This window comes from Haliotis rubra, unplaced genomic scaffold (assembly GCF_003918875.1).
Source record: "Haliotis rubra isolate DU_JTF1 unplaced genomic scaffold, ASM391887v1 Scf79, whole genome shotgun sequence".
Lineage (NCBI taxonomy): Eukaryota > Metazoa > Mollusca > Gastropoda > Lepetellida > Haliotidae > Haliotis > Haliotis rubra.
This window is the reverse complement of record NW_025767512.1, coordinates 1,137,822-1,272,448: the sequence shown is the minus strand read 5'-3', so window position 1 is coordinate 1,272,448 and position 134,627 is coordinate 1,137,822. Positions and strand designations below refer to the sequence as shown.

The 134,627-nt window shown below is 41.0% G+C and overlaps 2 protein-coding genes across 7 annotated transcripts; both read right to left on the bottom strand.

Moving 5' to 3' along the window:
• Positions 1 to 7,074: 7,074 nt before the first annotated feature.
• LOC124261123 (protein fem-1 homolog C-like) lies at positions 7,075 to 21,738 on the bottom strand. The gene is given in 5 exon segments (XM_046695449.1): positions 7,075 to 7,919; positions 7,922 to 8,259; positions 8,262 to 9,387; positions 10,405 to 10,704; positions 21,645 to 21,738. Coding segments are annotated over 4 exon segments (1,908 nt in total). The 5' UTR covers positions 10,693 to 10,704; positions 21,645 to 21,738; the 3' UTR covers positions 7,075 to 7,763.
• A 16,811-nt stretch (positions 21,739 to 38,549) lies between these two features.
• On the bottom strand, positions 38,550 to 122,240 carry LOC124261114 (5-hydroxytryptamine receptor 4-like). Of its 6 annotated transcripts, none has more exons than XM_046695431.1 (2): positions 121,865 to 122,240; positions 38,550 to 39,694 (listed from the first exon to the last, which is right to left on the bottom strand). In XM_046695431.1, the coding sequence occupies exon 2, from the start codon at positions 39,663 to 39,665 to the stop codon at positions 38,637 to 38,639; it is 1,029 nt and encodes a 342-aa protein (XP_046551387.1). In that variant the 5' UTR covers positions 39,666 to 39,694; positions 121,865 to 122,240; the 3' UTR covers positions 38,550 to 38,636. The 6 variants fall into 6 exon arrangements, with proteins under 6 accessions (XP_046551387.1, XP_046551388.1, XP_046551391.1 ...); XM_046695432.1 differs by lacking the exon at positions 121,865 to 122,240 and adding an exon at positions 103,172 to 103,337; XM_046695435.1 differs by lacking the exon at positions 121,865 to 122,240 and adding an exon at positions 44,692 to 44,712 and having other exon boundaries at positions 38,550 to 39,695.
• Positions 122,241 to 134,627: the final 12,387 nt, after the last annotated feature.

Sequence of the window (134,627 nt, the reverse complement as noted above, 5' to 3'; positions counted from 1 at the left end):
CACCATGAGTTATGTCCCTCTGGTTTTGGCGGGAAAACAGCGCCACCTGTCTTCCCTCGCTTCACTCTCTCCGAATAGCTAGCCCGACACTTTAATTTACAGGGAAATCCAAAGTGCCTAGCGGGAAGGTTGGGAGGGCTTACCTCATGAGTCAGGATAAGTATAAAATATCAATTTTACTCAGAAAATTACATATTTTTCCTTATCCTGACTCATGTATTATTGCTTGTAGAATCCGTCGGATCTGGTGGTGGGACAAGCCACTTCTGGATTCCAATTTAGTGATTTACGTCCTGCATACCCCCCTATGGGAACTTCCTGGTAGCACTTCTATTTACTGCTAGGCTCTGCTGCTGCTGTAACCCTTTACTTCCAGCTTTCTCTGATGGGGGGACCACAATTGTTAACTTTTGGTCCTTGCTTCTGTTAACATTATTATGTGGATTTTGCAACTCCATCTCTTGATGCAAGCATCAGTGGAGAAGCGACCCTATATATGTACGAGTATGTCCTTACAAGTACTGGGTCTTATCACTTATGCTTAGTCTGTCTTAGACCTGCATATGGACTCTAAAGCTGTAACTCTCCTGAGTGTAGCCTTTTGCAAGTCATGTGATAAAAGCGCCTTTGTGGAACTGTCAATTGTTGTGCTACAACAAGTCAGCCGAAATGGTGAATGCCAGAGACGTCCTCGGTGGCGATGTCTCTCAGGTAGTGGTTGGCAAACACCATGTCAGATTTCCAGAAGCAGCCCTCCATTATCGTCATGATAGAGCAATTCCCATGTAGAGCGAGTGTTGACGCCAGAGCTCTAATTTCATGTGGATTGGAGGCTCTTGGAGGATCAAGTCCTGCTGCTTTGTAGGCCTGTAGTATGACAGTTCTCATCCATATTGATATCGTAGTGCGAGAGATCTCAGTCTCTGTCGCTGTCGATATAGGGATGAAAAGACGCTTGAATTTTCGTCTCCTGGTTCTAGACCTTTGTAGGTAGACTTTCAATGCTCTTACTGGGCATAAGGATAGGTCCTGTGTATCCTGTGGCCCAAGGACTGATGATAGTGCTGGGATGTGGAATTGTCTGTCCGGTTGACCTGGCAGTTGATTCTTTGCTATAAAGTCCCATCTCAGACCCATATGCACGATGTTTCGATTTTAGATCAAATCGTGTCCTCTCAAAGTCTAGAGCATGTATTTCCGACATCCTTGCTGCTGTTGCTAAAGGCGATCAGGAATAGAGTTTTCAAGCGCCAAGAACTCAAAAGATGTCCTATCTAATGGTTCGTAAGCGTCACTGGTGAGATGTCAGAGAACTATGTTGAGGTCCCACCGGAGCTTTAAATCTCTGTTGTTGGTCCTCCAGTTTAAAAGAGCGTAGTAAGGCCAGTAACTCTGGTACCTTAGTCAGTTTTACACTCGTCCTCATAGTGATAACTGAGCTCAATGCCGCTAGGTATGTTGAGAGTGTTGACCCTTTCAACCGCTTCGTTTGTCTTAGGTGACAAAGATAGTCCACCACTTGAGGGTGTGTCGCTTTTATGGCTGTGAAGCCTGTTTTCAAGGCGTGGGTCTCGAAGCTTTGCATCTTGTCGTCGTACAAGTTGTGTGTTTACTTGCGTAAGGCTAGCGTGACTGCTTTCGCTGCTCTGGCAGAATATCCCCTCTTATTCAAGCACGCCTTGATACGCTCCATGCGTGTAGCCGGAACACCTGTGGGTTGCCGTGTGCTTGCTTTGTGTGTGGATGTACTAGCAAGTTCGTCCACTCTGGTAGTTGCAGTTGAGGCGGTCCTAGTTCTTGTATGAGAATGGAGAACCATATTCTCGCTGGCCAGTAAGGCGTGACCAAAATCAGTTGCAGGTTCTTCGTCTGTATGATTTTCTGCAACACTTTCGGTATTAGAGCTGGTGGTGGGAACGCGTAAGCGTTTAGTCCTTCCCAGGAGATGCTTAGAGCATCTGTTGCCAATGCTCCTGGATCTGGTATTGGAGAGACGAATGTTACCAGTTGATTGTTGAATCTTGTGGCAAATAGGTCTATTAGTGGCGTTCCTATCTCTTGTATGATCTGTTTGAAGATCTCTGGATGTAGCATCCATTCTGTTGGGGATGGCTGAGTTGGACGAGATAGTGCGTCTGCTATCACATTCTTGGCTCCTGGGATGTGGCATGCTTTTATGTGGATGTTCAGATTGTTTATTATGCTGAACAGTTGAAAGCAGAGGTTCAGAAGGTTCGCTGACCTTGTTGATCCTTGTCTGTTTATGTAGAAAGCCACTTTGGAGTTGTCCGTGTGTACTGTTAGATGAGCATTCTTTAAAATGCTGGTCCAGTGGAGTATGGCGTTTATCACTGCTTTCATTTCCAGCATGTTGATGTACAGATCTTTCTCGTCTATTGTCCATTTCCCAGCTGACACTTCGTTGTCGAGGTGTGCTCCCCAGCCTTGGAGCGATGCGTCCACATAGAGATGCGTCTTGCACTCCGGTTCTGCTAAGTAGGTGCCTCCGCAAACATTCGATCTCTGAGTCCACCATAGTAGATATGGTTTTAGTCTGTCCGGGAGTCCGAAGGGGTCCTGATCGTCCAGATGTACATTCACGAAGACCTGTAGTGGGCGTAGTTGTAATCTCCCTCTGCGCGTCATATCCTGTGCTGATGTGAGGAGACCCAACAGGCTCTGCCACTGTCGTAATGGCCACGGAGAGAGTAGAGCTTGCGATACCATCTGTTGTATCTTTAGCCAACGGTCCTCTGGTACTGCTATGCGGTTTTCGGTTGTGATGAGCCGAATTCCTAGGAACTGCAGGTCCTGTGTAGGCTCTAGTTCCGACTTGAGGAGATTCACTAGCCACCCTAGTTGTGTGAGAAGCCTGATGGTAAAGTCCAGCTGTAGTCTGAGATGATTGGGATCTTGATGGGCTTGAATCCCGTCGTCTAGGTAGAACGCACTGCGTAGACCTCGATGATGTAGGTATGTGACTATGGGCTTCGTCACTCTTGTAAACAACCAGGGGGCCGATGATATTCCAAATGACAGGACCTTCCATTGGTAGTGTCGTCCGTCTGGTACGAATCTCAGGTACTTCCTTAATTCTGGATGTATAGGAATATGCAGGTATGCGTCCTGTAGATCTATGCTGGCCATGTGGTCCAACAGACGGACGAGATGTAGTAGTTGTGGTAGATGAATCATGCTGAACTTTGCTGGTTCACGTAGATAATCTCTGTTGAATGTCCTCATGTTGTAGATGAGTCGGAACTTTTCTTTGGAGTTTTTCTTTGGTACGAGGAAAACTGGGGAGTAGAATCCTGGTTAGATCTGGTCCTGGTTTATCACTTCTATGGCGTCCTTCTCTAGTAGAGATGTGACCGCTTCTTGTAGCCTCTCGGTCCGATGGGTTGCAAAGTTGAACCTCTGTGGTGCGTTTGTTAGTGGAGGGGCTGCTTGTAGTTGTATGTGATATCCGTCTCTTAGGATGTTGGATACAAAAGGATCTTGAAGAATTCCCCAGTTCTCCCAGTAGTGTTGTAGACGTCCACCCACTCGGGAAGGTTGAACAGGAACGGCTGGGGATGGAAGACTCCAGTCGTTCCGATCCCATCTTTCATCGTCTATAGCCTCTGGGTGCCCTGCCTCATCCGGGTCGTCCTCTATAGTTGCCGGATGGGCGATGAAAAGAATCCTTTCCTCCTTTGGAGGTCCCCATTTTCTTTTCTCTTGCTTTCTGGATGCCTGCAAATTTGGATTTGCCGAGTAGCTGTTAGGACATCTGCCTGATGACACTGGCTAGTGTATCAATGGACTTGATCATCAAGACCTCCCTAGATTCCTTCGTGACTTCCTTGGCGACCTCGTCAATCTCCCCTGCGAAGATGGATGTAGTAGACCATGGAGCTCTGTACAGCATCTTAGTGAAGCGTTCGCTCCAGTTGCATGACGTCAATAGTCCTCGTCTTCTAGCTAGCGTCAGCGCTGCTGATATGGATGATAGATGCTCCGACATAAATTGGTGGTCCTTTTTCTGCGTTAGTAGGGCAGAATAAATCATCCGGTCTTCCTCTGCAGTAGAGTTCTTAAACTTGGTGATGAGCGTCTCATTCACTGCCCTGGATCTGTTAAGTCCGAAGAACATCCTTCTGGTCATAGTGTCTATCTGTGCCAGCTTTTTGTCCTCAATCTTATAAGATTTGGTCCGGGAGTCGTTGATGATTTTATAGTTCTCATCTATTTCTTGCGCCTTCATGAAGGGGTCCATGTTGTGTAGTGAGAACTTCTTTGCGTTGAACTGTGGGATATTAGGAGCCTGGAACTTTGTTGCCTTCCTGAAGGCTGCGTCTAAATTCTCTGGTACTTCGAGATGGGATCAATTGGTGGTAGAGTGATCGTGTCGGCATCATCGTCCTTCATTAGGTACGTGAGTGCTTCATTCTCTTCCTTAGAGGGTGACGCTAAGTCCAGTCCATTAGCCATCCAATATTTTATCTCTGAGTCCGAAAATATGATACCGCCATCGTCCTCTGTATCATGTTCACTGGTATAAGATCGTTGACCATCCTTTGTTGGGGATCTGCGTGGAGATCATGCGCGCATGCATCTCGCTGGCGTGGGATGAGCATGTTGAACTATGTGTAGTTCTAGGAGGTGATTTGTAAGGCGACCTGCATGTAGGTGAGCCGCCTTCTAGTCCTGGATTGCCTTCCTGACGATCTTGTTGACGCTGTTGATGATCTTACAGATGACCTTGGCAAGGTGAGAGATTCTGTTGAGGGTCTGAGTCCGAAGACGTCTCTCTCGACCTTCTAGGTGGTGTAGGTTCCTTCTCTGTGAAGTGGGTAGCCCTGCGGAAGGTTCTTTATTAGCCTCATCATCTGATGACGATCTCATTGGTTCTGAAGAGTGTGCCGTCCTGCGCGCAGGTTTGCTGACGTCATGTAGCGTAGATCTGCTCTTAGTCCTAGAGCTAGATTCACTGGTGGGCCTCTCAGATGTATCATCAGTGTAGGGTCGTTTGTGCAGGTCTGGATCCTCTCTCAGGTTTATTTCTTGAGCATGAGAGCCGCCTGGCTGTCCATCATGCGAGGCTCTTTCCTGCGCGAAGCGCTTCTCCATCATCTCCATCATCTGTTGAGAGAATTGCTGCATGAAGGCCCCAGGGTTGAATGTCTGCGACGATTGTAGAGATGTCGTCTCTGAGATGGTAGCAATATGGTCCAGGGATCACTGTGCCTCATGGATGTCTGCTGTCAGTGTAGACTCGGTCTGCGTAGATAGGGCTGCTGACGTTACCGTTGCCGTTGCGGAGGCCTCTCTCTTCCATCGGGACGATTTCGGCCGCAAAGGTCCTCGTCATCTGCGAAGAAGTCCCCGTAGAGCTGGTTGAAGTCTTAGGGGTGTGAGGCTTTTTCTGCGCTGAAGATGGCCTCTTCTTCTTCGTCTGGGTTGAGGAGTTTTCCGAAGTAGAAGACCTTTTCTTCGTTGTAATGGCGGACAACATCCCACGCCCATCTTCAGAGGACGCCTCCGGCAGGTCACTGGATGGTAGAATGTCGTCGGACAACGATGGACAGCTCTTGAGGGACTCAGCCGGTTTATCCATGACTTGTAAAAGTCGACGGGATTTATCCTTAGCACACCTAAGTACAGAGAAATAATAATTATTAAATTGAATTTGTGTTAATTGCTGACATAAGTTACAGCGAGAGCTGGAAGTGCATATTGTTGTGCAGCTGGGGCACTGTAAATGCGGGTCTGCAGCAGATAACCTAAACCTACAACGAAAACAGGTTTTCATGAAATGTAAACAACTGAACAATCACGTAAAAAACGTGAATAAACAGTCAAATTACGAATAAATTTCAAACCATATTGTAGAAGGATACTCCCTAAAGCCTTATAAAGGTAGCTTATAGGAAAATAACTAATTAATCAAAGGATATAGTGCCGTATTGGAGACACAGGTGCTCTCCCAACCGTCCACTAGGGCGAAGAAGGAGAGAGTGAAGCGAGGGAAGACAGGTGGCGCTGTTTTCCCGCCAAAACCAGAGGGACATAACTCATGGTGAGTAGTGATTTTACGTCTGCTCTTTTGAAAGGGAGCTTCAAAAAGGAGATACAAGTGTTCCACTAACGTTCGGGAAGGGAAGGAGACAAGCAATAATACATGAGTCAGGATAAGGAAAAATAATTCATTTTGGAAAAAGGAAATTTTACATCCAAGCCTTATTCCAGAAACGTTGGATTCCAAAGCCACTCAGCAGTACTACAGGCATGTCGCGACATGATAACAATGGACTCCAGGCCAACAGGACCAGCCACAACACATGCCCACAGAGAACAATGACATGCAATCAGCTGGTGGAGCACTATCACAGATAATCAGACAAGTTGCACATGAATACAATCAGTATTTTATGTAGTTTTATCAAAACCATCTGTTTGTCTCAGTATGAAGATCAATCTCATCCATCAAGCATGGATCTATTCCTCCCCAGAATCAATTCTATCACCATAGCAACCTGCATTACAAATGTATTATTATGTGGATTTTTCCATTGCGATAAAAATACAAAAAAGTCATCATCCATTGTTACATTATCCAATGGAAAGGTGGAAATGTTTTTCATCCAATACTCAGTTAAAACATAATTATTTGGTCAGTTGTTGTCAATGAATCATCATCTAATATGGGTCATTTGGGCTCAAGTGGTTCCTGATGTTTGCTGAATCAATGACAGAAACTACCCAGCTGACCAGAGCATGAGGCCACTTGACCACTCCATGAAATGGTGTGTGAACACAGGTTTCTCTTCCTGTATACCAAACCAATCCAAAAAATGTCTCAGACATTGGAGCATCACAACGGGGGACACCTGAAATGGGCTTCACACATTGAACCCATGGGGAATTGAACCCGGTCCAACACAGTAGTCATGAGCGAACGCTTAAACCACTAGGCTACCCTACTGCCCCGTGACATTGGAGAATCTTGTTCCAATAAAGGTCATCTTACATCAACTCCATAATAACTGTTTTCTAAGTTTTCACTCAACATAATATAGATGATACCAAAAGTGTTTGTTGTGGCCTGCATAGGAGACCCACACAGTCCTTTTATTCAATGCCAAGCAATGGTCAGCTTGGTGCAATTCTGTATCGCATTGAGACATTTATGTAGAGGTAGCTTCCTGGGATACATTTCTGCTATGAGTCTGTGAACGAGTTGAATGTTGCTTGGAACAGTATACCATTTACATGAAGGAATGTCAGCTTGTGAGAAGAAAGATGTTCCACTTTGGTGAAACCAACAATTATTGAATAGAGCTGAGACTCCTGATCAGTAAATTGAGCCCACGGGCATAGAATCCTACAACATGTAAGGGAAGCAACTCCGCTTTTCAGAACTAGGTCCCAGTTTAGAATCTTTAATAATCAAAATACTGGTGAAGTAAGAGAGGCAGCATGTCTGACGCCCATAGTCTTTCATGGTGTAAGAGCATCAAACACTTCGATTCAAGAGCCCTGCCTCAGTTGCTATGTAACAGTCTTTAAAATTCTTCGTAAGCACAAGTCTAGAGGGTCTTGATGACATTCTTAGTTTGGATAGCTACCCGGAATGATGGAGAGAACAGCAGTTCAAAAGACACCAGAACAAGACACGACTTCATTCACAATAATAAATAATGAATACTGATTGAAGACGTCAAAATATCACAATGCACACAAAACAAAACGTACGTAACAACTGTCTAAACATGCAGCAACTATCCGTGTATAGCAATAAATGGCAACAAGGTAACTGGCACTTCTTCTTCATAAGGAATCCGGTGTTTCTTGATGACTCGTGCTGCAAAACATTTCAGTGATAAATATTCCATTGGGCAAATCGGATAACCATGAGATTTCAGAAGGTCTAGGGCGCGCTGTGACCCTCGTTATTGCACATATCGGCATGCGCTCCGTGGTTCAGCAAACAATACAGAATGCCTTCGTCATGGAGCTCAGTGTAGGTGAGAAACTTCACACTGTTGTATAATGCAGTGTTTCTTCTTTGATCAACAGCGTTCACATTGGCTCCACATTCAATCAGCACCTGCACAACACTCAAGGCTGGAAATGCTGAGTAGAACTCTTCACTAGTAAGACTGATTTTGGGATCAACGGCAAGATGAAGCAAACTTTCTTGTTCAGTTCCCCTTGGATCCTGAAGTACCAGCTCGTGGACAAGACGTTTGAATGGCAGCTTTTCTTCAGGGGAACTTCAAGTCTGGCTAAGAGATGGATCAGATGAAGGGACAGCTGCATGAGGAGCTGGAAATCATCGGCAGTCTGATGAGGAACTGGTTCGTCTGACATTTTGGGCACTCCGCTCCGGATGTGTTGAATGAGCAGGTCAAACACCTCCAGGGCATCCCCAAACCGGACTCTTTCATCTGTCGCCCCTGATTCCAACTCCAGTTGCATCTCCCAGAACAGCTTGACGAGGGCCTGGACCGTGAACAGACACTCGTGGTTGAGAGCCTCAACCTTCTTATGCCTCAGCTGGAATGCATACTTCCATAAATCCACACACCGTTGGTATCTGTGGGTGTCTGCGTAAACCGCACCTCGGTACATCAACCCAAACGTTGTGTCTTTGTGATTTGGTCCAAGAATTCGTTCTCGGATCAACAACGCTTGCATGTACACAGAATCTGGGTCTATCACTTTCTCTTCAAGTTCCTCAAATGACTGTGGTTCCCTGGCATTATCATATGCAATCTGGCTAGTGGTGGGCAAGTCCTTGAGAACAATGTTCTGAGGATCACCGATACGTAACGCCATGGCTTTCTTCCACATTGCCAGCCCACCTGCAATATCATGCTTCTCATCAACATAGTTGGCACCTAGAAGTTCATAAGCATGAATCATACTGACCAAGTCCTGTACAGTGTGTTCTATGATAAAATCAACAATATTTCCAAAACCTCTCAATGCAGCAGTCTGCAAAGAATCATCACAGAAGTCGTTCCTGGCACGGTAGTCAGAACCATGTTTCAGTAAAAGTTCTACCGTCTCTAATCTTCCTTCTCGTATGGCATAATGCAAAGCCAGATTTCCAGAGTTATCCCTTGCATTAACGTCAGCTCCTTTCTTAATGAGGAACAAGCACAATTCAGAGCTCTGGACCGAGTTGATGAGGCAGGTGCCCCCGTTGATGTTGGGTTTGTGGATGTCGGCGCCATGGTCAACGAGGTACTTGACCACGGAGATGTTTGTCATGTAGCATGCGGAACGCACTGGGGTTGAGTCTGTATCGGATGTGCTGTTGATGTGAGCTCCGTGTTGGACCAGCGATTTTACGACTTCAAGGCGATTGGCTACAGCTGCACACCATAGAGGAGTTACCTGGAGACAGAAAAAGAAAGTTGGTTGGTTGGTTGGTTGGTTGGTTAACGCTGCACTCAGCAATATTCCAGCTATATGGCAGCAGTCTGTAAATAATCGAGTCTGGATCAAACAATCCAGAGATCAACAGCATGATCATCAATCTACACTACTGGGATACAATTAAGTGTCAGTGACAAGTGCTGATGAAAAGATGAGTTGTTAAGTGAGATTTGGAAGTTGTTAGAGAATCAGAACAATTGTAACCCGGAATTGTAGTGAATTACAATATGTGCCGATTCACGTACGGGAAAAGATATACATATTTATATCCATAAGCTGTATTAGAAATTTAATTTTGTCCTTAAAATCCTCCATCGCTTCTTTGAAAGATATGTTGCCAGAATGAAAAACCAGCCAGACGAATGTGGAGTAAACGGGCACCCATTACACAACATGGTCTGATGTGTTATGACTCTTCAATGTATACAATCTATGATCTTTGTGCAGTAATACTTGAATGTATCTACTCATGTTTGAAGACTGATGTGTTGTGAACTGTCAACATGTACAAGCTTGTATTAGACATGACATCTGTATAATAATGTATGAATGTTTCTACTGCTTGGTTACCCAGAATGATATGGTGCTATTATGAAAACAAACCATTATACAACCGCAATTATACAACCAAGATTGTATGATTTTTGTATAAAATGATTGTAACTAGAACTGTCACCTGTCACAGTGTACGATTTTTGTATAAAATGACTGTACCTACTGATGTGAATAAAAAATGTGGAAAAAATAAATAAATTAATAAAAATAAAAAAAAAAAAATAAATTGTAACCTGGATCTTCACGGGTACTTGTGAACAAAGATCTATGCTTTGTGGTATGATGACACACCGGCAGCCAAGTCACAAATTTTGACAACCTGATCCTTTAATTCGCCTCTTACAACCAACACAAGTTGAAGAACATATTCTGAACTGGAATCCCAAAGGGGTCAAATCCCCATAGAGTGTTTGGGCTCACCTGGTGCCTGGATCTGTCTTCCTCCACTTCATAAATGCCCTTCTGTTCCACATCGGCCATACACTCATCAAGGAGGTAGTTCCCAATGTGGACCTTTCCTTGCAGGCAGGCCATGAACAGAGGTGCATTGCCGTTGATCTTGTAGGTGACGACCCGCTTGCGCTGCTCCTTGGAGAACTTCTTGAGGGTGCCTCGGAGCTTACTGAGTTTGTCCTCCTGGATGCAGTTGTGGACGATGGAGGCATACCACGACACATCAACATCCTCCAGGTGTGTCTTGGATGCCATTACTGCTGGCACCTGAAGGTAGACAAACAGGTGTGACTCAGGGCAGGTAAACAAGAATCATTCTAGGCAAACAAACAAGAATCACTCGGGGCAGACAAACAGAAGTCACTCTGGGCAGGCAAACAGGAGTCCCCGTAAACAGGAGTCATTCTGGGAAAGCAAACAGAAGTGACTCAGGGCAGGTAAAGAGGAGTGACTCAGGGTAGGTAAAGAGCACATAAACATGAAAACAAATCTATCCAGGGGAATATTTCCATTTTCTGAAGCCTGATTACAGAAACATTTCATTCTGTCTTCAAAATTCTGTTAAGTTAATGGTCCCAAACATAAGCATCTAATAAACATTATGCCAGTAGAGTAGCATATGTTTTAGCAAGTATCCCTGGCTAAAGCTGAGTAGTATATGCTGGAGCAAGTATCACTCCCTAAAGTTGAGTAGTATATGCTTGAGCAAGTACCCCTGCCTAAAGTTGAGTAGTACTAGTGGGAGCAAATGTATCACTATTTGTCACTTGTCAGAGATATTTCAAACAGGTAAAAATATGATGAGCTACGCAGATTGTCCATGAGAATTGCTCACCTAAACAGATTGTTAGGCCTAAAAAAATGTTGTGGTTTCGATTACCCACCGACCCATGAATTCTGGTGCTGACTCTATGTTTTAAGCAGTATGAATAAAATAAGCTTTCTGATACCATTGCTTTTTCCGTGGCACGGAAGGACATCGGTCATTCTGATAAAGTCAACATGAGGGCTGCAAGCTTGTTTAAATAAACAATTACACATTGATAAACATGTTATTAGTTAGTACTTTACTTCTAAAATAAATGTAAAAACAAAATCCTCCCTACCTACCCTAAATTTTTAAACAGGTGTAATCGGAACCACTACATTTTTTTATTCAGCCTTAGTCATTCATCTGCCTGTACTGACTGACTGAGTTTGGTTTTACGCCGCTTTTAGCAATATTCCAGCAACATCACGGCGGGGGACACCAGAAATGGGCTTCACACATTGTACCCATGTGGGGATTCGAACCCGGGTCTTCGGCGTGACGAGACAACGCTTTAACCATTAGGCTACCCCACCGGCCCCTCATCTGCCTGTAAAAGCAGGCAAGATAGGGGAAGCCCAGAGACAACGAGTATAAAAGCAGAAAGACAGGGGAAGAACGCAGACGGACCAGCGCAAAGGCAAGATAGGGGAAGCCCAAAGACAGCGAGTATAAAAGCAGGAAGACATGGGAAGAATGCAGACGGACCAGCGGAAAGGCAAGATAGGGGAAGCCCAGAGACAGTGAGTGTACAAGCAGGAAGGCCAGGGAAGAATGCAGACGGACCAGCGGAAAGGCAAGATAGGGGAAGCCCAGAGACAGCGAGTATAAAAGCAGGAAGACATGGGAAGAATGCAGACGGACCAGCGGAAAGGCAAGATAGGGGAAGCCCAGAGACAGTGAGTGTACAAGCAGGAAGGCAAGGGAAGAATGCAGGCAGACAGCGAAAGGCAAGATAGGGGAAGCCCAGAGACAGCGGAAGTATAAAAGCAGGGAAGACATAGGAAGAACATGAGCGGACCAGCGGAAAGGCAAGATAGGGGAAGCCCAGAGACAGCGAAAGTATAAAAGCAGGAAGACATAGGAAGAGCGCGAGACGGACCAAGCGCAAAAGGCAAGATAGGGGAAGCCCAGAGACAGTGTGAATATAAAAGCAGGAAGACATAGGAAGAGCATGAGCGGACCAGCGGAAAGGCAAGATAGGGGAAGCCCAGAGACAGCGGTATAAAAGCAGGAAGACATAGGAAGAACGCCAGGCGGACCAGCAAAAGGCAAGATAGGGGAAGCCCAGAGACAGCGAATATAAAAGCAGGAAGACATAGGAAGAACGCAGACGGACCAGCGGAAAGGCAAGATAGGGGAAGCCCAGAGACAGTGAGTATAAAAGCAGGAAGACATAGGAAGAACGCAGACGGACCAGCGGAAAGGCAAGATAGGGGAAGCCCAGAGACAGCGAGTATAAAAGCAGGAAGACATAGGAAGAACGCAGACGGACCAGCGGAAAGGCAAGATAGGGGAAGCCCAGAGACAGCGAAAGTATAAAAAGCAGGAAGACATAGGAAGAAACGGAGACGGACCAGCGGAAAGGCAAGATAGGGGAAGCCCAGAGACAGCAGTATAAAAAGCAGGAAGACATAGGAAGAAGCGCATAGGCGGACCAGCGCAAAAGGCAAGATAGGGGAAGCCCAGAGACAGCGAAGTATAAAAGCAGGAAGACATAGGAAGAGCATGAGCGGACCAGCGCAAAAGGCAAGATAGGGGAAGCCCAGAGACAGACGAGTATAAAAGCAGGAAGACATAGGAAAAAGCAGAGCGGACCAGCGGAAAGGCAAGATAGGGGAAGCCCAGAGACAGCGAAAGTATAAAAGCAGGAAGACATAGGAAAAGCGCCAGAAGCGGACCAGCGCAAAGGCAAGATAGGGGAAGCCCAGAGACAGCGGAAGTATAAAAGCAGGAAGACATAGGAAGAGCACGAGGCGGACCAGCGAGAAAGGCAAGATAGGGGAAGCCCAGAGACAGCCAGTATAAAAGCAGGAAGACATAGGAAGAACGCAGAGCTGACGGACCAGCGGAAAGGCAAGATAGGGGAAGCAGAGACAGCGAAAGTATAAAAGCAGGAAGACATAGGGAAGAACGAGACGGACCAGCGGAAAGGCAAGATAGGGGAAGCCCAGAGACAGCGAGAAGTATAAAAGCAGGAAGACATAGGAAGAACGAGACGGACCAGCGGAAAGGCAAGATAGGGGAAGCCCAGAGACAGCGAAAGTATAAAAGCAGGAAGACATAGGAAGAACGCAGACGGACCAGCGGAAAGGCAAGATAGGGGAAGCCCAGAGACAGCGAGTATAAAAGCAGGAAGACATAGGAAGAACGCAGACGGACCAGCGGAAAGGCAAGATAGGGGAAGCCCAGAGACAGCGAGTATAAAAGCAGGAAGACATAGGAAAGAACGACCGGAATGAAGGCAAGATAGGGGAACGGACCAGCGGTATAAAAGGCAAGATAGCGGACCAGGGAAAAGGCAAGAGGGACAGACAGCGAGAGTATAAAAGCAGGAAGACATAGGAAGAACGCAGAGCGGACCAGCCGCAAAAGGCAAGATAGGGGAAGCCCAGAGACAGAGTAGTATAAAAGCAGGAAGACATAGGAAGAACGAGACGGACCAGCGGAAAGGCAAGATAGGGGAAGCCCAGAGACACAGTATAAAAGCAGGAAGACATAGGGAAGAACATGAGACGGACCAGCGGAAAAGGCAAGATAGGGAAGCCCAGAGACAGCGAGTATAAAAGCAGGAAGACATAGGAAGAACGCAGACGGACCAGCGGAAAGGCAAGATAGGGGAAGCCCAGAGACAGCGAGTATAAAAGCAGGAAGACATAGGAAGAACGCAGACGGACCAGCGGAAAGGCAAGATAGGGGAAGCCCAGAGACAGCGAGTATAAAAGCAGGAAGACATAGGAAGAACGCAGACGGACCAGCGGAAAGGCAAGATAGGGGAAGCCCAGAGACAGCGAGTATAAAAGCAGGAAGACATAGGAAGAACGCAGACGGACCAGCGGAAAGGCAAGATAGGGGAAGCCCAGAGACAGCGAGTATAAAAGCAGGAAGACATAGGAAGAACGCAGACGGACCAGCGGAAAGGCAAGATAGGGGAAACCCAGAGACAGCGAGTATAAAAGCAGGAAGACATAGGAAGAACGCAGACGGACCAGCGGAAAGGCAAGATAGGGGAAGCCCAGAGACAAGAAGGGACAAACAATGAACCAGCCAATCCAGCCCATCTGATGCCCTAGTGTCAATCTGACTTCGCTGGCCTTCCCGTGTTCGCCCTAACTCATAAAACTGTACTGCAAGAAAACCTCCATCATTGTATTATTCATGTATATGATATCAATGTATGTACTTAATCAAGTATACACCCGTATACAATTATTATACATCTCTTGTACTACATTGTACTTTTTTGTAGCCTTGAGTGAATATATAAAGTTATCTAAAACAATTATTCTTTGTACCCAACAATGCCTCATGTTGTTTGAACAGCACCAGAGGTGATACACAAGTATCCCTGTCTAAAGTCAAGTAGTATAGGATGGAGAAAGTATCCCTGTCTACAGTCAAGTAGTATAGGATGGAGAAAGTATCCCTGTCTAAAGTCAAGTAGTATAGGATGGAGAAAGTATCCCTGTCTAAAGTCAAGAAGTATAGGATGGAGAAAGTATCCCTGTCTAAAAGTCAAGAAGTATGGGATGGAGAAAGTATCCCTGTCTAAAGTCAAGTAGTATAGGATGGAGAAAGTATCCCTGTCTAAAGTCAAGAAGTATAGGATGGAGAAAGTATCCCTGTCTAAAGTCAAGTAGTATAGGATGGAGAAAGTATCCCTGTCTAAAGTCAAGTAGTATAGGATTGAGAAAGTATCCCTGTCTAAAGTCAAGTGGTATAGGATGGAGAAAGTATCCCTGTCTAAAGTCAAGAAGTATAGGATGGAGAAAGTATCCCTGTCTGAAGTCAAGTAGTATAGGATGGAGAAAGTATCCCTGTCTAAAGTCAAGTAGTATAGGATGGAGAAAGTATCCCTGTCTAAGTCAAGTAGTATAGGATGGAGAAAGTATCCCTGTCTAAGTCAAGTAGTATAGGATGGAGAAAGTATCCCTGTCTAAGTCAAGTAGTATAGGATGGAGAAAGTATCCCTGTCTAAGTCAAGTAGTATAGGATGGAGAAAGTATCCCTGTCTAAGTCAAGTAGTATAGGATGGAGAAAGTATCCCTGTCTAAAGTCAAGTAGTATAGGATGGAGAAAGTATCCCTGTCTAAAGTCAAGTAGTATAGGATGGAGAAAGTATCCCTGTCTAAAGTCAAATAGTATAGGATGGAGAAAGTATCCCTGTCTGAAATTTAGTAGACTATACTAAATGATGATATACTTCATGATGCTTTGGATACCAAGATATCGGCCCTCAGAGAAGAGTTCAGTCAAACCACAACTGATGTTAAGAAGCTTAAGGCGGACAAGGACTATATTTGGTCGAAGGAGGGTAACAAGATTCAGTACAATTGTAATGAAGAGACTATTCAGTGCTTAAAACAAGTAATCTCATCTATTCACAACAAGATGCTGGAAGATGCAGAATCCATGATCAGATCAGAATGTGAACGACTGAAACTGAGGAACAAACACATCAGGATCGCGGACTCCTCTGGCGGTTGGGAGACGGTGATGCAATATGTTTCTAATGAACTCGCTGACAATTCTGACGATGATCGGGCTATTTTCCTTGCTAACAGCAGAGCTGTCAGGAAATTGCGTCAGAAGCGGGGAAGATACATGCCGTATGCAAGTAGAGCTGCTCGTAGGAGTTCTACAGTTAGTCGTCCCGTGCAGCAGGTGGCTAGCGTTTCTAACAGTCCTCAGCATATCCAGTCTGTCAACCAGCCCTTTCGTACCAGAGGTCAGCATTCAGGAGCATGTTTCGCCTGTGGCGAGCTTACCCACTTCCGGAGAGACTGCCCCTATACCAGTGGCGGAAGTCAGGGAACGTCAGTCGGAGGTAGTGTAGGCCAGTCGGGCCAGTGGGCAGAGGCAGGATTTGTCAGTTAAATATACTTTTCACGAATGTTTAAATTCATTTCAACTTGAACACCTGTCAATGACTGTAGCAAATTTTGTTTCATTATTTTCATAAATAACACTTTTAGACACATTTTTGTGTGACATGCAGAATTTCCCTGTCTGAGATCAGGCAGTCACGCGAATGTGTGACCCCCTCTCAAGTAGTCACTTGTACGCGTAACAGGGGACTGTCTTGCATTCGCATTACGTCCTCTACTGCTGACCTACCATCCTCAAGAAATCACCTAAGTATCAATAACCAAGCGCAATGTCAATATCGAGTGTGGCCTCCACCAACTGCAGTAACATCCCTAACCTCCTCTTCATTGACTTTATCATGAATTATACACAGTGAGTTAAGGAAGCCCCACATTTGCCAATCAACAACAAAATCAATTGATTTTCAAAGTTATAAATAATAAGCTGTAAGAGTAGTTTATTGACACTCAATATTTGCTTAATGACAGTTACACATATTGCATATAGTCACATTGTGGTGCTTGGCTTTGATTGTAGCATGTTCATGTCTAATATCAATATGGTACGCCCCGAGATATGAAAATAATCATAGAAAGAAATATAATTATGACAGGAATATAAATGGCTATATGGGGATTAAAAATCATGGGTGTTGCAATACTTTTTGCTATGGATATCCTTCAATCTGTTCACAACTTTATCGTCAAAAGCAAAAAGATATGAACAATTTTAAATTCATGTAGAAACGATAACTGCATAATTATATTTTTCCACAGACACCACTGACTTCAAAATACTGACTTAATATATTCTATTCGTGCAACTATACATTATGTTCAGCACTGTCTGGTACAACGTATACTAACCAGCAGTGTCAACTCATTACCTGGATAGGTATTTACATAAGCTTTGCTTTTTTACCAATCCTAATTTCTGTGGAAATGAAACCAGGAAAACAATCCAATTCCATGATGATATTGAGTTAAAGTCACTGTACAAAAGCAAGCAATGACAACTGATAGAATCTTCTTTACTTTGTTCATTAAAACATTCAAGCAATACCTTGTGATGAAAGCTTGGTTAGTTTAGCTGCATGATAACAATACAATCATTACTGACAAGTACTCATCTAGTGATTTGTGTTCTTGCTGCACATGGCTACACAGGGTACACACTGTCTTCAATATATCATATCTGAATTGATTAATGAGAGTTGTTGTGAGTGCATATTGAGCACATCCACAACGGCACTTTATACACACACTGCAAACCAGTACTCACATTCACAAAAATATATTCACGACACTGTGAAACAGGGTTTAAACATATTTACGATGTGAACAAACCTCCTCTCAAATTCTATTTTATTCCTGAAGAAAAACAAAAATGTAAAACTATACACATGAAAAATAAGTGAATATTTAATGTTTCTTATCACTAATCTTTATCAACATGTTTAGCTTGGATAATGCTTACATATTGTTAGGCAGTCCTTCTTGTAGTTATAATGTAATATTTTAATTTGCCCTTATTTTTATTAATTTTAATGTAAATATGAATAGATTCGCTTATCGTGAAGATACACAACACTACTTGCCTGTCCAACCTACGCTGTGTTAAGAACTGATGGGTATATTACAATAATGGGTACAGCTTAAAGACAATTCTATATGGAAATAGTGAAATATCTGATCTTGATAACCTAGCTATCTTAAAATCTGTTTACCACTTCATCACTGCTTCTTGTAGATTTGGGAGCAAATATGGTTGAAGAATTATTAGCTTTAAGAAATATATCGGTTGTTATAATGAAATTGCTATTGAAATATTAATTATCATCTGACTGTACATTAACCTTGTGGTTTGTCATGTAATCGTTATCGTTGAATGATAATTTTGGTTTACTTAACTTTGTAAATTGTATTTGAGCAGCATTAATATAAGCTTGTATGCTAATCCATTTGTTTTACGAATAAATATGTTTAAACCATATGAATAGATTTCAATATATTTGGTGAACTATGACCGGAAAATAATATGATATCAATTACATGTCTACTGTCTAGGAATTATCATGCTCCACTATTTTTGTACGTTATTGTTCAGGTAAACCCTTGACCCAGTTTATACTTTTAGTTAATGTTCAAACAATTTACAGTCGTTACCTCTAAACCTCCTGGGCTGAGGGAAATAATATATTTCTTGATGTAAGCCAATGCATGATGGCGCTATCATAATTGTATTATGCAAAATGCAATTTGCCTTCAGCCCAAGGTTTTTAAATAAACTTCCAGTTATTTTATGCATATAGATCTGTACCTATTCACGCTAGTAATTACCCACTAACAGGGTTGTGTTGGCGCTTTAAAGGGGAAAGCAACCCTACGTACATGTTTGATTCAAAACTTCCATTTGGTGCTTCTAAGTCCCAAATTTTTTTCCAGTGTTTAAGTGCTGCAATATGCAGAATAATGAAAGTGAGATATGGGTACAGAGTTATAGCATATTTGGATGATTTTCTGATTATTTCAGATACTGCTAGTGAATGTGGCCAAGCCTTGGCAAAACTTATTGAAGTATTGAGATGGTTAGGTTTTCGCATAAACTGGAACAAGGTTGAAGGGCCAAAACAGAAGCTTGTTTTTCTTGGTGTTTTGATAAATACCACTGAATGTACTTTAGAGTTGCCAATGGACAAAGTTCACACCCTTGAACAGGAAACAGCTGCCTTTGCGGCAAAGAAGACAGCAAGTAAAAGGCAGATAGAGAGTCTGATAGGAAAATTGAACTGGTCATCCTCTGTGATACAGGGAGGTAGAACTTTTCTTAGGAGAAAACCTTAAGAACACTTTAAAATCAGGAAGTGAAAAGGTGTTAATTAGTGACTCCTTCAGATTGGATTTAGAATGGTGGAATTCCTGTTTGAAAACCTTTAACGGATCAAAGAAATTTTTGGACAGCAAGCCAGTTCGGACTGTGCAAAATGCATCATAATGATTATGATATCAATTACATGTCTACTGTCTAGGAATTATCATGCTCCCATATTTTTTGTATGATATTGTTCAGGTAAACCTTTGACCCAGTTTTTACTTTTAGTTAATGTTCAAACAATTTACAGTCGTTACCTCTAAACCTCTTGGGCTGGGGGAACTAATATATTTCTGATGTAAGCCAATGCATGATGGCATTATCATAATTGTGTTATGCAAAATGCAATTTGCCTTCAGCCCAAGTTTTTTAAATAAACTTCCAGTTATTTTATTTTTGCTGTTTTCTTGAATAAGGTAGTCTAAATATGATGTTTTACCATGTTTACAGCTGTTATGTGATTTGCGAGAAAACAATGCTTCCTTTAAGCGCTAAAAAACCCATAACCTAGGATATACGTTAGATTTTTAAATCTAAGCAATCGTAACTGATCCCACCCGGAAAAGGTATACCACTGTTGGAAGACATGATTCGATCAGTAAATTTGTCTGGACAATCGCCTAATTCTGCTTTTGCCCCAAAACTAAACATGCTTCACATGTGAAAAATTGATTTAAACATATTTTTATTCATGAAGATGAATTGGGATTGGTGAACAAGCATTACTGCTTATGTTAACACCGCTCCCATGCAACATAAAATACAACATGAAATGGAGGATTTGATGTCATTGATACTGACCATTGCATAAATATAACATTTATAAATATATATATAAATATATACAGATAACATGAAATACAACTATTCTCTAAGTAGTCATAAGTTAGAGAGTTACAGTTGTGTGTGTCTAACAAGCCATTGTAGAAATATAAATCAATCATGAGAAGGTTGTTGAGTAAATTTAATTATTTTCCTGACAAAATTTGAAGCGTTGTGTCTTGGTTATATAATCGTGGACGGATTCAACTATTTTCTGGTTTACACAGGAAGTAAGTTCTTTGTTTCCCTTAAGAACAGTATCCAGGTTATAACCGGTAGTGTAAAAATACATATTAAGTCTTATCATAGTATAGTTACGGCAAGTGAGGAAATAGTGTAGGGCGTTTTCACTCTGATGTCCACAAGAACAACATGGGCTGTCTATTAAATGTCTGTTATACTTATCGGCGTTTAGGTCGCTACATCCGAGCCTGAGGCGGCAGTGAACGATTTGGCAAAAACGAGTGCCATAATTAAGGTCAAAGTAATCTTATTTTCAGTTTTTGTAATTAGGTTTTTAAATTCTGTGAGATTACATGATGCTTTGGAATTTGGTAGGGCATTCCATAAATTTATTGTGACAGGTAAAAAGGATTTAGCATAAGAGGCAGTGTGACTGTAAATTCCTTGTATTTCAGAGTTATTCCTCAAGCTGTAGTTTGTAGTTCCGGGAGTTTGGGATCAGGTCACAAAGATATTTTGGCAATTGGTTGTTGTACATCTTATAGAAAAAAGTTAACTTCTGACAATACCTTCTATATTGCAAGGACTGAGATTTGGTTTCATTATAAAGTTTGTTATGACTTGTGCCACGAACGGCATCAAATATAATTCTCAGAGCATCAAGATGTAAATTTTCTAATGTACGTGATTGCTCAGACGTACAGTTATCCCAAATATGCGAACAAATGTCCAATATTGGCAAGATATAGGACTTATACATAATATCCAACGTTTTACGTGATAATCGGTATTCAAAATTCCTCAGGCAACTGATCATAGGCAAACTTTACATACAATATCATTAGTGTGATTATGATTGTTCCGTCCATGAACAGGTTCGGTTTTAGAGACGGTTTCGTTTTACATGAGAACTGAGTAGCGTTTTAAAACAAGTAGTTTCAGTTATATTTGGATGAAATGTAACCTGCCACTTACGGGCCCATTGTGAAATTCTATCTAGATCATTGTTAAGACAGGTAGCAGCAACTGATGGATCGTCTATGATAACATATAATGAGGTGTCATCCGGAAGAGACGAATGTTACTGTCAACATCACATACAATATCATTGATGTATATCAGAAAAAGAAGTGGTCCAAGGACAGATGTGAAAAAATGCTGAAGTATATCGGATTGATAGACTAACTGAAATAGAAAGAAGAAACGAAAGATGACAGAATGTTCGTTTAACGTAAGATGGTGGAATTGATGTTAGCAGCAGCTTAGACAGATTCTGTAATGGAAAGTTAGTGTGGGCAGATTGATCACCGCCCGTGCGTCCAGACGAAATGTCTCAGAAATAATGGCAAATATTTGAAACTATAATAACATCCTTATCATCTCTAATTTTACCCGGAAATATGAATTGATGCTTCACATGCACGTGGCACGATACCTTTCAACGAAACTTTGACTGGCAGACATCTGATCGCACTACTACTGTTCAACACCTATATTTCACCATTTTGACATGCAGGTGGCGTAAATAAGGAGCAGATAACTGCTACGAATCAAAGGGACAGTACTCAGCTTAAATGTTGTGAGTGACGTACCACGAAACAAAGCGAATACATAATTATTGATCGTCATTCTAGAAATTGGTTAGTAAACAACGAAGCATACGATTTTATTTGACAATAACTTCTTGTTTATTGTAAATAAACATCTTGTTGACTGTGTCAGGCGCTACTGCAGTACATCGAAACGTCGCTACATGCAATAAACAAGAAGTTGTTATCCACAAATTAGTATACATGTGCTTCGGTATAAAGCGAATACATATTGATCAGAAGATAAAACAATAAATGCATATATCCAAGAAGTTGAGACAGGCAAGTGTCAGAATGTGAAGGGTTGTTGTGGAACATCAGTTACTGAGTATTTTGTTCAACAAAAATCGGCGTTTGGCAATCATAACTAAACAACACTGCCCAAAGTGATTTGGCAATGTCTTCTTGGTTTTATCATATTTGATTCAGTTCAAGCCATTTAGGCTTGTTTATCTCTTGTACATTACAGTTATTACAAGCTGTGAAAATAAGAACAAGTTATCTGTGCATGATAACAATCTTGGCTATTAACAAATTACACCCGTGAAGATCCGGGTTAGAATATTGGCCTTCAGTAACCCATGCTTGTCGTAAGAGGCCACTAACGGGAACGGGAGGTCACGCTCGCTGACTTTGTTGAGACATGTCATTGGTTCCCAACTGCGCAGATCGATGCTCATGCTGTTGATCACTGGATCGACTGGTCCAGACTCGATTATTTACAGACCGCCGTCATATAGCTGGAATATTGCTGGGTGCGGCGTAAAACTAAACTCACACACTCATTAACAAATTACCATAGTTTTGTTTCGTGGTCAGTTGATACAAATACAAAAAATATAAACTCAAAAACTTTTATTAATCAAATCGTTTTGAATTTCTGTCGATGGACTGACTGTAGAATATCCATATTCGCCTGATATGATACGGGCCTATTACAAAATTTAGCGCATCCCGCAGGAGAAGATTTTCACACAGAATTATGATTCATATCGTCTTCTTCAGGAGTATGCAGTACACACGCATTTCTCTTTGTGTGTTGCTTTTAGGAAGAAAGGCTACTGAAAATGCACCAACACCCAAAATCAGTGCTGATTAATGGTATCCGAATTTCGTATACTGAACATTTTAACAAAAATACTTTCAAATCTTTGAAGGGCATAAGAAAGGCAAGATTTAAGGATGTCAACTTGTTTATTGTGAATAACACGACGTTTCGGAGTGTATTCTTGCTCCTTAATCTGTCCGTAGTTTATTTTAGTCGGGTCTGCCATAATATATCGGAATAGATTAAGCAATGAAATTCTTTTTTCCTTCTTAGAATAAAAGGATATTGTGTGAGGGATATTATTATTTAAACAATAAGGACAATATGTATATTTAAGAAAGGCAAGATTTATGGATGTCAACTTCTTTATTGTGAGTAATGATGACCTAATGAAGGAGCAAGCATACACTCCGAAACATCGTGTTATAACAAATTTGAATATGCAAATGGCAAATGTGAAAATACTTGAACATAGGCCCAATTTGATCAACTGCCTTACATTGGGCAAAATTATATTGTCTGGATATTAAACAAACATTCACTTTGTACAAACAAGAAATTGATCCGTCCTTCATGTTTGTACAGCACGTGATGTTTGTAGAGCATATGATGGGCTTCGCTCAAACATGGCAATCACATCTTTAAGAAGATTAACTGGACTCTCAAAACACGTGTTGAATGCGCTCAGAGATGAAACGAGTTCATCAATCAAGAGGCCTCAGTTGTGACACTGAGTGACGTCACCGGCATATATACCCGGCACACGATGACAGAACTGTATTCACACTCTGACGTCTTCCACAGTTGCCAAGTCAGCCTCAGTGACATATTTGTTCTCAATTCAATTTTCAAGAAAAAAACCGACAATGGAGTACATGTTCACACCAGTTCGTGCCAAGATTCAAGCGTTCAATTCCTATTCAACAGCAGCCCCTACCAAGAACGCCAAGACCATCAGATCTACTCCTGTCAGACGACCAAACAGCAAGTGCCGATGTGATATGCTGCGGAGGCTGGAACAAGAACTCTACGTCGACATCCCCGTTTATTCCAGCCCCAGACTGGAGATCGTCCGGAAGAGGGTGATATCCAACCACTGCAAGGCCGCCAAGAGGAAAGCCAAGATGACCAGTGCCCAGAAGACAAGCGCCATCTTGAAACGAAAGACTGTCACACTCAGAGAAAAGGATCGTTTGTTTGTGCAAAGGTATGCCGAACTGAGAGAGAAGATGGCCGCCATATTGGATTCATCCTTTGACGCTTCCTCCCCCGTCCATGTTCCCAGGAAGAAGTCTGTGATTGTCACTGCCGTGTAGACGACTTTCATTATGGACACTTATGATATTGAAGCCTTATGTCAAGGCACGTGCTATTTGTTAACATTGTTGATGGTTATCGTTGATGTGTGAATAAAAGAATTCAAAGGAAATTATTTCGTTGCTGTTGTTCTAGCTGGAAAGATACCATAGAGTCTGTCGATGTGTTGGAATCCGGTAGCCTAGAGTGTGAGTGTTTTAACACATGTGGAAAGATACCATAGAGTCTGTCGATGTGTTGGAATCCGGTAGCCTAGAGTGTGAGTGTTTTAACACATGTGGAAAGATACCATAGCGTCTGTCGATGTGTTGGAATCCGGTAGCCTAGAGTGTGAGTGTTTTAACACATATGAAATGTCTGAGAGGATATGGTTTAAACATATTTTATTCTATTCAAGAAGAAAGAAAAGGATTGGCAGACACGCCTAAATGGCTTATATTAATGCCGCTCCAAATCCAACAGAAACTGACAACTACTTTGATTTAAATTTTGGGACTAGATTTTGTCAAATCATCCATTGTCGCCTCAAGCTCGGCTGTAGTGATCTGAACGCAGACAGATATTATCGACATATATCAGAAACAGCTAAGTGTTCATGTGGTCATTATAACGAAGACGTCATTCACTACCTTTTTACATGTCGGAACTATCAAAATTTAAGAACAACGGTGTATTTTTATATTCAAGGATACGATGTGAAAACTACCTTATACGGTAACGGCGCATTGGATAACTCAACAAATTGTGACATTCTCAACTCATTACACCAGTTCATTTCTAAAAGTAAGCGCTTCCAGTGATTATCATCTCTACATATACATCTATATTCAATGCAAGACAAGATTTATATAACTTGATTTTCTGCGGCAGCTCTTTCGTTACTAGGCACAACCAACACCATAACCAAATATTTATTATTCAATCATTTTTCTGAGTGTACTTTTGTCTCGATATTATTCTTTTCTTGTCCGTGTATTTCAAATATGTATCCAGCTATATTGGAACCGTGTACTGGAGCGGCGTTTATATAAGCCACTAGGCTTGTTCGTCTATCCATGTTTCTGCATTGACGGAATAAAAATATGTTTAAACCATACATGTGAAGGTTCACATTTGTGCATAATACATATTTATAGTGGTTATAACAAGTTATCTCTGAATAATAACAATCATGGATATCAACAATTTATCTTGGTTTTGTTTCGTGGCCAGTTGATACAAATAAAAAAATAAGAGAAGCTACAAAACTTTATGAATCAAAAGGTTTTGATGTAATAATGAATTGATGGACTGACCGTAGAATATCCATATTCGTCTGATGAGATACTGAGTTATTGCCATTTAGCACATCCCGCAGGGAGAAACCTTTCACATAGAAATACGATTCGTATCGAATGGTATTATATTTAGGACACATGAAAAAAATAGTGGAATACATCCTCATAATCTTGTGAGCAGGAACAAGAAGCATTATCAGGAATGAAACGATTATACTTATCACTGTTTAAGTCACTGCATCCCAATCTAAGGCGACAGTGTATTATTTGACAAAATCGACTACCAAAATTTAGATCGAACATTGTGTTGGTATTAACTTGTGGTGTGATTGAATTCTTAAACTGTCCAACAGAGGAAGCGTTTGTAGCATTTGTAGGTAGGTCATTCCACAGTTTAATTGTATCGGGCAAAAACGATTTGGCATAATTAGTAGATTTGCATCTTATAGTCTGATAATTTTCATTATTCCTAAGATTGTAGTTACTGTTATCAGAAACATTCCCTGGAGCAAAATCACAAAGATAGTCAGGAACCATATGGTTTACCATTTTGTAAAATAATGTTAATTTAGAAGTTTATCTCCGTTTCGATAAGGAAGTCAGGTTTGTCTCATGATATAGTTTCGCATGGCTTGTACCTCTAACTGCACCGCATATTGTGAGTAAGGCATCTAAGTGAAGGTTTTCTAGTGACAAGGACTGTTCGTTTGTACAATTGTCCCAGAGATGACAGCAATAGTCAAATAGAGGTAAGATAAAGGATTTATACATTGTTTCGAGAGTTTTGCGTGATAGTCTACATTTAAAACTACGAAGGCAATTAATCATAGGGCTAATTTTCCTTATCATTTCATTAATGTGGGAATGCCAGAGGAGGTTTTCCTGAAAAATAATGCCTAGGTGTTTATGAATCTGCACTTCATTTATAGGTGTACCAGTCATCGAGAGGGGAGGTTTCGTAGAAGGTTTCGTTTTGTGTGAAAACTTGATAGTTTCAGTTTTGTTTGGATTAAATTTTACTTGCCAGGTTTCCGCCCATTTAGATATTCTGTCTAAATCTGAGTTAAGAATAAATGCACTCGTATGGGGATCGTCAATTATTACATAGAGTGATGTGTCGTCTGCGAATAGGCTTATATTACTTTCGATTCCATCAACTATGTCGTTTATGTATATTAAGAATAAAAGAGGTCCAAGGACTGATCCTTGGGGCACTCCGGCTATTATCGGTTTTAATTCTGATTTGTAACCTTGGATAACTACTCTTTGCACTCTATTTTGCAAATAACTTCCAAACCATTTCAGTAACTTCCCATCTATCCCACATGATTTTAGTTTATGGATAATGATAATATCTGAGTGGATATGGTTTTATGTTGCCTTTGGCAGTATCACGAAGAGGGACAATTTTGTGATTCATACATTTTACCCGCGTGGGAATCGAACCCGGTCGGGTCTTCGGGGCAAATGCTGAAACCACTAGGCCTCGCCACCGCTTCGTCAGATGCGTTAGGAAACACCGAAGTGATACTGTAGCATGTTTCAGAAATTCGCCACTCAACTGTTATATTTTCCGTATCCGAAGCACAAACTCAAAGTATTTGTATTTCATATTGCGGTTGGATAGCCTCGTCACGTCGGAGACCTGTGTTGGTTTCCCCACATCGGTACAACGAGTGAAGCCCATGTCTGGTATCCCCCCGCCGTGATATTGCTCAATTATCAATTCTTCTGTAAGTAAGCACTCACTCAATTATGAATGTGTCCAGTCAGGGTCAGCAATCACTAAACTCTCATAATTTTAGAGTCTTCTAAAAAAAGAACGATGTAAATATGATATCTCTACTGCAGACATGTGGTGTGACCTAATGAATATGTAAAATTAATACTTTTTTGCACACAAAAAGATAAAAGACCTTTGCACTTAAAAGACCATAGGATTGGTACACACATGTATTTCTAAAATTCCGTTCCCAATTAATGTCTGTCCTGAGACCCGAAGCCGACTGAAACCACTCGGACCCACAGCTTTTGTTTTCTGCAGGTCCATAAGACCGACAGTCCTTTCAACCCCAACAACTAAGAGTATTATTTCTATGTTAAAATATAGGGCCTACACATTCTGATCAAGACCCACAACTTTTTATGGTTCTGGGTCCTTTGGGCCTGCAGCTGTTCAGGGTTAAGGACAACCACAACCACAGTTATCAAACAAGGTTTTTGTCATGTATTGGCTTAAAACGGATTGGCAAGTGCATGGACCGTTAACATATAAAATTGTTCAAAGCGAATTATTTATGCCCCGTAAAACTTTTTTAACTGTTACTCAGGTCAAAGGATCGAAATCCAGACTCTTCTTGACAGGATCGAGATGCCAACTTGGAACCAGTGCACTCATTCCAGTAACGCAAATCTCACAGGGGCGTGGCCAAATGAATCGATGCGTTTTCCTGTCTCAATTTTATATATTGACTCTCCCAACTCCCCAGAGTCATAGCACTTTATCACATCGCCAGAACAAAGTCACATGGCATCTCAAAAGTCAGCCATCTTGACTCTCTCACTTTGGTGGTGATGTTGGAAGGATCTACGTCTCTGGGCGATGGTGCTACTCTAAAATAGATGTATTGCAAAGTTTCCGATTTTCGGATTCTCCTAATGTCAAATTGTTTCTGGGACTGTTGGACATGTTCCTCCAAAATATTCCAGTGTTGGCACCTTGCGTCCTTTGTGCTGTAGTGAGTCGGGTTTTACGCCGCTTATAACATCATAACGGATTAGTTTGCCTGGCTGGGTGCTGATCTTGTTGCAGAATTCCGTGGAGTCAGAAATAAAGGATTTAGCAGATTTACCTAGTGGGGCGAGAAGGCGGGCGAGATGCTTGGCGGTATTGTAGTTGACCGTGTTTCTGGAACAGACTAGGGGACTGGTTTTGATAGGATCTTTGTGGACCTTGATGGTGGCTCGTGCTCCCTGACAGACACCGACAGACAGAATGTTTAAGTATCACACTGTTGCAATAGACATTAAAATTCTAGAAGCAAGCCATCATAGATGTTATGTTCCAGAGAGGCAATTCAAATTAGCATATTCTACAAGCGAACTGTAAACCAGCTACAAGCAGCAAAGAAGACCCTTCAGGCGATGTCTACGCGACGTGACGACGCCATTAGCCACGGACTACACCATACCCTCCTACATAGGGGAAACGTCCCGCCCCCTAAACCTGAGAATCAAGGAATTTCAGACATCTGGAAGGAAAAAAGACTCCAAATCACCCATTTCCGACCACACCCAAGCCCACCCGAACCATACCATCCTTTGGAACAACAGCAGCTAACGGTTAGATTACAAGATACGAAATCTCTTAGAGGCAATCAACATCAAACGACTCAACCCGACAATTAACAGAGCTCAAGGTTATTCATCCCTTCAGCTCACGATCAACCAATCAAGGCTTACCAAGAATAACCCTCCTTCCCCATCCTTTGTCCAGCTGGCTTCAATCATATCTGTAATCACAACAAGCCTCCTTATGTCAACATACTGTACATCAACCTCTTCAATTGTATAAACTCTAATACCCTCATGTATATATTTCTCCTTGTGCATAATGTTGTGTATCATTGCTTGATAACGTTGTTACACCGAAATGTCGCATCTATTGCTAGAAAGAAGCTGTGTTCCTCTTCAGTCTAAAAATGGTCTGAAGAAACGCTTGCCCAAGATTCTCCCAACAGTGCGTTTGTTAATTTACGAATATATTTATCAAAGAAACATTTCATTTATATTTTTGACTGACTGACTGACTGTGTTTAGTTTTACGCCGAATTTAGCAATATTCCAGCAATATCACGGCGGGGGGACACCAGAAATGGGCTTAACACATTGTGCCCATGTGGGGAATCGAACCCGGGTCTTCGGCGTGACGAGCCAACGCTTTAACCACTAGGCTACCCCACCGCCCTTATATTTTTGAAGGTAGGTTATATACATCTGTTACAGTTTAAACATATTTTAGTCTATTCGAGAAAAAAGAAAAGGATTGGCAAACAAGCCTAAATGGGCTTATATTAATGCCGCTACATAATACATGTGAAGGTTCACATTTGTGCATAATGTTGTACATATTTATAGTGGTTATATCAAGTTATCTCTGAATACTAACAATCATGGATATCAACAGTTTATCTTGGTTTTGTTTGGTACATCTGTTGTATATGTGCTTTGGGAAATATAGTGTTTACGTCTGGTTTGAGCGTTATTTGTTTAAGGATATCACACACCAAGACCTTCCGGTTAACGAGCAAGCAATAGATGTACATACATGCGACTCATTCAGTTAAATATTGAACATACTCGAATTAGATGGTTCTGTTTTGTTATTTAGACGTTGTTGGACGGGACAAAATCTGACGATTGTTAACAAACACATGTGGGAAACGTTCACAGGGGCTTGAAATTCCCCAAACAGGCATGTGCTAAGACCCCGTCAGTGACAGTATATCTATCTACCTTGCTGCAAGTGTTTTGCGTTACAAATCCCTGTGAAAACCTTGACGTGTGACGTAGAAGTGGGGTGACTCAAGCCAAGCAGTTTCTGGAATGGGGTGAAATAAACGAAGAATGCATGATTTTGGCAATCATTTGTAATCGTGTTTTGCGGAATGTTGCGATGGTAAGATTCAAAGGAAGTAACTCTTACAACCTTCGGATTTGTGTAACCTAAAGCTGCGGTTCACATCTGTGCGGCTCTCAACAATCGAGAGTGATATTGACTACACTGTTTCTGTGCCGCTCACGTTGAACACATACGCAGGCACACTTTGAATTCCGAAGCAGAATCAGTCACACCAACCTCGCGCTTGTCACAAGCACCTTGAAGATCCGGGTTAGAATTTGTCTTCAGCAAACCACGCTTGCCCTAAGAGGCGAAATACCGGGATCGGGTGGTCAGGCCCGCTGACTTGGTTGACACATGTCATCGGTTCCCAATTGCGTACATCGATGCTCATGATGTCAGTCACTGGATTGTCTGGTCCAGACTCGATCATTTACAGGTGACCGTCATGTAAATGTGATCTTGCTAAGTGCGGCGTTAAGCAACAAACCAATCAAGCACCGTTCAGAAGACAGCAAACATAGCAAGAAACAAAGGCTTGTCACAAAAGTCGACTGAAGGCGTGGATCCATGGGTTGGGAAGCAAGGTGACGTATGATCGTGTGCCATCGTATCCATCGTATCGTGGGCTGTTGGTCATGTTATCAACCACGGGTTTGTCTGGTCCAGATCCGAACATGTTGAGGCCACCGTGTTGTAGCTGGACAATGTGGCACAACCAACCGACACATTGAAGTATGGACAGCAACACCATCTGTATCGGTAACCTCCTAAAAACGCTACAGCTTATAACAACAGAGTTCAAGGACCAGTGCACTGCTAATCTCCTGCCTGCTACCTATTTCATACAATGGACCTGTCCAAACATTTAGAAGTTAAGAGAATGATATTAATGAGCAATAACCAAGCTAGGAGTTTGAGATAATGGTTTTAATGGAGGATAACAAAAATATTTTAACAAAAAATTAAATAACATTAAACTTGAGGTTTAATAAACTTAATCAAATATCATAATGTCATAACATATTAAATGTTTTTATGTTATATTTTTCTACATATTATCTGGGCTGTAGGGGTTTTGAGAGACAACCCCTGTATCTGCTTCTACGGTATCCACCCTATTGACATTCCGGGTAGCTATAATTGACTTGGCTGATTGCTGTCATAGCCCCATACGACAGTCCTCATACCATCAACCACGCATTTTTCATTCATTGTTTGTCTTGTAAAAACAACAACAGACAAACACGCATTATTCGGTTTGTTGTTGTGAAGTTGTTATATTTCAGTTAGGGATGTTTTGTTTTATGAAAGGACAAGGAAGTGTAAGGATCTTGCCATTCCAAAGGACTGCATAATTTGGAAAGATAGAAGTCGTCAGATAACCCACCCGGTGAATATCCGGATTTGAATGGGTCCCCATGAACCAATTGTCTTCAGAAACTGATCGGGTGGTCAGACTCGATGGTTTTGTTGATGCATGCCATCGTATCCCAATTGCGAAAATCGACGCTCATTGTTTCAATCACTGGATTGTCTGATCCAGACCACTTTCATAAAGCTATAATATTGCTGAGTGCGCCGTCCAAGAACAATTACCAAAGATGTATGTGCCGATGAACAGGGGTTTGTACTTTTGTAGGCGACTCAGGATAGTGTAAATCCGCCTTTAAAAATTACTGAGGTTGCTTTTTTTAAACCTTCTTCTTCGGAACACGTTTTGTGTCTAATCTTTTTTATGGCTTTGCTCAGAGACGTTTGATAGATTTTTTGTCGGCATCAATGAAACAGGAAATAATTTCAAACGTCTCATAGCTGCTTTTTTTCGTCTCGTTATTGAATGATTTTTCATTTTCCAGAACTGAGATAGTTTTTACATGAGTTTTATTTCATATCATGCAAAACAGTTTCACTGAAAATTCGAAAGAATTATTTATAACTGTTGAAAAATTTATGTGTTTGCAACAGATAGACCTTTTTTATGTCGAGATCTCTATTCACCTTCACCATTGCCATCATCACGAAGGAGAATATGTCTAGGGACTGTGCTGTCTTGAGCTAGAAATGTGCTGTAATGTGAAGTTCGAATTGTTTAAAACATAAATATAAAGGAAGAGAAAAATAAAAATCGATGATGAAAGTGGTCGTTATTTTCGTTACAAGAAAAACAATTTTGAAAATACAGTTTGTTAGGGCTTTTAAACTATAAGGAGTAAATGTAACATTTTATGTCTTAGCTAGAGATGCCATAATGTCTTAAGTTCGAGTAATCTGGGTTTATCGCCACTTTGAACATTATTTACACGGAGTAAGTGCTAAATGTGGGAGAAATGCCTGCGTGATAAAGGTTTTAGTATTTTGCTTCTTCAGTGAAACGAATGAACACCGACCAAGAATAATTACTGGGAAGGATTCGAACCCGCGACAAGTAGAGTGAGTGAGTTTAGTTTTACGCCGCACTCAGCAATATTTCAGCTTTATTTCGGCGGCCTGTGAATAATCGAGTATGAACCAGACAATCCAGTGATCAACAGCAGGAGCATCGGTCTACGCAATTGGGGATACGATGACGTGTCAACTAAGTCAGCGAGACTGACTACCCGATCCCGTTAGTCGCCTCTTACGACAAGCATGGGTTGCTGAAGGTCAATTCTATCCCGGATCTTCGCGGGTCCCCAACAAGTAGATATGTGACCGCACGTGGACACAGCTCTTCCCAAAGCGGATTAGTAGTAGATTTAAACTTCCCAGATCCAAAAGGAATGACGTCACATTCTCTCAACATCAATGATTTTGTTTGTTGGTTGGTTAACGCCGCACTCAGCAATATTCCAGCTATTGCAGCGGCCTGTAAATAATCGAGTCTGAACCAGACAATCCGGTGACAAACAACATGGGCATCTATGTACGCAACTGACATACGATGATATGTGATAACCAAATCAGTGAGCCTGACCACCCAATCCTGTTAGTCGACTCTTCCGGAGAGTCCGTGTAGGAGAGTCCTTTTAACACACAGTAGACAATATGAATGTATAGGCGATCTGCCTGAATCAAAAATTAAAACGCGCAGTGATTGTCGCGATATCCCCAGACGAAGACAAAGAAACCACACCCTTGATGGAATGGGTAATATGTGATGATCACCCCAGGTCTTTATCAATGGAAGTATCAGTGATATTACAGTTGTCCTTTAATATATTATCTAATGTTGTATGTTTCGTACAATTGTACAAACATAGTCACCAAAACGTCATCAAAACCTTATTAAATGTTATTGGGTTGAAAACAGTTGCTGAAATACTGCAAGCCCCAAACCCAGCTATCATCACAGGCCCTCGTGTCTCTGCGAGGATTAAAGATTAACATGTTTTTAGGTGACCCCCGAATCGAAATGTTTCACAGTACAATATTTATCATAACAAGGTCATGATAGTACATGTATTATATTGTACTGTGAAGCATTTCGAGTCGTGGGTGATATCAATGTTTTTATATATTTTTAAATCTTTAATCCTCACAAAGACACGAGGGCCTGTGGCTATCATGCATGTATCGAAAACATCGTCATCAAATAGCTATTGCTTGCTTTCTTCATTTCACCATCTCCGAATATATGTGTCGAAGTTGATATGACCTACTTAAATGCCTCGAGTTATCCGAAGTTCGACACAGCCACAATGTGATTGATAAATAATACACACGGACCATGTTTTCACTTCGAGACAACCGTGCGTTTGATACAACAGCGTTAGACTGTGAATATACTTCATGAGGTATATTCTGAGTTATGATATTGTCATTCGTTTTACAATGACACTTTGTGCTGTAAACTGATTTAAAAAAAATATTAAATGCCAATCGATCCTGGAAACTTTGGATTTATATATTTATTTAGTATTCTTTTTAAGATCTCACTCCCATCTGAAAAAATCCCAGTACCATTAGACTTGAAATGGTTACACCTAAAATAAATATTTATTGTGTTCAATAAATTGCGTTTTACAGCCAACTGAGATACTAGCTTAAATATGAGTTGGAGAGTATTTCAGTCGTTAATAGATTACGGAGTATAGCATTCGCAGTGGGTATCAGAGAGTATTTCATTGTTGATATGTTTCAATCGTTAGAGTGAGTGAGTGAGTGAGTTGGGTTTGAAAAATGGAGTACCATTAGGAGGAAATGGTACGCCGCTAAATTGCGACAGCCAAGTGAGATAGTAGCTTAAGTATGGGTTTTATTTCCGCGTTTATAGCAATATCACGGCGGGGGACACCAGAAATGGGCTTCACACACTGCACCCATGTGGGGAATCGAGAAATTTTAAGTTTCTTACCATTGGTTGAATTTCAAACCCGTAGCCCCGAAATTGAAGAAACGATCTGACGCTACACGCACAGTCACAAAACATACACGTGGGCTGCTCACAAAACACACACATACACACTCACAACACACGCGTGTACATAAATAACAATGCAGGTTGTGTTGAATTGAGCCACATGGTGTCACAGCGGTTCAGTGTAGCGATATTACCGTGTGACGTCATCCATTTATGACGTCACTGTTGATTATATTACGTCGGGTGTGGAGGATTGTCACGTTATAGGCATTGCTACCCGTAAACATCTAGGTTATACAAACTTGTCGTAATAGATGGCTAACGGGATCGGGTGGCCAGGCTCCCCGACTTGGTTGTTGAATATGCCGTATCCCAATTGCGCAGATCGATGCTCATTATGTCAATCACTGGATTGTCTGGTCTGAACTCGATTATTTATGGCCCGCCACCATACAGCTTGAACAATGCTAAGTGTGGCTTAAACAACAAAGAAATATAGTCATTGTCAGTAAAGGTAAGTAACTATCACAATTTATAAGTGTACTCTGCTGTTAATTTACTTCAGTTGCGTGCAATATTATAAATAAATATGCATATAAATCTAAGTATATAACGGTTGCGTTTGTGCACTTCACGATCGTGCAACTAACATCGTTCAATCAAAACAATTTGTATTGAATGTTTCATGGATTAGAAAAATCAGCATTGTTATTATCTCCTGTGCGTTTCTTTATTTGAAGAGTATATAAGGGAAGAATATTGCGTGTAATAACCTTCCGGTATTTGCAATAGGTGTGTATTTTAGCAGTTCACCACGTGGTGCAAGTCATCAATCGTTGTGAGTTAGCAAATTAATCGCTTGTCCAGGACTTGCAACAGCTCGAAGCGCTTGAACGCTCATCCAAAATGGCGGCGAAGTCACCCTTTGCTTGCCTTGCCTTAATGAAGAACGTAACAGAAGAATCTCTATGACGTGCTGATGAATTGATGACTATTGATGACTGTAATGAAGATGCTGAGATGTAAGCTGCCTTTGTCCAGTTCCAGTGAAACATTCTTGACAAACTCAAATTTCCATCAACCGCCATTTTGGTTTGAGAACGACGCAACCTTGGCCAGCGATTGGTGCGATTCTGTTCGCGGTGAAATCACTGTAAATCACTTGATTGGCTATCTACAACGCACCCAAGTTGTCTTCACTGAATGCCTTTTCCAGTAGTGTTGTCATTTTCATTTTCTCTCCAATTAAAGTTATTTTAATAAGTAATACTTAGAAAAAATAAGATCTCTTTCCCCGTGAATGAACATTAAAAGTCCTTGTGGTTGTTCCAGAAAAATATGGGAAATAAACTACGTCCTCATGTTTTACGAAAGAACATATTTGTCCACTGAGCATGATGGTGTCCTGAACAAATGTAATGCCAATTTTTAATAACATCTTTCAAAGTTTACAAAAACAGAAATCACAGGAACGAAGTGTATTTTCCCTTGAAGTGATAACTACTGGAAGAAGATATGACATCGTATGTCCAGGGCGAATTGTTTCACTGAATTAATAACACGTAAAACTGCATAAACCAATTGCAGATCATGAAATCTTCTGCTAAAAACATACTCCAGGACGATTGAGACTGTGCCACAAGCACTTGTTAATCAATCACCTGCAACTAGTATTGAAACCACTAGGTTAGAAGAACGTGTCCTGTCCCATCATCACAAATACTTGCAAAGGCAAATCAAATGGTCGCCAGAACAAACAGGACGTACTGTACCAGTCAAAATAGGGAAAAGAGAAATAATTCTCGTCACTTCTCCGACAAGTTGAAAATGTTCACCATGTCCACGTTTGAGATTTTACTAAGACGTTACATATTGTAACCAAGCTCAAACAACTTTTGAACATGGGCTGTTTGGTGTTCTTTGAAATCGTCGAAGAAAATGCATGCACAATAGTACTTAAAAGGTTTTAAATTTAAGTCAAAGTGTGTCATTGACGAATGTTACACAGGATTGTTTACGCTTAAATCCTTATACCCTATAACCATCCATAACACTGAAGAAACAAATACTCGGATATAATCTATCGTTCACTTCGATGGTCACATTTCACCTGTAGTTTCACTCCGATCTGACGGTCACATTGCAGCTGTAGTTTCTGATCTGGTCACATGGCAGCAGCTGTGACGGTCACATTCTGATCTGATCTGACGGTCACATGGCAGCTGTGCAGTTCACTCCGATCTGACGGTCACATTAGTTTCACATTCCGATCTGACGGTCATGGCATTGCAGCTGTAGTAGTTCACTCCGATCTGACAATTCGATCTGACGGTCACATGGCAGCTGTAGTTTAGATTCACATGGCCGATCTGACGGTCACATGACAGCTGTAGTTTCACTCCGATCTGACGGTCACATGGCAGCTGTAGTTTCACTCTGTTCTGACGGTCACATGGCAGCTGTAGTTTCACTCCGATCTGATGGTCACATGGCAGCTGTAGCTTCTGATCTGATGGTCACATGGCAGCAGACAGTAGTTCACGGTCACATTGCAGCTGTAGTTTCACTCCGATCTGACGGTCACATTGCAGCTGTAGTTTTTCACTCTGATCTGATGGTCACATGGCAGCTGTAGTTTCACTCCGATCTGACGGTCACATTGCAGCTGTAGTTTCACTCCGATCTGACGGTCACATTGCAGCTGTAGTTTCACTCCGATCTGACGGTCACATTGCAGCTGTAGTTTCACTCCGATCTGATGGTCACATTGCAGCTGTAGTGATATTACGATGTGATGGTTTCGCTGCAGCTGTTCTTTCACTGCGATTTGTTTTCACGTCTGTAGTTTCACTTCTACCTTGTTCTTACTAATAAAAGGAAAACAAATATTTTCAATAATTATCAAATTTATATGAACATATATGTCACGTTGGAATACGCTTTCACATCCATACATTGTTACAACATGCATCACAATGTCATGACGTCACATATATTGTATCAAATATATACTTCATAGTTGTCTTAGTATACAACTATGTACACTCTGTAATTCTTTACAGGGTAACCATGGTTACAATGCTATAACAGCCATAGCAGTCACAAATGTTCAAGGAATTCTTTACCTCATTGTAAATCCACAGTCACGTAAACAATTACTTTTATAAGGCGTTTTGTCAGGCCATATATAAAAATATTCTTGTTTCTCATTACCGACCGACCCTAATTTTTAAAATATATTTTTTACATAAGATAAAATGCAACTTTGACGCTCGAAATGTGACTGAATTCTCACACTTTTAAGTTTTAAATTTCTATCAGAGAAAAGGTGTAAATGTCCACAGAAATCAAGGGGTTTGGGACAAAAAATTAAATAAAATAAATTGTAAAACTAAAATCCGCACGCCCATATTTTTTTAAAAGGTTATGAGAAACAATAATATTTTTGTATCTGGCCATAATTAGTTGGTTTCCAGATTTTTACATGCGTGCAATATAGGCCTGGAGTGAGTGAGTGAGTGAGTGAGTGAGTTCGGTTTAATACCGCTTCCAACAGTATTTCAGTTAATGCGGAACAGTATTTCAGTTGATGTGTGTAAGATTAATGTGTTAGGAAAGCCTGAAGCAGGTGTCAGACGTTTACGAGAAACGTACACAGTGTCTCTGAATTTCGTGCGTGCGTGCGTGCGTGCGTGTGTGTGGTTAAAGGGGTTCTCTCGTCACGTCAAAGACCCGGGTTCGATTCCCCACATTGGTACATTGTGTGCAGCCCATTTCTGGTGTCTCCCACCGTGAGTTTGCTGAAATATTGCTAAAACCAGCGAAAAACCATACTCACTCACTCTGTGATTGAGTGAATGATTTCGGTTCCAGACCGCTTTGAACATTATTTCCAGTTATATCACGGCATGTCCGCTTGGTGTGAGAAGAAATCCCTAAATGGACTATATTTTTGGGAAAAGCCCACAAACGAAATCAAGAATCCTTTGTGAGTGAGTGAGTGAGTGAGTGAGTGAGTGAGTGAGTGAGTAGAGTTTTACGCCGGTTTGTTGGCCTGTTCGTTGTTTAACGTCGCACTGAGCAATATTCCAGCTATATGGCGGCGGTCTGTGACTAATCGAGTCTGGACCAGACAGTGATCAACAGCATCAGCATCGATCTACGCAATTGGGATATGATGTCATTTGTCAACCAAGTCAGCGAGCCTAACCACCCGATCCCGTTGGTAGAATCTCAAATGACAGTCTGCTGACTGCTCCGGGCCAAACCTGTAAACATATCCCTCCGGATTTTACAACACATAAACAATTGTTTATACGCCATCTTGAACTGGCGACTGAATACATAAAACAATATAGGATTCATCGTGCTGTTCAAATATCCCAGCCACATGGCAATAAGTTTCGCCAAATTTGGCAGCGTGAAATCCAGGAATGGATCCGCCGTGTTGATGAGGATGAAAGGGAACCAGCAGACACAGAAGCATCCCATGACGATGCCAAGAGTCTTTGCAGCTTTGGTTTCCTGCTGCAGGCGACCTTCGTCCTTGAACTCTGCGTCTCGGTGGGCGAGAGTTTGTAAGTTTCTCGCGTGACGTCTCGCCGCGGCGAAAATCCTAGAATAACACACAGCCATGAAGATAGTAGGTACGTAGAACGACACTAGGGTTGAGAATACCGAGTAGGGTTTGTTCATGAGAAGAGGGCATCCTTTCTCCACCTTGGTGAAGCAGTAACTGAGATGTTCCACTCCACTCAGGTTCCAATGCCACATTATTGGCACCACAAACGCCAAGATGGGGATGATCCAACAGGAAAGAATCATCACAACGGTCGTCTTATGTCGAATTTTAACATGCAGGAAAGGGCGACTGATTGCTAGATATCTATCGCAGGCTAGACAGGACAGGTTTAGGATCGATGCAGTGGAGAAAACGCAGTCGAAGACGTTGACGATGTCACAGAAGGTCTCGCCCAGCGGCCATATATGGTCGTTACCAAGCTCCACAGCACGAAAGGGCACGATTAGCAAAGCTACACATATATCCGCTACAGCGAGAGACACGACAAAGGCGTTGGCTTTGGTTCTGAGGTATCGGAACCTAGCAACGGAAAGAATCACAACTCCGTTCCCGATTAAAGTCAAGAGTGGCAGAAGCGCCAGTAAAATCCAAACAAACTGCTTCAGGCCATCTTGTAGTGGAGGCAATGCACCTGGATGCTTGGCAAGAACTTCATCACAGTCGAATGTAAGGTTCGCCATCTCGGTCCGTCATATCATAGGAAACAAATCTGAAAATAAAACAGAATGTTTGTTATTATAATGCTGGAGATTCTTGCATGAAATGAACGGGGTTGAACATTAAAAACACAATTCTAAAGAAATTCACTATTCTCACATATCTAGTGAAATGCATCTCCCTTCGTTTATGATTAATACAGTTAACTCAGCCACAGCCATAACTTCATTATGGTTAAAAATAGAATTAAACGTCACTAACAATAACCGTCCAATCACAGCGCACTCCTGACGGACGGTAGGCTTTATCAGTCATTGGTGAGATCGTGGCACTGACGTCAATTCTGAAATACACTGGTTAATCGAGTGGGTGGATATTGATTCACGCCGCAACAGCAATTTTGCATCTATTCGCAGCAATGGATAATCGAGGGACGTTAAATGTCGTGTTATCTGTAGTTCGAGAAATGCAGATGGCGGGTTTATTATCACCATAACGCACCTTAAGGTGTTCAGTAACGTTTTGTCTAGTCTACCGTCTTCAGCAACCCATGCTTGTTAGAGGCGACTAACGGGATCAGGTGGTCAGACTCGCTGGCTTGATTGACACATGTCATCGTGTTCCAATAGCGTCGAACCCGTGTATTCGGCGTGATGAGGGAACGCTTTAACCACTAGGCTACCCATCAGCCCCACTAAGAACATGACCATAAAATAACAACACCATACTAGCGCGGTTTTATTATTTTCTATACAGAATTCTCCTATTTTATTCGTTTCCGAAATACAGAAAGCGCTCGTGTGTGAGTGAGTGAGTGAATGTTTTTGCAATATTCCAGCAATATCACGGAAACGTTCTTAACACATTGTACTCATGTAGGGAATCGATAGGTGACGAGCGAACGCTTTAACCACTATGCTACCCCTCCGGCTCTCGTCCCCACGCCAGTCTAAGTAAACTTAGCCTCAGTATTATTCGTTACCCTACTATACTGAGTAGAGGAGTGTAACGAATAGTACTGAGACTAAGTTTACTTAGACTGGTCCTCACGCGTGGAAGAATCGTATCGGAGAGAATAGATCTTAATGAGATTGCGGGTGGTCACGAATGGGATCCTTTAGTAATCACGAATGCGTTTCCGTCTTTGCGTTCGGTCATTTTTCGAACTGAAATACCCGACGAAGGACGAGCATGTCTAATCAGTTTAATCACACATGCTAACATCCAATTTCAAAACGTTCGTAGCGCTACAACATTCGTAAGCTTATGATAACCTACGATAGGTCGTAACGTTACGAACGCTTTGTGGGTCGGGACCCTGAACGATCCCGTGATACAACGCTTATGTTTACGTCGTTAGATCACCCAAAACCACCAGAAACAAGAATAAATATTAGTTCCAGCCAACATGCGTATTATTATTGATCCAAGAAAACTTGAATCTGTTACTTCATCACAACAATCAATACTTCATTAAAATTTCATGATGATCATCTGTCAATCAGATCAAACAGGATAAAGGTCGAACGTATAAATACGGATTTTGACCCTTGATCAATTGGAAAAAATCGTGTTTACAAATCACTGTCTACAGTATCTCGCTGGCGATTCAATCAATCATATTTTACAAACTGTAATGATCCAATCACATTAAGATATTCCAGTTGTCTTGAAGTGATTTCCGCTTTCTTTAGAAACGATTAAGGCCATTTCCGTATTGATCTGCTAATATCTCCAGACGGATATTCACCGTTAGGTCAATAGTTTCATATCACTACAAGCGTCACACACTAAGACCTGCGGTCCGTTCCTTCACGTACGTCGAAAAACTATGGGCGTTAGGAAATCAAAAGCTGTATGGTTAAGCCCCTAGGAGCGGACAGACTGTTCCAAATTGAATTACAAGGATTTCTTAGCACTTTCAAGGAGCCTTCTCTAGCGTTAACCATAAACCTGGCTATGTCAGTCGATTTTCACGCCCGATCACTTAACACGGTGTTAATAGGACGTCGCTTTATTGATGGAGAAGCCTCATGTTTGGAAGTTTTCAGATTTTGTACGAAAATATTTCCATACATTAAGATCTGTCTAATATTTGTGTACATGTCTGACTATTAAATGTATGAGCTAAATTCCACCCTAGGTCGTATTTTTAATATTTGTGAATATGTCTGTGCTCAAGGACGAGTGATACTGTGCATGTTGAACTATTTTAGAAAATTCTTTTCCATTTTATTACTGATTTACGAGGCTGTCTCACCCTTGTGAAAAGTATTTTGTAAAATGACAGAAATAAATGTATGATCAGTTTTACATAGGGATCAGCGGTGTTGAAAATTCTGCCTTAATCAACGCCGTTGCCTAGCAACATATCATAATGAGATGTGCCCATGACAAAACGTAAACATGAATTCGGCGGGATATTAGACTTAAAGATTTTTAATAAAACATGATAAATTACCAATAAGCATTTGAATCATAATGTGTTTGGTTTGACGTTTTCGTCCATGCAATGCTTGAATATTCCAAACATGATATAGCATATTTTTCGTCATCTAAGAATATTTCATCGAACGTACCAATATATGTGATGCGTCATATTCAAAGTTTCTTCCAAAACTTACGGGGCGATGGGGTACCCTAGTGGTTAAAGCGTTCGCTCGTCACGCCGCTTTTAGCAATATTCCAGCAATATCACGGCAGGGGACACCAGAAATTGGCTTCACACACTGTACCCATGTGGGGAATCGAACCCGGATCTTCGGCGTGACGAGCCAACGCTTTAACCACTAGGCTACCCCAGCGCCCCCACCTGGATATGCTTCCTCGGTGTATTAAGGCAGAGAAAAACCCTTTTATAGCACATTGGTTAAAGGATAAAGGATTATGCATGTTTTAATATCACGTGATGCACGTTACATATTTTTTTTTATTTCGAATACTGAAAAAATCCAAGTGTACCATATTTCTTCACGTTTAAACAAGATGGCGGAGCAATGGACATGGGAACTCAAAATTTCAATTTGGCTGCCAAAATGAAATCGGACTAAAACCAAAAACTATCATATTTGAGTGTTCTCATTACTTCTAACAAGCATATAACGTTTCCGATTACATTGGTACGTGTGCAACAATTTACGAAGAGAAGACCCTTTAAAGAGGCACCACACCACGGCTTACGGACCCTTACGCCACGACATATGCTCACGAAACTTTCAATAAGGTGAGCTGAAAAATGGTCGGTTGACAAAATGGATTTTTTGAGATTCATCTGGGTTGGTACGTGGATCATAAAAATGCGTTCTACATGTATTACCTTTTATTCTCCTGGGTCCCGTTTCACAAAGCGATCGTAGCGCTAAGGTGATCGTAACTCCCATACTTTAACATAGACGTACGACAGGCGTAGCACTACGATCGCTTAGTGAAGTTGGCCCCTGCACAGCGAATTGCGATTCCTGAAACCATCAGGATCATGTTTCACGTCTATGTTACAGGGCCTAGGTTTTCGAAGCTCTCTTTGCGCTACGATAGCCGTAAGTGCCATACATTAACATTAACTTACGACTATCTTAGTGGTAAGAGAGCTTCGAAAATATCGGCCCAGTATAGGAGGTACGACAGTCGGCGCTACGATAGCTTTGTGAAACGGGGCCCTGCTCTTCCGCCAGTCTGAACGCGAAGACTGCGACTGGCCGATGTATCATAGAATACGATTGGTCGACAGTAAGCATGTCATTCATTGGTTCTCCATTGAGAAAGTGGTCTAATATAACATATGTCAGATTTGAGATTACAATTTCTCTTGTGTGCTGGCGAATGGGTGTCTGACTCTAAGAGTATGGGTTCGAATCCCGGATGGGACACAACCCAACAGAAGTTGTAGAATCTGTACTTTACTGAGAAAGTGTAATCCCAGATATAACATCGCGACACAATTAAGATCACCAACCAGTTTATTATATTGGTTCACCAAAACACACGTCTGAGGTATTAATTAAGGACGAAAGGCATTTGCATCTTTAACAGATAGGGTAGATCAGTGTCACTATTTTCCCCAACCGTCTTTGGATAAAAGCGGCACGAGAAAAACAACATTGAGCCAGTTTGTTGAGGTCACTGACCGCGCGTGTTGCTAATCTACAAAAATACCGAGTGAATGGATTTCATTATTTGCCAAAACAATACTTTCCGAACGAAACGAAACCCAGTAATTGATAGACCCCACCTTGTCAGATCACGTGGTACCGTGATTGGTAGTGTCAAGTCTCACCAACACAATGGTTGCTAAGGGCTGTTGTTAGATTGGAGATGTTAAAGTAGGAAGCAGAAATTAAAGCGGAAAGTGATCTGGTATCAGTTCATTTGTGACGAGATGACTACAGATTGTGTCGGTTCAATACGATACGCTGTTTCTGTGGGATAATTGGTTCCGTTCCATGCTATCAGGTGCACTTCATGAGGCTATCCATATTATAGAGTTTGATCATCTCCCTCTTGTCCAGCTTTACAGGAGAGGTCGCTCGAAAACCACAGACTACAACATTTGGTTGAGTGAGTTCGGTTTTACGTCACATTTAGCAATATTCTAGTAGACGGCGGGGGACGCCAGAACGTTGCACCCATGTGGGCAATCGAACGTGCTCTTCGGCGTGACCAGCTCAGGTTGTCTGTCATACACTGAGATATTTAAAAAGACGACTCACAAACTGGCGATTAAGTCAATACAGCGTTGTTTATACCGTTTCGTTTTGTTTTTTGGTGTATTTAATTTTTAGGGTGTGAGGTGGGGGTGGTTTGGGGGTTTCTGTGTTTCTAAACACCAAAAGCGTTGCTGAGAACTAAAACACCAAAAAGTTAAATTATAAGAAGAGCTGTTTTGAATTCTGCAGGGCAAAATGAGGAATAGACCCGTGAAGATCCGGGTAAGAATGTGCTCTTCAGAAATCCATGCTTGTCGTAAGAGGTGACAAACGGAATCGGATGGTCAGACTCGATGACTTGCTGACACATGTCATCGTATCCCAGTTGCGTAGATTGATGCTCATGCTGTTAATCACTGGATTGACTCGATTATTTACAGACCGCCACCATATAGCTGGAATGTTGCTGAATTGCTGAGTACGGCGCAAGACAACAAACCAAACCAAAACCAAAATACAGAATACAAAACTGGATTTGACCTAAACATTACAAAAGTTGTCGAAACGTTACTTGACTGAAAACAGAAATTCGGGAAGGTCCAAAACAGAAGCATGATACTCACATTAAAATATATCACCATTTCTCGTAAATTCAGTTTTGAACATTGAACATAGGTGAATGTTTTTTCCCTTATCGGCATTTTATTTCTTATTAATCAGAGCGATGATTCGGATTATATTTTTTTCTTTTCTTTCCCAGAGCACGATGCTGTTTTAAAATTCTTTTATGTTTTGTGCGACTCGAGAACCACGGACATACACCCGGATATATTTGTCTATTTACTGTATCATAATTAGGTTGATTGTAGATAATTAATTTGTCTCAGACACCACAATTTGTGGGCCAGAGTTGCTTATTTACTACGGGGCAGCGGGGTAGCCTAGTGGTTAAAGCGTTCGCTCGTCGCGCCAAAGATCCGGGTTCCATTTCTGTTGTCCCCGCGTGATATCGCTGGAATATTTCTAAAAACTGAACTCACTTACTTAACAGACGTGCCAGAATCCTTTTGTCAACACCACGCACACTCAACGTCGATATTTCCCAAATTCAAAGTAGTTCTGTTACATTTTTATACGTGCTAATGTACATTCAATAATTTAAAATGATTGAAAATGTGAATTGTCAAGTTGAACAACTTTCACCTCGAACACTTAGAAACATTTAAACAAATCGTATTAAAGAAAAAATATGCAATATTGACGCGAACAAATAAACACAAACAGCCGTTGATAACAAGCGTCGACAAAGTTTCTACAATTAATCTAATTCTCATGTTTTCGTTAAAAAAGCTTCCCTCCTCAAATGTTCATTTTAACAACTGAAAACCACAGAAATTCAATGTCAAAGTCAGCCTCTTGCTGAAATAAATGTTCTTTTAACCCTCGCGCTCCTCAACAACTTCTTCCCCTCCACAATAACCTTTCAGCAGTTTCAATTTGACCTTGGCATCTTAAGTACTTACAACTCATAGATTACAAGCCCCTATTTTTACCGGTGGGACCGAGAACATAGGTCGCTGGTCGCACGGGATCAATTCTCTAACAGGGAAATGAATAATTGGAAAATAAGCTTATTCAGCCACAAGGGAGATACGTGTTCTTGGGCCAGCGCAAATTTTGGTAGGCAACAATATGGCCTATTGTCACCATGATCGACCGAGCTAGTGCCCCCGTGCTATTGTACCCCGTGTCAATCTTATAAAATCCGTCCAATCCAAACCGGGAGTAATATAACTGCCATTAATTGCACGGATGGGATTGAGGAACCAGCTGATTGTATGGCGAACGTCGATACGCCTGGATCTCCCACTATCGGAGAGCCACTAGGCTACTGTTTATTCATAGTGAGATACTTAGAGCTTTGCGGCCCACAGTTGTCATTAAAGGTGTTGGGGCAATGCTGAAACTGATGTCTCTCATAGGAAATGACAAAATGATAGTTATGTATGGTAGATCGCTAAGAAATGTGGATATAATCGGTGTAGATATCCTGCAGCGTCAACGCTGGTATCTGGATGATTGATTTTGTGTCATTTCTTGTTCGGTGGGAACATATTTATGACGGGTACTGTGATAATGAAACGCGACTGTTTTCTATGTCGTGTTTCGTCATATTGTCCTATTTCAAATATGTAAATTTTATCGTCTTAATCGTTTAACTGAATTAATTTTTTGACGAAAATGAAAACGAACGTATGGATATAAAATACAACATCTATTATATCTAGGAGTACTTTTTCTCAGTACAGTCTCATACCCGTGAAGGTCCTGGTTAGAATATTGATCTTCAGTAACCCATGCTTATCGTAAGAGGCGACTAACACGGGATCGGGTGGTCAGACTCGCTGACTTGGTTGACACATGTCATTGGTTCCCAATTGCACAGATCGATGCTCATGCTGTTGATCACCGGATTGTTTGGTCTAGACTCGATTATATACAGACCGCCGCCATACAGCTGGAATATTGCTGAGTGCGGCGTAAAACTAAACTCACTCACTCAATCAGTAAAGTCCAGCTTCTTATACTATTTGTCCAGTCCAAATCGGGATTTTATATTCGAATCAACACTCTCAGAGTGGGGCAACTAATCCCAGCACACGAAGTAAGCGATCTAACCCACTTACCCAACGCGGCTTCCACATAAAGTAAAATACCATTTTTATAAAAAAATAAATAAAAAAATAAATAAAAAATTAGTGCGTTGTTCGAACGTTCAATAAATGTTCCTTATACAGGGAATTTCTAATTTCCCACACATGTTTACAAAATGGACCATAAGTCGTGTTGACAAACCAAGAAACAAAATTAAGAGTAGAACGGGAGTCGAACACGGAATAACCAGCTTCTGGCCTGCTAACGGACACTACACGTCGAATTCCGACACTTCAGAGGGACGGAGGGATAGCCGAGTGGTTAAGCGTTCGCACGACACGCCGAAGATCTGGGATATATTCTCTACATGGTCTTTGGGTTCCTTTTTATTCGATTTTATGATTATATTTTAGGAACCGTTACTTTCTGTAAACTATTTTTATTTCAGAGACTAGATGTTAGTCTAAAGTAGCCTAAACTTGGTGGGATCTGAACTTCTGAATGGGCGAAAGGACCAACTAGTGAAAAATTAGTACGTATTTAGGACCAAAACATTAATTTGCATATTTGTCGAATTTTGGTCAAAGAGAGAGAGCAACGCGTCCCTTTTACATGACAAAAAACTCCTACTAATAATTTTTTTACTTGTGTCACCAGTAAGATTTATTGTAGCCGGGACGGTGGGGTAGCCTAGTGGTTAAAGCGTTCGCTCGTCACACCGAAAACCCGGGTTCGATTCCCCACATGGGCACAATGTGTGAAGCCCATTTCTGGTGTCCCCCGCCATGATATTGCTGGAATATTGCTAAAAGCGGCGTAAAACTAAACTCACTCATTCGGACACCTCAGAGAACTGCGCCACCCCCACTCCCCACCCCCACCCCACGGGCACAACAAAAGTCGTAGCCATGGAAGGCTGCTTTGTACTTGTAGAGTATCCATGCCCGTTCATTGAAACATCTAAAATGAGGAATGTCAATGACCCTACAACAGACTTAAAACTGTCTCATTGCTATGCTAGCATTGTGGAGAGGCCACGACCACCAAAGCCCAAATTTCTAGGTCCGCGTGATGAAATTACATGTATTTTATCCAGAAGCTTTTACTTAGCTTCCAATAAACAGAAACAATCAGCCATTGCTTTGAAACATCAAACGCGTCATTGACCGCACTATAGACCGAGTCTTGTACTTCAAAACATAAAACTTTCGATCTAACTAAGACACTTACTGGAGACAGAATACCTCGCACGTGGCACTGCAACATCCCACCCTCTTTAATTGGAAATAGAAGCCTCCTCTTTAAACATGCAAAATTGTACAACAACGGACGCTTCGCTGGCACCAGGGGTCTTAAATTGTCCAGGAGAGTTATATATGGGAGCTGGCTGACATTTCAGTCAGCGAGGTTATAATTGTGCTCCATGACTCCACGGTGGAGCGTAAAGATGTCAAGTTAATAGTGTTTAAGTCCTTTCTTCAAAAGAAACTGGGTCTGACCTCGTAATCTTCAAGTCAAACGCCATCTATACTCGGAGTGTTTGGTATTTAGAGTCGATGTTTAAATCTGATGTACGGCTGGATTCCAAAGTTGTCTGAAAGATGGATAGTGTAGGTCTGTGTTGGTCTGCGTAGGTCTCTGTTGATTTTTTGAAGGTTCATAATGATCTGAGCAGAGGTGTGTTGGCCTGTCTAACTGTGGGTCTGTGTTCTCAAGCATTGGTCAATGTTGGTTTGTATAAAACTGTGTTGGTCTGCATAGGTCTCTGTTCATTTGTGAAGGTCTGTGTTGGTCTGTGCAGAGCTGTATTGGACTGTCTGACAGAGTCAGTGTTGTCCAGTTTTGATCTGTGTTGGTCTGCATAGGTCTGTTTTGATTTGAGAAGGTACAGAGCCGTGGTGGACTAAGTGTGGGTCAGTGTTGCATTGGTCTGTATTGGTCTGTGTAGATCTGTGTTGGTCTGCATAGGTCTATGTTGATTTGTGAGGTTTGTGTTGGTATGTGCAGAGCTGTGTTGGGCTGTCTGACGGTGGGTCTGTGCTCTCAAGCACTGGTCAATGCTGGTCTGTGTTGGTCTATATAGGAATGTGTTCATCTGCGTAGGTCTCTGTTGGTTTTTGAAGGTCTGTGTTTGTCTCAGCAGAGCTGTGTTGGCCAGGATTGGTCTGTGTGGGTCTGTGTAGGACTGTGTAGGTAATTTGATCTTTCAGGTATTTGTGGGCCTGTATAGGTCTGTGTAGGTCTGTTTGGTCTTTGTGGGTCTGTCTTGGTGGATGAAGGTAGTGGTAATTCTGAGTAGATCTGTCAAAGACAAAGCCTTCGTAAATGGCATAAGTGGAGAACTGTATTTGTTTATTTCAGGAAATACATGTTGAAAGAGACCACACAGAGATGCAGAGAGGGAATTCGCCCTTGACGTATTCATGTGACTTGCCATTGTAAGTCATTCAGCATTTTGCATGCAAACATTTATAGTCTGTTTGCAGTGAAAACATACCGATGAATTTCACTTTAAACTAAAAAAGTAAATCAAATAAAATGAAATGGAGATTGCGAATCCTCATAATTTCACCTTGCCAATTGAACTTTTAAATTTCAGAATTTTATTCAGCTTAGGATAAAAGTTGTTTAACAAACGATCATAGTTTCAAATCGCTATTATTGGTTTGTATTACAAGGGGGTACGCGCAGTAGTTGGAACAGTGAAACAAATGCACGTGCGGTACGTGATGAGCGTTAACTTAGACTACCGTAGAAACCAACCATTCTTGTTCTCAAGGTTTCATTTAATGTGCATACCTCCTTGTAATACAAACCAATAATAGCGATTTGAAACTTTGATCGTTTGTTAAACAACTTTTATCCTTAGCTGAATAAAATTCTGAGATTTTAATGTTAAATTGGCAAGGTAAAGTTATGAGGATTCGCAATCAAATTTCACTTTATTTGATTTGCTGTTTTGTTTAAAGTGAAATTCATCGGTACTTTTTCACTGCGAACGGATTATAGATCGACTCGATGACGTCTTGTGAGGACTCTTGTAACATTAGATCTCCAGCGCTCTGTTGCGTGTCTTAAAGAGGACTGTGCTGAAATACATGCATATGTATGTGCGCGCGTGCCTATGTATGTGCGTGTGCGTGCCTATGTGTGTCCGTGTGCATGCTTGCGTGCCAACTTGTACTACTCAGGTCTAATGCAGGTAATAGCGAACCAACAAGAGTGAGTGAGAGAGTTTAGTTTTACGCCACACTCAGCAATATTCCAGATATATGGCGGCGGTCTGTAAATAGTCGAGTCTGGACCAGACAATCCGGTGAGCAACAGCATGAGCATCGATCAGCGCAATCGATCTGCGCACATTCTTTTGGGGGTAATTTCAAATTTGAAAAGAAAAGATATAATGAAGTAATAATTAAAAAAATAAAAGACGCTTGATAGTGTCATGAAAATAGACAATGAACACCGATCATAGATCATTACATGAAATATTTAATACATTAATTTGACGCTTAACCTTTCCCATAGGCTAATGCATTAAGAACTGATGGTTAGAGACTAAATCGATAAGGGTTTAATATCTTCAAGCACTTCAGCAAGGTATAACGGCATTATTCTCTCTTGATCTTCATCCTCATCAACCGGATGGAAGATTCGAAATTAAAAATCGGTAGCAGTGTTACACGTTATAAAGCCTCATTACCCGGTATTAACAGCAGAATAAAATGACTAGGTTTCATTTAGGACAATTGTGTTTAATCCGCGACGCGCGATGATAAGAAACACGCCAAACCTGTCGTAGAGGAGAGTATCTGATTATGGTATAAATTAATCGCTTGTCTAGACTTCTGTGTCATTATATTTGATGAGTATTACTATTGTAATACTATCAGAACACCCAGAAATATCAAAATGTCGCTAAACATGTTGACATTTCGCCGGAGGTGTCTAAGACGGGATCTGTAGAAGCTCAATGCTCTCCGAGAACAAGTGTTTTCATGGCAGCGATTGTCGGGCCCATCAATCAGATTTAGCCTGTGTGCTGTGTTACGTAATGCCAGGGTATCGATGTTGCCCAACTATCATAAACAATCGGTTCAACACTTGATTTCAAAACTTAAATGTACCGACATGAACATGTACCAAAACATTTCATTTGGTTGCGGAATTAACCCTAATGTTATTGGACCGGATGTTGGAGCGATGTTATACCTAATGGTTCGGCCAAGCCAAGCGTAAAGGCGTCATGGTAAACAAGCGTATTATACCTGATGATAAAGTCAAGCCAGTAACATGGCGTCATGGTATACAGGCATATTATACCTGATGATAAAGTCAAGCCAGTAACATGGCGTCATGGTATACAGGCATATCATACCTGATGATAAAGTCAAGCCAGTAACATGGCGTCATGGTATACAAGCATATTATACCTGATGATAAAGTCAAGCCAGTAACATGGCGACATGGTATACAAGCATATTATACCTGATGATAAAGTCAAGCCAGTAACATGGCGACATGGTATACAAGCATATTATACCTGATGATAAAGCCAAGCCAGTAGCATGCCGACATGGCATACAAGCATATTATACTTGATGATAAAGTCAAGCCAGTAACATGGCGACATGGTATACAAGCGTATTATACCTGATGATAAAGTCAAGCCAGTAACATGGCGTCATGGTATACAAGCATATTATACCTGATGATAAAGTCAAGCCAGTAACATGGCGACATGGTATACAAGCGTATTATACCTGATGATAAAGTCAAGCCAGTAACATGGCGACATGGTATACAAGCATATTATACCTGATGATAAAGTCAAGCCAGTAACATGGCGACATGGTATACAAGCATATTATACCTGATGATAAAGTCAAGCCAGTAACATGGCGACATGGTATACGAGCATATTATACCTGATGATAAAGTCAAGCCAGTAACATGGCGTCATGGTATACGAGCATATTATACCTGATGATAAAGTCAAGCCAATAACAGTGATTGAGTGAATTTAGTTTCACGCCGCACTCGGCAATATTCCAGCTATTTGGCGGTGGTCTGTAAATAATCGAGTCTGGACGAGACATTCCAATGATCAACAGCATGAGCATCGATCTACGTGATATGATATATTCAAGCCGAATGAAATGGCGTCCAGATATTGGAGCGATGTTCTAGCTGATGCTAAAGTCAAGACAAGCCAAAAGTAATGACATCATGATATACACACGTGTTGTATGGCGTCAGGATATATAATCGACATAATCGGGTGGAGCGTAATAGTACAGTGGTAAGGCGTCTGCCTATCACGCTGAATGCCCGAGTTCGATCCCCTGTGGAGGCACCTAGGATCGGGTCCAACGGTGGGCACATTTGCGTAGTATCCTTGGACAAGATACTTAGATTCACATTGTCTCAATTCACCCAGCTGTAAAATGGGTACCCGTGAGGATGTGCTGGCAATGTGAGTGTTAAGTTCATTGCGCCTAACACGCAGCACGGCTGTATGTTCCCCAGGAGTTGAAAAAGTATCGGAAAGTACAATAGTGTCCTATGACCGAGGGTAGTAATGTTCTTAGCGCCGTGAGCAGGCTATTTGCCTGGATATGAGCGCCATATAAGCGGACTATTACTGTTACTATTATTTTACCCCCTTCCCAAGAAACACACACACATACATACCGTCCCCTTCTCCTCAATCAATTCCTCAATTCAAGACCTCAATTACTGCGTCAATAAACAATATTTAGTTATTTGTCACGTAGTTCGTTTTTTATACGTTGCAATCAACAATACCTCAGTACTCGAACCTAAACCAGGCAAACCAGTGGTTGATATAACCCTGGCTATACGCAATCAGAGACTGCACGTGCGATATTGAAATTTTCACACAGCCCAATGAAATTGGACGTTACCAGATAATACGATCATCCCGACATAGACACAGAGGGAGTTACACAGAAATATGCAGAGATATAGAGGCCCACAATAACCTGACAGATCAAACGACCTACACAGGCCAACACAGACTTACACAGACTTACACAGTCCTACACCAGACCAACATTGACCAATTCTGGACAACATTGACACACAGTCAGACAGTCCAACACAGCTCTGCTCAGACCAACATGAACCTTCACAAATCAACAGAGACCTATGCAGACCAACATTGACCAATTCTGGACAACATTGACACACAGTCAGACAGTCCAACACAGCTCTGCTCAGACCAACATGAACCTTCACAAATCAACAGAGACCTATGCAGACCAACATTGACCAATTCTGGACAACATTGACACACAGTCAGACAGTCCAACACAGCTCTGCTGAGACCAACATGAACCTTCACAAATCAACAGAGACCTATGCAGACCAACATTGACCAATTCTGGACAACATTGACACACAGTCAGACAGTCCAACACAGCTCTGCTGAGACCAACATGAACCTTCACAAATCAACAGAGACCTATGCAGACCAACATTGACCAATTCTGGACAACATTGACACACAGTCAGACAGTCCAACACAGCTCTGCTGAGACCAACATGAACCTTCACAAATCAACAGAGACCTATGCAGACCAACATTGACCAATTCTGGACAACATTGACACACAGTCAGACAGTCCAACACAGCTCTGCTCAGACCAACATGAACCTTCACAAATCAACAGATACCTATGCAGACCAACACTGACCAATTCTGGACAACATTGACACACAGTCAGACAGTCCAACACAGCTCTACTCAGACCATCATGAACCTTCACAAATCAACAGATACCTATGCAGACCAACACAGCCTTATACAGACCAACATTGACAAATGCTTGAGAACAGAGACCCACAGCAAAAGATTCGACCAACACAGGTATACACGGACCTACCAAGACTGTCAAAGACCCTCAATTGATGATCGCTGTAGGACAAAAGCAATCGGTTCAGTTTTACATCCAGAAGTGAGGACAGGGACACTGAAATTATCTCACTTAACCCAAAGGGGGCCTTTACAAGGAGTAAACTCTTTCCGATAACTCGACAATGCAAGGTATGTGTTTTTCTCACTGAAACCCAATTGAAATGCTACAGAGTTATATTCCCGAGTTTTTGCACGTCTCAACGATCGACTGATTGAACTTTCCATCTCTCCAATGTGTCCTCTCTTTTCATTCTTACTTCATTAAATCAGCTTTATCGACTTTAATCCGCGACAGCTAGTAAATCTAATTGGTTCCATCTGATAGCCAATCAAAATTCGTTTTACAAACGAGCGTCGTCATCACGGGATTAACATACAGGGCGGCAAGAGAGAACGCCTTGAGAATAATGCTGATGGTTGGGGCTCGGATAGCAAGGCATTTGCAGATCACGTTAAGCCAATACGATATATGGTTCAGCAAGGAGGTATTTCTTCCCCGTCTTATTCCTGTTGTTAATCTCAGAGAATGATACACATTAACTCTGCCAGATTTAAAAAAAATGCCTTATAAACCCACTTGCATCCTTATTTGATTAGCATGTGTGTCATTTCGCCTTAAGTCAATTGTACGTTACAGTGACACCTCGGTTTACTCGAACTTTGTGACGATATTGCACCATTGTTAGTACGATATGCCCTGTGGTGATAGTAATATGGTCTGATCTCGGGACTATGGCCTAACATGGGGACTATGGTCTAACATCGGGACTAGGGTCTGACCTCGGGACAGTGGTCTAACATGGACTACTGTGGTCTAACATCGGTATGGTATAACATCGGGACTAACCTCGGGACTATGGCCTAACATGGGGACTATGGTCTAACATCGGGACTAGGGTCTGACCTCGGGACAGTGGTCTAACATCGGGACTATGGTCTAACAACGGGACTATGGTATAACATCGGGACTATGGTCTGATATCGGCGATATGGTCTGACCTCGGGAATATGATCTGACGTCGGGAATATTGTCTGACATCGGGACTATGGTCTGACATTGACACAATGGTCTGACATCGGGATTATGTTCATCCCTCGAGATATAGTCTCACAACGGATCTATGGTCTAACATCGCGACCATGATCTGACATAATATGTACTATGCTCATACATCGGTTCTATGGCCAAACATTGGGACTATGGTCTGACCTCGGGGCTGCGGTCTAACATAGGTTCTATGGTCTCAGAATGGCGGTATGATTTGACATCGTGACTCCGCCTGTCTCGAATAAATCGGTGTCCGTTTGCATCGAAGGCTCAAGTCCCAAATGTTTAGCTCTACATCCTGACTATATCCTCATGTATACATATCCTCGAAACAGTTGTGGTCACCTCAGCTGTGCCGGGGTCCTAGAAAGCTCTAGCCTTAGGCTTAAATCTTATTTTCGTCGTACCTATGTTTCTTGATTTACCGCGCATGCGGTTTATATTTCACAAGATGTCATCATTAGTGTTCAGTGATCTCCTCACAAAATGTTCGATGTTCTGATCCAGGCTGCTGGAATAGCTGGAATATTATTTGGCCTCAACAAACAGCAGCAGCAGCAGCAGCAGCAACAACAATAACAACAACAACAACAACAACAACGCCAACAACAACAAAATGTATTATTTCCACCGACATTTTCGCCTTTTACGCCCAATACAATCTCTCTCGTTAGATACTCGAGACTGGTTATTTTCTGGCATTGACGTTTTAGGTTGAAACACGTGTGCGACCTTTAACGTACCATTTAATGTAATCTTTTATCTCTTACTTTTGCACAGAATGAACTAACATGGTGGATAGAGTAATGACCATGTATACCTTTGTCTAATCATTCGGGGGCGGTGGGGTAGTCTAGTGGTTACATCGTTCGCTCCTCACGCCGAACACCCAGGTTCGATTCCTCACATCGGTACAATGTGTGAAGCCAATTTCTGGTGTCCCCCGCCGTGATTTTGCTGGAATGTTGCTAAAAGCGGCGTAAAACTAAACTCAATCGCTATGTAAACATACCCACAGTTGGTAATGCATATTTGTCTTGCAACACCAAACGTTTCACTGTAATATGTTAACGATAATTTATGAGTCCAGAACTAAATGTGATTACATCACGGCTATTTAACATTTGCCAACCAGCCACGACCTGACGATCATTAAAAGCTTATCAGGACGCCCAGGCTTAAATGACATAGTTGAGTTACTCAAAGTTGAAGTTAAGATAAACAAATGGAAACAAGGTGTTTCGAGGTCTATGAGCCAGAGACTTGACGAAACACAAGGTATGGGATATGAACGCAACCTCAGTGTGACATTTCCAGAACATGCTCACAGTTCAAGAAATACCAGACATTTCCCAATTTAAAAATGTCTAAGAATCTGAGTTCAAACGAAATTACGTTGTATTAAATTCATGAAATGTAGTTTTGGAATTTAAAATATTTTAAAGTATATTTTAAGTTAAATTCTAAATGTTTAATGGAAACGTGCTTATAGAATCTGTTCGTTTATACAAATTGAAGAAATTAATAGTAGCTTTTTTAATATAAGTTAAATACTAAATACCTGAGTGAGTTTAATTTTACGTCGGATTGAACAGTATGTCGGTTTGCGTGTGGCGTGTGGCGTGTGGCGTGTGACGTGTGGCGTGTGGCGTGTGGCGTGTGGCGTGTGGATGAAAACCCGAAGTGATCTCGACATTTACAGCTTAGCTAAAATGCGGCATGGGACTGACAAACCAAGAACAGCACTCAGATATAAGTGAGCGTAGTTGCACGCCGCCTTTAGCAATATTCCAGCAACATCACGGCGGGGGACACCAGAAATGGGCTTTACACATTGTACCCATGTGGGGAATCGAACCCGGGTCTTCGGCACGACGAGCGGACGTTTTAATCACTAGGCTACCCCACCGCCCCTTCAAATATAAGATTCAAAAGGATTATTAATATGCATACATTTAAGATACTGGTATTGTATAAGGTGGTTCCTTTAGGTACTCAGAAGTTTGTTTACTGCCCTTTATGAGGGTTTCTTTGGGCCTGTTTGTTGTTTAACACGGTACTCAGCAATATTTCAGATATATGGCGGCGGTCTGTAAATAATCGAGTCTGGACCAGACAATCCAGTGATCAACTACATGAACATCGAACTACGCAATTTGGATACGATGACATGTGTCAACCCAGTCAGCGAGCCTGACCACCCGATCCCGTTAGTCGCCTCTTACTAGTCTGTCTCATTGTCCCTGAACCACATTATTTTCCCTACTGTCAAGCCCTCTCTGCGGTGCTAAATCCCTACATAAAGCAAGTCTAGATTTCCTCAGGTTCAGGTACCGTAATCTGATTCAGGTACCGTAATCTGATTCAGGTACCGTAATCTGACTTCTAATTGGTAATGACCCCAGCACGTGTAGTAGCCCCAATGCAGATGTTCTTAGTCTCTGAATCTCTGGTCTCCCTAGGGCTCCTTTTCATTTTAAACTGGGCTTGTTTGTTACTATCAAAATTCAGAGACTAAGCATTAGTCTAGCCTCTTACGACAAGCATGGGTTGCTGAAGACCAATTCTAACCAAGATATTCCCGGCTCCCTTAATGAGAGACGGTGCTGGAGAGATCATATACAGTCTAGATCTAGACGGTGCTGGAGAGATCATATACAGTCTACATCTAGACGTTGTAGCTTCTTGTCATTGTGAAACTGAGACAGAATATCAGTGTAATTTAGTAAGTCGAGACTAGTTCAGTAGACAGTGTACTAGCCCACGGACCGAAAGGTCATGGGTTCCAGGACCGAAAGGTCATGGGTTCCCCAGGCCTAGACATATCATTATACTAACAGATGTATTGTTTTTCTGACTGACACGTCTTTAAGGGAATATCCCAAATAGTCATATAATTTTAAAGTTGAATGCTATTCTTAATATCTCAAATTGTGATACCCATGAAGGCCCGGGCTATACTTGGTCTTCAGTAGCCCATGCTTGTCGTAAGAGGCGACTAACGGGATCGGGTGGTCAGGCTCGCTGACTGGGTTGACACATGTCATCGTATTATTATTTACAGACCGCCGCCATATAGCTGGAATATTGCTGGGTGCGGCGTAAAACACAACTCACTCAAATTGTGATATTCTAGTTGTTTTTCTGTCCTTTGTTGACAGATTGTGTGCTCTAATAATATCTATTGTTAATGTATTACCTGTTTTAATCGCGATATGGCTGAAATTTTTCCGATGTGACTATAAACTTTAACTCACTCACATTAAGGGAATAAAAGAAGGTCTGGTTTATACAGAGTACGTTCCTTACTGGGTTGACACATGTCATCGTATTATTATTTACAGACCGCCGCCATATAGCTGGAATATTGCTGGGTGCGGCGTAAAACACAACTCACTCACTCACTCAAATTGTGATATTCTAGTTGTTTTGCTGTCCTTTGTTGACAGATTGTGTGCTCTAATAATATCTATTGTTAATGTATTACCTGTTTTAATCGCGATATGGCTGAAATTTTTCCGATGTGACTATAAACTTTAACTCACTCACATTAAGGGAATAAAAGAAGGTCTGGTTTATACAGAGTACGTTCCTTACCCGACGTAGCGTTGATTCAATCCCTTGCGAACGTCATACCACAAGATATACGGTACTTGTTGTTCACCTGTCTAGCGTGCGTCATAAGGCGATGCAACAATAACGCAGATAGCATTCAGACGTTGGCCCACCGTTGGCAATGGTTTTGCCAACATTGCCAACGTTAGGCCAACGTCTGAATGCTATCTGGGAACTGGTCGGGTTCAGTTGAGTTGAGTTGGGCTTTGCGTCACATCGGCATTATTCCAGCCATATAGTGACGAGAACAAGTTTGCATTAATAAACATTGTAAGTACATACTCGGAATGAGTTTTATTTCGAAAACATATATTCATTACATTGTCATTTAAAAGCAGAAAAAGTCATAGCACCAAATTTAAAGGCAGGCAATTTGTTAGTCACATTTCACAGTTACAATTTATGATACAGATCAACTTCCCTCAGGTAGTTCACTATCAGATGAGCGCTCACGCGGGAGAACAGATCTTTCAGGTTTGTTGCATCATAATGTGAGTCCCTTGCAGACGATAAGTCCACGCATTCAAGCAGAATATGCTTGATGGTGAAAACCTCATCGCAAGAGACACACATCCCCATCCGTTTCAGAGTCAGTAAACCATATCTGTGTGGAGCATCCAAGAGTAACGTTTAGTCACTATGTATATAATTTTGAAAGTAACAAAAAAATCAAATTTAAATTGAAAAGGAGCCCCAGTGAGGAGGGACCTGAACCTGAGGAAATCTAGACTTGCTTCAGTTAGAGATTTAGCATTGCAAGGAGGGTTAGGCAGTAGGGAAAATAATGTGGTTCAGGGACTGGGAGACAGACTAGGAGTATCCTTGTTTAATTGGGGGATGGTACCTATTAGCACAATAAAACCGACGATAGTTCGGACAAGTAGAAGTACGAGCGCACGCACACGCATGCACGCACGTCGTTGTACATCGCTGTAACACTGAACATGAAATTAAACCCCAGTTAACTTCACCGCCTAAATATGCTGGAGCCGAGTGCCCTTTAAACCTCATTTATCGTCAAGTTTGGAGTAACGGCCTCTCAGACTTGTTTATATCACACCAATATGGATAAATTCCATGCAAACTGAAAGTGGCATCATATAAATAAAGCATTTGACCGAACTCGAATCAAATTAGCTAGGACTGCCAAATATCCCGCGTCGAACCCCCTTTAAGACTGTTAATCCTGGAATTGCGTGTTTTTAAGTTTGTGCTTCATTATAAAGAGTATGCAATTTGATCAAACTGAAAGTTGCAGCAGATGAAAAAACCCGAGTGAACGAATCAAATTTGCACATGGCTCAAGTCCTGTCCCTTTTTAAATCTTTAACTTAATCCTCACGTTTCGAGTAACGGGTTGTCAGATTTGTGCGTAATAATGAAGTGAATATAATTTGATGAAACTGAAAGTTGCATCAGATAAATGACGCGTGTGAACGAACGAGTCTCACGTTAAACCTCTTTAATCCCAAGGTTTCGGGTAACGGGTTATCAGACTTACTGCTAAAGTGTATATAATTTGATCTAAACTGAAACTGACGGGAGGGGGTAGTTTCTGTAATGACCCTGGTAACGACGCTGCAACGTGAACGACCATCCTGACCTCCTGGGACGGTCAATTCCGACGCAGAGCTGCGACGACGATGCACGTCAGCACCTATGCGATGTTTATCGGCTATTTAAGTCAAACCAGAGCTTGTGGCTCTCCGTCGGTCGTAGGACGATATGGTATCTGCCAGGAAGGAAGATTGTCCAAGTTAATTGTGTTGACCAGTGTGGGACTCCGTGTTTATCTGAGAATCTCTGGCCGTGGAGGAATGGCTTGTTCCCCTGACACTAAATAAGACAAATGGCTTGATCTGAATAAGGTTGACTTACAGGACAGAGCTGCTGCTTTAGACGTGGGCGTCACACATGCAACGTAAACAAAGTCTGTTTGTATCGAAGTCAAAGGGGTCGTTGTCGGCACAGGTACTACAGATATGTACCCCAGGTAAGTTTCTGTATACAGATATGTACCCTTAACAAAGTCAAACTACAGAAACGTACCCGGTACCCTAAACGACGGACGAGTCCATATTCCGCAACCCAACCCGAAACCGTATGTAGTTGTTCCCGTTAGGCTGATTGCGAGTGGTGTACGTTGTGCACCGTGAAATATTTGTTACTGTGTATGCTCTTATATAACGATATCAAATGCATCTAATACAACAGTATGACAGTTTCGATCAAGAAAATGGCACAATGCAGAATGGAATCGTTCTAGGGTACGTTTCTGTATTCTGATTTTGTTTAGGGTACATGTCTGTATACAGAAACGTACCTGGGGTACATATCTGCAGTACCCGTGCCGACAACGACCCATTCAGTATAAGTACAGTTAAACACCGTTGTGTCGAAGGTGATGGGGCCCCATTCAAATGCTAAGAGTTATCCGGTGGTTCGACACAACCGCAATATGATAACTACATAAGGGAATACACGGGAAATGTTTTTACTTCGAGACATCGGTACATTCGACATATCAAAGTTCGACACAACCGATTTTGAATGTATCACATAAACAGCCAAGCAAAAATGTATACAAGTTTGAAGAGGGTTGATGAAACAAACAAAAATAGTGATTCGATGATGATGATGATGATGATGATGATGATGATGATGATGATGTATTTGTGTAGATTCATAGTTGTGTTTCTGCAGCGTTTCAGTGATAAGTTTGATAACTTTCGTACTTGTTCCGTCAAATTCAGTTTTCATGTCTATATGGTTTAGTTGTCAGAGATTGAGATGTCTAAATAATTTAGGGAGAATTTGTTAAAAAAATATAATTATTTGCTGGACATGATGGCTATATACAAAATGTTCGGCTACTCTTTATTGGAAACATAAAGCAGTTAAATAAGAATAAGCTTTGTACGTTCTAGCTCTCTGGATGGGATTCAGAGAAGAGTTCTCCTTGATGAATTATCTTGGGTATCGTTCGGGTACGTAGGACATGCTATACAACGTATTCACTGTAAACCGTTCCTTAGTTTTGTCCGTTAATATATATGGCGTCAATTAGGCTGCCCAGCCAGTTATAGAGACACTTATTTCCTCTTTAATTCTGTCACCATAAGATGTTTGACATTTACAGAGTCTTTTTCTGTACTGCTGGAAATAGGCTGAGGTACCACAGAAGGATGCTCGACCCGGTGTCATGGTTACTGACAAACGCGTTTCCAGGGTAACCGCTTTCCATGGCGATTCGGCCTCAGGCCGCTATAGAAATTAAAGCATAGGTAATAGCCAAACAAGCTTTGTGGTCCTAAAAGAACACTTTTTGAGTTTTTAAAAACTGAAAATACAACATTCTCCTCGGAGCCATTTGCCGCTAATCATCAATAAGTTGAGATTTTCAGCGCATGCTTCCGGTGGTATTCTAAAAAACATCTATAGACTAAAACAGGATGTTTACATCTTACACGAATTAGTATTAAGATATAAAAGATAAAACGTTTATACTCAGATTGTTATATGATCATATAAAAGGTCTCTACGGAGTAAAAACAGAGACATCTCGTATCACATTGATCATATTGGGAAAATGATAAGTAAGGGATTTGAAATGGATGTGGAGAATACAACTGATATAACATATATACATGAGTAATAAAACAAAAAAATGTGATGAATAATAAAATTATAGACTTGATATAAATACTAAAACTAATATATTGATATATATAATAAAACTAATAGATTGATAATAAGAATAATCCTAATATATTGATATTAGAATACATTCTCTTCCCATAGAGGTTACTCAAGTCATACCTTCCAACGTTACGTGGGAAGAGATGACTTGGGTAACCTCTGTGGGAAGAGAATGATAAGAATAATCCTAATAAATTGATATAAATAATAAACAAATAAATTGATATAAGCTAATATGTTGATATAAAGAATAAGCTAATATATTGATATAAAGAATAAACTAATATGTTGATATAAAGAATAAGCTAATATATTGATATAAAGAATAAGCTAATATATTGATATAAAGAATAAACTAATATGTTGATATAAAGAATAAGCTAATATATTGATATAAAGATTAAGCTAATATATTGATATAAAGCATAAACTAATATGTTGATATATATAATAAAGACAGTAAATTCACATAAATAATAAACCAATAAAATAATATAAAGAACAAAACCAATAAATTGATATAACGAATACAATAGTTTCACGGATTTATGGAGTAAAGCATAAATAAGAAGCGTGATATATAATTAAGCTGTTATTTTGGGGAAACAATATGAAAAAACGGAGGGTAAAACGGCACTGATGTGAACGATATACTGAGTAAATTATTATAGGATTATTATTATAGGATATTTATATAGCGCACATATCCAGGCAACTAGTCCATGCTCAAGGCGCTGGTATGTTTTCCTCGATCATTGGATGTCAATCTCAACGGCACATCGTATTATCAATCTCAACTCCCTGGGGAGTATACAAATCTTGCAGCCACAAGGCGCACCGAGTTATTGTGGCTTTCTCGTCCTAAAGAGGTACCCATTCACAGCTGGGTGGACTGGGGCACGTAGTCACAGTACTTTGTCCAAGTTTACTGCACGTTGCTGTACCCGCAACTATTTTTTTGTTGTAGGTGTTTGCACGTATTCATGTGGCCGCCATCTGGTCATATGCCAACGGATTCGTGGGTTCTTTTAAGTGCACAGGGTTGTGTACTGTACACTAGGGGTTGTGACAACACTGAAAGAGTCTGCACACAACGTTGACTCCAAGGTTTTTACACCCGGTCACAGGTGGACTCGATCCCAACACTCACTCGCTCGCTGTATCAATAGCCTGACGCCTTAGCCAGCTCGCCCAACGCCCAACAGACATACTAAAACACGATCATATAGGTGGAGCAAAATGACTGTATGAAGCAAATCAGGCACCTCAAAGTACGAAGAAAGGTTGACTAGTTTTGGCCTAAATGAGAAAGGATGGTGATTTCATGATGTACGATTTTTCGCTTCATCTATTGATTCCTCCGATACAATTCAGCGGAGATCTTGAAGTTCAATGGTGGAGTTATTCCAGGAGTGAGTGAGCGGGTGAGTTGGTGAGGTGAGCGAGCGTGGGTGTGTGGGTGAGTGGTGAGTGGGTGAGTGAGTGAGTGAGTGGGTCTTGGGTGAGTGAGTGAGTGGGTGGGTGGGTGAGTGAGTAAGTGAGTGAGTGAGTGTTTGATCGGGTGAGTGAGGTAACTGAGTTAGTGAGGGCGTGAGCTGAATTTTACGCATATATTATTTTACCCCCATAACTCCTATGATTGTCTAACCAGGATTTCCCCTGTATGAGCTACCGCTTTCACAACTCGGCCACCCACCGCCCTACGTGAAAATTCGTTTGCATTTCAGAACCAGCCTATAAACTTGAAGGAGAACATACATTTCAATTACAGACACTCTGCAAATACAGACATCAAAAATAAAAAGCAGTAAAAATACATTATCTGTGGAACCTTCATACATCACATTGACCCGTCTCTGATTATAAAACAAAGACGTGGTCGAAAAAACCCTGTGAGGTGTGCTGTCTGAAATGCATTTTTTCATCTCCTGTCGTCCTTGAAGTGTTTGAAGCTATCCCGCGTTATTGAAGCCAACCGAGATTGCGGTGCCACTGGCAGAACATTCCGCCATTGATCTCTTGTTTCTTCCAAATAACATTAGTTGACCGAAACACATTCTCCAACCTGATTGTATACTGGAATAATACTCTGGCGGACTATGGAACGTTTGAGATCGTACAAATGTCACTGGCTACGTGTTTAGCAATGGAAACTGTATTTAGTTAAACCCCGTTAATCCGGACGGTCTTTTCAGTCCAGATAAGCAAGTGTCCGCATTATGTTGGTGGTCACGGTTTTCATTAGTATTTCTTGGTAATTATCATCTATTATACAGAGTCGACTTATATATACCCGCGGGAGCCTGGAATCGAACCCGGACCTTCGGCGTGATGAGCGAACGCTTTAACCACTTGGCTACCCCACCTTCCCCTGTTGTACAGTGACACAATATCATGACAAAATTGTGACTTTGTGAGTGAGTTTGGTTTGAACAGCTTTTTGTTATCGGTTGGATGTGGGAGGTCAAAATAAAGTGATGCAGTGTTGTTTCAACTTCAACGTTTACCGTTTGACTGGCATTTAGAAGTTGGTGAGTAGTTAAGAAAAACGAAAGCCTAACAACTTAATGCATCTTTCGGTGAGATTCTTACACCATTATCAGTTCGACGGAATAAGAAAAATAGTTGTTATCGTTGCATCTCAAGAAACACGTGTATGGTGCTGTCAAAACCGGAAACCTAAGCAGGGAATCTAGACTAATGCTTAGTCTCTGAATATAAAAGTTTGATAGCAACAAACAAGCCCATTTAAATTGAAAAGGAGCCCCAGGGAGACCAGAGATTCAGAACCTGAGGAAATTTAGACTTGCTTTATTTAGGGCTTTAGCACTGCAGAGAGGGCTTGGCAGTAGGGAAAATATTGTGGTTCAGGGACTGTGAGACAGACTACAGGGGAATCGATCTAATAGGCTTTTGGCATTTAAACAGTGCAGGTGGAATATTATTGATTGGGGGCTGGACAACATTTAGCATAACACGAAGAACGTACACCCCCTCCCCATGAATCCAATAAATAGAATTCACTGTTACAATCCTACCCTAAACGACAGCCCCATTCCTGAAGACAACAAAGGTGATTGCTACCGTCATTTTACGTAAGTCAGCTAAAGTTAAAAACCTAAAAACAAAATTAAATGGACACGAACATAAGAACATCTTACCCTGAAACTGATAGGATCTTTCTTGCTACGTTACAAAGACACCGACCGTGAACACAGTGCAGATCAAACGCAAGTCCTGTCATTTCACCTGTACTGGAACAACCTCCACGTCAAACCCAAGAGGCACACACCAATGTTTTGTCAACGCGACGACGCTGGGGAAATAAAGCGTTTTAAGATATCAAACAACTGATTATTACCGACAGAAGAGCTTCCCACGACAGTGCGTTTGTGTTGAGGATCAAACCAAAAAACCTTTATTCCGACACATCGAATTTGAAATTCTTCCAGTGTATGAACAATCCATTAAAGTCGCCAGTCAGAAATAGGAGTAAAAGCACTTCAAAGGTTGTTTCTTTTGTGCTGGCGTCTTTGTATAGGGTTATATTATATGATGATTTCTATTCCGAACTGGGTCTTGCTGGTTAAAATGTAGATTTTCTTATGGCTCAAAAAGACAGCCTTGGGAAGTTTCTGTAATGGAGTTCAGCCATCCGTTAGTTCCGTGTGACAAAGTTTCATCGTTGACCTGGACTGGAGTGTGGTTATATTGTAACAACCTGTAAAACGTGACGTGGATGGTATCTAGGTTTTATCTCTTAAGTTCGCGGTAAGAGCTGCACATGATTACATTTTGAATTCTTTTTTTAGAAGTAGCATGATTTTGTTGAAGCCTCATAGTTGTATAATGGAGAGAGAGAGAAGGGGTGGGTTGGTGCGAAGCAGAGGCAAAAGAGAGAAGGGGACCTAATATTTTTCTAGTCTTCATCAAAGTTTCTTTCTCTCCAACTCTCTCTCCGTCACTCTCCCCCCTCCTCCTCTCTCTCTGCCTCTTCTCCCTCTCTCACTCAAAGCGGCATAACATCTCTATTCATCATAGCCTGTCTCCCCTGTTCTCTCTCTCTCTTCATGCTGCTGATTACTGGATTGCCTGGTCCAGACACGCGGCGTAAAAACTAAACTCACTCACACTCACTCACTCTCACTCTCTCTCTCTCTCTCCCACCTCTCTCACGCTCTTTTTCTCCTCTCTCCCTCTTACAGCGGCAGCAAAAGAGGGATAATGCAGAGAGAAAGGGGAACTTTACGTCTCTAGTCATCATAATCATAGTATGTCTCTCACTCCCCATCTGTCTCCCTCTCTCCCCCCTTCCCTCCCCCACCCTCTCCCCGTCTCGTATTGTCCGCTGACCACCGTTCACCGTTTCCTACCTACAACCCTGTTTCCTAACTACAGTTATATCACATCACGTAACCACGGTAACTACCGACCGCGCCACAGGATGCGGTTCCCCAGCGGCTTCCGCACGGATGCTATATCAGGCTCCGTCTCATATCCAGGTGTCACAACAACGTGTCACAGTTGGGGGCTGTCATTGTCTGGCCAGACAGTTCGATCGTTCACATCAAATAACAAAGTCGCGAAAACTTATTAGCTTTTGAACTGCCCTTGAACTGTTACTTAATAATGAAGTGTTTTAATTATTTCCTGATTGCTGAAAGGCATCCTGACTTGAATAAGGAACAGATCTGCAACCGTTTGATTCCTGTACTTAAATCGAGAGCATTGTTACTTGTCATCGAACCTTGCTCGATGAGCCTTGTAAGAACGTAATGAGCTTATTGATTTTTATTAAACATGTTTGTGAACTGAACAAAGCAATGTCTTATATTATGCACTCTGATAGTCCTCAACTTGTGAAGATTATGTTATGTAATTTCATATTTAATGTTGACTTCATTTTATTTTATTGATTTGTGTTTAACATTATTTAAACTCTTGGTTGAACGATCAGCTTTTTAAAAGCGTAACCTTGTCAACAGATATATAAACCATCGAAATTATTCAGATTAACGGTTTCGGATTAACGGATCATCGATGATTTTAGGCGTGGCTTCTATTCGTGTGAATTGGCACTCGGTAACTCCAGGGGACAAATACTCGATATCATTTTGAATACAAAATTAAAACTGATTTTTTTGTTCGAAAACTTCCTGTTCCTGGAACCATATATCTACTGAAGTCTGGAATACGCCATCATTGTATGGCTGTGATTGAGCATGAGATTACGGTTATGGTCGCTTTTCACATGTCTTTAAGCAATACTAATTAATTATTGGATTTTCTTCGCCTATCAAACTCAATTCATATTATTTTATTTTCCCCAGGTATCTAGGGAAAATTGCAATCGTTACCTTGTTCCCTAAGTATATACAATAATGAATTAATCATACTCGTCATAAGATGTCATTAAAATTCACATAAGGGAGACAATGTATGGATGTTAATTTCTCTAATATAAATGGGAACGATTATTTTATTCTTTTCACTTTCACACGAGAAAATTCGGATCTCCTGAAAAGTAGGTCATTGTCTGAATTGGTTAATGAGACTCATGTTTCGGTTTGAGAAGCTGTATGATGAACAAAAACAATCATTATCTGGATAAACAACTTCTTCAATGCAATGGATGCGACGTTTCGGTGTAGATGCTAACACCGTTATCGAGCAAGTGATGAAACGTTGCATCCATTGCCATAAAAAAGTTGTCTATCCATAAAATGATTGTTCATCATACCAGCTTCTCAAATAGAAACATGAGTCAGACGATGACCTACTTTTCAGCCGATCCAAATTTTCTCGTGTGAAAGTGAAAAGAGACACTACAAAAAACTATGGTTACACTGAATTCGAATTCCTTGCTTCATAAGTTAATGGTATTTACAAATTGACCTTAATTTTAAAGTTTAATAAAATCGTATTTTGTATATTTTATGTCAAGGTTTAGGCAGCATGTCGTTAACTAAGATGTCACAGACTGCCCCTGTTAGAAGAGGTCGTACAATGATTCACAATTCATCTGGCTGACTGGTTACACCTGTTATGTGTTCTTTGCGCTTATTAAGTGTATTTTTAAATGCTGCTTAATATCTATATATCCAGTTGAATATGAGTTGGTCTCAAAATTCTGGACTGGCTATTGTACTAAGTTGCGCAATAGGACGGAACCCAGTCAGCAGGAAACGATACACTTGTGTAATCAATGTTTTGACTTGAATGCTACTCAAAGAAGTTCTCTTTTATATGAAATACACCGTTTCGGAGAAGGATCCTGATGAATGAGTAAGCATATACTCCGAAACTTTGTGTTCCCTAGTTATAAAGAAGCTGGCATCCCTAAATTATCTCCCTTAATCATAACCGTTTGTTTATTACATAACCCGTTAACCATAGGCAAGGTCTCGACTGGACCAACTCAATAGGTAATGACAAATCCTGCTCCAATCTGCTCATTGCAACACCATCATGTTTGTTTTCATTCATAGCTAACATCAAACATGGGTGTGTGCCTTTTTTTGTCAGATAGTTTACATATATATATACTCTTAAAAAGTGAGGGAACTTGAACTTGCAACAGTATAAGCGTTACAAACAGACAGACATCTTGTGAACGCGCGACCATTTCTCTTTTTCACCACCCTTAAACACAACGCACGGGATGCACGTGCACAACGCAGTAGTCCCATACACGTGCATGGGATGTCATTCTTGATTCTGACGGTTTTCTAGAAGGTCGATAAATCACTGTAGATCATGAATTTTGACAAACATCTTGCATCACACAGTTGTTAGTGTTTGTTTCTGGCCGTTTTCATTTTGTTGTTGTTGTTTAAAATGAAAATCGTATACATGCAAGTTTCACGTCATACACCTATCATCTTTCAATAACGATTACTGTACAAACAACTATGGTCATAAGGAAGTGCAAGTGGTGGCACTCTCAAAACATTCATTATTATCATAACTTGGTTATATCTCCCTATATTTTCCAATCGTAAATTAAACATGAAGTTCCCCTACTTTTTTTGAAGAGTATATACACTCAAACACCATGTCCAGGTACGTGGTAGTTTCAGCAACAACAATGTAACGCTGCAAGGCTTTGGGTCCTTTCAAATCGTTTACAAAATCCACGAAGCTTAAAAACTCATTACAACCTGAACATGAAGGACAGAAGAAGTTAAGAAGCGACCAAAGAAAGTATATGCTTTACGTACGGTGTAGACAGTAGCACACAAACCCTGGCCAGCTTCTGGTCTTATAATCTTTGACAAGAGACAAAGATGTTGATGCTGGAAGTCGGTCAGCTAGAGTGCCAACAAGTATTGCAGGTAAAAGATCCTTGAACTTTGGAATCCGATTCCTTCTGACTCTTGAGGGTGCTAATCACCTTTATCGAAGGATGTGCTGTTGGCGGTATTATTCGCCCACACCCCAACATCAACAAAGTGAGGTATATGCCGATGATCGAGGTAGCGCTCTGATTACAATGAAATACCATGAAACCACTTCGTTTTAAATACAGAATTTCATTGTTCAGATTCAGATCGACACACTCACTGTTTATTGATACTGAAACAATAAGTAAAGTTCCTAGGGAAAATAAACCTTTGTAGTCAGAAACTATAAGACGAGGACCATTATATTTTGATATGCCTGTTTTATCATGTATGTATATCATAGCATATATGTAAATATATACATCCATGTGTATACCAGTGTCCTAATGTTGATAAGTTTAATGATATATCGTCTTCCTTAAATCTGAATGGTTTGAAGTTTCTGTCTGCCTTACACCATGCATTTACACTTGATAACATGTATGAATCATCTTGAATCAATTTGTAACATACAATGTCCATATGTGTACTTAAGCAGTGGGCATTTCAGTACTTACGTAACAATCAAGAAGAAATACCGATGGTCTGATCACGTTTCGCGGAATCTTGGTTCATGGGTCATCATGCTCGTAATATCTACATGTACAACGAGGTGTCATGGAAACAGAAATATTTGCAATATTTTCTCTGATATTTTGCTCGTGGGATAAAATGCGTAACAGACAAGAAAAAATGGAGTATATGATATTTCAGTTGTGGATGAATACATCTGAAGCATGGATGGTTGAACTGGTATATAACGGTGCCATTTGTATATGGCCATCAACAGTAGCCTTATTCTGTCAAACAGACACTGAAACACGTACTAGTACATCCAAGAAAGCCAATGTATGTCCAGAATATGTGTCAAGTCCAGATTACCAGAGTTTCAGGTAATTGAAGAACGTCTCAGGGTTCCTTTTTATTAGATTTTATGATGATAATTTAGGAACCGTTTCTTTCTGTAAAATATTTTCATTTCAGGGACGAGATGTTAGTCTACAGTAGCCTAAACTTGTTCGGATCTGAGTGAGTGAGTGGTTAACTGCCATTGGGGCAATGGAAATAACAGCAGAAGATGAGCCCCGTATATTCCTATTCAAATTAATTTTTTAAAATTTTGGTGATGATATTTGTGCGTTAACAATAGTCGTGCTCATCAGCTGTAATACAGGCCAAAGTTAATAAAAATATGTTGTTCACCGTAAGGGTAGGTGGGTGAGTTTAGTTTTACGCCGCACTCTGCAACATTCCAGCTATATGGCGGCGGTCTGTAAATAATCGAGTCTGGACCAGACAACCCAGTGATCAACATCATGAGCATCGATCTGCGCAACTGGGAACCGATGACATGAGTCAACCAAGCCAGCGAGCCTGACCACCCGATCCTGTGTTCGGATCTGAACTTCTGAATAGTCGAAAGTGACCCACTAATGAAACGTGGTACGTATTTAGGACCAAGAAATTAATTGCATGGTTGTCGAGATTTTGGTTAAAAAGAGAGATTATAGATATGCGTTCCTTTTACATGACCAAAAAAGAAGAAAGAAAGAAAGAAAATAAAGACAAAAAAAACCCATCCGTCTCATAATTGTCAATTACTAGTGTCCCCAGTAAAATCTATTGTAGCCAACTGTGGTCACGTAGCAATGTCACTGGCCAACAAGCGATACATTTCTTCCGACCTTAACAAGTTCCTGGTTTCAAAATTTTGTTTAAAAGACCTAATATCGGAGTAATTCAATTAATTTTATCATTTAAATGGATTTAAAAGGAGAACGTTTCCTTAAAATCACTTAATGCATTCTCTCGCCATGCATTAAGAGTCTTTATCTCAAACGAAGGCTATTTATAGCTTTCAGCAGAAAGCTAATCAGTAATTATCTCATCTTGATCATTTCCTAATTATAGTGCATTGCTGTCGAAATTACTCGCCTGCAGCAGAGACGGGCCTGTCAGCTACGTTCTTCATCCGAGGTTATATCCGCCGGTGTCATACGCCATTGGCATTGAACTCTTGGCCGGACAACGGTCAGCCTGAATCTTTGCTATTCACCGGGTGCACTGATGGGATATAACTGACCGGAATATCGTGCTCTGGGAGAGTGTAATATGTTAATGCATGCATGCATTAACATGCTGTTGCCATGTTATGGTTGACCATGAAAATGCCAATTCCTTTATAACACATTTGGGTCAGTTAAGAACCAATCTGATGTCATGTCTGACTAATAAATTTGAGGAGGCGCCAAAATGTATTTTGAATATTTCGTTGAAATGAGTATACACATGGGAAAAAGTATTGCAACACCCATATTTAATTAAGCATAGGTATATTATCATTAACCATAGCAAAGGAACTTAACACAAAAAACTTAATCTAACTTGCTATCTGGCTGTATTGACCCCCAAGGAATAATTAAATGGCAAATCCAAAGCTAAAAGAACGAAACACTGAAGTTTATTTACAGAAGCAAACATGGCAACAGATTGACTCAGTTTTAGTGCTGATAACTGTGGTCGTTAACAAGTTCGATCATCTTCATGTTTCTTGCATACAATCACCAAGAAATCACACACGTATCAATAACAGAACACAATGTCAACCTTGTTTAACTTCCGCCAGCTGCGGCATGCAATAGCTTTCAAAACACAACTCCAACTACCACAATATTAAATCATAATACATCGAATAACCATATGCATGTCTCTATAAAAAATATTTAATTTATCGATCAAGGTCATTGCTACCTCCTGGCAGTATTGACGCAAATAGCTTGTAGTGACGTCTCACTGACGTCATGAGGTGTTTGCGTCATCCGATATCCGTCCGTATATTTACAGTTTTATGGAACTCACGACTGATTCGCGCTAAACTTACATTCTACTTTCGGTTTTTTGCTTACTCGATTGTATATCTACTTATGTTTACGAGAACGTTGAAACGTCATCAAAGTGAATGATCACGTTAGTTTTAGAATATTTCTGGCAGTAATACTGTATAGACTGAGCTTCACACGCACAGAGTTTGTTTTGTTTGTTTGTTTGTTTGTTTGTTTGTTTGTTGTTAACGCCACACGCAACAATATTCCTTCTATATGCACATGGCTACGGTTTGTAAATAATCGAGTCTGGACCAGACAATCAGGTGAGCAACATCATGAGCATCGATCTACGCAATTGAGATTCGATGACATGTGTGAACCATGTCAGTGAGCCTGATCACCCGATACCATTAGCTGACCCGAGGAGGGATTTGAACTTGGATTGTACCGACTGGTGAGCACTTTAACCACTAGACCAACCAACGTTCATCTCGGTTACCATAAGGTCATTTCCAGGTTAAATACCGACGCTATCGTCAACGGTTGCGGGAAAGAGTGATTGGTAAGGAAGATATATACAGATTGGTAAGGAAGATATAAACAGTTTAGTAAGGAAGATATATTCAGATTGGTAAGGCAGATATATACAGATTGGTAAGGAAGATATATACAGATTGGTAAGGAAGATATAGACAGATTGGTAAGGAAGATATATACAGATTGGTAAGGAAGATATATACAGATTGGTAAGGAAGATATATACAGATTGATTGGTAAGGAAGATATAGACAGATTGGTAAGGAAGATATATACAGATTGGTAAGGAAGATATATACAGATTGGTAAGGAAGATATATACAGATTGGTAAGGAAGATATATACAGATTGGTAAGGAAGATATATACAGATTGGTAAGGAAGATATATACAGATTGGTAAGGAAGGAAGATATATACAGATTGGTAAGGAAGATATATATACAGATTGGTAAGGAAGATATGTACAGATTGGTAAGGAATATATATACAGATTGGTAAGGAATATATATACAGATTGGTAAGGAAGATATATACAGATTGGTAAGGAAGATATATACAGATTGGTATGGAAGATATATACAGATTGGTAAGGAATATATATACAGCCTTTGCTGTGCAATCACAAAATACTTCCGTAAGAACTATTTCGTCGTGAATATATGACTGTAGCAACAGCTGTTAGTAGATACAATTTAAACAAAGAAAGTTTATCCTGGTCTCCTGTAGAGTTGGTTTAATGAAACGTTTTACCGACATCGCCGCGACTCACCTTTGTATTCAGTGTTCTCTAAATTAAACTTAGACAAGAAAAGCAAATATTTTAAAAACGGTTTTTGGGATGTTTGAACAAATCTATTTCCAGAGTTTTTATGCATTCGACACCAAAGCAGGGTTAAATATAAATTAAATCTCGGAATTAAATATATTTTACAAAGTATTCTCAGCATGGTGGTGATATGGAAGTTTTATCAAAGTTGATATGACGGTAGGTTGCTGAGTGCCAGGATAAAAATGCACTGTTCCTGGAGAGATGGCTTAAAAATAGCTTGGCATGCGTTTCTGAAAATATTTCCCTTGTACATTGAATACTGAAAACGATAGGATTTTAAGCCTCAGTCATCAGCCTACGGAACACTTTCAACATGACTGTGTCCCCTGAGAGTCCACAAACAAATGTGGGGTAGCCTTGTGGTTAAAGCGTTTGCTCGTCACGCCGAAGACGCGCATGCGCAGAGCGTGTGAAAAAATATCCACTGACATGTTTCCGGTTTAATCGTATTTTTAATCATATAATTGAATAAACACCTCTGTCCGCCTTCCATGTCCCATATCAATCAAATAAGCACCACTCCACTGATCCATCGACTACGTCCACTGTGGGTTCGATTCCCCATATACAAGTGTGAAGCCCATTTCTGGGGTCCCTTCATCGTGATATTGCTAGAATAATGCTAAACCCCTACTTACTCACTCACCCAAGCCAGATGAGCAATAACCTATGTGGTTGATACACTCACCTGGGCCCCGTTCCTCAAAGCGATCGTAGCGCTAAGATGATCGTAACTCCCATACTTTAACATAGACTTACGACAGTCGTAGTGCTAAGATGATCGTAACTTCCATACTTTAACATAGACTTACGACAGTCATAGCGCTAAGATGATCGTAACTCCCATACTTTAACAGTCTTACGACAGTCGTAGCGCTAAGATGATCGTAACTCCCATACTTTAACATAGACTTACGACAGTCGTAGTGTTAAGATGATCGTAACTCCCATACTTTAACATAGATTTACGACAGTCATAGCGCTAAGATGATCGTAACTCCCATACTTTAACATAGACTTACGACAGTCGTAGCGCTACGATCGCTTTGAGGAACAGGGCCCAGGACCGACTCGTGTGGCTCTTGAGTGGAGCGTGTTGTGTTACCTGTCGAATAAACACGATGGGGAAGCCAGCAATATGGAGATTAGATCAATATAGAGAGTCAACAAATACCAACCGATAAAACGTAAATCAGGAACACGATCAGGACACAATTATCTGATACATGTAACTGAAAAAGGTTTTGGTTTCTCAAATATTTAATACCGTTTATATAATTACTATATCTCATTGAGAGATCTGGTTGAGTTCATATCTTCATGACTTGGCTACCAAGAATGAAAATGTCATCCTTACCAAGTCATATGAGATAACATAGGTAGAATGTTCTTTACACAATCAACATAGAAAGATCATGCTTCAAGCTATTCAAGATGTATCTGGTAGTAATTCTGTGATTACATTATCTGTTATTTTAAACGGCATTGCAGATGTGACAAATCATAAAAGTGAAATTATATTCAAAAATGTACATCAATATATATGCAAATCTAAATGATTCCAGTAGTCTTCTCTCTATACACCTTTTGTATTATAGCATTTCCCCCTGTTATCTTTCTGTCTCTGTTTCTAATAATTGCTTGTGATGTAATTTGTTATTGTAAATATCTTCGGAGAGGGGTTTAATAAGTTGAAAGGCTTGTCCCCGATCCTTTTCACATTGTGAATAAAATATGTTTAAATTAAACTATAGGTAGAAACAGACAAATAACATGTAATTTTCACCACCACTACCATGACCATCGTATCACCATCACCTTGTCATTATCGCTTCTTCACCGTCAACTTGTAATCATCACCATCACGATCATCACTGCCTAATCATCACCATCTTTACCACCATCACCCTGTGATCGTCTATCGCCATCACCTTGTAATCACCTATCGAGATCATCATCACTATATAATCATCACCACCATCACACTGTAATCATCTATCGTCATCACCGCCATTGTCGCCATCCCCCTTGTTGTCGCCATCGATCATCATCTCTATTTAACTATCACCCATCCTTGTAATCATCTTGTAATCATATTGAGATCATCATCTCTATTTAACTATCACCATCATCATCACTTTGTATCATCATCACCTATTGATCATCATCATCATCATCACCTTGCCATCATCAGTCACATCACCTTTCATCATCATATCATCATTTATAAGTATCATAAAACCATCACCATACCTTGTAATCATCACCATCACATCACCTTGTAATCACCACATCATCACCATCATCACCTTGTAATCATCATCCTTGTAATCATCATCATCATCATCACCATTCACCTTGTAATCATCACCATCATCACCATCACAATCATAATCATCACCTTGTAATCATCACCATCACCTTGTAATCACCACAATCATCATCATCACCTTGTAATCACCACAATCATCACCATTACCTTGTAATCATCACCATCACCTTGTAATCACAATCATCACCATCACCTTGTAATCACCACCATCATAACACATCACATCATCATCCTTGTAATCATCATCATCACCACCTTGTAATCATCACCATCCTTGTAATCATCACCATCACCTTCCATCAATCATGTAATCATCATCACCTTGTAATCACCACAATCATCATCATCATCACCATCACCAATCATCACCATCATCACCTTGTAATCAATCATCATCACCATCACCTTGTAATCATCACCATCACCTTCTTATCATCACATCATCATCATCTTGTAATCATCATCATCACCTTGTAATCATCATCGCCTTGTAATCATCACCATCGCATTGTAATCATCATCATCACCTTGTAATCATCACAATCGCCTTGTAATCATCACCATCGCCTTGTAATCATCACCGTCACCTTGTAATCATCACCCTCACCTTGTTATCATCACAATCATCATCATCACCTTGTAATCACCACAATCATCACCATCACCCTGTATTCATCACTATCCCATCACCTAGTAATCATCACGAATCATTTACGCCAGATGTACCTTCAATATTCCTAAAGCAACTGCGCGAAAACAAATTTCAACGTACTCCAGATAAGTTAAAACGTAAGTACGTCGGGTAGTAGTGCTACATCATGGTCAATACAACCATCACACAACCAACTATGGTACCTAACGGCATCAACAACAGTTGGATAAATACACTACTATAATGGCCTCTAGGTATCCAAGGTATTCATTACCCTCTGAGCGAGGTCGTGCTGCGCGAACATAAAGATGGTGGTAATTACAGAGTCCTTCCGTTATGCCTCGGAGTGTATCGCTCATTAAGTAACAATTGCTTCAGAGAACGTATTGTTGGCTACAAGATCTTCATCGGTTTACTGTTGGGTTCAATTATTCCAACACAAAAATACCATGCAGACAGAGTGCATGTATTGTGATAGTAGTGGCCATTATTTATGCATGGTTGCCGTGGAATTACCATTCTTGACCAAGTACGTATATATATTGTATGCGAACATAACGTATCTTCCGGTTCAAACATCTTGATCCGGGTTCACTGGTACACTGGTTTGTGAATAGACTCGTCTTAAAACAAAACAAAACGTGCACAGTTCTCATTGGCTTCCATTGTCAATAATGTCAAGAGTTGTGTCTGTAAATTAAACTTTAAAATTTCATTTCATTTAACTCTTATTTTGAGTAAGGTTTCACACCGTTTCTTAGCAAAACATGTCAACTGTATGACCTTGCATAGGGACGGCAAATCACTCCGAACATGTGAAGATCCGGGTTAGAATTGGTCTTCAGGAACCCATGCTCGTCGTAAGAGGCGACTAACGGAAACGGGTGGTCAGGCTCGCTGACTTGGTTGACACATGTCGTCGTATCCCAAGTGCGTAGATCGATGCTCATGCTGTCAGTCACTGGATTGTCTAACCCATATCCGATTGTTTACAGACTGCCGTTATATAGCTGGAGCAACAAGTATTGGAATCTGGTGTTCTAATTTATATTTTCAAACCTCGCGATAAATTACTTGGTTCTAAATTTATTTAAACATAGGAGGTATATATTTCATGTATAGTTAGACTTCCTCAAACATAACCAACAGTACAACATTTATTGTCATTCGTTCGTGATAGTGAGTGAGTGAGTGAGTTTAGTTTTACGTCGCCTTTTTGCAGTATTCAAGAAATATCACGGCGGGGGACACCGGGAATGGGCTTCACACCTTGTACCCATGTGGGGTATCGAACCCGGGTGTTCGGCGTGACGAGCGAACGATTTAACCATTAGGCTACCCCACCTCCCTTGTCCGGATGAGTACCAGCAGCAAAATACCCATCTGCATCCACGTCACCTTTGTAACGCGACCTTGACACCCCATTCCACCAATAATTCCAGCAGTAAAAAAGGCAGTGAACATCACTGAATGGCCCACAACGTCACATGGCAATGTTAAACTGCTGAATCTCACACGTAATGAAGGCATGAGTAACAGAAATGGGGACGAAGTGTTGCCGTGCAATAAACATTACCGTTACTGGAAGCATCCCACCGTACACATCAGTAACTGTTTCTGACACAGAGGTCAGATAGTGTGTCTTGACCGACACATGCTTATTGTTCGGGTTCTGGAACTGACAGTGGTTTGACATGACAGTTAGATAACCAACAGGGTGAGCAATTGAGCGGTAATCATGCCCCTTGCCTCTCTTTCACTGTGCTAGAAGTCCCGCGTTAGTAGAACGAGTGAATGAGCGTGCTTGTACGCCGCTGTAGCAATATTCCGGTAATAGTGCAGTGGTAAGGCGTCTGCCTATCACGCTGAAGGCCCGGGTTCGATCCCCGGTTGAGGCACCTTGGTTCGGGTCTCGAGGTGGGCACATTTTCGTAGTATCCTTGGACAAGATACGTAGATCCACATTGTCTCAGTTCCCCCAACTGTAAAATGGGTACCCGTGAGGATGTGCTGGCAATGTCAGTGTTTAGTTCATTGCGCCTAACAGTCAGCAAGGCTGTATGTTCCCCAGGGAGTTGAAACAGTATCGGAAAGTACGATAGTGTCCATATGACCAGGGATAGTAATGTTCTTAGCGCCGTGAGCAGGCAATGTGCCTGGATATGAGCGCCATATGAGCGGACTATTACTATTACTATTATCAGGGCGGGGACACCAGAAATTGGCTTGTGAACATTGTACCAATGTGGGGATTCGAACCGATTCTTTGGCGTGACGAGCGATTGCTTTAACCATTAGGTTACACGCAGCCTATTACTGGAACTGAGGCTACTCACAAAGATCTGGGTCCTCTTTCACAAATCGACGATAGCGCTAGGATTGTAGTAAATGTATGTAATATATGTGAGTTAGGATCACCTTAGCTGTACGATATCTCTGTGGAAGGGGGCGGTGGGGTAGATATGTGGTAGGGCGTTCGCTCGTCATGCCGAAGGCACGGGTTCGATTGCCCACTTGGGTACAATATGTGAAACCTATTTCTGGTGTGCCCCGCCGTGATATTGCTGGAATATTGCTAAAAGCGGCGAAAACCCAACTCACTCACTCTGTGGAACGACCCCCTGGTGTAGTGCCTCCCCTGGGCCTAGATTTTCGAAGCTCTCTTAGCGCTAAGATAGTCGTAAGTGCCATAACTTAACATTAACTTACGACTATCTTAGCGCTAAGAGAGCTTCGAAAATCCGGCCCTGGTGTTCTGCTATAACAAACATTGAACACTAGAGCTCACCTGCATATATACCCAAGAGTTTTAAATTAACAAACACAGCATCGTGATAACAATGATGTCAGAATTCCTGTTTATAACATAGCTACTGAAGACACGGGTATTGACACAAGTCCAAGCATGAACAGACTTCAGACTTTACCGCTGTCCCAATGTATATGAGCTGATATATTTGTCTTGTGTATTGTATTGTAAAATGTGTGCAGTAATTGAATCACGTGTTACAACAATGTTCTGTTCTATTCGTACGTAACCTTGCCAGCTCTACAATCCGGCACGCTGTCTAACCCGGATTATTTATTCAGTCCCGAGGGTGCCGGTTTAGACAGCTTCCACTGTAGTTAAATTATCTTTACGCACACGACCCGACCCCCTCGCCTAGTCGCAGTTAGTCTCGTGCCTTTCAGAGCTCTGTCGGAACACGAAACATCATAGCCAAAAGACTCAGCAATGAATAGAATGCCAAAACAAACACATTAAATTAGTAATGAATTATGAAAATATGATGACATCATAGAAAAAATATACATGCCAACGCTTGGCTAATTTAGAGAAGAAAACATTCAGAGCCAAAATTCAATTTTCTGACAATCAAAGATCCGTAGACAGTTTTTAAGTTCTTTCTACAGATGAGAAGTGGTATGGCTGTGTGTGACTGTGTGTGACTGTGAGTGTCTCTGTGTGGCTGTGTGGATGTGTGTGACTGTGTGTGGCTGTGTGACTGTGTGAGGCTGTCTGTGACTGTGTGTGACTGTCACTCTGTGTGTATGACTGTGTGTGACTCTGTGTGTGTGGCTGTGTGTGACTGTGTATATGTCTGTCTCTGTATCAGTCTCTATGTCAGTGTGTACTACCCATCAAATGTTTAGACTCACTAGTGTAAATATAGCCACTTACTTCAGTCATCTGTTCTAAACTAGCTTTCGTAAAATATTCCATACTGTTTGAAGGTACTGTTGAGTAGCATTTACACATGAACTGATGCATTGTAAAACAAATTCGTAACGTTGAAAATATTGATTTCATGAGTTCAATAAATGATTACACTCAGTGAAAATTGGCGAATTCTTAACCAAATTTTACACCAAAACGCGAATGTTCACATGCACGATACTTGCACATGGTTTTTTTTAGCAATTTGATGCATGATCTTCGTGCAATTCACCTGCATAAGGTTTGCAGTTGGCTTCCCCCAAGTTAGTGGTGAAATTCATCTTCATTGTAACCATATATACCTACATAACATATAGTGAGTGCTTTAAGTGAGTCTAAACGTCTGATGGGTAGTATATATGTCTGTTCGTGTATGTCTGTACATATGTCTGAGAGTCTGACTAATGTTTAATCTCTGAATATATATAACTTTGATAGTAACAAACAAACCCATATAAATTGAAAAGGAGCCCCAGGGAGACCAGAGATTCAGAACCTGAGGAAATCTAGACTTGCTTTATTTAGGGCTTTAGCACTGCAGAGAGGGCTTGGCAGTAGGGAAAATATTGTTGTTCAGGGACTGTGAGACAGACTAGTCTGAGAGTATGCGCCTCAGTATGTGTGATATCTGAGAATGTGTGTCTGTTTGTCTGTGTGGCAGTGCAGTAGCAAAGGTGCTCGAGGCAGTATTTTATTTTGAAACTGAATAAAAACCAATTCGAAACTAAGGACCCACCCATTTCCCCCGGACCCCTGGCTCACCGAATCTCAAACGATAGAAGTCCCAAACCTGTGCCCCCAAACCAAGAATCTGCATTTCCATATTAGCGTTTACATATCAACGAAGAACTGTCTGACCGTCTTCACGAACAACACGTAAATAAGCCTTTAAAATAATTGGAAATTAACGTTTACAGCACTCTTCATCGATCCCATTCAACCACGTTCATCCGCATCCCACAAATAGCGAGACACTAGTGCATTCATGATATTTTCTCATCAACGAATTCCATTATAATCCTCACGTCATAAAAGCAATTTAACAAAATAATGCCACATGCATTCAAATGGGTTATAATTGACTTCATCTGCTTTGAAAACAAGTTGGATTGTTCCATAATTCCGCCCTTGTTGACACTCCTCCGGTAGAATTGCACAAACGCCGCAACGGTTTGTTATTTTATGCACAGAAAAAATACCTTCCTACATGCGGATTCAAAACCGTTTTACCAGACACAACGCAAAGCCCTCTGTATTTTTTGCCGTCCCGCTCAGGAAGTATAAAAAAGTATTTTATGTCCCCCGTCGTCACCTCAAACATATATCATCCCGCTGTGGGCCGAAAAAAAATGATAGTTCTCGTTTCATAAAAAACGTTGTATTTAGTACCTTTGTCGAACAAGGGTAACTACTCGACTAAATGGTTTTTACTGCAATATTCCGGTTATGGCGGCAGTCTGTAAATAATCGAGTCTGGACCAGTCAAACAAGTGTACAACAGCATGAGAATCTATGTAATTTTGATGTCAACCAAGTCAGAGACTGACCACCCGCAAGTCGCCTCTTACGAAAAGCATGGGTTGCTGAAGATCAAGTTTAACCTGGAACTTCACGGGTCTGCTACTTCAAGCGTGGGGGTATATTAACTTTTGCATAGCAATCATAGCATATTGCACAAAATTAGGGCTTGTGAGTTGTGCCCCTTTCCAACTAAAAACCATGGAAACACTTGAATTTATCTTATGTAACGAAGCATCAAAACGCTAATTTGGGTAGGACTGCTGCTACCGTAACCAAAATGTTCCACGAACATCTGGTACCGTCACTATTTGTAGCGTTGGATCGATTGATTGGTAGGTAGGTAGGTGAGTAGATGGGTAGGCAGGTAGGTAGGTAATTTGGTAGGTAGGTAGGTAGGTAGGTGAGTGGGTGAGTTTAGTTTTTACGCCGCACACACCAATATTCCAGCTATATGGCGGCGGTCTGTAAATAATCGAGTCTGGACCAGACAATTCAGTGAGCTACAGCATGAGCATCGATCTGCGCAATTGGGAACCGATGACATGTGTCAACCAAGCCAGCGAGCCTGACCACCCGATCCCGTTAGTCACCTCTTACGACAAGCATGGGTTACTGAAGGCTCATTATAATCCGGATCTCCACGGGTCCTATTTAATAGAGATTCATGAACATACACTGGTGACATTGTCAGAATCATACAATCAACTCTTCGTGTATAGAAATATCTGAATTGTACAGAACTTCCACCAGAGAAATCCAAATGCAATATTAATGATGATCAACGACCTCGCCACCCTTTATGTCAAGTCTAGACTATAGAATTAATTCTGTTTGAGAAATCGAAGCATTGTCGCAGTGTTCTATGGCGACAAGATATTCATAATAAATTGCATGATAGCACATAAATCGTCGAACAACCAGAATACTTGCTAGTAATGTTCCAATGTGCAAAACAAACTTTTAATCATTTGTGGATGTGTGTATAGTTTTCATTTAAGTCTAAAAGGTATGTTATTCTTTTAGCCTGTAAATGTTTTCGATCCGACAGTGAAGTCTGGCAATGAAAGCACAACGTTACTGAACCATTACTTTACAGAGCTGTGCACATTTCAGATCCAAACTAATTATTTAATATACATTCGATGATGACGTCCGGGGCGGTGGGGTAGCCTAATGGTTAAAGCGTTGGCTCGTCACGCCCAAGACCCGGGTTCGAATCCCCACATGGGCACAATGTGTGAAGTCCATTTCTGGTGTCACCCGCCGTGATGTTGCTGGAATATTGCTAAAAGCGGCGTAAAACCAAAACTCAGTCAGACTCAGATGATGACGTCCAAATCAATGACCCTTGACAGTTTTACAAGATCGTATTCAGAAGAAACCCACAGGAATCCTGTTATGGGTGAGTGAGTGAGTGAGTTGGGTTTTACGCCGGTTTTAGCAATATTCCAGCAACATCACGGCGGTGGACACCGGAAATGGGCTCCACACAATGTACCCATGTGGGCAATCGAACCCGGCGTGACGCGCGAACGCTTTAACCCTTTGCCTACCCCACCGTCCCGATTTTAACACGAAGTCGATTAAGACGCGAAAAAATTATACGTTACAAAACATATTCAAATAATTAATAAGTTAAGACTATCAAACCGTTGTAAAGCTTTGAACAAAATGTACATGTGTCTAAGTTGTAACGGGAAAGGTTTCACTGCTGAAGTTACCGAAATAACATACATAAAGGCCTTAATGTGACATCCGTGTAGCTCTCCTTGGCCCACGAGTCACATCAAGGTAACTGCTTGGTTGGTGAGTTTTCCAGCCAATTTGAGACCATGATCGTTAAAGTATAGACGCCTTGCACACAGGAACCCACTGACCTAGTGATATGACATGGGAAGGGCGTTCAACTGGAGATGTTTCGCAGTTTGAACGTTTTATCGAAATCTACGATATATATTATTTATCCTTAGGAGGGAAAAGAATGGGGCGTGGGGTAGTTTATGGATGTCAACTTCTGTATCTATGATGAAGATTATATTCCATCCTGCATCAGTCACAGCTCTGGTAGTTTAAAACATAGTGAAATATCGTTAAAGGATGCCATCGAGCGTTCGTTCCAAACGCTGCTTTTACAGAAAGGGGTTCCGGTATGACCTTTTGATGTCAGGTGCCATTTGAGGTCTTCCAGTGTTGAGTATCGCTCAATGTACTCATTTAACTCCAGATGTAAGGCTTTCAGGTAACTCTAAGGAACAATCTGTTATAGTATCGATACAAAATCAATGTGAATTAATATTTCGAAAATTCAGTGAGAAACAGTGTGCTGAGTTAATTCCACTGGTGTAAAGGGTGGGTAATACGATTGTCCTTTGTTGTTGGTCTCGAAACCGAAGTACGTGTCCAAAAATAGGATTTTAGTCTTAGGAGAAAAAAGAGGGGTAAAGTGGATGTTAACTTCTGTATTTTAACGAACGCAACGTTTCAGAGTACATTCTTTCTCCTTCATGCACCATTGTTTTCCCTTTGTGTGTATAACATCTAAATGCCATTAAAAGAAAGAATGTGTCAAACATCATGCAGCATTGCAGCCTAACTCATTAGTATAATAGTCTACTGGGACTTTGTACATAATGATGGTGGTAATTTTGGTTGATTATCACCAATATTCTAGCGTCTACTGGGACTTTGTACATAATGATGTTGGTAATTTTGGTTGATTATCATTAATATTCTAGCAAAATGACGACAGGGTCCCGAACCACAAAGTGTTCGTAACGTTACGACATGTCGTAACTCTATAGTGTATCACAGGCTTACGACTGTCGTAGAACCAGGAATGTTTTGTGGTTCGGGATCCAATGGTGAAGTCGAGACAAAACATACAAGGAAAAAACATAAAAACATACTGAGGATCCGGTCAAATATATGGTCATAGGTTGCTCGCACATCCAAGGGACACAACTCAGCCCAACGGGCTGCATCTCAGTGGTCACCCCTTATACTGAGAATTTGTTTTAATCGGGATTGATTTAAGTATCCTCAAGTATAAAGTTTTAAAATGTTGACAGCAAAATATGTGGAAGACGTTTCTCTATTCATCCTCATTATAGCGATGTTCCCAATGGAAATATACAATTGACGTACGTGTGTCATCCATTGAATACATCATCTTTCATCTGGTAATATAATGATTGTATAATCTCCAAAGTCTTACAAGTTATGAATATATAGAACTTTGCATAGCAAAGACCCAATAGCACACTTGATCGATATAAGCCATAGGATATTAATGCATATCCGAAAATACATCTTTTCAGCCTTCATAATGAAAGAGTCTGGCTTCAGGAGAGAACCCTGCTGCGTCCCATAGCCGAACCTTGTTTGTATATCTGAGGAAGGATAATGACTTCCATATATATCAGTGACTAAATCTAGCAGTGAAACACACACATTGTATACCTGATTATTTACCTTTCGACTGATCCTGGTCGAAGAAAATGATCAGCTTCTATATGTTATTCTTTTGTATGAGAAAAGAACGAAAATCAATTATTAAGAAGGGAGACCATGTTGCTAAGGTTACCACCAAGAACAGATCATATATAACATCACACATTCAAATGTCAGGGCTATTAAAAATTTGCTTCGCGTTATGTAGAAGACTGAAAGTATCTGTTTTCACAAGTCAGACAGCAAAAGAAAATTTCCTTATCTTTTATTGACCACCAAGATTTCTACATTATGTTATTCTGGGAAAGTGGTGCTATCGCATACACGTGTATGTTTATTTTATGAGTCAGACTGTTTTTACTTCTTTGATTTTTTACAGGGTTGAATTACACATCGTTAAAGAAATCTAGAATATTTCACATGCTATAGTTCATGCGTAACACCGACCAATTGTACTATTGTCCATGCAACTATTCTGTACTTAGTATTATGACAATTATAGCTTTAATCGATTATCCCCTTGGGTCGTGCCGATAATCACATCCTTAAGTCTCATGTCCAGGGCAAAGCCTTTGTCCCTTAAACTAAAGCAACTACAAGAAGCTGGTAGTTGTATTCACACAACTGCGAGTTTGACGTGGCTGCTCTCTGAACTTGAACTGGAGCTGGAACCTTAGAATTGGAATTTTGCTCGACTAAAAATTGGATTTTTCCTTTTCTTCATTCGAGCAGATTTCCAAGTAGAGAAACATCCTGCGGGAAAACAAATGACTATTTCACATCTGGTTTATCAGAGTGACTTATAGTTCACTATGCTCCTGCACCCATCTTCGTCAGATATGGCGAGCTAAATAATACTGTAGCATAAATATTTTATCATTTAAAAACCCCATCATTACCAGAATCATTATTATTCCGTTTTGAAAAGAAGAATGTGGAGATTAAGACTACAGCTGATCTTGTTTGCAGCAGAGAGATTCAGGTTAATGGAATACAATTTCCATTATGGCAGAACGAAGAACTAAATAATACATAATTGCACTTACAATCAAAAACACACTTTCGACTCCATTGCAATTTCTAGGTTTGTGAGATCGATACATGTGGTCACAGGTTATAGTCTGTTTTCAGTGAAAACATACCGATGAATTTCACTTTAAACAAAAAGTAACTCGATTAAAGTGAAATTAAGATTGCGAATCCTCATTAATTTACCTTGCCAATTGAACATTTAAATTTCAGAATTTTATTCAACTTAGGATAAACGTTGTTTAACAAACCATCATAGTTTCAAATCGCTACTATTGGTTTGTATTACAAAGGGGTATGCACATTAGATAAAACACCGAGAACAAGTAGGGTTGGTCTAAGTTAACGCTCTTCACGTACCGCACGTGCATTTGGTTCACTGTTCCAGCTACTGCGCTTACCCCCTTGTAATACAGACCAATAATAGCGATTTGAATCTATGATCGTTTGTTAAACAACTTTATCCTATGTTGAATAGAATTCTGAGACTATAGTGTTTCATTTTGGGCTTTCCTGTCACATTTAAGACTTGTTCAAACTCAAATCCTCATTCATTGATATCAGCTTTACAACGTATATAAAACATGCATAGATAGGAAAAACGTGTTGCGAACGCATTTATTGACAGAAAGTTTAGAACCTGTTATTAACACGTTCATTGATAGAATCAAAGACCATATATTAGCACATGGTCTCTAACAGAATACACAGCAGATATTTTATCTGCAATTCGTACTTTCATTGTTTCAGAATGTGTAAGGAACACATGCTACTCCATTTTATGATCCTCCGTTTAATTATGTACATTTATTTGTACGCTTGTTCAGTTATGAGTAGTTTATAAACGTGAGATGGCATTGAGCCATGCCGACACAGTCGTCTATACTAGGGCTGGATATTGTCCTGATTTTCATATTGCGATATATTGCAATAATCTAAGAGATATCGCAATACATATTGTGATATATTGACTGGAAGGTTTCTGGCCAAGTGCGTACATTACAATTTAATAAAAGCTCTGTGGGCGACATCATCTTCCCAGTTGCTGTTACACCATACTTTCAGGCTCCCCGTCCCCATTGTGTATGGCTGTATGCTAGTCATTTACAGATAAATACAATTATATAGAGCCTTAACGTGGAATGTTGGATTGAAGTATTGCAACAAAGTTTTGCGAACATAATGATAAAGGTAATATTATAACATGATTTTCATGGTCAGTGTTGTTTGCTTCAACAGAATGCAGTAGGCAATTATTGTTTCTAGATGTCAGTGATTCATTCAGATTCAACTCCCCAAAATAACATGTGTTAAGATGAACTATTGCAAAATGAAACATAAACATGGTGCAGATCTTGGTGGTAGTAGCAAATATTCAAATGTTTGGTGAGCTACGTGAGCTTAATATCGCATGTGACGTCCAATAACTAACATCCTTGACAAGAATGGTATATTACAGTACTACAAAATTTATAAGACTTAAACCTTTATGATAAATTGATATTATATGTCAATTATGAAACAACCAAAACAAACAAAATACTGTGAATTGTGAAATGGTCACTCAGAGCCAGAGGCTCTACTATGAAGTCTAAATAAATAATTGGTCCATTTGAGGCTACTTAAATCCTTCAAATGAAACCATTCAAACCCACAAAACGTAATTTTAAAAGCATTTGGTAGAATATTATAATGATACTTCCACTTGTAAAACGTTACATGAATCCAACAGAAATAAAAGTATATTCGGCACTTTATGAGCACATATTTTTGCTATTGAAATCAAGGGCAGATAATTCAAGGGAGCTAACTCTGGATGACTCAATATATTGCAGAATCTGAACCATATCGCGATAATCGTATCGCGAGATACTGTACCGGTATATACTAACTAACTCACTCTGATTACATTTCTTGGCTTGTTGGGACTGTTCACAAACGGCGAACGCCTAAGACCTGCATCCCGGGTTTTCCTGAGACGCCTAGCTGGCATCAGTGATGTACGTGCAAGTGTAAGCAGCGTTGAAAATTGCCCCTTCGCTAACGTTCCAAAGGAAAGCAAACATCCTACGGTAGTCTCGTACCTTTTAGTCATCAAATGATACCGATGTACATGAATATCTCATGAAACATATGTCATAGGAAAATAAAATTAAATATTAACGAGTTTTAACCAAAATGACTTTTCAACATGTGTTTGCGAACTTCGTAAATCACGTAGTCTAACACAGTACATCCTGTCTAACAGGATATACTTTCACAATTTCCTGTTAGAGATTAATACTTACTGCAAAATCCATCAAAATCCATAAAAATGATCATCAGATAACCTAACGTACAAACACTTGGATGTTTTACCTTCATAATACTCCTCAAAATATCACCACTGACGTATCAAAATATACCGCAATAAGTTTATCTTTGAATACTGGATTCGACCAAAAGATGACAAACATTATCAAAACGTCACTCGGCGGAAACGGTTGGCGAAACGATAAAAACATAGAATCCGAAACACAACTATGATCAAATGTTTCATCGAATACCTATTCCTTGTCTATTTCAGGTGAGCACCGTAAGAGTGAGTGAGTGAGTGAGTTAGTATGGTTTTACGCCGCTTTTAGCAATATTCCAGCAATATCACGGCGGGGGACACCAGAAATGGGCTTCACACATTGCACCCATGTGGGGAATCGAACCCGGGTCTTCAGCATGTCGAGCAGACGCTTTTACCATTAGGCTACCCCGCCGCCCCACCGTAAGACAAGGGTGTTACTTTCTTTTGATCGTCAGCATACATCACTCAATCTATGCCGTTCTTACAGCGCTCAGTTTGCACGTTGACATCTTGATGCTGGATTCATTCATTTCTATGTGTTAAGAGCAACAAGTACCAAGGTATACAAACAGCATTAGATATGATTGATTGATTGCTATCAGATGCCAAGTTAATAATTTCCGTATAAAAACACAATTTCCCTTCGAACTGATTCAGTATTAAAAGTAATGAGTGGACAGTCATGGAGCCATTTATATCCACTAAGCGATAAAGTCGGGCGAATACTCTCGTTAAAACCAGGAACATTAACTCCCGTCGCCTTTTCCCTGAACCACATTTGGTTCTATTGAGTACGAGATACGATTATATACAACGATGAACAATGTCCTGCTTATGTGACTGGGATTCTCATATACTTTTACATCACATAGGTTTCATATTAAGCCTATACAAACTTACATGCGGTATATAGACTCTATTATGAGGTAAAGGGTTTAATATCAAGACTGGTTTTATAGCTGGACAGCGATGCGCTGCTGTATAACAGGCTTATGGGATATGATAGGCTTTATATAAAGTAACATATGGAAATTATTGCACGACGTAATGCTCAGGGTTTACGGGGATATTACCTCTGCTGTATGTATTGTGTATGGAGGACAGGCTTAATGGGCCTTACATCCAGGATGTGAATCAAAATCTCCGGATCTCGTTACCCGTAACCCTTGGACAATTACTTCCAAGAACGTCCGTAACGTTAACGGGCCTTTGCTGTAACCTGTTTAATACGGTCTTCCTGGAAATGGAACCGTTCGGATTAACGAGGTTTTACTGAAGTTTTAATGAACTGCACATATTGGGTAGATATTAAAGTGTGTACAGGGTAGGGTAAACATGTTCATAACTAGCATCACACTAATGAATGAATTGTAGTTTATGCCGTTTTTAGGTCCAGTAAATCACAAATAGGCTTGAAGCATTGTATTAATGTTGGAATTAGGTTTTTGTGGCGAAACGAGCGAACACTTACGAACAAGAGTGACCACCATCCTTATTGAGTGAGTGAGTGAGTAGGGTTTTACGCCGCTTTTAGCAACATGCCAGCAATATCACGTTAGGGGACACCAGAAATGCACATATTGTACCCATGTGGGGAATCGAAACCGCGTCGTAGGCGTGACGAGCGACTGACTGACTGACTGAGTATGGTTTTACGCCGTTTTTAAGCAATATTCTAGCAATGTCATGGCGGGGGACACCAGAAATGGGCTTCACACATTGTACCCATGTGGGGAATCGAACCCGGGTCGTAGGCGTGACGAGCGAACGCTTTAACCACAAGGCTACCCCACCGCCCCCATCCTACTTGAACTGAATACATGAGCTTAATGAAGACGGAGGAATAGTCATCCTCAACGGTAGACTAACATCTAGTCTCTGAAATGAACATCTTTTACAGAAAAAAACAGTTTCTTAAATTATAATGATAAAATATAATGAAAAAGCCCAGAGCCTGTCTTCATTTTCAGACCCTGAAACAAACATATCCAAGATAACCATGCATGTCTAGAGTAGGTGGCAAGTCTAGATTACCATGTTCTCTGAAAATGAAGAAAGTCGCTGGGTTTCTTTTCATTATATTTTATCATGATTTAGGAACTGAAACTGTGGTAATACAGACTTGCCGCATATTCTAGACTTGCATGGGCCTTCTTGAATATGTTTGTTTCAGGGTCTGTATGACAGACTACCCCAAGGGGAAAGAATCACAAATACAGCTCCAATGCTCACTATTTCCAATTACACACAAAAATGTATTAGAATCTATACTTAACTGAGAAAGGGATGGAAACTTACGAAATATGTTCAAATGGTCCGTAGTTCCACGAAACGTGCATGGTATGTTGGATTCACTTAATAAAAGCGATAAAAGCCTTTCCAAAATCAAAGAAATCCAGTTTCCGACTATATCACATGTACAACCATGCGTTTATGAATCAGTTTTGAAACCAGGTCTTCACGATAACCTGAGCAAATCCTACCCCTTTAATGGCAGCAAACACAAACACACGCAAAGGCACGGCAAGTGTTGACTTTAAAAAACAAAAGATGACAAGGAATTTCATCACTTTGGTCCACGATAACTGGAAATTGTCCTCTGAATATTTGATTTTTTACAAGTTTTACTTTGGCCTTGAATGTTTTAACTCCAATAAAACATCTTTGGAATCTTCGCGTAAAGACCATTCCTAAAAAGTCGTGAAATGTAGAAACCAAAGACAGGTGCTGCTGGGAAATGGCTCTACATGAATGGAACCTTCGCCGAGGGAAAGTTGAAACAAACCTTCTTGTTATACAACCTTAAAGATAGTGTTTGTCATTCAGATTCTTTATGCATGGTTTTAACTATGAAACGGATGAGGCGGTTTTGCTTCTTTACTCTGTCTAAATTTCAATTTTATTACACATGATCTATGTCATATTAATTCACTCGCTAGGACTCGGTTCGAATTTACACCTAGATATACAATATTATAAAAAGTTTATTCTTCTTGCACATCCCCAATGTCACGTATATAGACCGTAAGTAAACAAAGGTGCGCTAAGAATAAGCGCGCTTTTTGTTGTATGTAGATGTCAGGTGTTAAAGCCGTCAATGTGAGTAAGACATGGTGCTAAAAAGTTCTGTAAACAACCAGTGAACCTCGTTTCAAGCACATCTGTCACTTGTAAACCCATTCCTGCCACAAAATAAGCAAAGCAGTTCCTGCCTGCAGCACACATAAAGAATGTGTTATGGAACCAAATTTATTAATAAAATGGTTTATATACGCCGTGGGAGGTTACCAAATGTCTTACTTAGCGTATTTGTGGAAAGGTCGAAACATCAAGAATCAAAATATGGTAGTCGATGTTACACTGTCTACGCTACGCTACCTAGCCACTTACCTACCTAACGAACTACCCATCTACCCAACTACCAACCTTCCTACCTACCTACCTACCTACATGTACCTACCAACCCTCCTGACTCGTGTAGATTCAGGTTAGAATTGGTCTTCAGCAACGCATGCTTGTAGTAAGAGTCGACTAAGCGGATCGGGTGGTCAGTCTCGCTGACTTGGTTGACACATGTCATCGTATCTCAAATACGTAGATCAAGGCTAATGCTGTTGATCACTGGACTGTCTGGTCTAGACTTGATTATTTACAGATCACCGCCATATAGGTGAAAGTTTGCTGAGTGCGGTGTAAAACTAAACTCACTCACCCTTCTACCTACATGCCTACCTACTCCCCCTTCCCTCCCTACATCCCACCCTAATTACCTATCTACCTGCCAAGGATGTCTTCTACCTGCCTGCCTACCTACCTACCTACCTGACTGCCTACCTACCTACCTACCTACCCAGCCACCCACCCACCCATCCACCCACCTACCTACCCATCTACCCACCTACCTACCTGCCTACCTACCTACTTGCCTACCTGCCTACCCATCTACCCACCTACCTACCTACCCATCCATCCTTCCAACGCACAAAGGAAACCCGACACCAGGTATTCCGACGCTTCGGGTGCCAGTACCACTAAAAACAAAGGTGAGGTGAGGTGAAATTGGGTGTAACGTCGTGCTTGAGAATATTTCGCTCATATGACGATGTGCATGCGTGTGTATGTGTATGTGCGGCTGTTTGTACTAGCCCAGACTGAAGCTGGCTTTATAGTGCTAGCCCACTGAGATACCATGCCGCAGTGAAGCATGAATACCCCACTCAGACACATTATACTGACTCCGAGCCGACCAGTCCTTGTTGTACCCATTAATCCCGAGCGCCAGGCAGGGACCAACAAGTACCATATTTTAACGTCTTTTGGTATGACGCGGTCGGGGATCGAACCCGCGACCTTCCGCTCTCCGGGCGGACGCTCTAACCACTACACAACGGAGGCGGTTTACAAACAAAGGATTGTGGCGATACAAAATCGCTCTGTCCTTGCTAATACAGGTAGGGTAGTCAAGTGGTGAAAGCCTTCGCCCGCCACACTAAAGGTCCAGGTTCGACTCCCTATGCTGTACAGTGCGAGAATCGCGTTCCACGTGCCGTGACACAACTATTTCATAATGTAATGGCGCGTTAATGATTTGATTTTCAGTGACCTATGCACACATGTTCCATCACTAATTTTGCATTTTACGCCGATTTGTTTCGGCAGATAATCGAGACCAGTTATTTACAGACGATTAAGTTCTAATTTAATCACAAATAGACAATCCATGACCACAACGTGTAACTCACAACAGGCATATGCCATATAACATGTTATTAATGCATCAACTGCGGCTGGCGACGGAACCAGCCATGGCAGACCGTCGCCCCTTTTGTGCCCGATATCGATTTGCACGCTCCAGTCATTATCTTTTCAGACTTTAAGTATTAATTCAGATACAATTTGCGAATAAACATTTAGCATCGAAATCAAAGAGAACATGATATTTGAATTATTTGTGAATACGAAGAGGCGTGACGGCGGCTTTTCAAACAGTTTGAATGATTTCATAAAGTTAAAACCGACGTATTCTATTTAATGACCCATGTTTCCGATTCACAAGGGTGGGCAACGTAACGGGTGGTTGGTAAAGATAAAAGGCTACTGACACAAGGATGTTCATATTGTAGTGTTTATCGGGAATCGAAAGCACTACCTCAAAGTTACCTTTACCCTGTCACGTATGATTTTGAAGAATAATATACTGAGAGAAACAAATAAAGGAACACAGGAAAATTTAAGCGTTCCTTTAATATTTTCCTGTTTTTCATCACGAGCTATGAATATCGCTGTGGGAGGAAGTCTGAGAATAAATAAAAGAACACTGCCATGAAGTGGTGTTCCCTTATTTGTTTCTCTCAGTATATCAATTTAATGACAATAAAATTAAGGCTATACTGTCGTTTTAGTAGCTGTATGTTTTGCATGATAACACCATAGTGATATTAAGTGGGTTAGTAGACCTAGGTTCGATTCTGAAGACAACACGTTTTGTAAAAAATGCCGGTAATCTAAACTTGCTAAAATCGTTGTTTGATCCCAATTTGCCACACAGTTTGACTTCACCCTCACTAATGCATCAACTTACTCATCCAGCAAATGACTTTGTATTCAACCACTTTGCCAACGCTCTAGTTAAGCGCAGTGCGATTTGTTCATTCTCCTTAAACTAATTCACTCACTCACTTACTAACCACTTCTCACCCTCACTCACTCTAAACGCCCTCCCGTCAATCCATTCAAACATTCATTCACTAGGTTATCAACCATTTACTCGCCAATTCACTCATTCATCCACTCGCCGATTAACTCATGACTATCTGCTGAAAACGGATGAAGTTGACCTGTATCATAAATTGTAACGTGAATGACGTTAGCTTGCTTTTAAATATATATACATTCTCACTCAAACTCGCCCACTTATCCAAACATTCAACGACCCAGCTCTCATTCCCCACTCACTCTCTCTCACCAACTCGCCCACTTATCCAAACATTCAACGACGCATCTCTCATTCCCCACTCACTCTCTCTCCAACTCGCCCACTTATCCAAACATTCAACGACCCAGCTCTCATCCCCCACTCACTCTCTCTCCAACTCGACCACTTATCCAAACATTCAACGACCCAGCTCTCATTCCCCACTCACTCTCTTACCAACTCGCCCACTTACCCAAACATTGAACGACGCATCTTTCATTCCTCACTCACTCTCTTTCTCTCTCCAACTCGCCCACTTATCCAAACCTTCAACGACGCATCTCTCATTCCCCACTCACTCTCTCGCTCCAACTCGCCCACTTATCTAAACCTTCAACGACCCAGCTGCCATTCCTCACTCACTCTCTCGCTCCAACTCGCCCACTTATCCAAACATTCAACGACGCATCTCTCATTCCCACTCACTCTCTCTCCAACTCGCCCACTTATCCAAACATTGAACGACACATCTCTCATTCCCCACTCACTCTCTCACCAACTCGCCCACTTATCCAAACATATAACGACCCAGCTCTCATTCCCCACTCACTCTCTCACCAACTCGCCCACTTATCCAAACCTTCAACGACCCATCCATCATTCCCCACTCACTCTCTCTCCAACTCGCCCACTGATCCAAACATTGAACGACACGCTCTCTCATTCCCCACTCACTCTCTCACCAACTCCCCTTATCCAAACATATAACTCATTCCCTCACTCACTCTCTCACCAACTCGCCCACTTATCCAAACATATAACGACCCAGCTCTCATTCCCCACTCACTCTCTCACCAACTCGCCCACTTATCCAAACCTTCAACGACCCATCCATCATTCCCCACTCACTCTCTCCAACTCGCCCACTTATCCAAACATTCAACGACCCAGCTCTCATTCCCCACTCACTCTCTCACCAACTCGCCCACTTATCCAAACATATAACGACCCAGCTCTCATTCCCCACTCACTCTCTCACCAACTCGCCCACTTATCCAAACCTTCAACGACCCATCCATCATTCCCCACTCACTCTCTCTCCAACTCGCCCACTTATCCAAACATTTCAACGACCTTATCCATCTCTCATTTCCACTCACTCTCTCTCACCAACTCGCCCACTTATCCAAACATTTAACGACGCATCTCATTCCCCACTCACTCTCTCTCCAACTCGCCCACTTATCCAAACATTCAACGACCCATCTCTCATTCCCCACTCACTCTCTCCAACTCGCCCACTCATCTTATCCAAACATTCAACGACCCAGCTCTCATTCCCCACTCACTCTCTCTCCAACTCGCCCACTTATCCAAACATTGAACGACGCATCTCTCATTCCTCACTCACTCTCTCTCCAACTCGCCCACTTATCCAAACATTCAACGACGCATCTCTCATTCCCCACTCCACTCACTCTCTCTCCAACTCGCCCACTTATCCAAACCTTCAACGACGCTCTCTCATTCACTCACTCCTCTCTCCAACTCGCCCACTTATCCAAACATTCAACGACGCATCTCTCATTTCCCCACTCACTCTCTCCAACTCGCCCACTTATCCAAACATTCAACGACGCATCTCTCATTTCACTCTCTCTCACCAACTCGCCCACTTATCCAAACATTCAACGACCCATCTCTCATTCCCCACTCACTCTCTCACCAACTCGCCCACTTATCCAAACATTCAACGACCCATCCTCATTCCACTCTCTCTCTCTCCAACTCGCCCACTGATCCAAACATTGAACGACACATCTCTCATTCCCCACTCACTCTCTCACCAACTCGCCCACTTATCCAAACATATAACGACCCAGCTCTCATTCCCCACTCACTCTCTCACCAACTCGCCCACTTATCCAAACATATAACGACCCAGCTCTCATTCCCCACTCACTCTCTCACCAACTCGCCCACTTATCCAAACCTTCAACGACCCATCCATCATTCCCCACTCACTCTCTCTCTCCAACTCGCCCACTTATCCAAACATTCAACGACCCAGCTCTCATTTCCCACTCACTCTCTCACCAACTCGCCCACTTATCCAAACATTTAACGACGCATCTCACATCCCCCACTCACTCTCTCTCCAACTCGCCCACTTATCCAAACATTCAACGACCCAGCTCTCATTCCCCACTCACTCTCTCTCCAACTCGCCCACTTATCCAAACATTCAACGACCCAGCTCTCATTCCCCACTCACTCTCTCTTCAACTCGCCCACTTATCCAAACATTCAACGACGCATCTCTCAACTTCCCACTTATCCTCTCAACGACCCAGCTCTCTTCACTCTCTCTCTCCAACTCGCCCACTTATCCAAACATTCAACGACGCATCCCCACTCACTCTCACTTATCCAAACATTCCCATCTCTCACTCTCTCTCTCCAACTCGCCCGCTTATCCAAACATTCAACGACGCATCTCTCATTCCCCACTCACTCTCTCTCCAACTCGCCCGCTTATCCAAACATTCAACGACGCATCTCTCATTCCCCACTCACTCTCTCTCCAACTCGCCCACTTATCCAAACATTCAACGACGCATCTCTCATTCCACTCACTCTCTCTCCAACTCGCCCACTTATCCAAACATTCAACGACGCATCTCTCATTCCCACTCACTCTCTCTCCAACTCGCCCACTTATCCAAACCTTCAACGACGCATCTCTGATTCCCCACTCACTCTCTCTCATCTATATTGCGGAACGATATTAATGAGACCGGCTTGCCTCCCAGAGCGAGGGGAGCCCTGAGCAGCTCCAGCGTCCCACGCCTCGGTAACGTTATCCCCCTAAAGAGGCCGTGTGCCTGGCGACTACATCAACATCGCGTGTTGTAACAGTCGATCCAATAATCATTTGAAATTGTCAGACAGAACTGATAAATGTTTGAAGACAAATAGAGCCAGAAGACCGTGACGTTATTATACTTGCATAGACCGAGTCGTCCCACGAAGAAAAACAACCTTATGCAATTTCCGAAGTTCTTTCAAGGAACACGTGGGTAAAAAGATAAACCGCTCGTACAAGATTAGTTATAGTGGTCCATATGGTGCAATGGTTGTGTTTCAAGATTAAAATGAATCTGCGATGTCGCCAAATTTCCACAACAGATTTACTCAAGTAACACGGCCTACATAATCAACACCCTCATCACGATCAACACAATCAACATGACCGACACAACCACACAATCACGATCAACACAACCAACATGACCGACACAACCAACACAATCACGATCACCACAAACAGCACACTCAAGACAAATAACACCATCACCACAACCGGCACAACCAACTCAATCATCACACATTCACCAAAATCAACACAATTAACACAATCGCCATTATCAAACATTATCAACACAACCAAAACATTCAACACGTTCAACGCAAGGGGCGGCGGGGTAGCCTAGTGGTTAAAGCGTTCACTCGTCACGCCGAAGACCCGGGTTCGATTCACCACATGGGTACATTGTGTGAAGCCCATTTCTAGTGTCCCCCACCGTGATGTTGCAGGAATATTGCTATAAGCGGCGTAAAACTAAACTCACTCACTCATTCAATACTACCAGCACCTGCAGTGCAATCAAAACAAACATGTCAACACAATCAACACAATCAGCACAACCAAAACAACAATCATCAACACAATCATCACTATCGACATTTTCCAACATCACCAACCAGAGCACAAAGCACACACCCAGAACAGTCATTACAACCATCAAAACCGACAACTCCACAACAAGCACAATCGGTACAAATAACATGTTTAACACAATAAAAACAATCAACACAATCAACACAATGTGGCCACAGACGTATGAAACAACTCAGCTGCAGCTCCGATTCAAATCATGCCATTTTGTTCCCACCAGAAATAAGGTCGTTGACCGTACGATCCCCTCCATCCGTCAGGTATTGACCACTACGTAACTAAGGACCACTGGAAATTCTAAATCGAGAAATAGAGAAACAATTCCCCGAATCTTTTGATCCAAGGTAGCTAAGTTCGCTATCATTACCAACTCAAAGTCATGAATAGTCTCAACGCGTGAGTGAAAAGGACACATGTTAAGACATCAAGGTGTAGTGATGTTTTGATGACCAGTCAAAGCCACCGTATTTCTTCTAATAAGGCCCCGGTCAGCTCCAGCTAACGATGGACACCCTATTAAATTTGAATGAGAGAGGTAGCCTGGTTTAACGCCGTTTTCAGAATTCTTTAAGGTATATCACGGTGCATAAGCTTCATTGAAGGGGCAGCCAGATGTCAGATGGTTATCGTTTCGTTAAACTCACGTGTGTGTGTGAGAGTACGCCGCTTATTGCAATATTCCAGCAATATCACGTTGAGGGACACCAGATATGGGCTTCACACAGTATACCCATATGAAGAATCGAACCCGAGTCTTCGGAGTGACGAGCGAACGCTTTAACCACCAGGCTATCCCACCAACCCTTTAATGTCACTAACGCATGTATGATGCAGGAACAGGGATTCGAACCCATGATCACATTTTCCTTGGAGGCTGAAGGGAGGCAACTCTGCAACGTAAACAGTGCTGAGCCTCCCGTGCCCACTATTTTTGAATGCAGTAAAGGTTCTCAACTAAAGTCCCATATCCTGACTTCTGGTTTCAGATACAGACTCAGGACACCTAAAGAGCCGATCTCGTAAAAATGCCAGACGTCAACTCAAAGGAGTTACACAAGTGTTCGGGCTCTTAAAGACAGTCATCGACTCCCAGGAAGACCTAAACTAACACGTGGTCAAAAAACTTTCCAGCATTTCCTTTTCTGATCACGTCATCAACAGAGCAATGTGACCAATTGTATCTCGCAAAACAAACAACTGAGTAGACAGTGTCTAGACCATGTGTCTTCATTGCCCAAAACCACAGTCATGACGTTTTTTGAAATACCGGTCAATGAGTACCTTAGATAGACGAAATATGGTAGTTTAACATGTCAGATGCTGAAACAAATCCCCCGCGCCTTCCTGCGCCCAACCCTGCCATTACCATGCCATGCGGACGATTATAACACCCTCGAACACCATGAAGTAACGGTATTACGTACTCGACTAAGGAAGACCTGATAATCAGGTTTATACGCGTTCATACCGACAAACAGAAACGGAATCATCATGTGAATTCCACGGGGCTTTCAGCATGCTATAACTACAGCACCACAGGGTATTTCGTGCAGGCGTTTCACACCGACGGGTCATGGCCTGTTACGGGATATGACTGAAGGTCTCTGAAGAGTCGTGGCGATAGCTTGGCATCGGCAAAACCTCTAAAACTATAATCTTTGGTGTAATATCAGAAAGGCTGATGTCACGGAGAGTCAATAATGTGGCTTCCCAAATGTTCATGTGCAAAATGGGGAAAACCGCAGAGCGGATATGACACTTATGATGCTTCAGCCATATTGCCCTGTTGATTTATGGTTGGGTGAGCACTGTTTGGGCATTATTTGTTGCTCATTTGGGGGCTACTATGGCAATCGGCAATATAATAATGTGGAAATGTCCCTGAACATACATGGCATCTGAAGTCAGTCTAAGCAACATTGTTTACAATATTCGAAGTTAACATATGATATATTGTTTCTGAATTACTTGATGGATATGTACTAGATTGTCATATTGCTCAGGAAATTAGGAGTGAATTAAAACAACATGATCCTTGATATTCATTGTCAGTATATGCAACATTCATCGTTCCTATTATTCGCGGTCAATAAATACGTCTTAGTTCTTGATATTCCGAGTTTATACATTCAACTTTGTCTCTGACATTTGTAGTCAAGACATTCCATTTTGTAATGTTAATAGTCAAAAGTAATATTTGCAGACTTTCACCTCTCATGCATGGTCAGCTGTTCCCGGTATTCATGGTCAATAAATGGAACATTGTTGTTGATATTCATGGTCAATAAATGGAGCATTGTTCCTGATATTCATAGTCAATAAATGAAACATTGTTATTGATATTCATTGTCAATAAATGTAACATTGTTGTTGATATTCATGGTCATTAAAAAAAACATTGATCCTGATATTCATGGTCAATAAATGAAACATTGTTCCTGATATTCATGGTCGATAAATGCAAAACTGTTCTTGATATTCATGGCCAATAAAAGCAACATTGTTCCTGATATTCATGGTCAATAAATGCAGCATTGTTTCTTGATATTCATGGTCAATAAATGAAACATTCTTCCTGATATTCATGGTCAATAAATGAAACATTGTTTCTGATATTCATGGTTAATAAATGCAAAATTGTTCTTGATATTCATGGTCAATAAATAAAACATTGTTCCTGGTATTCATGGTCAATAAATAAAACATTGTTCCTGGTATTCATGGTCAACAAATAAAACATTGTTTCTGGTATTCATGGTCAATAAATAAAACATTGTTTCTGATATTCATGGTCAATAAATAAAACATTGTTTCTGGTATTCATGGTCAATAAATAAAACATTGTTCCTGATATTCATGGTCAACAAATAAAACATTGTTTCTGATATTCATGGCAATAAATGCAAAATTGTTCATGATATTCATGGTCAATAAATAAAACATAAAACAAGACATCTAATATTGCTCCAGTATTCAAAGCCAGTGAATGCAACATTGGTCGTGATATTTGGAATATATGTATCTAATTTTGTTTTTGATACTGATGGTAAACAAAAACATTGTTCTTGATATTCATAGCATATATTGTCCCTAATTTTCGAAGTGAAAACACATTGATCATGTTACTTGGAGAAAATATAAGCAAAATTCTTCCTGATATTCATAGTAAACTTATTCCCGATATTCATATTCAATGTATATAACATCGTTTCTGATATTCATATTCAATGTATATAACATTGTTTCTGATATTCATATTCAATGTATATAACATCGTTTCTGATATTCATATTCAATGTATATAACATCGTTTCTGATATTCATTTAACTGATATTCATATTCAATGTATATAACATCGTTTCTGATATTCATATTCAATGTATATAACATCGTTTCTGATATTCATATTCAATGTATATAACATCGTTTCTGATATTCATATTCAATGTATATAACATCGTTTCTGATATTCATATTCAATGTATATAACATCGTTTCTGATATTCATATTCAATGTATATAACATTGTTTCTGATATTCATATTCAATGTATATAACATTGTTTCTGATATTCATATTCAATGTATATAAGATCGTTTCTGATATTCATATTCAATTCAATGTATACACATTGATATTCATTTCTGATCATTCATACAACATTCAATGTTCAGTGTATACAACATTGTTATAGATCAGTGTATACAACATTGTTACAGATATTCATGTTCAGTGTATACAACATTGTTATAGATATTCATGTTCAATGTATACAACATTGTTACAGATATTCATGTTCAGTGTATACAACATTGTTACAGATATTCATATTCAATGTATATCACATCGTTACACATATTCATATTCGATGTATACAACATTGTTATAGATATTCATGTTCAGTGTATACAACATTGTTACAGATATTCATGTTCAATGTATACAACATTGTTACAGATATTCATATTCAATGTATACAACATTGTTACAGATACATGTATTCATATTCGATGTATATAACATTGTTACAGATATTCATATTCGATGTATACAACATTGTTACAGATATTCATATTCAATGTATACAACATTGTTACAGATATTCATGTTCAATGTATACAACATTGTTACAGATATTCATATTCAATGTATACAACATTGTTACAGATATTCATATTCGATGTGTACAACATTATTCCCTATGCTCATGTTCATTAAATGCGGCATTTTTCATGATATCCGAAGTCAATACATTCTGTTTATTCGGAGGCAATACATGCAACAATGATGGTGATATGTGGAGTAAATATAATCACCATTGTCCACAGTCAGTTGATTCACTATTGTCCATAATATTCGGACTCAATAATGCAATATTGACGATGATATTAAGCATCCCCATATATATAAGTGACAATACTCACACAATTTGAAAAAATTATAAGCAACACACACACACACACAACACACACACACACACACACTAATATGTACTGGGGACACCGATCGGCATAGCAATCGAGTGTATTCAGAAGGAAACACTGGGTATTTTATGATCAAAATGTCTGACAAGTATGAATATTCTATAAGCCCCGAAACTCAAGTGTATATCTGAAACGCAACTTGGCAATGCGCCATTACCTAACACTTTGGGTACTCACACTGTTAATCACTGGCTTGCCTGGTCCACGTCTGATCACCTTATCACATGAATATCAACGTTTCCCAATCGTGTAGCTCTAACTGATGTATGACGTGTCACATGATTGTTTGGCCCAGACTCCGCTATTTAAAGAGATCGGCATGAGGATGACATATTGCCGAGTCATATGTTAACTAGTCTATAACATTCAAAAACACTCGCATAATTGCCTGATCTCAGGATAGTTATGCAGTTGACAACAAAAGATGGACTAAATTGAATAGATCAAACGCATATGTCTGTCGACATCTGAAGATATTCCTTATTTCAACTTCATTGTTGTCTTGTCCTAATGTGTAAGAACTTTACAAATGCACCCAGTCAGCCAATGAGTGACGGGCAGCGTCTAACCGAATGCACATTTTGTGATTAAGATAAAACAAGTTTCATTCTAACATTAAAGGCGATATACGCCCAGCATGCACACCTGTTTGTGCGAACGATTGTTCGTACAACTGCGTAGTTATTACTCAACGGATGTTACCATTCCGTGCCTCCTTCAACCGTGAGTACACACAACCGACGTACAACCGACGCACAACCGACATACAACCGACACACAACCGACATACAACCGACATACAACCTACATACAAACAACCGACATACAACAGACACACAACCGACATACAACCGACGCACAACCGACATACAACCGACGCACAACCGACATACAACCTACAGACAAACAACCGACATACAACAGACACACAACCGACATACAACAGACACACAACCGACATACAACCGACACACAACCGAAATACAACCGACACACAACCGACGTACAACCGACGATGATAGCCCATTTATCAGATATAACAGTTTAGTAGAGAAGGCTTATAAACACATGTGAGGTTACCCCATTGTGATAATGGATCAGCCCTAATCGACTTACTCTTCTGACACACAGACAGACAGACATATTGCTTACTATAGTCTCACCTCGTTACAGTCATTTTGATAAAAACGTACATGAATGGCATATACCTGATATCAACTAAACATAACTTAAGACAATGTAAGCGTAAACATAACAAGCCACTCTGTACAGAGGTATGGGAGACTTTAAATATATAAGATCTAAAAAAAACATTCAAATCTTAAGAACTGACATGACAAATGTTTTTGAATTCCGTTTGGAAATGGAATTTTAGAAACTGATTGCGCAGACTACTGTTTCGTTTTCTTCGCTTTGTGCCAATACATGCATCTAAAGGCATCTATGTGCATCACAATGTGATATCTGTGTCGATACATGACCTCTTGAATTGATATCTGTGTCGATACATGACCTCTTGAATTGATATCTGTGTCGATACATGACCTCCTGAATTGATATCTGTGTCGATACATGACCCCCTGAATTGATATCTGTGTCGATACATGACCTCTTGAATTGATATCTGTGTCGATACATGACCTCCTGAATTGATATCTGTGTCGATACATGACCTCTTGAATTGATATCTGTGTCGATACATGACCTCTTGAATTGATATCTGTGTCGATACATGACCTCCTGAATTGATATCTGTGTCGATACATGACCTCTTGAATTGATATCTGTGTCGATACATGACCTCTTGAATTGATATCTGTGTCGATACATGACCTCTTGAATTGATATCTGTGTCGATACATGACCCCCTGAATTGATATCTGTGTCGATACATGACCTCTTGAATTGATATCTGTGTCGATACATGACCCCCTGAATTGATATCTGTGTCGATACATGACCTCTTGAATTGATATCTGTGTCGATACATGACCTCCTGAATTGATATCTGTGTCGATACATGACCTCTTGAATTGATATCTGTGTCGATACATGACCTCTTGAATTGATATCTGTGTCGATACATGATCCCTGAATTGATATCTGTGTCGATACATGACCCCTGAATTGATATCTGTGTCGATACATGACCTCTTGAATTGATATCTGTGTCGATACATGACCTCCTGAATTGATATCTGTGTCGATACATGACCCCCTGAATTGATATCTGTGTCGATACATGACCTCTTGAATTGATATCTGTGTCGATACATGACCTCCTGAATTGATATCTGTGTCGATACATGTCTGAATTGATATCTGTGTCGATACATGACCTCTTGAATTGATATCTGTGTCGATACATGACCTCCTGAATTGATATCTGTGTCGATACATGACCTCCTGAATTGATATCTGTGTCGATACATGACCTCTTGAATTGATATCTGTGTCGATACATGACCTCCTGAATTGATATCTGTGTCGATACATGACCTCCTGAATTGATATCTGTGTCGATACATGACCTCTTGAATTGATATCTGTGTCGATACATGACCTCTTGAATTGATATCTGTGTCGATACATGACCTCTTGAATTGATATCTGTGTCGATACATGACCTCCTGAATTGATATCTGTGTCGATACATGACCTCTTGAATTGATATCTGTGTCGATACATGACCTCCTGAATTGATACATGACCTCCTGAATTGATATCTGTGTCGATACATGACCTCCTTGAATTGATATCTGTGTCGATACATGGTCTCACAATCTGATACCGGTGTCGACGCATAACTCGATTTAGGGCGCATTATCGACAGAATTACTAAAAGATTTATACATGTGAACATATACCGATACAGTGATTTATTTATTGTTACTTAAGATTTGCATCAAAGTATCGCGGGGGACAAGAGTCAACCATCAGCCATAACCACTTAAAACATATGTGCATAGTTACCTCCCTTAGTCGACCCAAGGATCCTCTGGGTACAAAACAACCTTAGCGCTAAGACTATCGTAAGTCTATATTAAGGTATGGGAGTTACGGTTACCTAAGCACTAACATTGCTTTGTACAAAGGCACCCAGGGCCCTTATTCTCGAAACGTTCGTAGCCCTAAGAATTCTTATCTTTGATCGTAGCCAATGTGTTAAGAATGGGCTTAAGAAGTTCGTAGGGCTACGAACGTTTCGAGAATAGCTAGCCTGGTCTTTGGTTTCAAGGCAAGAAACGCCTCGATTCTAACTATTGCTAGGCTGTGTAAAAGTAGTGGTAATTTGGAACCATACTTCCATAAGTTCCCTAAGGAATCCAATAATATTGCCTGAGAATTAGGAAGTTCCGATGATTCGTGAGTGGGATAACAGTAACAATTCCGATAGTGTTCCCATATCGTTTATGACTTCTGTAAATGTTCGTATTCTCAATATTCTGTGATTTCACAGGATGAAGTGAACGAGTGGTGACCGTATTGTAAATGGCAGCGCCCTTCGTTGTACAGAGTTGCGTACCCTAGGCAGGCCAGGATGCTATAATATTTCGTTGGAATCTAAGATTTTCCCTGATTTTGTTACTCGCACATGGATTTCATTAATATATTTGTTCAATAATAATCCGAATTAAATAGGAATGCAGTACAATACCACCTAACAATGGTCGGAAAATGAATCGGTACCACATTAGTCCAAAAAACTCTTGGTAATGCCAGCAATAAATGGTTAATGTTGTTTTTGTCATTAATCTAGTAATGGGCACCATTGCACAGGCAGGTTTGGATAAATTATTCATTATCTTCTGCGCCGAAACCGTCATTAATCTCAAAAAGTTGTAAACATTTTGATAACAGAAATAACTTTTTATCAATTCATCAAATTCAACTATTACCTTTCACGTCTCCAGGGAGGTACAGAATACTTTAGACAACTCTACAAAAGAGTTCTGAACACACCTGTAAATGACTCCAAAGACTGATATGGTGAGTGAGTTTAGTTTTACGCCGCACTCAGCAATATTCCAGCTATATGGCGGCGGTCTGTAAATAATCGAGTCTGGACCAGGCAATTCAGTGATCAACAGCATGAGCATCAATCTACGCAACTGGGATACGATGACATGTGTCAACCAAGCCAGCGAGCCTCACCACCCGATTCCGTTAGTCGCCTCTTACGACAAGCATGGGTGACTGAAGATCAATTCTAACCCGGATCTTCACGGGTCGCTGATACGGTATCAACTAAAGATCACACAAAGGAATTCGACAGTGTTAATCTATTAACCTGCAGTTTGTTTCAGAAGACAATGCGGTCTTCATGGTCCCGTTGTCTAAGGCGCTTGTTCGAGTTCGAATCCCTGATTATGTTGGACAATCAATAACATAGCTGTGGTCACCAAAGCGATAAGCAAGAACACCCTCATCACTTCGGACTCCCTTCCTACATTAAGCTGAAATGGCGTGATATAACCTGACGTACAAAAGAAAGACTTAGTATACATCTGGTGTTTGGGTATATTTTCCAAATAACAAAGTAAAAGTGTTACAAGTTATATGTACACGACGGCTGTAACTAATGAGTCACAATCAAAATAATGTCCAAAATATTTACGTTGTTTTTCGAAAATATACTTCAGACACAGAGTATTCAGCTTTAACCGCCCGGCTACACCATCGGCCCCCAGAGCCCTGTGTGTACTTTCTTTTGAACGTCAGTTTATGTAAAGTATAATAGGCCGTCTCGCTCATGTCAAGTCACTCTTACTGTAATCCTTTTGTTGAGCTGGAATGACTTTACGCCATGTGTAGCTATAATCCTTCTGTTGAGTTGGAATGACTTTACGCCATGTTTAGCTATTGAAACCTTCTGTTGAGTTGGAATGACTTTACGCCATGTTTAGCTATAATCCTTCTGTTGAGTTGGAATGACTTTACGCAATGTTTAGCTATATAGTCAGGTAGGATGGGTACAGCATTCAAGTCCCGTGGAAGTTTTGTGATGAAAGCAAGACATTGTGTTTTTGTATTCATCAGACATGCTAGTTAAATAAAAAGTTTGGTTCCAAGCTGAAATATGGTGCAAATAGTACTTTTGAGCACTGTACAAAGTGGTTGTGGAAAAAGTTGCTAAAAGGTCAGAAGGTCATATTGGGAGAGTTGAATATTTAAAGTTTGAGGTTATTAACTTTATCCAAGTGTGTTTCTCTATTTCATGAAATATTTTATTGAAAGAAAACCCCAAAATATATTTTTTGAATTAAAAAAACATATATAATGAACACTCCCACTCTCAAGATGGCGGCTAGCAGACGAATTTAATCAGATGTAGATTTTGTGCATTTTGTAAGTATATGATTGCTTCATTTCATCAACTCAATGTAAATCAAGTTAGTAAAGAACAGTTATGTATGAAACAAAATAGAGATGTTTATTTTTGTTTGGTGAGACTGTCAGTAAGGGAGCAGTCCTTATTTCAAAATGTAGTATGTCAATATCAGATTATGATTTATCAATTTCTTATTATTACGCTTGAAGTTTTTCTTCTAAAAGCAGAGTTCTTTGAAAATAGATAAGAATATAATGAAATGATGGGGAGGAAACACTATTTTCTGCTTCACACTCTCTCAATTAAATCCCTTGAAATAATTTTCAAATCATCAGATCGAATAACTTTCTAAAATGGTTATAATCTTTGAAACAAAAGGTATCCAAATAAATGTGGGGAGAATTTTGTTATCAGCAGGATAGGAGAAGACACGGAGTCCATATTTAGCTTGTTTGACTTTAGGGATAACAAGAAGGTGTTGATTCCTGATCTGACAGATCTAGATGGTGCATAAGCCTTAAGAAGATCTGAGAGTTAGACTGGAGCCGTGTTAGTCATGCACTGGTATTCGAGACATAATAGTTTGAAGGAGATTCTTTGTTTCACGGGCAGCCAATGAAGGTCCTTAACAGTTGGTGTGATGTGCTTTTTGCTGGTGATCTTGGAGGTAATGCGAGCAGCTAAATTCTGTATGTATTGGAGTTGGTCAGTGACACAAGATAGAGATCCGGCCAAAAAGGTTGTTACAGTAGACTAGGCTGAGGCAGAGAGTATTTGAGGCATCTTTGGTAAGAACGTCCTGGCCTTGCTGATATTGTGGAGATGGGAGTAGCAAGTTTTAGTAACATACTTGACGTGTACTGTCATACTTAGATCTTGATCGATGACAACACCCAGATCCTTGACAGTGGAAGAAAGAGGAATGGTTGCTCCACAGACACACACACTAGTAATGTCACACTACTTGTGTTTTCCAGCCTGTCCCAGAAGAATGGACTCTGTTTTCTCTTAATTTAATTTCAAGGCATTTGATGACATCCATGAATATCTTCTGGCAACAGTCTGATGTCTGACAGAGAGACGCTCTATAGCTGACGTGGTCAAGATTAAGGTTTGCTACAACAGAGCCAAGTGGAACAGTGTAGAGGGTGAAGAGGATCGGACCAAGCACGGATCCTTGAGGGACTCCGCACTCCAAAGCCTAAATGCGGTTGACACAGACTCACGAACAACAACGGTTTGAGTTCTGTCCTGTAGATAAGATGCCAGCCAGGATAAAGCTGAATCCATGTTCTGTATCAAGTCTTTTGAGGAGTCACTGAGTGATCAATCGTGTCAAAGGCACTGCTTAGGCCAAGTAATGTGAGCAGTTCCACTCGTCCTGTGTCAATACCACATCGTAGGTCATTCGGGATCTTCAGCAGAGCCGTCTCTGTGCTGTGGTGTGCTCTGCAGGCTGATAGGAACACCTCATAGAGGTTATGCCAGAAAAGGTGGCCCATGAGACGACTGGAGACTGCACATTCACTGAATTTGGATATAAATGCTAAGTTTGAAACAGGCCTGTAGTTTTTTTATCCTCCTAATCAAGGCTTGATTTCTTCAGATGTGGCCTAACTAGACCTGACTTGAGTACACTTGGGGCATAACCAGATGAAGTAGAAGAGTTAATAATCATAACTAATGTTGGTAAATGTCAGTGAAACTATCAATATGAGTAAGAGGCGTGCCATCAAACATTTTGGAGGAATATCAGCTTCATCTACAGCCGCAGAAGACGAATTCTTGTCATGAATGTTCTTGGATCTTTTGTAGAAATAATCCGAAAATGTCTGTGCTATTACTTCATTGTCATCAGATAGCGGAAGTGTCGATTCAAAGTGTTTACGCAAGATACTGAACTAAAGTTTGAACAGCAACTTTGGACTTGACTCGTTGGCTTCAATCTTAGAATTAAGATGTTGATTTGTCTGATGACCGTTGTTGAGTGATTTTTGGCTGAAATATACATTTGGCGATGAATCTCCAGGAAAGATTGTTTTCCATCTGCGTTCTGCTTTCCTCTTGTCTTTTTCGCTTGTCGAACTTCAGGTGTGAAGTCCCAAGCAGATGTTTTAGTGACTGGTATGACTCTATCCTTAACTGGTGCATGTTTGTTTATGTAGCAGCTCAGATAGAACTCTATTGTATAGCAGAACGAGACACTCAGCATCAGATGGTGGCTCAAGTATAAGGTCTGAGTTTAGCAAATTGTCTTTAAAAGTATCCATATCCAGGAAGCGCATGTTCCTACAGCGAGTAATCTTCACATTTGGACTGGGTAATGAGAGGTCCAAGCTCATAAAGATATGGAAATGGTCAGAAAGCTGTAGATCCTATACAGGTACACAACTGACACACGCGTCTGAAGCACGGGTAACTATCCAGTCCAGAGTGTGTCCACCTCTGTGGCTTGCCTCGGACACAAGTTGTACACAGTTGTGGACTTCAAGGAGATTAATTATTCGTTTAGTGTCATGGTTATCCTTGTTGTCAAAATGGAAATTGAAGTCGCCTGCAATGATAATAGCTACTTCGTCAACTTATCCAATCTGTGCCGAGACGGTGCCGAGCAGTAATTGCTGCCAATGGTGGCCATACAAAGAACTGACTTTGACGCCATCTTGTGGACTCAAGCAAACAGAAACACAACAGTAAAGGCTTTGTCTATAAACGTTTGAATTTTCACCTTTTACCATTGGGATTACATGAAATAATAGCTCTTAAACTAATGCAAGAAATTCTTCTAAAAATGGCTTGTGCGTTTCTTTTTTTTGAAGAGTATATTTCTGGGTCACAGTTTCATGTAAAGACCTCTTCTATAGTTGATAAAAGGGTAAAAGTATATTCCTTTTCATATTGTACTAGTTCTATACAAAATATATGCCTTGTGAAGAAAAGGTTTTTTATTCATCATTATAACTTTAAGAGCTAAAACTGACTCTAAAATGTAAATTTAAGACCAAAATCAAACTAAAAGATCTGGTGACTTACAGCATATGGGAAATATATTCCGTAACCAAATATGCATGGTATTTGATATTAAAACCATTGTTTTGTCCCGTGTTTTGCAACTTTTTCAGTTCCCGGTTAAATTTTGGTGGCCATCTTGGATTTTGAGCTAAAAATAGCTTTCGCATCAATATTCAGATTGGAACCAAACATTTTTTAAACTCCTTTAACATATAAACACAAAATAATATATGAATTGCTTTCATCAAAAACTTCCACGGAATCCCATAAGCTCCTTGACTATATAATCCTTCTGTTGAGTTGGAATGACTTTTACGCCATGTTTAGCTATAATCCTTCTGTTGAGTTGGAATGACTTTACGCCATGTTTAGCTATAAACCTTCTGTTGAGTTCGAATGACTGTATGCCATGTTAGCTATAATCCTTCTGTTGAGTTGGAATGACTTTACGCCATGTTTAGCTATAATCCTTCTGTTGAGTTGGAATGACTTTACACCATGTTTAGCTATTGAAATGTTCATTGAAATGAGAGAATCGACCAGCACAAGGTCTAACCACTGGGCTACCCCGGCCCTGTCTCTGACAGAGGGGGCGGTGGGGTAGAATAGTGGTTAAAGCATTCGCTCGTCACGCCGAAGACCCGGGTTCGATCCCCCACATGGGTACAATGTGTGAAGCTCATTTCTGATGTCCCCCGCCGTGATATTGCTGGAATATTGCTAAAAGCGGCGTAAAACAATACTCACTGACTCCCTATCTCTGACAGAGGTTTACGCACTAGCACCAACCCGAACACAGATAACAGTAATAACCAAATAATCAGTTACGTAATATCTACTGATGCTGTATAGCCGAACATCTGTACACGGTCAAGTAATAAGCCGGCAAAACCAGGCAATTCTATATCTTGGACTGATTGACAGGTTGCCAAAAATTCGGTGGATATGTTGATTACATCACTACATGAACCTATGGATCGGCTGAGGAGAGCACTTGCTACAGCCCAGTATCCGCTCAAGCTATTTGAAGTGAATTCATTTGGACATAATAAGTCATCAAGGAATATATTGTTGCTTAACAGTTGGCCAGTAGGCCGGGGTGAGAAGCACTTAGAAAGGCCATGCTGGTACAGCACCGGCTTTCAGATTACTTATCTTCATCTCAACTATTGCAGAAATAGTACGGTACGTATACAAGCAACTATTGCAAATATAGTACGGTACGTTTACGATCAACTATTGCAGAAATAGTACGGTACGTATACAATCAACTATTGCAGGTATAGTACGGTACGTTTACAATCAACTATTGCAGATATAGTACGGTACGTATACAATCAACTATTGCAGATATAGTACGGTACGTATACAATCAACTATTGCAGATATAGTACGGTACGTTTACGATCAACTATTGCAGATATAGTACGGTACGTATACAATCAACTATTGCAGGTATAGTACGGTACGTATACAATCAACTATTGCAGATATAGTACGGTACGTATACAATCAACTATTGCAGATATAGTACGGTACGTATACAATCAACTATTGCAGATATAGTACGGTACGTATACAATCAACTAATAGATATAGTACGGTACGTATACAATCAACTATTGCAGGTATAGTACGGTACGTATACAATCAACTATTGCAGGTATAGTACGGTACGTATACAATCAACTATTGCAGGTATAGTACGGTACGTATACAATCAACTATTACAGATATAGTACGGTACGTATACAATCAACTATTACAGATATAGAACGGTACGTATACAATCAACTATTACAGATATAGTACGGTACGTATACAATCAACTATTGCAGGTATAGTACGGTACGTATACAATCAACTATTGCAGGTATAGTACGGTACGTATAAACTCAACTATTACAGATATAGTACGGTACGTATACAATCAACTATTGCAGGTATAGTACGGTACGTATACAATCAACTATTACAGGTATAGTACGGTACGTATACAATCAACTATTACAGATATAGTACGGTACGTATACAATCAACTATTACAGATATAGTACGGTACGTATACAATCAACTATTGCAGGTATAGTACGGTACGTATACAATCAACTATTACAGGTATAGTACGGTACGTATACAATCAACTATTACAGGTATAGTACGGTACGTATACAATCAACTATTACAGGTATAGTACGGTACGTATACAATCAACTATTACAGATATAGTACGGTACGTATACAATCAACTATTGCAGGTATAGTACGGTACGTATACAATCAACTATTACAGGTATAGTACGGTACGTATACAATCAACTATTACAGGTATAGTACGGTACGTATACAATCAACTATTACAGGTATAGTACGGTACGTATACAATCAACTATTGCAGGTATAGTACGGTACGTATACAATCAACTATTACAGGTATAGTACGGTACGTATACAATCAACTATTGCAGATATAGTACGGTACGTTTACAATCAATCATACCACAATCATTGCAGTAAATATACACTGACGTACGTTTACAATCAACCAACGAGTCATTAAAACTCGTCCCCTTCGTTATCAATATCGTTTGTTTGGTTATCTGTTGTTTAACGCCTCACTCAGCAATAGTCCGGTGATGTTGCTGGGATATTGCTAAAAGCGGCGTACAACCATACTCAGTCTATTGCTCTCTCAGCAATATTCCAGTTATATGGCGACGGTCTGTAAATAATCGAGTCTGGACCAGACAAACCAGTGATCAACAGCATGAGCATCGAGGTACACAATTGGGATACAATGACATGTGTCAACCAAGTCAGCGAGCCAGACAAGCCGATCCCGCTAGTCGCCTCTTACTACAAGCATGGGTTGCTGAAGATCAATTCTAACCTGATCTTCACGGGTTTATCAATATGTCTGTACGCCTTAAATCTTATCTCAACCATTGCCAGAAATATTTACTGTTGTATACATAAAGCAACTAACGAGTCAGGTGAACGTGCAATCACAGTCACGCATATCGCCGTACACGTACAATATACGTCAATCACAGTCACGCATATCGCCGTACACGTACAATATACGTCAATCACAGTCACGCATATCGCCGTACACGTACAATATACGTCAGTCATATCTCAGTCACTGCCACAAATATTTACTGCCAATCAATCGATTTACAATCAACTGACGATTTAAGGAGACTCACATTGTTGTCAATAACGTCATTTGCTGATTATAAAGCAAAGACATTTAACAACTTGGACGATAAATATTTACTGCTGTAATCAACTCACGAGCCAGTTAAAACCACAATCACTTCTATTAATATCGCCTTAAGCTTACAATAAACAAAAGTTATATTACAATCTGGGCCTTGTTCCTCAAAGCGATCGTAGCGCTACGATGTTCGTAACTCCCATCCTTTAACATAGACTTACGACTGTCGTAGCACTACGGTCGTTTTGAGGAACGGGGCCCTGGACGAAAATATTTACTGCTTAGAATCAACTCGCGAGAAAGTTAAAACCACAATGGCTTAACTAATATCGCCTTAAGCTTGTAATAAACTAATGTCATATTATAATCATCATCATAAATATATATTAACTGGTGTAAGCTTACAGACAGTCTTTTCTCTTCGCTTCCTTCGCCTGCTTCCATACAACAAAAGCAAATCACAATTTTAAAGTAGCCAAAAAACTACAGAGAACAACGTCTTCATTATACAGAACTAGCTACATTTCTCTGTAGATTCCTAAATCGTTGCCAAGCAAGGTTTTGTATCTGTCAACGACTGAGACATAGACTAACGCTTAGTCTCTGAATACATAATTTTGATTTAACGTATGTTATATTTGGGATTACACTTTCTTATAAAGTACAGATTCTAGTACTTTTTTGGGTTGAGTCCCATCAATAGAGAACCCACACCCTCAGAGTCAGGCACCTAATCGCCAGCCCACAAAGTCAGACGCCTAGACCGCCCAGCCACCGCGGCTTCCACAAAAATGGAAGTCGGACAACTGGTAGTCTAGACTGCGGACTTTGTGTACCCCTCTGATAAGTGCTAATTAGCACAGCTCCCACGACCGAAAGCTATGAAATACACAATGCCATATTAGGAAGTGGTCAAATGTAACGTATGCTATATTTGGGACTCTGAGGGTGTGGGTTCGAATCCCGAATGGGACTGAACCCAAAAAAAGTACAAGAATCTGTACTTTACTAAGAAAGTGTAATCCCAAATATAACATACATTACATTTGACCACTTTCTAAAATGGCATTGAGTATTTCGTAATTTTGATTGTAACATATAAACCCATTTAAATTGAAAAGGATAAAATTGGAGTCCAGAGATTTAGAACCTGGGGAAATCTAGACTTGCTACATTTAGGGCTTTAGCACTGTAGGGAGGGCTAGGCTGTGGGGAAAATATTGGTTCAGGAAATGTGAGAAACACTTGAGAAATGCCTGTGAAACAACACAAATCACAATCATAGTTTCTCAATGAAAATATCTACCGCCAGATGTCTGTAACCAATTAAACTCACGATATTCGTAAATTTAAGAATCTGCTACATGATAGTCAGTCAACTAAACTCATTGCAACAATAACAAGACGAAACCCGACATGCATAGTACATTCCTCAAACATTGATTTATAGATCAATTGCCATGTAATATGTATTGCCAGAAGAATACAATGCCTACAGAGGCTGTATAGTAAACGATTATTCACACGACGACACGTACATGGAAATGCCTACATTTAGATGCCAAAGCCTACTTTAGAGCTTGAGTCAACTTTAAGCCAACAGTAAGCCAACATTAGGCCAACATTAAGCCACAACACCGCCGTTGGTTAAAAGTTTTGAAAGCAGCCGCGAGTGTCAGAATTTCTTAAAACTGAGTGTTATTGGCTACCTGAATGGCTTATAGATGGTCCTAAGGCAAATGCTAGAAAATTCCCTATCATTTAGGATCTCTCAGCAACAGTAAACGGGTTATCCAGTAATTAGCATGACACCTCCCACCGTCCAAACATTCTTGTTGATATGGAACAGACTGTATCAGGTTATTAAAAACAAACAAGGTTTACCCCACTGTTGAAGGTTACACACCACCAAATGTTTTCCAAAGACTTCTAAGTAACCTTATATATATTTTTTTAAAATTATCCAGGCTATCAACAGCCATTCCATGTACACATGGGTACAGTCTGGCCTTTAAACTACAATAAAACACAATTTCTGACCAGCTTGTCCAGCTAATATTCCGAGCACAGGAAGCGGAACACATCAACCCCAGTTCCGCACCAAATGTCACCTACTAGAAAAGATCTGTACACACAATAAGCATGAGTCATGGTGATAAAAACGACAGCACTAAATACTAAAAATTGTAAGTTTTAATTACTGTATGGATGTGCTTTTAAAAACCATAAAAATCTTACACTATTTCATCCAATCACTGCTGTCATATGTACAGTGTCCACTTGTTTATAGACCAACTGCATGAGTATGAACCATATGGTATAATGGACGGTGACAAGCACTGGTGTTCAGCACGGTCAAGGTATGCAGTATGTGTGGTCAGAGCGGGTGAATCATATTACCTGATTTTGATGCTATCGCTACATTTGCTCTTGGAGTATAAACGGCAATTGCAGGACACCGGAAGGATTACCTCCCTTGGAAACTCCGCATCGAATGTGGGTGTTTGTTCCCAGAACTTCAGAAGCAGCTTCCTACTTTTATACCGGCAGTGGACCAGTTAAACCAGGTGAGAACCGGTAGAAGATCCGGGTTAGAATTAGTCTTCAGCAACCCATGCATGACTGACTGACTGAGTTTGGTTTTACGCCGCTTTTAGCAATATTCCAGCAACATCACGGCGGAGGACACCAGAAATGGGCTTCACACATTGTACCCAATGTGGGAATTCGAACCCGGGTCTTCGGCGTGACGAGCCAACGCTTTAACCATTTGGCTACCCCACCGCCCCACCCATGCATGAACGATCGTTTCAACCACTAGCCTACCCATTTACCATACGCAGTGCAAATATTCCATCGAAGATCCTGCTACATATGCTTTTCAGTAACCCATGCTTGTCGCAAGAGGCTATTAATGGGATCGGGTGGTCATGTTCACTGAATTAGTCGAGTGAGTGAGTTTAGTTTCACAATATTCCAGCAATATCACGGCGGAGGACTCCAGAAATGGGCTTCACACATTGTACCCATGTGGGGAATCGAACCCTGGCCTTCGGCGTGACGAGCGAACGCTTTAACCACCAGGCTACCCCACCACCCCTTGACTTGGTTGACACATGTTATTTGTTTATATTGATGCTGATTATGAGCAGAGTCAAACAACACTAAGACAAATCAATACAGATAAATAATTGTTGAAACATCCATTAGATGTGCTGCAATCAAAACTTCCTATTTACGAGAGTGAGCAATATTTTACCCACTCATATCATCATTGAAAGAAAAACATCACATCAATGTTACTGGTAAAAATCAAATGTTGCAATTTACCAATTAAATAACAATAAAAGACAACAAAAATGCATGAAATATATTGATGGAAATAAAATCGACAAAACCATTAATACGTTGAGCGTAATTATATATGTCAGAGCAGGTACCAGTCTTATAGTCGATCAGAGCGGTGGGGTAGCCTAATGGTTGAAGCGTTCGCTCGTCACGCCGAAGACCCGGGTTCGATTCCCCACATGGGTACAATGTGTGAAGTCCATTTCTGGTGTCCCCCGCCGTGATATTGCTGGAATATTGCTAAAAGCGAAGTAAAATCATACACTCACTCACTATAGCCGATCACATGTCTAAACTAAGGAGGCCATCATTGTAAAGTCTTACTCAAACCCCATCACGGGTAGAACTAAAGCACAAACATTCACCGACAGGAATATAATGTTCAAAACAGTCGGTCGTTTGCAGTAATAATGGTATACATAATTATGTCGTATATACTGTTTATTATCACCTTAACTGCATTTAGACCACGTGAGTTTTAGATCCATAGGTACTTTATATAATACGGCGGGTCATTCCGGCATAGTGATAATATAACAATAATGATAATGTATAGAACCTAGTTTCCACCATACGATGCTCAACGGTCCTGAAATCACGATCTGGCTAGCTATTCTCGAAACGTTCGTAGCCCTGTGAACGTCTTAAGCCCATTCTCTACACATTGGCTACGTCAGTGAGTGAGTGAGTTTGGTTTTACGCCGCTTTTAGCAATATTCCAACAATATCTCGGCGGGGGACACCAGAAATGGGCTTAACACTTTGCACCCATGTGGGGAATCGAACCCGGGTCTTCGGTGCGACGAGCGAACGCCTTAACCACTAGGCTACCCCACCGCCCCCATTGGCTATGATCAAAGTTAAGGGCCCTGATTATCATATCCTAAGTTGCATGTGAGGCGCTAGAAAGTTAATAGCGGGTACCCATTTTCTCCCTGGGTAGGCAAGTTTGAACAAACTTTCTTGCATGGTTATCGTTTTGCTGAAACCCACGCCGACGACCCCACAAGCATAACCATTGCAGAATTGGGTTTTAACCAACACAAGATCCTGCCACGCCTAAGGGACTAAACTCTACATAGAAAACTGCAGGGGAAATTTGAGTATGCATCTTTGTTGGGTATCAACAGGATTCTCTTCTGTTCACAAACACCTTGTATCAATACAAGGTTGGAGTATCCCTTGGGCTGTCACTTACAATACGGCGTAAAACTGAATTCACTCACTCATTCACTCACTCACTAGGGGCGGTGGGGTAGTCTAGAGGTTCAGCGTTGCTCGTCACGCAGAAACCCCGGGTTCGATTCCCCACATGGGTAAAAATGTGTCACTTACAATACGGGGTAAAACTAAATTCACTTACTCACTCACTCATTAGGGGCTGTAGGGTAGCCTAGAGGTAAGGCGTTCGCTCGTATCGCCGAAGACCCGGGTTCGTTTCCCCACTTGCCACACGGGTACAATGAGTGAGTGAGTATGGTTCTACGCCGCTTTTAGCAATATTCCAGCAATATCACTACGGGGGACACCAGAAATGGCCAGAAATGGACTCATGTCCCCGCAGCAATGTTGCTGGAATATTGCTAAAAGCGGCGTAAAACTATACTCACTCGCTCACTCACTCACTCACTTACTACATAAAACATATCTTAATACACGGTGTACAAACTAACGAGCATAACGGGGAATAATATCAGAGGAACTCGGTCGCGCAGAGATACACAGAGCTTCACCAGTGACAGATGTCTACAAAGGGAACTACTTTTGCCATAATCCTTTGCTATTTTGCTTGTGCACGTACATAAACTAAGCACGTCAGCTACGGATGGTTACAATATTGTTTATGTGAATTTAACAAAGTCACACTGTCTCACATTAAACTGGTATTTCAATCAGCATAAAGAATTTTATTCCGGCACTGTTACTTTCACGCTTGTTTGTTTGTTTGTTGTTTAACGTCGTAATCACGCTTGTTTGTTGCCGCCCTCCAAGCCAAATGGCGGCCTGTAAATAATCGAAGCAGGACCAGACAACCCAGTGACTGATATATAGAACAACGATCAACACGGGGTAGATCACACGCAATCAACCGAGTCACCGATGTCCCCCTTCCTGACCGCCTCCGTGGTGTAGTGGTTAGAGCGTCCGCCCGGAGAGCGGAGGGTCGCGGGTTCGATCCCCGGCCGAGTCATACCAAAAGACGTTAAAATATTGTACTTGTTAGTCCCTGCCTGGCGCTCGGCATTAATGGGTACAACAAGGACTGGTCGCCTCGGTGTCAGTATAATGTGTCTGAGTGGGGTATTCATGCTTCACTGCGGCATGGTATCTCAGTGGGCTAGCACTATAAAACCAGCTTAAGTCTGGGCTAGTACATACACATACACACGCATGCACGTCGTCATATGAGCGAAATATTCTCAAGCACGACGTTAAATCCAATTTCACCTCCCCCCATTCCCCCCCTACTCACACCTAATGGAACCCGGGCCTTCAGCGTCACGACGAACGCTTTAACCACTAGGATACCCCACCACACCTCTCACGACCAGAATAGGTAGTTTGAACCTAATTTTGCCGCACTGCCCACGGGCACCTACTGCTGCTGATGGACAATTCATCCTGTGGACGATGTACATGTTCACATGAAAGACCGCCAACACCTACTCGAGACAGGAGCAGTCCGGGGGAGGATTGAGGAGGCGGTAAACTCATACACTCAAACATCTCATTGTGATATGGTCGACGACGTATCCTTGTTATAGGGCGAAATACCAACAGTGACGTATGCATGTACGTATGTCATACAACCTTATACTCAAACCATGTTTATCGATATTCTATGTGAACTAATAAAACCTAACTTGTATTCAGAACTATCCTTGCATAACAGATAGAATGTTTATTATATTCTATATTTTCTATGAATAGCTTTTGTCCGGGTTTCATTGTTAATCGACCGCGGGGACAGAGCGTTTGTCCTGTCGTACGGTTGGTGGGTGTCGTACCGAAATATGGGATAAAATGGTCCTTGTCTGTACCCTACCTGACGCTTGGTAGTAAAGTGGCAAAACATTAGACTGGCCGACTTGGAGTAACTGACTCAGGTTACTGAGTTGGGTATTGTGTTAACATGCGGCGTGTATTTATGCGGTTCAGAAATATCAAAAACATCATTTCTCCAGACTAGCAAAAGCAACCGCACGCACATGTGCATGCATGCAAACGCACGCACGCGCGCAGGCACACATACCTGCATGTGAGTGAGTAGTTTAGTTTTACGCCACACTCAGCAATATTTCAGCTATATGGCGGCGGTCTGTAAATAATCGAGTCTGGAACAGACAATCTAGGGATCAACAGCATGAGCATCGATCTGCGCAATTAGGAACCGATGACATGTGTCAACTAAGTCAGCGAGCCTGACCACCCGAAACGTTAGCTTCCTCTTACGACAAGCATGGGTTACTGAAGGCTCATTCTAACCCGGACCTTCACGGGTATCATACCTGCATGTCGGTATACATATCCAAAATGAGATTCTTGAGAGGCTATTTAGAATTTAGCATTTAGAGAAGCAATCACCTGAAGAAGGGGTCCAGAAACGTTGTGTTATACAATAAATAAGAAGTTGCCATTCATATACTTGCCTTATATATTCAGTAATATTTACGCGAATTGTTCTTTCATCTCCATTATTAATCAACCACAATTATAATTATATTATATTCACACATACCCAAACATGTTATAACAAGATATAACATGATATATAGTACATCTCGCATCGCTGGATCAATTCAGTTTCAGTTTCTTCTATCCACGAAGTTATTCCCTTCCCTCAACACTTCCAATGCATTGTATCAACGTTCATTCCACCAGCTGTTCACCGGAAACATTCCCAGTGATGTATACGTCAACAATTGAACTAATCAACATGAATTAAAACCTGTCTTACCTTAACGATCATCCTAGGATCCTAAAAAACTTCTCCAGTCCCAGAATCCTACAAAGCGTCATCTCATCACTGACATCCCTCAACAGTGACATACTGTATATCTCGAACACGGCGAGTGGCAGTCGAGGCTGTTTCTATGCTGTGTGTGCTCGGCAATCAATGGTAGCAGGTCCAACGAGAAAAACCAGAAGCGTTATAGCACAATAGCTTCTGGATTCAGAGGAATGGTATGTGATAGCGCTGGTACTAGCATCGGGGGATTGGGAAGTATTGAAGCGAGCTTGTGCAGAATTGTTGCAGAGTCCGACTCGTTAACGACTGGTTTTACTATAAGGTTGTTTTCCTCTTTCCCATTTCTCTGTCGTGAACGAAATACCTGTAAGTTTGATAGATTCACGTTGGTAACACGTATATTTCTTTTATTAGAAACTCTATGTAAATGATTCTTATCATAAATGATCGTACGAGTGAGTGAATCTGGTTTTACGCCGCTTTTAGCAATATTCCAGCAATATCACGGCGGGGGACACTAGAAATGGCCTTCACATATTGTCCCCATGTGGGGAATCGAACCCGGGCCTTCGGCGTGGAGAGCGAACGCTTTAACCACTAGGCTACCCCACCGCCCGTGTGATCGTACGATGCGAATGGAGGAAATGCCACGATTTATCATCGCCGGTACGAGTGGCGGATCTGATTACACATTTTGCGTAGAATTACGAGTGGTCGGACTTCCACAATCTCCCACAGACGTCCGATCCCAACCCCCACACAGATACACAGACCAAGGCAGTTTTATCTTCCAAACGTAAACATACGACAACAGTCAATCGGTTCGGTATAACACTAGCATTCGTTGTGCATTAATCTGTACATCTTGAGTTAGTCAAAAAAGGGAAAACTGATTGAGAATATTTTTTGTACACGATGCACACTGCTGCTCATGAACAATAGAAACACATTCACGTTTTTTATAACAGGTGCATTATGTATATACGGATTGCATTCTTAAAGTCTTTGTCTGCTCGCTTTTTCAACTAATAGAATCGTAAATACAGATGCTATTAAGTGCATTCACTCCGGTTTGAATATTACATAGATTACTATGAATATAGGATCGAGCTTTATTGATGGTCATGGTCCTATTGCATGGTTCACAAAGGAGTATAGATTTCAGCAGATACTGCATTTGTATAAACACGATGTTTAAATGCATTTGTTAAAAATCCTATTTGTTACGACGTCATGAACATACTAATACGACGTTTTGTGTACAGGATTAGCGGATCCGGCCATCTAAGGGACGCAAATCTGTTCAGCAAGTTGCTGGCTATTGGTCACCTATGGTCACTTCATGGAGTTTGTTCCCAATTGCGCAGATCGATGCTCATGCTGTTGATCACTGGATTGTCTGGTCCAGACTCGATTATTTACAGACCGCCGCCATATAGCTGGGATATTGCTGAGTGTGGCGTAAAACTAAACTCACTCACTCACTCATGGAGTTTAGTTTTGTTTGTTTGTTTGTTTGTTGATTAACGAGACACTAATGGCTGCGGTCTTAAAATCATCGAGTCTGGACCAGACAATCCACTGATAAACGCCATCTACGCAATTGGGATACGATGACATGTGTCAGCCAAGTCAGCGAGCCTTACCACCCGATCCCGTTATTCTAACCCGGATCTTCACGGGTTTTCGTGGAGTTAAACATGCAGAATATATTGTACCTTTCGGCAGCAGCTGTTTTCGCTCCTCATACAGGATGGATGATATACTGATGAGGATGTAGATGATATTGTCCGGCTATCTGCATCAATAATTTACTATATGCAGGACAAACTGGTCTCCATCAACAGGGGGTACCACGGAATAGCGTGTTTATGCAATGTGGTATGAACCTCTGGGGGCAATATGGTGATCAGATGCATGTATATTACATCAGGACATAGTCTTCATTTTCAAGGACATCAATTAACATTGTTTATTTCCGATGCTTTTAAATTGTCAAGAAAGTTTCGTGTTTGGGTGATTAGAAAAGGCGTAAGAATACATGTGGAGAATAAACCTCATGGGCGCTTAGCTGATAATATCTACGAGAATAAAAATAGATCCGTTCGTGGAAACAAAATAAATGTAGAAACTATGTCTTTATGATATCGCATATTTCCCCAAGTATTATCAAGGGAATGCCACTTTCAAAAAGAAAAACAACGTTGAACAGATTCTCTATTGAGTTCATAGATCGCGTAAATTTGGAATATGAGCACAAGGGGTGAAATTCCAGCGACTATGAATGGTAATTGTGTGGTTACTGTCTGTTTCGATCTTATCTCTATCGATATTTATAGCCTTAACGTTAAAACGTTACAAGTGTGTCCGATGCGTATTAGGAAGGTGAGTAGCTTAGTTGTTAAAGCGTTCGCTCGTCACGCCGAAGACCCGGGTTCGATTCCCCACATGGGTACAATGTGTTAAGCCCATTTCTGGTTTACCCGCTGTTGCTGGAATATTGAAAAAAGTCGCGTTAAACCTAAACTCACTCACTTATCGTTTAAACAAGACTTAGTATAAACACGTATAAACGTTGTATGAATAGGCAAGATGCTGTTCCGGGTAAGTCGTCCTCTCTTCATGTATGCATTGCAACGCTATAAAAGAGACCTCATTAATCCGTTCCCAACTAATCCGTGTGCAGTCCTAGAGATTATCACCTTTCCAGATACTAAATAGATTGGAAAAAGTAATGTGTCTGTAATTGTATATGTTTCCAACAGTAATTGTCCGGTTTTAAGAGGTTTCGGATTAACAAGGCCCATCGTAACGCGCTTTCAGCGACCACGTGTAAGTATGTAGCATAATCTATGTTACACATTGTAAGTGGAACCTTGGTATACCACATACAACTCGTCTCCAACCCAAAGCAGGTATATGTGAATCGGTTGGTTAAACTTTGTATGTTTGCATGTCCCCGCGCCCTGATGGAGAGGATTGTTGCCCGGTATTCGGCCATCTTGAAATAAAGAAATACTTATAAAGCGTTTGTGATACAAGTCATTAAATATTTACGTGTTGTTGTTTTTTTAATGGTAATGTCGTGTTTTTTGTTTGTTTGTATTTTTGTATTTTTTTTTTCATTTTAGTTTTTTGTGTGTGGGTATTTGTTGTTGTTGTGTTGTTTTTATTTAAAATAATCACCAAAACCAGGTGTGTACTTTTTTGTCAGTTTATAATCAGCCCGCCTTGTTTAGACTGTACTCGATCTAGCTACGGTGCTATTTAGTTCATTCAAATACATATGCCAGTTGTTCTTGAAGTGCAATGCAGTAACATATGTTTCCAGTTACACATACGTAAACAAGGATCAGAATAAAAGCACTCAAAGCATGGTAGATAGTAATGATATGTCTCACTGTTTGCGGTGGATTTATCATAGGAACGAGATTTAGTAACATATGTCTGAGCCCAGTATACAATTTTCACAAAAATCAATCTCAAGTGACCTAGCTGAGAATCAGACCCTTTTACGGAAGTGTTCGTAAAGTACCGGGTTCTGTTATATTATAGGTATGTTATATTATAGGTATGTTATATTATGGGTATTATATATGAGTCTTATATCGGGACATTATTGGTCTCAGAATATGCCAGAGAGATCCTCCATTACAAAGCTATAAAGTACTGGGCCACGCGATCCATGTAGAATGGAACGCAACATCTCAAGGTCAAACTCAACGTCTGACACCGTCAATGAGGAGGAGGATCAGGGATGTTGTCGCAGTTGGCGGAGGTTACACTCGATATTGACATTGGGCTCGGTTGTTGATATTTCAGTGATTTTATGAGGAATTTATGTCAGAATCTGAAAAGTGCTAGCACGTAACGTCATAGTTATCAACAAAATGGGTTCACTTTTTGCCATGTTTGCTTCTATTAATAAACTACCGTTATTCCTTCTGTTTTGAACGGTTTGTCATTTTATTTCTTGAGGGTCAACTTAGCTAGACAATTTAAGGTTTGGTTAAGTTCCTTTGCTATGGTTACAGGTAAAATATTAATACTATGAAAAATACGGGGTGTTGCGATACTTATCAAGATGTGTATATATGTCAAATATGCAAATGAGGCATTATCCCAGTGTCATGAGGGAGATTTACTGGTTGCTATGCAACATGTTCGGCCACGTCAATGTCATGTTTAAACGAACGCAATCAAGACTGACATATTCACTGAGATGCTTAAAGTAAAAATTGTGAACAAGTACCTTATTTCTTTTTCGTCTGAAATTATATTCAGATGCCCTGTTGGAGGTAAGAGACCTATCTCAAGGTTAGGTAGGCTTCTATTCAAGCTTTTCTGTTTAGATTTATATACTGGTATTGTTTAAGATATACAGTTGAACATATTATTTAAACTGATCAAAAGGTTTCTTGGAGTATTACAAGAATTAACATGGATCTTTCTTTTGTTAACATCGTGAAGGGCGTATACGTAAACTGCACAGCGGAATGAAGGTCAACTGAGTCAACCGTCCTCTTCTCAATAACTAAAGCCTGTCAAAAGTTGCTCAAGCGAGGATTGACACGCCCATTCAGTGCATTATGACTTAATGCTGCACTGGGCTTCTGAACAAATGTCACATACGGACTTGAAACAATTCGAAATATTTATAAATGCCAATTATGGCTTTTAAACCACGATAATATCATGATGAATTCACCGACCGTAAATGTGAAAGGGTTCATTTTACCTGTTCACAGGTACACATATATTTGTGAAATAAACTACGGCGTAATTGATAAATATATGTGGGCCAAAAGCCTTTAATGTATATTTTAAAATCGGTTTTGTTTATATTTATTTTATTTCGCAGTACGTGTGTTATTAAAAGATTATGGATAACACACGTACTGCGAAATGTCCCATGTACATGAGGTTACCAACTAAACATAATTATCATTGATACACATAAATATAATTTTTATGTGATCTATATTTCTCATGATATATATCATTCTCACGTAACCTCACGTCCCTGTGAAGATCCGGGTTAGAATTGATCTTCAGTAACCCATGCTTGTCGTAAGAGGCGACTACCGGGATTGGGTGGGCAGGCTCGTTGACTTGGTTGACACATGTCATCGTATCCCAAAGGTGTAGATCGATGCCCATGCTGGTCCAGACTCGGTTATTGACAGACCGCCGTCATATAGCTGGAATATTGCTGAGTGCGACGTTAAACAACGCTCACTTACTCACTCACATATATATATATATATATATATATATATATATATATATATATATATATATATATATGTATGTATATGTATATATATAACTTCATGATGTATGTGACATGTATGAGTATGTATGTAATCTACACGAGCTTGTCGTAAGAGGCGACTATATGTAATTAAATAAGATTGAAATATAACAGGGCCAAAGCAATACAATGACTGACATCATGAGCATCAATCTACCGAGTTGGATATAAGGAGCCACCGATGACCACCCAGTCCCATTAACTATTTCCGAGTGAGTTTGGTTTTACGCCGCTTTTGGGAATATTCCAGCAATATCATGGCGGGGGACACCAGAAATGGGCTTCACACATTGTACCCATGTGGGGAATCGAACCCGGGCGAGCGAACACTTTAACCACTAGGCTACCCCACCGCCCCTCCGACCACAAGAGCCTGGGCTGCTGACGACACCAATTCTAACCCGGAAGTTCATGGAGGAACTATAGGACAGCACTAAATAAGAGACTACGCGCATGCGTACTCAAACCTTTAATGCTTATGCAAGGCAACCCTCGAACTAATTAACCAAGATCAGCGTTTGAAATGACAATATGATGTTTAATTTCTAAAATTATCAACCACCTCGAATCACTCTCTGTCGTTTCGTTCGGGGATGAAACCGCATACTCTGGTAATGACAAATCAAGGAACGACAAATCCATATTGACCAGATTCTGTCAAACAAACTTCAGCTGCAATGAGCCACGAAACGCGGGATAGCGAGAACACGGCCGGACATGCTTGTGCATATTTTTTGACGACAGATAATAAGAGTGGTGAATATGCGTGTATGTTTGTAATTAAGTCTCAGTCAGTCGTATTGCTTCGGAACTTAACGTCAGACATGGCATCGTATGTTTAAAAAATACGTTATAGGACCCCACGCAGGTGGCCATCTTAAAATAGTAATGGCGACCCTATCTGTAAGTTACCCCGTTATATTGATCTGAATAATCTTGTTACTTGTGTTTCGATGCATTTCGTGTTTCGTGCCAATTACTGCCGGTGCATTCAGACAAGAAAAGACGGCGCATTTTGCTTTAAAAGCCTCGCGATATAATTTCCAAAGTTAGTAAGGGCAATTATTCGCCTGACATGCGTCCTGCACGCCTTGGCTTACGGGGACCTTTGGGTGGGCCATTGTGGCTATCGACCGATCCCTCGCGACAAGACGGGCATTTAGCAATACGCAAACCGTTTTGTTTGGTGATTATCTGTAATTGCTACAATGGGGAACTGAAATCAGGTTCACTGGGGTGTAAATGACATGACGTCACGGATGACGTCATAGACCGAAAATCTCGCACCTGATCTCGAAGATGGCAGGCTGATTGTTCTGCGCGTGTTATGTATGACGGAATTGTCCCAACAGATGCTTATCCGTATTTACCTTTGGCGTCTTACATAGAGTGTCGACGGTAATGACTGACAAGAGACCCAGCGGACGGCAAATCGCCGAGGTTAATAGATGGTCGAACGCAGGACACCTCTTTAGAGGATGAGAAGACGGGGGCTTGACCGTGTGTGGCTACTTCAAAGAAGGCGGACATCACTGGTCGTCAGTTGAGCGTTATTCTCGTCCGTCTGAGAGACCAGGCGATGGGATTCGTGGAATATATTACTACTTGTTTTGCGTTTGATGTTTGAAGCGATGCGATTTACCAGAGCCGTGTGTCCGTGATTGCTCTCAAAAGAGTTTGGCACATATTTAGAAATAGATATCACAATAAAATGTAGCTTAATAGTGGATATACTGCGCGGGGAGGATCAAAGCTTGCTTCTCCGTCCCTCGAAACAGGATGTTGAATGGGATGTGCCGCAGAGAGAATGGTTCACTCGTTGTGTAATGTCATCAAAGATACATAATGTCATCAAAAATACATATGTGATTGCCTGAACGCCAATCGATCATAAATAGCCAACTGATTTGTCTTCATGGCTTGGTCGTCAGAGCACTCTCCTAATTAACACCCGTTCTTTCTGTCACTTGTTACACGTTCCCGCTCTCCAGTAACCCGTGTCCTCTCTCCAGTAACCCGTGTCCTCTATCCAGTAACACATTAATTCTCTCTAGTAACCCGTGTCCTCTATCCAGTAACACGTGTCCTCTCTCCAGTAACACATTAATTCTCTCTAGTAAGCCGTGTCCTCTCTCCAGTAACACGTGTCCTCTCTCCAGTAACCTGTGTCCTCTCTCCAGTAACCTGTGTCCTCTATCCAGTAACACATGTGTCCTCTCCAGTAACCCGTGTCCTCTCCAGTAACCCGTGTCCTCTCTCCAGTAACCCGTGTCCTCTATCCAGTAACCTGTGTCCTCTCTCCAGTAACCTGTGTCCTCTCTCCAGTAACACGTGTCCTCTATCCAGTAACACGTGTCCTCTCTCCAGTAACACGTGTCCTCTCTCCAGTAACACGTGTCCTCTCCAGTAACCTGTGTCCTCTCTCCAGTAACACGTCACCTCTCCAGTAACACGTACCCTCTCTCCAGTAACACGTACTCTCTCCAGTAACACGTACCCTCTCTTCAGTAACACGTACCCTCTCTCCAGTAACACGTACCTCTGTCCTGTAACACGTACCTGTCCAGTAGCCCGTGACCTCTCTCCAGTAACACGTACCTCTGTCCAGTAACACGTACCTGTCCAGTAGCCCGTGTCCTCTCTCCAGTAACACGTACCTCTGTCCAGTAACACGTACCCAGTAAAATAGTAACAGTAACACGTACTCTCTCCCCAGTAACACGTGTCCTCTCTCACCAACACGTACTCTCTCTCCAGTAACACGTATATTCTCTCCCGTGCGTGTTTTCTTTCCAGTAACACGTGTCCTCTCTCTAGTAGCACATACCCTCTCTCCAGTTACACGTATATTCTCTCCAGTACGTGAAACACATCCAAATGATTCCAGTAACACGTGTCCTCAGCCACTAGTAACACGACATATTAACAGTAGTCGATGTCCCCTGACTCAGAAACCACATGACACGTCTCCAGTAACACGTGTCCTCTGTCTTCTATAGGTCTTCCTTCACCTGCCACACCTTTGGTCTCAAACACCAGTACAGCGAAGGGGCGCAAGCCCTCTGGCAGGCAAACCAGTCAAGGGTTTCACCAATGCGATTATCCTGGATTAACGAGGAACCTGGCTGCAAAGTAGTGAACTATTACGGCCAGTATATTTTCGGCTTCCCCAACAATAAGCTGGCAATCCGTGATATTACTGTTAAAAGCGGCGTAAGACCCAAATCACTCACTCACTCGCGTACTCTCTTACAACCAAATATGGTAATGCATGGTGTCATCGATCTGTCGTAATACGGGGTCATCAATATATCGTAACAGTATCGATATATTACTTGGCAATTCGGGGCGGTAGGGTAGCCTAGTGGTTAAGGCGTTGGTCGTCACGCCGAAGACCCGGGTTCGATTCCCTAGATGGGCACAATGTGTGAGGCCCATTTCTCCTGTCCCCCGTATTGATATTGCTGGAATATTGCTAAAAGCGGCGTAAAACTAAACTCACTCACTCACTACTTGGCAATTCGGAATTCTATGCACCTCGCCAAAAATATCTTTCAGCAGATGCTTAGAAACTTACAGGCTTACACGGGGGCAGTGGGGTAGCCTGGTGGTTAAAGCGTTCGCTCGTCACGCCGAACACCCAGGTTCGATTCCCCACATGAGTACAATGTGTGAATCCCATTTCTGGTGTCCCCCGCCGTGATGTTGCTGGAATATTGCTAAAACCAAGCTCACTTACTCGCGTAGTCTCTTACAACCAAATCTCGTAATGCATAGTGTCATCGATCTGTCGTTATACGGGGTCATCAATATATCGTAACAGTATCGAAATGTTACTTGGCACTTCGGGGCAGTGGGGTAGCCTAGTGGTTAAAGCGTTCGCTCGTCACGCCGAACACCCGGGTTCGATTCCCCACATGAGTACAATGTGTGAATCCCATTTCTGGTGTCCCCCGCGTGATGTTGCTTGAATATTGCTAAAACCAAGTTCACTCACATGCTAACACGCTACCATCCTCATTCGTCTGTAGAAAATGAGTAATGTCTGAAAAAAACGATTGTCTTAAAATTCCATCTGGAATCAATTAAATTGACATATTACCTGACAAAAATATGCTAGGCATGTAGAATCTTCAACTCGTGAAGGATGAGTTCACAGGAATCAATGATGGTAGCATTAATCATATTGGTATGAGACCGGTACTCGACCTGAACCACATACATCTTACTGAACACCATCTTACTGAACACAGTCGTTAGTCTTCCAAATATGGGAACAAAGGTAAACAATTGGCCATTCGTAACTACTCGTCCCTTTCCGTAACCTGAGAGAAGACTCGTACCTCGCTCGTAGCCATTTTACTGAACTTGACTCTGTCTGAGCGCAAAAGCTCAGAGAGAAAGAAATAGTCTAGTCGCCGAACTATTTTCAAGGGCATGTAACTCTAGTTTCTTGGAAAACAGATATGGCATCCACGCCAAGGAAATTACCTCAAAGGGTATGTTTCACATGCTTAAATTCTTGAATAATGTTAATATATCCTGGTTATAAAAGTTCAAGAAACCCAGGGGGACTATGCAAATTTTAAGATATACTTGAAGTGTCTGGGAAAGAATTATGCAAGCCGAAATGAAAATTATTTCAACTAACTATTTTGATCCAATTTCTTCTCTACATACGCGCATTCTGATTGACTGGGGGAACATTTCTCCCGGACGTGGCTACGAGAGGGGTACGAGTCTCCGTTCAGGTTACGTGAAAGGACGAGTAGTTACGAATGACAATTGGCATGAGGCGCCTGGTTTTACTATTGCAGAGTGGCGTCCCTTTTTTGAGCCACGATCTGCTTTCCATCGACCAGAAACTAAGCTTCGCCCTGATGATAACTTGTGACGTAACAGCATTACTTGAACCTGGAGGTATCGCCAAACTGGTCACACTAACGCCTGGTATAATGGACTGACTGAGTTTAGTTTTACGCCGCTTTTAGCAATATTCCAGCAATATCACGGCGGGGGACACCAGAAATGGGCTTCACACATTGTGCCCATGTGGGGAATCGAACCTGGGTGTTCGGCGTGACGAGCCAACGCTTTAACCACTAGGCTACCCCACCGCCCCTGGTATAATGGAACATTGGGCGTGTTGTATCAGTGACTGGGTTCAGCAACAGCAGTAGGCGATGCATACAACTGGTCACACTAACGCCAAGTATCATGGAACATTGAAGGCGCATTGGCGTGTTGTATCAGTGACTGTTTTCAGCAACATCGGAAGGAGATGCATACAGCGCCACCTCCTCTTCAATCTGGACCCCTATAATGCGTAACCCCTTCTGGACAATTACTGCCAGGAACGCTTAAAGCATACAATGATGAGATAATCCGGACGATTTTGGAGGGACGGAGTTGTCTGGAGTGTAAGGGTTTCGCTGTAGATCCATACCCTCGTTACTAAAGAAGGCCTTAGATTCCATGTTTGAGCAATGCATTGCATATAGTCCGGATTGACACGATCGAGTAAGGACCCGTCAAACCAGTGGTTGATAATGTGAGCATGTATCAGCTGGAGGAAAATTGAGAAGGAAACAATTAAGCATGTCTCTACTTTCATCAGTCATCTCGGCAGCCGCATCATGAAGTTAGACAAACGTTTCGTTGGGATTTAGGGTTATAATGGGATCCATATCCCTTGAACCGAATCCTTGTCATAAAATTCGACTACATCAAGCTTCTGATGGTTACAGGGGAGGTGGGGTAGCCCAGTAGTTAAAGCGTTCGCTCGTCACGCCGAAGACCAGGGTTCGATTCCCCACATAGGTACAACGTCTGAAGCCCATTTCTGGTGTCCCCCGCCGTGATATTGCTGGAATATTGCTAAAAACGGCGTAAAACTAAACTCACTCACTAACTCTAGTGGTTACAGTGAATGCCCTTGCTGAGTACACCGTACCATATGGAAACCATGTTCATACTATCAACCACTGGTTTGTCAGAGCCACTCGAGCATTTACAAATTGCTGTGATATGACTGGAATATTGCACCTCATTCGCACCTCGGTCTAGAGACAAGAAACGTGAAAAAACCCAATAGCATTTAAAGTAACTAAAACGGCGTCATGTATATCACCACGAATATGCTGGAGCTCCAACGTGGACTCTTCATTGGCCTGTGGTAACAAAGCGTTGTAATGGCTGTGCCATTTGGAATGCCCATTACTTGAATACCGCTCGACAGCGCCACTCGGACGTCATTACCAGGAACTCAACTGATCGATTTGAATGGCCACCTCATAACATTTATCAACATTGTATTACGATCCTTGCAGCATGTTTGACATATTGGGGCTTGAATATAATCGCGCACGGTGTTAACCCTGTTGGTGTTTCCCGCAAGCCGCACAAGTCATATTCAGATTTAGAAACACCAAAGGCTTTAGGATTCCATGGCCATGGAGCCAATCTAACTGATCCGAGGAACCGTGTGCAAGGTCATTTACTCCGATCGTATCCGAGCCGTGCCAAATGCCAGATGGGGCGTTCTTCGAGGGCGGTCTTAACCATTATGATTATGACATACTTAACGTCGTAGGAGTTCGATATGAACATAGTTTCAAAGAAATGACTCTCCAATTTGACCAGGCTAACGTATTTTATGTCTCCACAAGCTAAACACGTGGTTCTTTGTGAATATTCGTGATGTTAGCTATAAATACGTTGTGTATAAATCATTGATAGAATAATGACTGTAAGGGGTAGATTGTGCCATATGTAAATGTGACCTTCACCACTGTTTGGTACCATTTTCTTCAACCAAATTAGATCGATATTTGCTCATTAACTGACTTCTCCGCCATGCTACGTATCTTGCGCAGGGGTTTGAATCCTAGTACAATTTCCTTAACCCATACCTATGGTGGCTGATTTCTGCTATTTTGCATATTCGCAACTTATTCCGAATGCGGTGCATTGCGGTGCGACACGGGGCGCTTTCGATGCTGTGCGGTGGGAGGATCTGTCATTTTACATCAAGTCTTTCTATCATCGTAAAACATTTCGTCGACTATAAATAAATAAATAAATAAATAAATAAATAAATAAATAAATAAATAAATAAATAAATAAATAAATAAATAAATAAATAAATAAATAAATAAATAAATAAATAAATAAATAAATAAATAAATAAATAAATAAATAAATAAATAAATAAATTATGAACTGGCAGAAATAATCCGTCAAACGCTCTTGATGTTTTATTGGCTTAATAAAGGCGGCGTTAGGCCTTGTTTGGATTACGCAAGCCACGAGCTATGAGCTTCAGAGAGCAAGGATAGACGATGCAGCTCTTCAGCCTACAGGAAGTACTAATATTTGACTCCATTACATGCCCCTTGAAAGATGAAGGATTGTGAACTAATCCCAGACAATATTTGA

Excerpts from the sequence above, each read along its gene's own strand:
- LOC124261114 (XM_046695431.1), bottom strand. The coding sequence starts at position 39,665 with ATGGCGAACCTTACATTCGACTGTGATGAAGTTCTTGCCAAGCATCCA.